At 42.3% G+C, this 138,015-nt stretch overlaps 4 protein-coding genes across 13 annotated transcripts; 2 read left to right on the top strand and 2 right to left on the bottom strand.

Annotated features, from left to right (window-relative positions):
• Positions 1 to 20,986: 20,986 nt before the first annotated feature.
• On the bottom strand, positions 20,987 to 21,946 carry LOC127571853 (G-protein coupled receptor 35-like). The gene has a single exon (XM_052018599.1). The coding sequence runs from the start codon at positions 21,944 to 21,946 to the stop codon at positions 20,987 to 20,989; it is 960 nt and encodes a 319-aa protein (XP_051874559.1).
• A 39,336-nt stretch (positions 21,947 to 61,282) lies between these two features.
• Positions 61,283 to 105,861, top strand: LOC127571584 (ubiquitin carboxyl-terminal hydrolase 47-like). Of its 10 annotated transcripts, XM_052018099.1 has the most exons (19): positions 76,955 to 77,013; positions 77,966 to 78,155; positions 78,243 to 78,314; positions 79,484 to 79,646; positions 82,458 to 82,554; positions 82,737 to 82,879; positions 84,463 to 84,554; positions 85,485 to 85,616; positions 86,149 to 86,244; positions 87,910 to 88,044; positions 89,541 to 89,582; positions 93,968 to 94,096; positions 95,551 to 95,679; positions 97,134 to 97,262; positions 98,715 to 98,843; positions 102,374 to 102,505; positions 103,388 to 103,446; positions 103,586 to 103,641; positions 104,887 to 105,771. In XM_052018099.1, exons 5-19 carry the CDS (start codon positions 82,523 to 82,525, stop codon positions 105,432 to 105,434), a joined length of 1,983 nt encoding a protein of 660 aa, XP_051874059.1. In that variant the 5' UTR covers positions 76,955 to 77,013; positions 77,966 to 78,155; positions 78,243 to 78,314; positions 79,484 to 79,646; positions 82,458 to 82,522; the 3' UTR covers positions 105,435 to 105,771. The 10 variants fall into 10 exon arrangements, with proteins under 10 accessions (XP_051874058.1, XP_051874059.1, XP_051874057.1 ...); XM_052018098.1 differs by lacking the exons at positions 76,955 to 77,013; positions 79,484 to 79,646 and adding an exon at positions 61,283 to 61,378; XM_052018097.1 differs by lacking the exon at positions 79,484 to 79,646.
• Positions 69,021 to 69,881, bottom strand: LOC127571852 (G-protein coupled receptor 55-like). Its single transcript, XM_052018597.1, has one exon. The coding sequence runs from the start codon at positions 69,879 to 69,881 to the stop codon at positions 69,021 to 69,023; it is 861 nt and encodes a 286-aa protein (XP_051874557.1).
• Positions 105,862 to 124,298: 18,437 nt separating the features above from the next.
• On the top strand, positions 124,299 to 129,505 carry LOC127571625 (uncharacterized). Its single transcript, XM_052018180.1, has 4 exons — positions 124,299 to 124,451; positions 125,537 to 125,634; positions 126,244 to 126,417; positions 127,266 to 129,505. Exons 1-4 carry the CDS (start codon positions 124,364 to 124,366, stop codon positions 127,731 to 127,733), a joined length of 828 nt encoding a protein of 275 aa, XP_051874140.1. The 5' UTR covers positions 124,299 to 124,363; the 3' UTR covers positions 127,734 to 129,505.
• The last annotated feature ends 8,510 nt before the right edge of the window (positions 129,506 to 138,015 follow it).

Raw genomic sequence — 138,015 nt, 5'->3', positions numbered from 1 at the left:
AGTGAAGGCTGTGACTTGGTCAGCATCTTCTCTAGAATCTTAAAATAAATGCACATCAAGCTTCAGAGAAGTGACCCTTTAACAACTCCACCAACATCTCCCACTCCCTCCTTCCCACCACTCCCCCCCCCCCCCCCCCAAATAGGTTGCATTGGTTTCTTCCTGCTCAACCCTAGGCTTTCTTTTTTTTTAAAAAGGTAGTGTCTTGGGTAGAATCAAAGATCTATTTACCTACAGCAACTTTAAAGATTTCCCTCCAGAAGAGAGTACGCTTGCTGAGGATTACATGTTCCATTCCATTTACATACCTTGTGACAATGAAATGAAATTTATACATTTGCTCTGGGTAGAGTAGCAAGTAAAGTTCACTCTACAATTGCCAGTGGGCATCTTAATGGCCTTATGAAGTTTAGTAACATTGTCATTACTGAATCTCTAACCATCAATAAGCTAAGTTTACCTTCTGCAGAAGGTTAACTGGACTAGCAACAAGTACAGGCCTGGTATCCCATGATTCAGCTCCCAACTCCAAAGCCTTTCCACCATCTACAAGGCATGTTAATAGTGTAGTGGAGCATGCCAATTGCCTGGATGAGTGCAGTGCCAACAAACAGCACCATCCAGGATAAAGTAGCTCAGTTGATTGGCAATCCATTCACTACTTCAAGCCTCATTATGTATACCATGGTTGTGGTGTTCCTACAACATGCAGTGCCATTACTTGCTTGACTACTCCAAAAGCACCTTCCAAACCCACGACTTCAGTCTACAAGAGTATAGGAACACCATCTTCAGGTCAAGGTCACATACGATCCTGACAGGAAACTTCAGAGGCATCCTGGAACTCTACACAACAGTGCTGTGGAAGTACTTCCCCAGAAGGACTGCAGGGGCTCAAAATAGTGGTTCATCATTTAAGGAGGGAGAGGACAGGCATTAAATGCTGGTCTGACCAGTAACACCCACAATTTACAAGAGAAATTAAAACATCTTAATTGATCAATGCCTTCTAAATCCCAATTTAGAATTTAGCATTGTAGATGGCAAATTGTAATTAACAGCAATTTAACAATGTCAACATTTTTCTAGAGTATCCAGTCACAGCTATATGTTGACATGAGGAAAGGTGGTATTGTTCATACAATCCCAAAATTTTGAAATGATTCAAAATGGCCCAAGACATTCATGGTGATGATTCAGATGGCTCAAGACATTCATGCAGGAGCTTTGAAATTTAGAGTTACCAAAACAGTGCTTATGTCACATAAGTAATGACGTTATTACCTTCCATGCCCAGATGACTCATTTACTTTTCATACGTGAACTAGTGGAGCAGCAGGGAGTAGAAAGCATTACAGAAAGGGTGCCTAGAAGTTTGACCTATTTACAGCTATTGTTATGCAACATGAAAAGTTTGCATCTGCTTCATGATTGTATTCCTGTTGAAGTCCTGCCCACCAGGAAATTTGACTAGTACCAAGTACAATTCACCTTAGTGTGGGCATCATTTCTGATATTAATGGCATGCATGCTTACTTTTTCATTAATCATGAAAACTGATGCAGAAGTGTGCAACTCCCTTTAAAATTCATTGTCAAGCAAAGAGGAAACCCTCCAAGTTGCCAACCATCACTGATGGCATCTCCACTGGGAGTTTCATGTTTTGCTCCTCTTGTGCCTGCCTGACAGACGATAAACAGATTAATTCTGTAGGTGTAGATTACTTTTACTGTTTGCTTCCATTATGGTCTGGCACTTCAGTGGCTTGAGCACAGGAATGGATGTGTGGCAAGGTGGAAAGAGGTGGGTACCCATTACAATGTACACCATCCTTTGACACAGCTTCTGACAGTTATATTAATGGCTTCTGCTATTAATGTCTCATGTACCCTGGAAATCTAATATACACAATGTTGGCAAGTTGTGTACAAGATGAAGCAAATTTAAAGTGGGCCACACCTTTCATTTTAGTTGTAGTGGCAAAACAACACATTGAATTTCTATCCTTCTCTCACCTGCACCACCACCAACCCCCCGCCCCCAACTTTAACAAGCCAAAAGTTCTTTTCAAAGAACTTAGGAATACTTGTGATATTGATTGTAGAAAGCTAGGTGGCAGTGTGAGTCATAACTTAGTATCCATCTGCCATATCAACATGAAGAAATTGAAAGCATATTTGTTAAATGGTGAGAATTGAATAATGTTGGTGCTCAGAGGGATCTGGCTATGCTTGTACACAAAGTTAACATGCAGATACAAGTGATAAAATGACCTTGTACAAAGAAAAAGGCATTCAAATACAAAAGACCTCTTATTGCAATTATATACAACCCTGGCAAGACTGCATCTAAAGTTATATATGGGTCTTGTCTCCATTCCAATTGAGAATGCAGCAAAAAAAAACAACTCACCTGATTTCTGAGATAGTACAACTAAATTAAATAGAGCACATACTGTTTAGAAGAACAAGATAACCTCATTGGAGATGCACAAAAATTCCTACAGGGCTTGATACAGCAAGTAGAGATGATATTTCCCCTGGATGAGGCATCTAGAACCAAGAGGCACAGTCTCAAAATAAAAGGATATTTTAGATGAGACAAGAAATGTCTTATGCAGAAAGTAGTTCACTTTAGGAATTCTACTCAAGGCTCAGGTCATTAAGTATATTCAACTGTCTACTTTTAGATTAGGAATAGTATTAGAAGAACAGTGGTGCTGGTACAAGAGATTAGGCATAATCTTAGAGAAAGATCATATGCACAAGGGATTTCAAAATCAGGAATGACCAATTGGGCAGCCTCCTACTGTAATGTAGGAAGAAATAGCAAGCTTTGGAGCCAAATGGCCTGCTCCACTATTTATCAAGATCATAGCTTATTCTACCCTAGTGCCATTTATCAGCCTCATTCATCAATTCCCTGAAGGTACAGGGAAGTATCAGTCCATTTTGAATCAATTCTGAGGAATGTGAAAGGTTCTCCACCCCGACTGAAGACATTTTGCCCTCATCTTACATTGTCCACCTTCCCCCAACAGATCAGAGATGCTTTAGCAAGGGGAAATATCCGCTATAAATATAACCAATCAAACCCTTTAAAAAAATTTTGACAAGATCCTCTTGTTCTACTAAGAAAAAAAAATTTGGATTCCCAGTCTACTCACCTCATATAGCAAACCCATCAGCCCTGGAACTAGTTTAGTTTCTGGAAAAAAAAAGGTCCACATTCTCCATTGTCCGAGAAAGTGGATTTACTCCTTGACAACAGCAGTGATGTGCTTTTTATTTCAAGGTTGCTGTTGTTAAAGACAAAAAGCATTGAGTGAAAGTACAATAACCTCAACAAGGTTGAGTGGAAATTTATAGAAGAGTTGAACTCTCATTTAGAGTTTTTTTAAAAAAACTAAACAGTGTTCTAAAAGTTTGCTTTATATCTGGCATTCAAAGAGACATTTGTCAAAGTTCAAATTGTTGTGTGTTCCTTGGAGAGAGTGTTGATAGGGAGCAACTGAAAAAACAGTAAAGCTCAGAATTACTGTGGCCATTGTGAAGCAAAGTCAATCATTAACAGTAACAAGCATCTGGAGACAAAACTGCAGATGCTGCAAAAAGCCAATGAAAGAACTGAGTCAGGCAGCTTCTGGAGGTGGAGGAACAGCCAATGTTTTGGGTCTTTTTAAAAAACAATATTTGCACATAAATATCATTTGCTAAGTATTAACCAGAACCACTAAAAATCTGCTGGAGGAACTCAGTGGGGGGTGGGGATGGGATAGAGTTGGGAGACAGGTGAATGGAAGTTGGAGGCAGCCAGACCATAAGAAGATAGAACCAGGAGGGTGGGAGCAAGGAGAAGGAGAAAGAAAGCTATCTCTACCTTCACCCTTCCCAACCCCTTTGCTTCTCTCCACCCCCACAAGACAAAATCTGGGCATCATCCTTGACCACCCCTCCAGCAGATCATTTGTTACTCCAGATTCCAGCATCTGCAGTCTCATATCCATATCAGGGCTACAATTCTTCCTTTAAGGATCATTAAATACCCAATCCTTCACAATAGGATGTGAAAACACACTTTTGAGACTCAAGTTTGTCAACTTCTCAAATAGCATGCATTTTCTGATGGGAGAATGCATTTCCATCTTTCAGTATGCAAGTGGAAGGGAAATCACACTGCTGTTTTCCCTTTTGTGGAGTCCATGATATAAACTTGTATGTGCTCCAATTGAAGTATTTTGGGTAGAGTTCAGCAAGCTCATTTTTCTTTTAAAGTTTACAACAGAACTGTAGAAAAAGGTTCAAAGCTGATCAATGTGCTAATTCCAGTCAGTGCAGTGGTTAAGTCACCACAATTTGCATTAGTACTACAAGCACAAGAATGATATCAAACCAACTGTCACTGATTGTAGCTCAGTCTTAGTTGTTTGTGGATAGTGTTAACTTGGGATGCCCAAGTAATTTGGCACCACTCATTGTGCTCACATGACTCATGCCTGCTTAAAGTTAGTCACAAAGTGTAATTACTGTCCAAAAGGTTACTGCAGCAAGAGTTTATTGAGGACATGACTCATGGCCATCAGCCTCTAGGAATATGGTAGCTTAGATCTAGGCCAGTTAATTGTCAGTTTGTGGCCAATTTGTTTCTGTACATATTAGATACTGCTGCCTTAGCTTAACATTGATAGGTGACCTTTACCCTATGGTCATGTTCTAGTTCTAGATACTTATCTGGAGAAAATATTTGACATTACTGATAATCCCTCAGTCAGCAGCATTACAGACATCAGTACATGCCAGACAATATTGTTCTGCATTCACATCTTCTCCAAAGCACATTTCTCATCCAAATAGCTAATGCCTTTTCTTCCTGTGCCCCTAAACATTACTGCTTAATTGTAGGCACATATGACCTATTGGATTTTCATTACACCACCATTTGTAGAGTTATATTGAATTAGTGCTTAGTTAATTCCCTCCACCTCTCCTCAATTCTCACAGGACCTTCAGCTCCAAGCTGGATCAGACCTTGGGAAAGAAAGCCAAGTGTTGTCAATGGTGATGCGGCTTGGAGTAGTTGCTCGTCTTGCTTGCTATGTGGACATTAGGTAGTGAGAAACTAAATAGTGAAGTGGTGCCATTTGATGATAATGATCTATTGGAGTCATATGGAATTACTGTTGAAACATGACAACTGTCATTGAAGTTATGAATCTTCAGACAGATACTGCAATATGGTAACTACATGGGAATGAAAATACAATATCAGTACTATTTTGGAGAATACCAAACATTGGAGTTCAGTCTGTCAAGGTATTATCTTCTTGGGCAAGTATTTCCACTTAAAAGCTACTTTTAAAAACAAAACACCTCACTTTTAGGAACATGTTAATTGAATAAAGTGGCCCATGTGCAGATCAAAAATTATTAAGTACTGTTCAATCAGATGAAAATACCTGTTCATTTGGTATTCAACTACACAGTCCATAAACCCCTTATCATATTAACAAGATGTGCATGTTATTTTGATATATAGGGTAGTCAAAGTACACAATAGTTGAACCATGCAGGAAATTGGCAAAAGTTGAATGACAAGTGTATCAGCCCAATAATTGGCTTAAATAATATATTCATATTGTTGCATACCATTTTCTAACAATTCAAAGCAAGGCTCTTGTAGCTCAATAGTAGACAAATTGTTTCCTTTCAAACATAACGCCATGCCAATCCATACGTGGAATTTAAAAGTTCAATTGCATTCAAAGTTTTGCGTGTCTAAAAACATTTTATTTAGCTTGCACTAGTAGTTTAGTCAGTGCACTGCACCAAAGGACCACAGTAATATTACTTCCTTTATTCCCTCAGCTGCTAGGAGAGTTTCAGTGCAAGAGGAAGTTTAAGCTACGTGATGCATATCTAGTCTGCACCTTGGTTCTTTTTCTAGAATCCTTAACCTTCCTCTAGGTTTTCCAGGTGGAAAATAGTAATGTGCCAAGTTCCAGAGAAATGTTTGCACAGCAAAACCCCACTGCAGTGTTTATGCATTCTCCAAAGTGAAAGTGGAGAGTATTTGTACACCCCAAGAGACAGTTTTAATGATCACAATGGCTGCAGCTTCTTAACATCAAGCTATCCAAAGAATTTTACAAACTCCCAAAATAACTTCTGAAGTGTTGGGCTGTAGAGAAACAAAGTCAATATTCAGTGACCATCCACTACTGGTAAATTAGAACAGGCTGTCTGACCTTTCAAAAGCAGTTCAAGAATAGAACCCATAACGCACAACTCACTGACAGTAGTCAGAGGAACCGGGTCAGGATTACACACAGCTGTGTGTAGTTAAGGAATTATTGGCACACTAAAGGGCAAAAGATTTTAAAAAATCAGTGGAGAAGTGGACACCAGTGAATCAATGAAGTAGCAGGAATGAATGATTAATTAAATCAAAACATTGGCACTGTGTTAAAAACACTACCATTGAAAGAAGGGCATCCATCAACTACTTCTGCATATTCCATGTCAAATTAACTCTCCCCCCCCCCACCCCCAGGACACAAATGCTTATTGTTAGCAATTCCAATTGAGAATTACCTCTCCCTTGATTCACTTGCTCATCTTGGAGTTGAGAATCCAATTGCAAGAATTTCCAGCTGATATTAGAGACAAGATCTGGCATACAGTGGTAGAAATTGCTTTAGAAGACAAAGTTTGGAACAAGTTTCTCATTTCATTGTGGGTGAATCATTTATTTAGTTGAACATTAAATACAAGATAAAAACCTAGTAATCCTTTAGTTTATTTCAGCTTAGATAGCACTTTATATTTTAAGCAAGTTACACATTTTACCCCCTCTACCTTCTCCAAACTAATAATTCTAGTTGTCTGGCAGGCTCTATAGTCACACTTGGGCTTTGCTATTTCTTCAGTGATACTGAAGAATGAAAAATGAAATTAGATTGAGTGAGTAATTGAGTTTGTACTTTTGAAGGATCCATCAAGTTTTTTTTTAAAAAAAAGCAGCTTCATATATTGAAAGTTTTCAGATGTTTTACTGTCTTTGTACCTTGATATTCCCAAGTGTGATAAGAGCATGACAAAAATCTAATATACAAGTGCTCCAAGCACAATCTTCAAATAAATCACCTTACCATTGCAAGAGGAAAGTAACCCCACAAAATTAACTCAACCCATGTGCATTGACTTGTTGACAAATGATGCAAGTATACTCAGAGTCAGAAGGATGAAATGGGCCTCCTGGCCAGCCAAGCCTACACTGACCATTTATCCAACCCCATTTTAATTTGTACTAATTGGCATTTAGGGGACACCTCTCCTGTAAACAGCACTGCTGCCCCTGGTATAAAGAGCCAGCAGTATATTGTGAATAATATTGAAGATAGCAAATGCAACATATCTTCTGGAAATTCAAGAGCAGTAAGTATCAGGAAGGTGGACTAGCTCTCAATGGAACAAAATCTTGCTAGTCTGTTCTACAATTAACTTTGTCCAAGATCAAATTGTTAGGAGTTGAAGCATTGCCTGCAACCTACAGAACTGCCTACAAGTTAATTGGTCACTAACCAGCAAGAAAAGAATCAACTCTCTAATCTCTGCCACAGATGCACCAGGATATAAAAGGTACAGGTGCAGTTGGTTTAAATTGCAGGTTGCCCTAATTCTAGGGCCTGTTGATTGTTCCCAAAAATCATTTTCATCTCCATCATTAAAACAAGTATAAATCTAATCAAATCAGTCTGCTTTAAAAATAACCAAGTTACATTCATTGCCATTCAGCTAGTTAGCCCAATACTTCTTTTCCTTCAGCTAAATGGGCAAATGTGAAAGCCCTTCCAGCACATTTATCATTTCTATTGTCCTGAACTTCTGTAATGTTTTAGTGATAGTAGCTGTAATTACCAACTCAAAAGTGGGAAAATACAAGGAGATAGATTTTCTGCATTTGTGCCTTTACCTAATCTGGTATAGGTTATTAGCATTTCCACAGGGAAGCTTGCATCACAGTTGATAAGCACAAGGTTTCCCCTCCCAGTTAACTGCCCTTATGCAGCAACATATAGTCATACTTGGTAGTAAAGATCTGGCCATGTTTCATTGCTATAGTACTTTAATGTTAATCACAGTACTGGTTGAGTTGGCACAAGTGCCATGTTTGATTCATAACAAACTTTAGCTTTAGAATATTTTTCAGTTTGCCATTTAGAATAGGTTATTCCAGCCTGTAGCACAGTATTAAAAGTAGTTTATGACAGGTTTCACAACAAACAGTTACATTCCTGTGAATAAAATCAGCCACATAGTAACCAATTGTTGGATTTTTTTCCCCCACATTCTGAAATCAAAACTTAATTTCATCCTTTAACCAAATAGGGTTTGACTTCCATTGAAAATCCTTCAGCTTTGATAGTTGCTTGAATCAACAATTAAAGGGCAAACAGATCTCAAAATGCTTACTTTCGATAGTGATGAGGACTCATGTTCAATGATAAAATTCATGATCAGATCCCTGTATATGCATTTGGATAGATAATAAATAAAATTATCCTTTTGCTCACCAAGTCCATTTGCCACTTATTTCTAAGTCACACTAAGCTTTAGCAGAACTCACAGATTTATATTCCTAGGACCCACTTCTGTTCAGCTGACAATGCCTTCAGTTAATATGGGCTAATTGGGTTCCTAATGAACTGGGAGATTGGGAGGCTTCTGGCTTTCAATATTTTTACTACATGCTTATCACTGCAAATGAAACTGCAAGGTTCAGAGAATCAAACAGTAAAATTAAACTAAACACATATATTTTAAAAATGAAATCACACTCTGTTGACATATAGTGAGAAGTGAATTTTGTTCTAAATCATGTGGTGCTCCAGTAAAACCCACAGATTTATATTTACAGGTACCACAAATTTGGAGTCAAATTTCTGTTGTTATTCAGACTTTTAGCATTGAAAGTTATTTCTTTTAAGTATTTTTCTACCATACAGGAATCAGAGAATCATTGTTTTTCACCTTACACAGTTAATATCAAGCAGAAGAATGGCATAATGAGAGTTTTTCCTTATGCACGCTGAGTGAATTTTAGTGACAGTTTTTACAACTGGTGAGCCTGAGGGCAAGGCCTTATCAGCTTTGTGGAGTATTTTTCCACATCATTACCCAGCTCTGAAACTCTGATGATTAATGCCATAAAAAATCGAGTGATTGGTGAAGGTTGGGGTTATATTGTAACATTTCAGCTTCTCCAGCCTGATACCCTACTCTCACTGGTTTGGCATCCTTAATGAGCGGAGGCTATATCAAAGGTAAACATTGCCATCTTAGCTTTTGTGCTGAGATTCACAGAGCAGTCTGCAATTTCTTTGCAAGTTGACACCTTGGTGCTCCCCTTTACTCACACCTTTCATGATATAAAAGAATCAAACCTTTGACTATTGATTGATTGATGCAAACCCCCTCCTCTGTGGTTGTCACTTCTCTGCTGTTTATTCCTCATATGTTCATGCACCTTAACCTAATTCATCCCCTGTCAATAATTTTCATTGAAAACTTATGATGGGGAAAAACTCCGTTTGTATCAGTACCTGAAGAAGTTGCTTGGACTCAATGGAAAATTGGAAGCAGTCGGACTGAAGAGTGTCTGTGAAGAAAACAGATGATGTAAACAGTGTCCTTGGGTTAATTTTGTTTATGAAGGTAAACAACTTTTCTTACAGAGTCTTTAGATTGCAACCTATTTATTTTGAAAGTTGCTTTAAAAAGGCTCCGTGGCCTCTCAAAGCACTCTGTAATAGAATTTTTGGTTTATGTTGGTCATTTTTGGTTCATTGGGAGTAAACTGCACTTTTTGCTTATGTTACCTGCCTAGATCCACCAAGAACCATCCATCCAGTGCTTTGTGGTGGCTGAAAAGAAGGAGATGCTGATCTGCCTCTGAATCTTGTTAAGTCTCCAGGTGCCTAATGTTGGCCGTGGTCATACAACATTTGTACTTCAGGGGTTGATAGCATTGTCTATTGATGAACACCTAGATTCTAGAGCATGCCATATGTCCTATTTATCATTCCCTGAACACTTGGGAAGCCCACTACCTTTGCCAGGTTGTGAATGCAATGATTTGCTGCAAATTGTGAGCACTGGCATAAATAAATCTGTATATCTCTTTACTTTTAAGAGCAACCTGGCTCAGAAATATGTGGGGCTGGGTCTCTGCCTGTAGGCAGTAAGCGCTCTCAGTGACCTGTTTTAGTGGTCAGAGATTTCTTGCTATTCAGACTTGTTGTTCTTGAAAGACACTTAGGGGCTCGGTCCTCCTATGCTTCCTCTTTCAACCATCTCTGACAAGTTAGCCATCCTCTTTGCCTATTACTTCCAGGTTGTGCTGGAAGCCCATTAATAATGCTTTCATTTTTGCAGAAAAATGTAGTTCTCCCTAGTAATTAGAGAAAATATTTGCAATTTTTTCAGGTCTACAGGCTCATCTCCAACTCATTCCAAAACAAACCTGTGAGCAATTAATGATCTCTTTGGTTATCAACGAGCAGAGCTGCTTCCTGTTTCTCAGACCTGATTCCCTGTTTGAGTCAGCCTCCGTTGCCTCAGACACACACTCTGATCCTGATTTGGAAGTCTGCATTGGCCAGGTTTGCATAGTTCCATATTTTGCTACTGCTCAGAAAATGTCTCCAGTACATTCAAGTTGAGGATGTGTACTTTTTCATCCTTTCATTTTTCCATTTATCTTAATTGAACTCTGAAAGTTGCAATTGTGTTGCACAGTTTGTGGTATTTTGTGAAAATGAGCATTTGCATGTATGATGGTTGTCATTGCAACATTTTATTTGTGTTTTCCATATATGAAATAAGAACAATGGAAACTTTAAACGTGGTTCACAGAAAATGATTACATGTTCATCAGTTTCTAAGAAAATTAAAATGTTTCGTCAAATTGCAGTTTTGCAAAGCCAACACAGCAACATATTGCTAATAATATGCTTTCTGGGACTGTGGTTAGATGAAGGCGAAGCAAAGAAATCTTTTCATATATACAAATTCCCCATTACATAAGATCTTTGTGCAGATATTTACTAACAGAATACAGCTTACAATTACACATAGATTGCAGAAGAGATACTTCTCAAATGTTGTTAGAATGCATTTCATGTACTTCTATGCTATTCTGCAACATTGGTGTAAATGTCAGAGTGGATGAATTTAAGGAGCTATGATATCCATTTTGAATATTTTTTAATCATCCTTTCCTCTCCTGTATTTTGTCCAGGTATTGATCACCCTTTATGTGATGGATTCCTGGGCATTGATCTTAAGTTCGGTTTAGCCTGTTTAAAATGGTTCTTCCTACTCTTTTCATTGTATAACTTGTGGGAAAGTTTCTTTTCTGGTTCATTCATTGACCCATTTTTGTGGCTGTAATATTTGAGTAGAATGTCATCACTTCTATCAATTCCAAAATTCTGTGACTTTAAAATAAGAAAAGGTATTATTTCTCAGAAAGTTTGTTTATGATATTTCAGTTTCTGCCTTGATCTCATATATATGTTTTGAATGAATTGCTGATCATCTGGGAGTTCACTTGCCACAATACTCAGCTATTATTTCAAGTCATATTTTAAAGCTAATTAAGACCAACACTATAGAATTATTCCCCAATCACCCAATGTATACCCCTAGTGAATGTCCTGCACTTATTTTCCATATCCAACTGCTGTGCAGAGCTCCCTCCGTGCTGTTACCTAGTTTGCTGAGGAGGCGTAGACATTGAAAGTAAGCCTACAGCAGTTCTGGACTAGATAGACAGTAGGAGACCAAAAGAGATTAGCTGGCTGACAGAACAAGACCGTAAAATTCTCCATTCTCTTGTGTCTCAAGTAAAATTCTGATAATCTAGCATTCTTGGGATATTAGCAGTGCCTGATTTTCTGGTTTATTGGATGTGATTCCTATTTTTATTTCACTTTTGTAAATGTTGCACAGCAGAATAATTAATTTTTCAGTGCACCTAGTGAGTTTAAAGGGAGCAGGAAATATGCAAGCATCCTGGACCCTGGTTCCAGCCACAAACCTACCCACATTCCTGAACCCTGGTGTTAGGGAGCCCAGCCCCAGCTTCAGCTGCAAACCTGGCCCACACTCCAAACTCCCAGCTCTGCTACGCACCCCATGTACTCTTGACACCTGGCTCACTGTTTGGGTCCCTGGATGGAGGTGGTCTGGGGCAGGTGTTGCAACTATGGCGGGGGCAGTGGAAAGTTCCGGGGGGGGGGAGGAACTGGGGAGTCATGGAGAGAGTGGTCCCTGCGAAAGGCAGAAAAGGGTGGGGAGGGGAAGATATGCTTGGTGGCAGAGAATGATGTGTTGGATACCCAAGCTGGTGGGATGAAATGTGAGGACAAGGGGGACCCTATCCCCGTTGGGTCTGGGAGGGGTGGGGGTGAGAGTAGAGGTGCAGGAAATGGTAGAGGTACAGGTGCGAATTGCTTGGGTGCTGTGGTAATCTGCTGAATAATGGATTGTTGGGCCTCAAAGCCCCTTTGAACATTCAGAGCCACAAGAGGAATAGTCACATTTTGCAGGGCTTAAAGCTGAGCCTGCACGCCAGGACGTAAAATTTCCACTCCAGCACTACACTATTATATGTTTATGCTTGTGCTACAATGGTGCTGACTCCTCACCATCAGCTGCAGCCGGATGCACGGCGCCCTCAGTGTTGAAATGGAGTTGGTCTCAAATTTTGCTACACGATATGCAAGTGCATTGAGATGTTTCCCCGTGCTAACGGTGAAGTGTGGCCTAGAAATTCGAGCACACTGAACTAACACACATTGGATGGGGATCTTTAATTGATTAGCCGCTTGTTGTTCCCAACTGCATTGTGTGCATGCACCTCAACGTAACGACCACACTACCTAGCCAGCATTGATTGCTCTGTTTTGTGCAGAAATGCACATTTACGGAGAGCTTTTATTCATTTTTAGGGCTTGTACACTGCTGGCAGGGCAGCAGTTATCACTCATCTCCAGTTGCCCTTGAGAATATGATGTTTAACCACATTCTTACACCATAGTGGTATCTGCCCATCTAAGCTGCACTATTTTACTTACTTCTTTTCCTCCAACGTAACGCTCTCGCACATTCCTTTTAGCCCCTCCCCCGACCTCACTGTTACCGACTCATTGTCTTCTCGCAAGGACCGTCCTCCTTTTCTGCCCTGCCGCTCTCTCGCTTTATCCAGTGCTCCTTCACCACTCTCTTCCTCCTTGATGCCTGGTTCTCGTTCCCCGCTCGCTCGTTGTTCTTCGCTCCGCGTTAGGTGACTGAATGGCGCAAGTCCGAGAAAGATTGAGTGCTGTCAACTGTTTTGCGTGCATAAATGGCTCCATAAAGTCCTAGTGCCCTTCAGTTGATGACTTGGCCCTATCTCTTAACCAAATTGCAATGAAAAGATAAGCACGAGGAGCTGCCGAGGCAAGGTGGACAAAAGCATTGTGCGGGCTGGATGGAGTGCATGGATTGTATGTTGTTGGACTTCTGTTTTAAGTTGGACGACATCAACCACTCCTGGAAGTCCTTCCAGAGGTTTGAGAATATTCAATGAAGCCTTGGCAAATCAAACCCCTTGATTCTTGGACTCAGTGCTCAACACCTTAAGCTGAAGAGGTGGGGAAGAGGAGACATGGCCTCCCTGGTTAGGAGGTCAGGATGTTTTCCAGTGTAGAAATGAAGCGGCAGTGGGAGGAGGTGGTCAAGTAAGTCAACACCAGGAATAGTGCACCATCGACCTGAGTGAAATACTGGGAAATATTAATAATTCTCACACACTTGGGCAGGGTCAACAAGCAATAACACATCCCATTTACTGATGATTACACCCTACACTCACACACAGTTTCATGAACTTGGACTCCAAGTCAATAGCTCACTGAAAGTGGCCATGGAAGTAGATAGAGTAGTAAATAAGGCCCATGACATGTTTGCCTTCATCGGTTGGGGCATTGAGTATAAGAGTAAGGAAGTCACGTTGTAGCTATATAAAATTTTGGTTAGGCCGCACTTGGAGTAGTGTGTGCAATTCTGGTCACCCCATTACAGGAAGGATATGAAAGCTTTGGAAAGGGTGCAGAAGAGGCTTACCAGAATGCTGTCTGGATTAGCGGTATGAGCTATAAGGGAAGTTGGACAAACCTGGGTTGTTTTTTTCTGGAGTGTCAGAGTGTAGAAGTTTATCAAATTATGAGAGGCATAGATGGGGTGGAGTCAGAATCTTTTTCCCAGGGTAGAGATGTCAAATACTAGAGGACCTACATTTAAGGTGAGAGGGGGGAAAGTTCAAAGGAGATGTGCAGGGCAAAATTTTTTACACAGAGAGTGGTTGGTGCTGGAACAGGCTGCCAGGGGTAGTAGTGGAAGCAGATATGAAAGTGGTGTTTCAGAGGCTTTTAGATACACAAATATGCAGGGAATGGAAGGATATGGATCATGTACAGACAGAAGAGATTTAATTTAATTTGGCTCCGTGTTTAGTGCAGACATGGTAGGCCTGTTCCTGTGCTGTACTGTTCTATGTTCTATGTTCTAACTGCTTCACCATCCCTCATATCGTTGTTGTTAAAATCATTAAATAAACAATATAAACAAATATGTAAATTAGTAACCTTAGCCCCTCACAGCCATTCCTCTCCAATGAAATTTGTTCCCTGAAATGTTGTCATAACTCTACATTCCAGACCCACATTCATTTGTAAAAAAAAAGTATGAACAGCTGATCACAAGACTACTGATCTGCACACAATTCCCAAAGTTGCTGACAGCTGTGTGAGGAAGTAGTGACACTTACAAGGGGAACTGCTGACATTCTCCCACAAAATTCAGGCCAGTATTATCCCTTTTGTACTAGTTTCATTGACCAGAAGAAATTGTTTCTCCACTTCCCCTTAAGATTCTTTCATATCAGAAAAGCTTCAATAAATGCTTCCTTTTAATTTTAATAGGAATACATACCCAGATAATAAACTTTGTTTTCTTTCATGTTTTCTTTCACGTGGATCAGAATGTACTTCTATAGACATTGCACACACTACCATTGTATATGTGAACATAAGAAATAGAAGCAGAAGGCCATTCAGCTCTATTCTGCCAGTCAATAAAATTATCCCAGCCAGCCAACAAGATTATGCCAGATCTTTTACCTTAGTACTACCTTATTGTGCTTACCCCACCCTCCCATCACGTGATTTCCCTTTATATCAAAAAAGATCTATTGCAGACTGGGGGATTGCTTCATTAAGCACCTTCACTCCATCTGCTGTAACAGTAAGGATCTCCCAGTGACCAGCCATTTTAATTCCACTTCCCATTCCCACGCCGACATGTCTGTCCATGGCCTCCTCTACTGCCAAGTTGAGGCTAGACACTGATTAGAGGAAGAGCACCTCATATTCCGCCTTGGTAGCTCCAACATGATGGCATGAACATCGATTTCTCTAACTTCCGGTAACCACTCCCCTCTGCCCGTCCCTTTTTATTTCCCTTCTCCCACCGGTCCCATCACCCCTTCTCTTCCCCTCCCCTGCCCTCTCAATCTGGCCATCGACCACGTGTTCCTCTCTTTGGTTCCCCTCCTCACCTCCTTCCCTTTATTCCATGGTTCACTGTCCTCTCCCATCGGATTCCATCTTCTTCAGCCCTTTGTCACTTCCACCTATCACCTCCCAGCTTCTTACATCATTCCCACTCTCCCCCTCCCTCATTATCATCCCCCTCTCACCTGGATGCACCTATCACCTGCCAGCTCTTGCTCCACCCATTCCCCCCCCCCCAACCTTTTTATACTGGCTATCTCCCCTCTTTCTTTGCAGTGATGTTGAAGGGTCTCGACCCGAAATGTCGACTGTCCATTTCCTGCTGAGTTCCTCTAGCATTTTGTGTGTTGCTAAAGATCTATCAATCTCTGTCTTAAACATTTCTAGCAATTGAGCTTCCAGAGCTATCTGAGGCCGTAAATCCAAAGATTCACCACCTTCCTCCCAACTTCCCATCTCTGTCCCAAATGGCCAATCCCTTAGTTTGAGAGTGTGACCTCTGGTTCTGGACACCTCAGCCAGGGTAAACATCATCTCTGCATCTGCCATGTCAAGCCTCAGAAGAATGCTGCATGTTTCAATGAGATCACTACTCATTCTCCTAAACTCAGAGAACAGGCCTAATCTGTGTAATCTCTTCTCCTAACACATAGGCACCATACCAGGAAACAATATGGAGAACCTTTGGTTTTATTTCTTCTATTGCATTAAGGTAGGGACACCAGAGCTGCACACTACATTCTAGATTCAGTCTCACCAGGCCCCCTTATAAATGGAGCAAGTCACCTTTACCCTTGTATTCAAATCCTTTTGCAATAAAGGTCAACATAACATTTGCCTCCCTAACTGCTTGCTGAAGCTGCAGGTTAACCTTCAGTGATTCATGTATAAAGATACCCCAGACCCCTCTGAACTCAAGCGTCTTTTAATGTTTTACCATTTGAAAAATAAACCACCTTTCTATTTTTTCCATCAAATGGATCACCTGACTTTTTCTCATATTTCAAGTGGCATGTCCTTCCCTATTGATTTTGCTTGTCTGTAACCCTTTTGATGCCTCTGCTTCCCCCTCACAACTCACACTCCTATGCAGCTTAGCATGATCAGCAGAAGTGGATATTATACACTTGGTTTCCTCATTAAAACCATTGATGTACCAGAGTCCTCCACTATTTCCACCATTTTTTTAGTATCTTCTACAGTGAAGATGGACACAGGATATTTGTTTAATACCTCTGCCATTTCCTTCTTCACTATTATAAACTTATCCTGTCTTGGTCTGCAAGAGACCTATATTAACTTTAACAGTTTCCTTTTCACTTATCTACAGAAGTTCTTACAATCTGTTTTAATGTTTCTCACTAGCTTCCTCTTGCGTTCTACTTTCCCCTTCCCTGTCAATGCCTTTGTCCTCCTTTGCTGAATTCTGAAATTTTACCAATTCACAGGCATACTGCTTTCTGCAAGGACATTACACATTTTTTTCTTTGTTCTAATACTATCTTTAACTTCTCTTGATGATCATGTCCAGACTACCCTTCCTGTTGTTGTGTTGTCTTAAAGATATATACATCTTGTAGACTTGTAAGCTATGTACTAATTCTTTAAATATTAGCCTTTGTTTGTGCACGGTACAAATGCCTTTGAATGCAGTTTCCCTATCTACCATAGCCAACTCATGTGCCTTCATAGTTTGCTTTTTTTCTGATTTAAGACCCTGGTTTCAGATGGAACCAAATCACTATCAAGCCTTTATACAAAATTCGATCATGTCATGATCCCTGTTCATTAAAACCCCCCCTGTCCATAGTTCATCAGTTAACATTTTCGTGATACAACACTATATCTAAAATAACCTGTTCCCTCATCGGTTCCTCAACAAACTGACTGAGAACACTCCAGAAATTTATTCTCCTCTTCATTACCACTAATTTGATTTTACCAGTATATGTAGATTAAAATACCCCATGATAATTGCCTTGTCCTTGCTATATGCACCTATAACTTCCTTATTTATGTTCTGCCTTACATCTCCACTGCTGTTTCGAACCTATATACAAGCCCTACCAATGCTTTATTGCCACTTGCCCTTTCTTATCTCTTTCCAAACTGACTCTTCTTCTTGACATTCCAAGATCCTTCCTCTTTACTGCCGCCATCCCATTCTTTAAAATCAGGGTTTCTCCACCTCCTTTTCTTTTTTTCCCTATCTCTTCAAGAAGTTAAGGATCCTGGAAAATGTAACTCCCAGCCTGGGTCACTGTAATGGTTTTTATTTCTATTTGTGTAATTAATTCTTCAGCATTGTTATGAATAATGCTTTCATTCAGATAAAGAGCTTTCAGTTTTGACTTTGTACCATTTTTCTCCACTGAATCTAACTGGAAGAATACTCTTATGTTTGTACATACTGCTCCTTTCAAGCAGGCGCTGGTTTTCCGTTAGCCATCTTGCCACCTTACACTACTGCTTTTTTTCTTTCTGTTCAACTTTCTAAACATTCCCTTATCACCGGTCAGCATGGACTTGGTGGGCTGAATGACTGCCTCCAGGCTGTTTGACTCTATAACTATGAACTCCACCACCACAACCCCTATTCAGTTCAAAGCCCCACTTATTCGAATTGCTAGGACACTGGTCCCAGTCTAATTCAAGTGAAGCCCATTTTGGTGGAACAGCGCTGTCTTTCCCCAGTACCAGTGCCCCATGAATTGAAACCCATTACTTCCAACTCTTTGAGTGACACATCCAGTTTTTTGATCTTATTTAAGCCAATGCCAAGTTGCATGTGGCTTGCAAAGCAATCCAAAGATGTATCAGCTTTTGTAGTTCTACTTTTAATTTGGACCCAGCAGCTCTTATTCCTTCATAGGAACTCCTTCTTTGTGCTATCTATTGTCAGTGATTCCTATTTGGATCTCAGCAACAAGATCTCTCCAGTACCAAAGAGGTGTCTTTAACCTTGGCACCCTCAGGGATGTGTTGCCTGTATCTATTCCTTAACCACATTGTCTCCAATTACCTCTTCACTCCACAGAGTTGAATGCACCTCTGTTTCATAGTGATGTGGTCAGTTTGCTCATTCACCCTGCAGTCCCGACATTCACCCACACAGACTGCAAGAAACTCATAGTTGTTGGACCTGTGCAAGGCTCTTGCAACTCTACCTCTGGATCTCTATACCTGCTCCATTGGTAGTCACACCCTCTTGTCCGTCCTGATTGACCAAAGTTATGATACTTTGCCTAAGGGATGTGTCTGCATCCCGGAACAAAGTGTCTGAGTAGATTTTGTTCTCCCTGATGTATCTGAATCTTGGACATCTCTGAATCTCTGAATCATCAGCTCTCTGCCAAGGTTTGTTGATCTGCAGAGACTCACTGCAGATGTGGTCGTCATGGATTCTGGTGGTTTCAGTCAGCTCCCACATACTGCAGCCTCAACACGTCTCCTGCCCTGCCATGCCTATCTAAGAATGTTTGTTTAGTTTAATCATTTAATTTAGTTCTGTTGTTCTTGGTCCTCAGCTTACTCGATTTGCTTAATCATGGAAGTCTACGCTCCATGTGTGCTGCACTCAGAGGACTCCTTACTAAATGCACACTGTGCTTTCAGATATATATTCCATGGTATCAGTACTGATGTATCACCAATTTCAATTGACCAGTTCTAGCAGGTCACCCAGTTACAATAAACAAAGCCACGTTCCTAACTGTTAAGAGAATTTAACAGTGATTCAAACTTTTACAATATTTTTATTAAATCCATGAAAAAAATAGAGTACATGTATCAAGAGATTCAAAATACCACTGAATACGTTGTGTTAGATCATACTTAAGGTCACAATACTCTAAATTAATAATCACATGTAATAGTTAATAAAGGAAAGAAAATTGAAATATTTTATTTTAAAAGAATCTACTCCCACTACCAAAAACCGAAGCTGTTTGATGGAAAAAACAACAAGGAAAAACCCTTAAAATGTAAGTGTCAGCCAATATCTGCGTTTTAGTCACCAAATCAGAGATTTTGAAAATAATTCAAGAAAGGTCCCCACAAGGTTTGAAAGTCTAAATTAGATTCAAAAACTGAACAACAAATCTTCTCTAGATTCAGGTATGACATAACATCCCGTAACCACTGAGCGTGAGTAGGTGGAGTAATTTCCTTCCATTTAAGCAATACAGCTCTCCTGGCTATAAGAGAAATAAAAGCCAGATTATGTAAATCAGAAGCCTTCAAAGTATTATCTTTTTCTCCAATGATCCCAAATAATGCAGTCAAAGGATTAAGTTTAAAATTTATTTTGAAAGGTACTGAAAAAGTATGAAGGACCTCTGTCCAATATTTTTAAGACTCTGACACGTCCAGAACATGTGAATTAAAGAAGCCACTCCATTATTACATTTGTCACAGAGATTCCAACTTAAACCAATACATTTTAAAAATATGAATAAATTCACTAGATTATTCACCAAAATCCATACACAATGTACACTGCTGCACTCTGCTGAAACATTGATCACGCAAAGCCTGGCACAATGCAAGTGTATTTGTGGTTCGGGGCCTATTTGAATTGAATTGTATATTGACGTTACCGCTGGAAACTTTTAAACAATAAATGTATTATTTATTTAAAGTAACTATTGAGTAATTTTAAACAAGAAGCTTCAGGTTTCCTGCAGAAACTAAATCCATGAAAGTAACCAGCTCTTTAGCTGAGCTAACTTTAGCTGTGAACATCTGGGGTCAGGACACCCATTACAGAACAATGTTTCCTTTTCAGGTGTTCGTATTCATTTACTGGACACTGATCCCAACTTTCAGATTGGTGAAAATATTTTGAGACAAACTTTTATTTTTTCTTTTAGTTATTGTGTAGGGTGGCGTGCTGGTCAGTACTGCTTCCTGAGAGCTCCAGACACCCTCGTTGGATCCTGACCTCTGTAGTACCCGAGGAATTTGCACGTTCTCCCTGTGGATGCGTGGGTTTCTCCCGATGCACCAGTTTCTTCCCACCTCCCAGACACACGCGGGTTGGTAGGTTAACCGATTACTGTAAAGTACTTTTTTTTGTAAGTGACAAAAAATATCTAAAGAATTTGGTGAACGTGTGTGAAAGAATAAACTGTAAAGCTACTGGGAAGGAGGTGCAGCTGATGGGATTGTTGTGTGTGGGGGCCGGCACAGACCCAGTATCATTAAAAGGTAAATAATTGTGGCGGGGAATTTGAAGGGTGATATGAATAACTTAAAACAATGCCAAGGACTCACATAGGTAGACTAGGAACAGAGCCGATAACTTGGTTAGTTTAAACAAAATCGAGGTATTTGCCGCAGTAATGTAGAACAGCAGTATTGGGGAGAAGGCTAATGTGAATGAGAGTTCCGCGACTGATTGACCGTCGAGCTCACTGATGTGTCGCAGACATCCATTTGGATTTTCTTGTCTGGGATTTGCTGAGACCGGCGTAGTTCTTTGATGGCATAGAAATAGTAGATTGCGTCCAGGCAGCAGTTGACATTGGCCAGGTACAAGGTACAATGCAGAGCTAGGCGCAGACGTTCGCAGTTATGTCCCGAGAGGGAACCATTAACAGCCAAGGAATATAACAGCAATACGGTGTGATAGGGCGTGAAGCAGATTAGAAAAGTGAACAGATTTGAAAGGAGGATTTTGACGCATTTATCCTTGCACCCGTCCAGTGTCTCACTGGCTCGAGTATTCAGGCTGTGGATAATGTGAAGGGAACAGAATAGCATTGTGAGTGCACAAATCAAAACCAGTACTCCCAGAGGAATAATGAATTCAAGCCTCAAAACGTCTGCAGAGATAAAGTAAAAGCAGGATTTCGACTGACTTTTGAAGTAGATGTTAATAGTACAAATACACACGGTAATCCAGATGAAAGCACAGATTCCCGCGATCGTTCTTGGGGATGAGTTCGTTCTGGCATTGAAAGGATACCTGACGGCTACGTACCGATCCACACAGATCAGGGTTATCACCAGGATACTGGTGTAATTGTTCACGAAACACAGAGATTCAAGAAATTGGCAGAAGCTCTTCTCCATCTTCAGGATCCAATCTTCCTTGACATAGAAGGCATAGACTTTGAAAGGCAAAGAGAAGAGTAGAAGGGTATCTGAGATGACAAGGTTGACCATGTAGATGAAGGGCTTGGTCCGCTGCTTTATAGCACAACAGATCGTGTACAAAGCTGCCCCGTTCAACGCTGACCCGATAAAGAAGGTTGGCACAGTAAACAGCAGCAAAATTACCTGATGAGCCGAGTCTGGGTGATTCTGCGTGTGATTTGAACAATTCATTGCTGGAAGGAACTAAAATTAGATAATACTACGTCAGAATTATGACAGCATTTTGTAATCAGCAATCATCCCTTCACCCTTCATCATGCTGCTTCTGTCCAGAGTTAGTCCCTGGATTACACCAATTTCTCACTGCACTTCCTTGGGGTCGGTTGTCTATTTGCAGGTTACACCCGCTCCTCGCCTTCCTTACACGAAGCTGCTGTTAAAACACTCACCCTCACCCTCACCTGAAATCGGATCTGTCCTCTAAAATTCTAAATAGGACAGCATAAATGTGCAGTTCCTCCCAGAAATAAAAGCGCCTGAATTAGCCGAGTTGTCTCACAACGTCTTAAGGACCCCGCTCTGAATATCTTCAGTATGTCAAACGTTTTTCTTAATACACGACGTGAATTTGTTCCGATCAAAGACGCGGCACATATACAGGGGTCCGAGTCATCTCTTTCAGCGCTGTTTCAACCTATAAAGTGCAAGAGCCACCTGATGTGAAAGCAGATAATACGAGCATCAGAAGAGCGAGTCAAACATTTTGAGGTCAACCCACCAGAAAGTGGAGCACGTACAATCCGTCTTCCTCTTGGTTAATGATGGTTTACAATTATTTCACAATCAAATGATTTAATCGCATTTCATTCTATTAAGGCATTAAAGGCATTTAATTGTCAATTTATAATCTTGTGTCCCTTTCATTTAATAGAAACAAACCCCCAGAAAATTTTTGTGAGAATATTAGACCTAAAACACTCAGAAAGCTTGCAGGAAATCAATTTAAGTGGTTTTGACTTTGCACCTTGTTAAAAGACAACAAAAATGAAAACTAAAAAGAAACGTTAATAATAGGCAGCTGACTTGAAAGACTTTTATACTCTCACTCAACTTAGAACTATCCCAGGGGAGGGTGGATATTATCCCTTTGTATGAGAGTAGAGTGGCTGGCCTTAAATTGGAATGCGTTTCTAATCATGCAGTTTCTGCTAATAACTATGCAGGCCAGGTACTAGGTAGACAAGCCCTGCAAAACAGATGGCAGTGATCCACAATGACTAGGTAGCAGCAACTGCATCCAAAAAAGGCGAATAGTGATCTCTTCAAAACACACGCAATGATCTACTGAGAACAGTATCCTTCCAAAAGAAGCAGATAGTTACCCCAAACAGGCAGCCAGTTGCCTATATGAAATAGAAGGGGAGTGGTCCCACTCAGAACAAGTGTGCAGTAATCAACTCAACACAGGGAGGCAGTACATCACCCAGAGTAGACGAATAGTGATCTGTTCTGGTCTTACTTTGTGTTAAACTGGATGATCACTTGAATTGCCAAGGCGTGGAAGGCTACATACTAACTGCTGGAAAGTAGGATTAGTATAGATGGGTACTTGATGGTCAACATGGATATAGTTGGTTGAAGAGCCTGCTTCTATGCTGTATGACTCTATGACTTTAAAACAATCAAAACAGATGGACAGTGGTCCCACAAAAATAGATGGGGCTTCTATAGCCAAGATAGTTGGATAGTGATCCCCACCAAACAACCAGGCAGTAAACCATGCAAAGCAATGGACAGTGTTGCAGCTGCACAGGTGGACAGTGCCCCTGCCAAAAAGGATGAGCAGTATCTGTCTAAAGCAAATGGGCAGCAATCCATCCAAGAGTTTGGCAGCAATCTTCTCAACGCAGATAGGCATAACCTGCGTCCAAAGGAAGCAGTCAGCGATCATCCTCAGGAGGTGGCAGTGATCCATTTAGAAAGGGAAGACAGTGGTCCACTGAGAAAAAAGCAGAGAATGGTCGCCCAAAACAAAGGAAATTACTATTAGTAGAAAAATAGTGGTGGAAAAATTAATGGGACTGAAATGTGATAGCTCCCTGGGGCCTGATAACCTGCATCCCAGAGCACTGAAAAGAGGCAGACCTGGAATTAATGCTTGCATTGATGGTCAGCTTCCAAAATGCTGTACAGTACAGAATGGTTGACCTCACATCAGTAATAGGAAAAGTGCTGGGGTTTCTTATAAAGCACTTAGAAAATATGAATGGAATTAGATAAAAGTCAACATTGATTTATGAAAGAAAATGACGTTTGACAAATCTATTGGAGCTTTTTGAAATTGGAACAGAAGATAAGGGAGAATCTTCATTAGAAGATAGGGGAGATGTGGTGTATTTGTATTTTCAGAAGGCTTTGATAAAGTTCCATGTAAGAAGTGAGTGGGCAAAATTAAAGCACATGGGGTTTGAGTTAATACACCAGCATAGATTGAAACTTCATTGATAGAGAGGAAACAATAGAGGGGGGGATGGGAACCAGAGGGGTAGGTCAGAGGAAGAAGTGCATGGGGAAAAGACAGATCTAACATGTAGAGAGGCTTTGAGGAAGGAGAAGCAGAGTACTGGGTATAAAGGTAGAAAGGTGGATGGGCTAAAGTGCATTTACTTAAATGCAAGAAGTATCAGGAATAAGAGTGATGAACTGAGAGCTTGGATAAGCACTTGGGACTATGATATTGTGCCTCTTGCAGAGACTTGGATGTCATCAGGGCAGGAATGGATATTGAATATTCCCGGATTTCAGTGTTTTAAAAGGGATAGGGAGGGGGACAGAAGAGGAGAAGGGGTTGCGCTACTGGTCAGGGATACTATTACAGCCGCAGAAAGGGTGGATAATGTAAAACGATCCTCTCTAGAGTCAGTATGGGTGGAAGTTAGGAAAAAGAAAGGAGCAGTTACTACTGGGAGTATTCTATAGCAGGGATACTGAGGAGCAGACTGGGAGGCAGATTTTGGAAAGGTGCAAGAATAACGAGGTTGTTATCATGGGAGACTTCAACTTACCAAATATTGATTGGCACCTGCTTAGTGCCAAAGGTGTAGATGGGGCGTAGTTTGTTAAGTGTGTACAGGACGGATTCCTGTCACAGTATGTTGACAGGCCAACTAGAGGGAATGCCATATTAGATCTAGTATTAAGTAATGAACTGGGTCAGGTGACAGATCTCTCGATGGGTGAGCATTTGGGGGACAGTGACCACTGCTCCCTAACCTTTAGCATTGTCATGGACAAGGATAGGAGCAAAGAGGACAGGAAGATATTTAATTGGGGAAGGGCAAATTATGAGGCTATAAGGCTAGAACTTGGGAGTGTAAACTGGGATGACATTTTCGAAGGGAAATGCGCTATGGAGATGTGGTTGTTGTTCAGGGATATCTTGCAGGATGTTAGAGATAAATTTGTCCCGGTGAGGCAGAGAAGGAATGGCAGGGTGAAGGAACCATGGGTGACAAGAGAGGTGGAACAACTAGTTAGGAGGAAGAAGGCAGCATAAATAAGGTGTAGGCAGCAAGGATCAGAAATGGCTCAGGAGGAATATAGGGCAGCAAGGAAGGAACTTAAGAAGGGGCCGAGGAGAGCAAGAAGGGGACATGAAAAGGCCTTGGTGAGAAGGGTTAAGGAAAATCCCAAGGCTTTTTTCACATATGAAGAACAGAAGGATGACGAGAGTAAAGGTCGGACTGATTAGAGACAAAGGTGGGAGGATGTGCCTGGAAGCTGTGGAGGTGGGTGAGGTTCTCAATGAATACTTCTCTTCAGTATTCACCAAGGAGAGGGGCCTTGATAACGTAGAGGACAGTGCTGGTAAGGTTAATGTTCTAGAGCATGTAGATATCAAGAGAGAGGATGTGTTGGAGTTGTTAGAAAATATTAGGACAGATAAGTCCCCGGGACCAGACAGGATATTCCCCAGGCTGCTCTGTGAGGTGAGGGAGGAGATTGCTGAACCATTGGCTAGGATCTTTGAGTCCGCGTTGTCCACGGGAATGGTACCGGAGGATTGGAGGGTGGCAAATGTTGTCCCCTTATTCAAAAAAGGTAGTAGGGATAGTCCAGGGAATTACTGGCCAGTGAGCCTTACGTCTGTGGTGGGCAAGCTGTTGGAAAACATTCTTAGAGATAGGATCTATGAGCATTTAGAGAATCATGGAATGATTAGGGACAGCCAGCATGGATTTGTGAAGGGAAGATCATGTCTCACAAGCCTGATAGGATTCTTTGAGGAGGTAACCAGGGAGATTGATGAGGGTAGTGCAGTAGATGTGGTCTACATGGATCTTAGTAAGACATTTGACAAGGTTCCACATGGTAGGCTTCTTCAGAAGGTCAGAGGGCATGGGATCCAGGATTCAAAATTGGCTTGCCTGTTGAAAGCAGTAGGTTGTGGTGGAGGGGGTGCATTCAGATTGGAGGGCTGTGACTAGTGGAGTCCCACATGGGTCAGTTCTGGGACCTCTACTTTTTGTGATATTTATTAATGACTTGGATGGGGGGGTAGAAGGGTGGGTTAGCAAGTTTGCAGATGACACAAAGGTCAGTGGTGTTGTGGATAGTGTGGAGGACTGTAGGAGATTGCAGAGGGTTATTGATAGGATGCAGAGCTGGGCTGAGAAATGGCAGATGGAGTTCAATCTGGAGAAGTGTGAGGTGGTACACTTTGGAAGGACAAACTCCAAGGCAGAGTACAAAGTTAATGGCAGGGTTCTGGGTAGTGTGGAGGAGCAGAGGGATCTGGGGGTTCATATCCACAGATCACTGAAAGTTGCCTCGCAGGTGGATAGGGTAGTTAAGAAAGTTTATGGGATTTTAGCTTTCATAATTCGGAGGATCAAGTTTAAGAGCCGCGAGGTAATGATGCAGCTCTACAAAACTCAGGTTAGATCACACTTAGAGTACTGTGTCCAGTTCTGGTCGCCTCATTATAGGAAGGATGTGGAGGCATTGGAAAGGGTGCAGAGGAGATTTACCAGGATGCTGCCTGGTTTAGAGAGTAAGGATTATGAGGAGAGACTAAGGGAGCTTGGGCTTTACTCTTTGGAGAGAAGGATGATGAGGGGAGACATGATAGAGGTGTACAAAATATTAAGAGGAATCGATAGGGTAGACAGCCAGCGCCTCTTTCCCAGGGCACCAATGTTCAATACAAGAGGGCATGGCTTTAAAGTAATGGGTGGGAAGTTCAAGGGAGATATCAGAGGGAGGTTTTTCACCCAGAGAGTGGTTGGTGCATGGAATACGCTGCCTGGCATAGTGGTGGAGGCAGGTACACTGGTCAAGTTCAAGAGATTGTTAGGTAAACATATGGAAGAATTTAGAATAGGGGGATATGTGGGAGGAAGAGGTTAGATAGTCTTAAGTGAGGGTTAAAGGTCGGCACAACATGGTGGGCTGAAGGGCCGGTATTGTGCTGTATTGTTCTATGGTTCTATGGTTCTAATATAAGTGGATCTTTCTCAGGATGGCAGGTGATGACTCGTGGGGCAGCAGAGGAATCAGTGCTTGGGTCACAGCTATTCAAAAATTTGAATGTGATATTTCTAAGTTTGCTAATGACACGAAACTGGGTATGATTGTGAATTGTGAGAAGGATGCAACAAATCTTCAAGACAATTTGGACAGTTTGAGTGATTGGGCAAATATATGACATGCAATATGATAGGGACAAATGTGAAGAGGTTCACTTTGGTTGGGAAAACCAACAGTATTATTTTAAAGTGTTAGATTGGAAAATGTTGATGTACTAAGGGTTCTGTGTATCCTCTACACCAGTCACTGAAAGCAAATGTGCAGATGAAGGAAGTAGATGAAAATAAAAATGAAATAGACAATCCATGATATTAATAACAACATTTAAAAGGCATTTGGACAAGTACATGGAAGGAAAGGTTTAGAGGAGTAAGGGTCAAACATGGGAAAATTGGACTAGGTTAGATGGCCATCTTGGTCAGCATGGATGAGTTGGGCTGAAGGGCCTATTTCCATGCTGTATGACTCTATGACTCTATATGTTGGCCTTCCTTGCAAGAGTTTTTAAGTACAAGAGCAAGAATGCCTTATTACAAGTGTATAGGGCCTCGGTGAAATCACACCTGGAGTATTGTGTGCAGTTTTGATCTCTGTTATAAAGAAAGAATATACTTACCACTAAAAGAGTGCAACAAGGATTCACTAGACTGATTCCTGCAATGGTGAGACTATCGTATGAGGAGAAATTAGATCAATGAGGTCTGTATTCACTAGAGTTTAGAAGAATGCCACTGAGACTGTGGAACCAAGTTGCGGACTATTTTTAAGAATGAGATAAGTAGATTTCTAGACACAAAAGGCATTCCAAAGTATAAAGAGGGAAATGGAAAGAGGAGCAGCCACGATCATTACAAATGATGGAGCATACTGAACGAGCTAAGTGGCCCGGTCCTGCATTTTTTTAATTTTCTCTGTTTGTAGGTGACAGTATCTCATTCAAAAGAGGTAGGTATTGGTCCACTCAGAATAGATGAGCAGTACCTCAAAAGAACTGGCCTTGTGGTTATCCATTGTAATTAGTCAATAATCTGTACAAGACAAAAAGGCAGTGTTCCACCTAAAACAGATAGGCTGTGCTCATCCAATAGTTAGGCATTGATCTCCCCCAAAAAGAGGATTGTTTGACCAGGCAATAAACACTATGGGCAGAAAAAATGGGAAACTAAACATGGAAGGAAATTAGTTTCACTGTCAGCTGAACATTAAGTTGAACCAAAACAATTAATGAGTTTGGAATTCACACCACCAAGTCCTAAGTGATGCAGGAGGATGGCTTCAAACAAACTTATTGTCATAGCTGCATACTCTATCATATTGTAGATAGACTAGCACCTGAACTGCTGTTAATAATGAACACTCTATTAAAGTATCATATGCAGCAATGATATAATTTGTGAAGTTACTTAGCAATAAATTAATCTATTATCCCTAATGATATTACTGCGTAAAACCCAATTCACTCTCTCAATGTTTTGCAGAATCAAAAGCTCAGCAACTTATTAACCCGAATGACTGAAACTAGCCCATTTCCAAGTGTTACTGCAATGGTAATTTGAATAATGAAAGCTCTAGAAAAAAGAGAACTGATATAACCTCAAAATGATACGATTATGAATCATTTATATTGCAGAGTAACTACACTCAGTGACAACTTTGAACTGCAAACAATTTTTGTAGACTAGCAGAGTAGGAAGTAATTGAGCGTCATGTCACATTCTGTGATAATGCCTCAATTTTGGCCCCTTGACCATTAGTCTAGATGCACTCCAACTGAAACAGAGCCACACAGCCTCATCATTATTCGTTTGGTTTCTGTGCTGATGAAAATAAAGATTTCAAAGTTGTCCCCTTCTCCTTCATCTGTAATTGGCTAAGAGTAAATAATTCTACTACTCCCTCCAATTAAGGAACATGTTTTTAAGATTTGTACAAATGATCTGTACAAATCATTTATCATTTGTACAAATGATTTCTTGCAGTCATAATTGGATACATTTCAACGTGTTGGTTTTTCATGGTCAGAATTATGCAGCCAGCAGCAAAATGATGATACTTATTGCTGAACATGAAGGAAGTTATCCACAAAGACCAAACCACCCTATGCTATGGTCTTCCCTTTTTTGACATTGCTACTTGATAATAGTTCAAGGGGTTCTCTGGGTTCCAGGAACATTGATGTCTGAGCAACCGGAAACCTGCAGTAAAACAGAAAATGCAGGAAGCATTTTCAGAATCAGAATCAGAATCAAATTTATTATCACCATCATATGATGTGAAATGTGTTGTTTTGTGGCAGCAGTACAGTGGAAAGACATAAAAATTACTATGAATTACAAAATAAATAAATAGTGCAAAAAAAGGAATAATGAGGTAGTGTTTATGTGTTCATGGACTGTTCAGAAATCTGATGGTGTAGGGGAAGAAGCTGTTTTTCAGTCATTGAGTGTGGGTCTTCAGTCTCCTGTACATCCTTCCTGATGGTAGTAATGAGCAGAGGGCATGGCCTGGACGGTGAGGGTCCTTAGTGATGGATGCCACCTTCTTGAGGCACCGCCTCTTGAAAATGTCCTTGATGGTGGGGATGGTTGTGTCCGTAATGGAGCTGGCTGAATCTACAACCCTCTGCAGCCTCTTACAATCCTGTGCATTGAAACCTCCATACCAGGCTGTGATGCAACCAGTCAGAATGCTCTCCACTGTACATCTACAGAAATTTGCAGGAGTTTTTGGTGACATACAAAGTCTCCTCAAACTCCTAATGAAGTAGAGCTGCTGGTGTGCCTTCTTCATGATTGCATCAATGTGTTGAGCCCAGGATAGATCCTCCGAGATGTTAACACCCAGGAAATTGAAGCTGCTCACCCTTTCCACCACTGACCCCTCAATGAGCACTGGTGTGTGTTCTCTGTACTTCCTCTTCTTGAAGACCACAATCAATTCCTTGGTCTTGCTGATGTTGAGTGTGAGGTTGTTATCAGCAGGCCAAGCAGCATCTGTGGAGAGGGAAACAGAGTTAATGTTTCAGGTTGATGCTGTTTCATCAGAACTCTGTCTTTTCTCCCCGACCTAAGTAATTCCAGTATTTTCTGGTTCATGTCTTAGCAGTTATCCAGCAAGATGAACAGCTGATTAAGTTAAAGAATTCTCACCATTCACAAACCAGGAAGGATCAAGTCAGTTTTCTCATTCATTTTTTTGTAAGATTACTGAAGCAAAATAAAGATTGTGACATTCACATGATGTTAAGGGATAAAGTGAAATATCATAATGAAACATTTTAAAAGATAAAAAAAAATACATTTTAAAATATTTACCTAGGGGATTACAATGATCATATTGAAAAAGAGACTTTGCTGAGCTGTATTGCAGCTTAGTTCAGTATTAAAACAACCTGCTCCTTTAGTGTTACAGAGGAACATTGTCCAGGTCTTTTACAGAGAGGAGATTTTGTTCAGATCTTAAGTTCTTATCAAATGATTAAGCTGCAAAGACAACCAAACAGCACCCTCTGTGGAGGATCATTGGTAGCAACTTCTGGATTTCTTGAGTTCAAGTTCATGTGCATGTACTCCAGAAGTTGCTGTCAGTATCACTGTCTTGATAAAAACAAAATCAAGGTCATATATTATGGCATCTTTGCAACAGGCACATCGGGGCACTGTCACTTCAAGGCCATTGTAAAGTAATAGTTAACATTACTGTACTAATGTCCAGAAGTCTGGAAACTTGAGTTCAAATTCCACCAGGACAGCTGGAGAACTTAAATTTGATTTATTGATTAACTCTGGAATTATAGGCTGACATATATAATGGTGACTGTCCAAAAAGCCACTGGATTCAGTAATGTTCTTTAAGGAAGGAAACTTGCCATCCTTATTGAACTAATCTTTATGTCAGACATATGTTGACTCTATCTTTCAGTTCTCAGGCAACTTGGGATAGGCAATAAATGCCAGCATGGCCAGCAACTTCCACACCCCATGAATTAAAATGAGTATATATTTCAGTATCTACAATAGGGAATGGAAATTAAAACTATCAGAACCCTCTTTACACAGATATGTACGAAAGTTAGCATTGACTAAAGTCGGCATTTAGATGTATCTAATACAACTTGTGGCATTCAGATTAAAACATTTGTTATATTTTCCTGCAAGCAGATATAATAATTTAAAAAAAACCTGATTACTTTTACTGGTGGTGATTTGCTTATCTTGTGACATTGGCTATGTTCACCAATAATTCATAGTTAATAAATCAACAGAATCAAAGAAATAGAATGTTGCAAATATCACTGAATACATTGATAATCATGATACAGTATAGTCTTCACAAAAAAAAGCAAAATCAGCGATCCTCTAAATTAAGTACCAATACAGGCAATCTTCAAAATTACTTCAAGCTTTGTTTTGCCCCTTGGCATAATTCAATGATGCCCTTTTGCATGCAACATTCATTTTGGAGCATTGCACAGAAGACTGAATCACATTGTTCCAGGAGCAGCTATTCATGATGGTCACTGGTCACTCTCAGAACAGCCCCCGTTTAAGTATCACTGTGTTGGAAGGATTTCCAATAGAAGCTAAGTCCCTCTATTTATCTTAGTACCCATAACTGATCTGAAATGGAATAAGCTCCCTACTGCTCTCACAACCCCTATCCCAATCTCTGATCCTGTTACTCAGACTTGGGACCCCAACTCTCTTCCCCCAATTCAAGACTCCTGAGTGATACCCTGCTCTGAATCCTGCTGCCACCCCATCTTGTTTGCCTCCCTGATTCCAGATTACCTACCTTCAGCCCAACTCGTGACCTCCTCCAACTCTTCACCCTTCCCCTCCAGCTCCTACTCTTAACCCCTCCCCCAACTCTTGATCATACCCCAGGCTCTGACTTGTAACTGCCCCTTTCCAACTCCCCATCATCCTTCCACCTTGATCCCTGGCGGTCCAAACCACACCAGGTTCACTAAAAACATCTGGATCACTCTTCCTATCTCCCTGAACCCCAGCAGCCACAAGGACCAACCCCTTCCCCATACATTAATTCTCCCTTCTGACCCTGATCAACCATTTTGCCCCACCTACCCACATTTCCCAGTCCTTGAAGCCCATAATCACAACCCCTGTCCCCCTACCATTGATGATCTCCTGAGTGGATGGTCCAAGGCTCTTTGGGATTGGTCCTGGAAGCACTAACATACCCTGACAGTCATGGCAGATGGTACAATTGCAATGGTGCTAACAAAAAGCCAGATGCAGGCAGTGCCATGCCCAGTCAACCTGACTCAAAAAGAAGCCAGGCTCCATTAAAGCATATGTACCAATCTTGGTATAGCTGATATTTTGGTCAAGACCCAACTAGTTTCAACCCATTTTTCAGTGGAAGCTTTGAGAGCAGTTGAAGATCTCATCTCCAGTAACCAGGTACCTCATTTCAAACAAATGGAACATGCGAAGGGCACTTACTTGTTGAATGTTAATACCCTGGGGGCAGATCTTCCAGTGGAACTTCAGGTAGAATGGTTATCAAAAGTTAAAACTGCTTCTGGGTCATTCAAAGGCACTTCCTGGAATTTTGCTTGTATTTTTTTGCTAGTAATTAAACTTTCATGTGTCATTTGTCATCTATTTTTCAATTTGTTCCCAGCACTGCCAGTGGATTTTCCAAAGTGGAGTCTTCAAGATGAAATGTACATTGGAAGGGGAGCATCTTCAGAGGATGCCAAGTAGATTGGGTTTTCTCAGAGGTGGCCCTTGCTTCCATATAGGTACACACAACCCTGCATGTCAAAGTCAAAGATGAGTTTATTATCATATGCACAAGTACATGTATGCACCGATGCAATGAAAAATTTACTTGTAGCAGTATCACAGGCACATAGCATCAGATAAGCAGCACTCACAAGAAAAAAAATAAATTAAATATGAGAAATAAAGGACTGCAGATGCTGGAATCTAGATGAAAAAGCAACAAGATGCTGGAGGAACTCAGCAGGCCAGGCAGCATTCGTGGAGAAAAACAGACAGTTAATGTTAACAGACGGTCAAAAGTAAACATATATTATACACAATTTTATCAGAAAGAACACAATTAGAACAAAAAAATGAAGTCCATTGTAGTGCAAAGTGATCAAAGTATTCATAGTGTTGCTATACTTCTTGCTATATGTTCACAACCTCCCTGACATTATTGCACACTGTAAATGCCTGGCTAAGTATTATACTGGAAGAATGCTCAGAAACACCTTAATTATAATGCATGTACTCTTAACATAGTCATGTGTAATAGACAATTTAGTTGTAGGGGAGGGTTTAAACTGATCTGGCAGGGGGATGGTAACCAGGATGCTAGGTTACAAGATGCTAAGGTGAGGGAGAAAGTGTATAGAAACGAATCCATTGAGGATGGCAAGAATGACAGGCAGGTGATAAGTCAGGATAATTTACTGAATAATAGAAGTACAACAAATCCGGATGTTAGGATACAGAATGTTAGGATCGGGGATGAGGATGTTCGGATACCGAATGTTAGGATAGGGGATGAGGTCTACACGAACATGTCTAAGATAGTAGGTAGCGAAGATAGTAAGAAGGATGGACAGGTAGAAAGTCAGGATAATCTGCTGATCAATAGAGGTACAATAAAATCAATAGCAGATACCAGTCTAAACATACTATATTTAAATGCACGTAGCATCAGGAATAAAGTAGATGACCTAGTGGCACAACTACAGGTTAATAAATATGACATCGTTGCAATCACTGAGTCGTGGCTTCATGATGGATGTGATTGGGAACTGAATGTCAAGGGGTATACAGTATATAGGAAGGATAGGAGGGTAGGCAGAGGGGGAGGTGTGGCCATGATGGTTAGTAGCGATATAAAATCAATAGAAAGGAAGGACATTGGGTCAGAGGAGGTGGAATCCTTATGGGTGGAGCTGAGAAATAGCAAGGGTAAAAGAACAATAATAGCAGTCATATATAGGCCCCCAAACAGCAGTCAGGAAGTGGACCATAAGTTGCAGATTGAGATAGAAAAAGCATGTCAGAGTGACAATGTGAAGATAATTATGGGGGATTTTAACATGAAGGTGGACTGGGAAATGCAGCAAGGTGGTAGTACTCAGGAGAGTGAGTTTGTGGAATGTCTAAGGGATGTTTTTCTGGAGCAACTTATTGAGGAGCCCACCAGGGGATCGGCTGTTTTGGATTGGGTGCTGTGTAGTGAGCCCGAGGTGATTAGGGAACTAAAGGTAAAGGAACCACTGGGAACAAGTGATCACAATATGATTGAGTTTAGTTTCAAGTTTGAGAAGGAGAAGCTGATAACTGGTGTATCGATATTTCAGTGGAATAAGGGAAATTACAAAGGTATGAGAGATGAGTTGGCCCAAATTGATTGGAGGAGTAAGTTAGCTGAAGGGACGGCAGAGGAAAAATGGAAGAAATTTCTACAGGAAATAAGGACAATGCAGGACAGATATATTCCAAGAAAAAAGAAGGTTTTGAATGGAAAAAAGGCACAGATGTGGATAACGAGGGAGGTGAAGGATAAAATAAAAGCAAAAGGGGCGGCATACAAAGTAGCAAAAATTAGTGGGAAAACAGAAGATTGGAACAATTTTAAAAATCTGCAGAGAGAAACTAAGAAGGTCATTAGGAAAGCAAAGATGAGTTACGAAAGGAAGCTGGCGGACAACATTCGGAAGGATTCTAAGAGTTTTTTTAAATACATAAGGAATAAAAGAGAGACACGGGTTGACATAGGACCAATTGATAACGGTGCAGGAGGTATTATAATGGATGATAGTGAGATGGCAAGGGAATTGAATGAATATTTTGCATCGGTCTTCACCGTGGAGGACATAAGCAATGTGCCCATTAGTCAGGAGTCTCACGAATTGGAGCTGAGTTCAATTGAGATTAATAGGGAGAAGGTGCTTGGAAAACTAAAGGGGCTTAAGGCTGATAAGTCTCCCGGACCGGATGAGGTGCATCCCCGGGTTCTGAAGGAGGTGGCTGTGGAGATAGCGGAGGCGTTGGCGATTATTTTTCAGGAATCGATAGATTCTGGCATGGTTCCGGAGGACTGGAGGGTAGCGAATGTAGTTCCGTTGTATAAGAAAGGTGGGAGGCAGCACAAAGGCAATTACAGACCTATTAGTCTGACGTCAGTGGTGGGAAAATTATTGGAGTCTATCCTCAAGGAGGAGGTTACCGAATACCTAGAGGCGCAAGGCAAGATAGGACCTAGTCAACATGGTTTTGTGAAGGGGAGGTCCTGTCTGACCAACCTATTGGAGTTTTTTGAAGAAATCACAGGTAGGGTGGATAAGGGAGAGGCGGTAGATGTTGTGTATTTAGACTTTCAAAAGGCCTTCGATAAGGTGCCTCACAAGAGACTGATTAATAAGATGAGAGGTCATGGAATTATGGGCAGGGTAGCAAAATGGGTGGAGAATTGGCTGGTTGGCAGGAAGCAAAGGGTGGAAATAAAAGGATCTCGTTCTGGTTGGTTACCAGTTACTAGTGGTGTGCCGCAAGGGTCGGTGTTGGGGCCTCTCCTTTTTACCTTGTACATCAATGATTTGGATGATGGAATAAATGGTTGTGTGGCTAAGTTTGCGGATGACACCAAGATAAGTGGAGGAGTAGGGAGCATAGAGGAAATAGAAAGAATGCAGAGGGACCTAGACAGTTTAGGAGAATGGGCAAGGAAATGGCAGATGAGATTCAATGTTGAGAAATGTGCAGTTGTACACTTTGGAAGTAGAAATAAGCGGGTAGATTATTATCTAGAAGGAGAGAAGATTGATAGTGCGGTAGTACAAAGGGACTTGGGGGTACTCGTACAAGATACCTTAAAAGTTAACCACCAGGTTGGATCGGTGGTTAAGAAAGCGAATGCTATGTTGGCATTCATCTCGAGAGGTATAGTGTATAAAAGTAAGGAAGTGTTGATGAGGCTGTACGCGGCGCTAGTGAGGCCTCATTTGGAATACTGTGCGCAGTTTTGGGCCCCGCATCTTAGGAAGGATGTGCTGACGTTGGAGAGGGTTCAGAGGAGATTTACGAGAATGATTCCAGGAATGAAAGGGCTTAAGTATGATGAGCGTTTGTCGGCTCTTGGACTGTACTTGCTGGAGTACAGAAGGATGAGAGGGGACCTCGTAGCGACATTTAAAATGTTGACAGGTAAGGATAGAGTAGATGTGGCTAGGCTGTTTCCCTTGGTGGGCGTGTCCAGGACCAGAGGGCACAATCTTAGAATTAGAGGGTACAGTTTCAAGACAGAGATGAGGAGAAGTTTCTTTACCCAGAGGGTGGTGAAATTGTGGAACTCCTTGCCACGCACAGCAGTGGAGGCCAGATCAGTGGGGGTATTCAAGGAGGAGATAGACAGATATCTAAATAGTCAGGGTATCAAGGGATATGGGGATAAGGCTGGCAAATGGGATTAGAATAGTTTTTTTTTTCTCTCTCTTTTTTCCCACCCCATTTCTTTTTCCCTTTTCCTTGGAGCAGACTCGATGGGCCGAATGGCCTGCTTCTGCTCCCTTATCTTGTGATCTTGTGATCTTGTGACAATATCCCAGCATGATAAAGTTAGCTCTTCTTCCGCACTACATAAGAGGCCAAAAGGGCAAACTATTGCCTGAACAGGAACAGAATTTGTAAGCCCATGTCCTTATGTACCACTAGGAGGCCTCAGTCTTCTTCCATTTGTTGGATAGCCAGCCCAGAAATTAAATTTCACCATTTTAGGTGTTCTCATTGGTGCTCTGTTTGGCCCCAATGCCAAATTGAAAGATGCCCCTCCCCAAAAGAATCATGAGGTTAAGTGAATTTATCTTTAAAGTTACCCCATTACTTTCCCTTTCCTTCCCCATTTTGATGTGCTAAGATGCATTCTGCTCGATTTCCAATGGCGGCCTGTGCAGAGATATCACTTGCCCCATTATTGCTGCTTGTGATCGTGAACCCAGTTTGTCCATTGGGAAAAATTCAGTGATGGGAATGTAACTAAATTTCATAGGGATGTGCTTAGAGCCCTATGGTCTTGTAGCTGTTTGGAGCAAATTTTATTTATTACTTATCAGGCAAAAACCTGAGTGTTCAGATTTTGCTTTAATTATCTGAGGTGCTGTGAATAGAACTGAACATTGTGTGATCATCGGCAAACATCCTCCCTTTGGGTGAGAAGGCCATTAATAAAGTAGTTGAAGGTAAATGGATCTTGATACCACCTGAGGAACTGCAATAAAATCTTAGGGCTGAGATAATTTGCTGAAAGCTACAAACCCGATCTGGAAAACAAACAAAGCTGCAGAAGCTGGAATCTGAAACAAAACCAGAAATGGTGGAAGAACTCAGCCAGTCAAGCAGCATCTGTGGAAAGAGAAACCAGTCAATGTTTCGGGTCAGGGATCCTTCCTCAGAGATCCCTCCCTCAATTCTGAGGAAGACTCCCTGACCCACAATGTTTTCCACAGATGCTGCTTGGCTGGCTGAGTTTTTCCTGTGTTTCTGTTTTTGCTACGTACCTGACCTATTGGGAGAGGAGCAAGTTGTTGAAATAGATCACGACCCCCAGAGGCTTAATGTGCAATTATTTATGGGGAAGTCACTAACTAAAGTCACAGCCTTCGGTGACTCAAGTGAAGCTGTAAGCTATCTGTGTCACACTGAGTGGTGGACTTACCTGACGATGCTTAAGTGCATGGTTGCAATAATAACTAAAGGATAGTCCTTAAAAGATTGGGGTTAGGGAATTGATCCAGGCCCTAATCTCCACATGAGGACTATACTGGAGTGTGTAGACCAGTGCTATCACCAGGTTGAATTCTGTCTGCAGAAATTTGAATCACAAAATTCTTGTGCTATAAGGGAAGCTGAGATTTCAGTTTCTCAGATAGCTTTATAGTTGGTACCACCATAACTACCCAACCGCTGTCTGTGATTATGCACGAACATCCTGCAAGAGAGAATTGTATTAGTGAATGTCACACAATGTGCCTGTGACATTAACTAATATGTGTGGTGTGGATGTGAGGCTTGCAGCGGCACTTTAAAAAAATCATGTAAAATATTCATATCATCAGAAAGCAGCAAATGCCATTTAAAAGGAAATGGAAAAAACATGTGGGAGATCTTACTGGACAATCAAACACAATCACACTCAGTTTAGATGGCATGATGCTGGTGGTATTAACATAAATGCAGCAGCTCAAATCATACACTGATCTAATCACTAGCACATGAATGCCATCTATTCTTCCTGTTTGCATATATTTCTTGGGTAATTAAGCAGTATTCTTGCTTGACATCATTGCCAAAAATTTTATGCATTTACTGTTTTTTAAACACAAATGCATTGAATGTTGTATTGAGTAAAACAAGTCTCATGTCAACTCCTGAATTTATATAAAACCAAATGCAGATTTCATACAAACTGATAGACCTGAATTAAGTTATAATTAGTATGTATAATTTATGTTAATTTATGTTCGTCCTCGTGTTGTAATGTACTGTGCTACTGCGGCAACACGCTAAGTTTCATGGCATTTTTTTACCCTGCATTAGGAGCAGGTGTAGGCCTCTTAAGCCTGCTCCACCATTCAATTGATCTGATTGTAATCTCAACTCCATCTGCCCTTAGTAACCTTTCACTCACTTGCTCATCAAAAATCTATCCAGCTCTTCTTTAAAAATATTCAGAGATTCTACTTTTACCTCCGTTTGAGGAAGAAGGTTCTAAATACTCACAATTCACTGAGAGAAAAAAAATCACTTTGTCTCTGTCTTAAATGGGGAACTCCTAATTTTCCAATAGTGCCCACTGCTGGTGTGAGCCTAAGTCAGTGACAGCATCTTCGACTGCCTGTGCCACCAGCTGCCCCTTTGTGGCACTGGTGGACTCCATGTCAAATCCTGGTGGTAAATGTGCACCAGAGTAGATCTGGTCCTGCTCCCATCAGGAAGTTAAGTGGAGCAGTGTTTTATTTAGTTCAGGTATTTTAAATATTTTGAATTTATTTTAAGTCTTTTTTAAAATTCTAAGATTAATTTTATATATTTCTTGACAGGTCTCTGATGATTATCAGAGACATTCGCAAAAGAGTCACAGTAAAACTGACAACTTTGACAGTTGGTTAGCCTGAGGCAAAGGCTCTACAACTGTCAAAGCTGGGTGTGAGTGTGATTGGCTGTCTGTGCAGGAACAGCCCCCTTCACTACAGTGAGCTGTCATAGTGGAAGAATGCACCTGTGGTCATGCTAGAAGAGGCAGCGTAGCCCAGGGGCAGGAAGATCCTGGAGCGATGTGCCATCTGTTGAAAATGGCACTGAGACTAAGAACCTCAAATCTCCTGCTATTTTTATTCATTTCATTCTTTGGAGGTGAACCTTGCTGGCAGGACAGCCTCCATTTTCCTCTGCTAAACTGAATAGGTTCCGCATAGATTTAGCACTTCAAAACTGGGCCTCTATGAGTTGGTAGAGAAAAATGTACACCAACACAATCAATAATACGTGGCCCTGCGTATCCTTCACTCCATCAGTATAATCAAATTACGTATTGAATGACCAAGTTAATGGTAGCACATTGAGGAGAGTGGAAGTACGTATCAAGAGCCACACCAGGAGCATGAGAAAATGAGGCACCAACCTGGCAAAGCTGCAGCACAGAACCACATGCTAATATAACAAACAATGTGCAAATTCCACATGTGGTCCTGCCATATCCTGTTGCCAATGGTGCTGGACAGTTAAACAGCTAAAAGGAGGAGGAGGAGGAGACTCCCCTTCTTCAGTGTGGCTCAGCACATGAATATTAAGGACAAGACTGAAGCAGTCACTGCTATAGTCAGCCAGAAGTACTGAGAGGATCAGCCATCTAGGATTCCTCATGCTCATCAATCCTTGATGATAGCAAGACAAGTCAATAAAATGATTGAGGAGGCAAATGGGATACATCCTTTATTAAGCACAGTATAGAATATTAAAGCAAGGAGGTTTTGCAAGAACTGCATCTTATATTAGTTAGACTGCAACTTGAGTACTGTGGACGGTTCTGGTCACCACATTACAGGAAAGATGCGATTGTATTGCAGAAGGTGCAGAAGCCATTTACAAGGATGTTACCAGATTGCGAAATGATAGTTGTGAAGAAATGTTGATAAACTAAGATTGTTTACTTTGAAACAGAGGAGAGTGATGGGAGATTTACTTGAGGCGTGTAAAATTATGAGGCATCAAAATAGAGCAAAGGGCCATATATTTAAAGCAATTGGTGGAAGGATTAGAGAGGAGGTGAAGAAAAGTATTTTTATCTAGAGAGTGGTAGTGTCTGGAACTCACTGCCTGAAGAGGTGATAGAGCCAGAAATCCTTTTCACATTTAAGAAGTACTTGGAAATATGTTTGAAAACCCATGGCGGGCGGAGTGTTGGACCTAGTGCTGGCAGGTGGAATTAGGCAGGAGAGTCCTTTGAGTTCAAATTGAGCCAAAGGGCCTGTTTCCTTGCTGTATGACTCCTTCTTTAATGAGCATATACACAATGGACCAAATGACCTCCTTCTGTGTTGTATTTTTAAAATAAAATTCTATGATTCTTCTTGAGATTTTCATCATCAAAGAAGCCAATCTTTAGCCAATATGACATACTCAATGTGCTATCAAGAAGCAGATGAGAGCACTGGATATAGGAAAGGCTATGGGACCAGTTAACTTCTCTACTGTAGCACTAAAGATATGCTCAAGAAATAGCCACACTTCTTGCCAACCTTTTCTGACACTGGCCTCTATACTGCTATGTGGAAAATTGACCAGGTATAACCTGTCCTCAAAAAGCTGGTCAATCAGTCTACAGTCAATCATCAGAGAAATGATGGAAGGTGTCCTTCAAAGTCTTCTCAAGTGGCATTTACATACAAATAAGTTGCCCATCATTGTTCTTTCTGATTTTACAGGATCATTTGGCTGCAGATATCATCGTCTTGGTCCCAACATGGACCAAGGGCTAAATTCCAGAAGTGAAGTGAGAGTAACTGCCCTTGATATCAACCATCGAGCCCCAGTAAAATTGAGGTCAATGAGCATTAAGGGAAAAATAGTCCAGTGGTGGAATCATACCCTGTACAAAGGAATATGGTTGGGTTTGACATTTTTCCATTGATATTGAGTCTAAATCTTGAAATTCCCTAACCAATAGCATTGTATGAATACCTTAACCAAAAGAAATGAAGTGTTTCAAGAAGATGGCTCATCACCACTGTCTCAAGGGTATTTAGGAATGAGAGATAAATACTTGCATATCTGGAAACCCTGTGTCCCAAAAAATTGAATTAAAAGAAGGGAAAATTTTGCTTTCATTTGGAGAACTGTGAGACACAATGCGATTACCAGTGAGGATTGGTTAAATGCAAATTTGGCCTGATTAACCATTGAAGAAACAACATAAAGGATTAATGAAGATAGTACACTAGATTTACAAATGGAATTTCAAGTGACATTTTATAAAGTAGCACACAATACTCCTAACAGAATAATATTACAGATAGTGTGGTAATTTGGAATTGTAATTGGCTAAGGAAGGGGAAGCAGAGAGAGTACTGTCAAACAGATGTTTAAGCATTGGTTTTCTGGTTATACATAATAACTCAGAATTGGGTATAGAGAGTACTGTTTTGAAGACCGTAAGTGATGCAAACTGCGGTAATATATAAAACATCAAGGAAAGTAGGACTAGATTGCAGGATGAGAGAGACACATGGAACATGCTATTTAATGCAATAAATTTTAAGAGATGTATTTTGGGTCAAACAATATGGAGAGGCTGTATTATATAATCTAATTTCAGGGGTGCAAGGCAGGTTGATGTGGATGGTGAAAATAGGTCGATGAAGTAGTTAAAGTACATGGATAACTTAATTTGGTAAATAGGGCAGTGAACTCACAGGCAAGAAAGCCTTTCTAAACTTTTACTGAACATCAGTCAAGCCTCAGCTAGATTTTTCCGTATGATCCTGACCATCATACTTCAGGAAGGAGAGCAAAGCCTTTGAGAGTGTAGAGAGGAATATTTACCAGGGCAATAGCAGGAGTGAGAAATTTCAGTTCTGTGTCAGATTGGAAATGCTAGGATTGTTCTCTTGGAGTGAAGTTAAGATAAAAGTATTGATAAAGATGGAAAGAACTGCTTATTTTGGCATAACAATATCTAGAGACCACGAAGTAAAAATAGAGTTAAAGTCAGCATGATCAGAAATTATTTTACATTGTTATCTGTTATGGCCTGGAGCTATTGAAAGTGGTTCTTCTTTTGCAGATCTTCACAGTCAAGGCTAACTTGCTTCCACTTTGATTCTGTGTGTTCTGCAGCCAAATCTGCAGTCAGAACCTACAATTCATGAAATACAAGTTTGATACAAAAGGTTAACCAAGCTTCCTCTCTCAGCATGCGACAGGCAACCAAAGAGCTTCCAAAGGAGCTGAAGTTTGGGGACCACACAAATTGTGGTAATGCGTGAAACAACAAGCAAGATAGTAGCAGATCACAGGATGTGAAATAAATTGGTGAAATAAGCAGCCACCGCAGATACAACCTAAAGCAGTGAAAGTCTGTTTCCTTTCTGAATCCATTATAATACTTAAAATTCCACAGAGAAGTAGCAAACATGGTTGCACTCTCTGGATTTATCCCCAAATCCTTTAGAATCAATTATGCTCAATTCATTGCTGAAGTGAAGCCCATTCAATAGCATTTCTAAATGCTGCTAAACCCAGAACATTTCCCATCAAAACAACATGGCATGATAACAGTTAAATCCTGACAAGTGTCAAGTGATGCATTTTGGAAAGTCTAATAGGGGTAGGATATATACAGTAAATGGTAGGGAGCTACGGAATGTTGATGAACAGAGGGACCTTAGGGTTCAAATCCATTGTTCTCTGAAAGTGGCAACATAGGCAGATAGGGTGGTGAAGAAGGCATATGGCTTGTTCATCTTCATAGTCAGGGCATAGAATGTAAAAGTCGGGATGTTATATTGAAACTTTACAAAATACTGGTTGGAGTACTGTGTGCAGTCTGGTCACCATCCTAGAGGAAGGATGTGATTGTGCGGAAGAAAGTACAGAGGAGATTCACTGGGATGTTGCCTGAATTGGAGGACTTTAGTTATGGGGAGAGATTGGATAGGCTGGGCTTGTCTCCCTTGGAGCAAAGGAGGCTGAGGAGTGACTTGGTAGAGATATAAAATTATATGATAGGCTAGATAGTCAGAATTTTTTTTCCCATGGTAGGGCTTTCAAAAACAAGAAAACATAGATTTAAAGTGAGAGGAAGGAGTTTTGAGGGGAAAGTTTTTTCTTACTCCAAGAGTAGTTGATATATGGAATGCACTACCAGAGGAGATGGTGGAATCAGACACAATCACCACATTTAAGAGAAATTCAGACAGGCACTGGGATATGCAAGACTTAGAAAGATACAGACCTAATGCGGGCAAATGGGATTAGCGTAGATGGTCAAAAAAGTTTGGCATAGGTGTGGTGGTCTGAAGGGCCTGTTACTGCACTGTACAACTCTTTGAAAACATTTGTCCCTGGCCTCATGTAGCAGATGTTCCTTGGAGCTGTCACATGGTGAAGCTTATGTTCATCATACCCCTTGATGGACAGAATCCACATAGTGATGTGAGGGATATATCTTTGGCTAAAGGAGGTTGAGGAGGACCTTGCAATGACTTTCCTTGTGGAAGGCAGAAAGGAGACCCCTGTGTACTTATCACAAATGGACCTTTCTCCTTTTCTCATTACGGTCGCAACTGTAACCTTGCAGAGTTGGGAGTTGGAGCCAGATTTGGAACGGGACCTTTGAAAAGATGTGAGTCTCTGTGCCTGAGCTTGTGAGTTTCACCTTGCAGAGTCGGAAGTTGGAGAGAGATTTGGAATGGGACCTTTGAAAAGAAGTGGCTCTCTGTGCGTGTGCTTGTGAGTTTCACCTTGCAAGAGTCTAAACGAGGCACATTTGCAAACTGTTACCATTTGATTGGCTTATTAACAGCAGCAAATAAAGGGAAGGCAGGTATAAGCGGAGTGGCCATTGTGGCAGTGGACCAGTGTTAGAGTGGGGGACTGAGCCTTTAGCTCAAGAGGCTTCAGTGAGAAGAGGCGAAGGTAATTCTCTGGTAAGTTCCTTTCTTTCTTGCTTTGGTGTTTCCTTTAGTGCCAGGCCAGAGTAGTGAGAATAACTCCAGGGTCAGTGGTGTGTTCAGATTGTGAGATGTGGGAGTACTGGGAGACATCCAGTCTCCCTGATAACTACATCTGCACGAGGTGCATCCAGCTGCAGCTCCTTACAGACCGTATTAGGGAACTGGAGCTGCAGCTGTATGACCTTTGGCTCTTACGGGATAATGAGGAGTTCATAGATAAGCGTTACAGGGAGGCAGTCACTCCTAAGATGCAGGAGGTGGGTAGCTGGGTGACTGTCAGGAGAAGGACGGAGAAGAGGCAGGTAGTGCAGAGTACCCCTGTGGCCATTACCCTCAATAACAGGTATACTGCTTTGGATACTGTTGGGGGGTGACAACCAACCAGGGGAAAGCTGCAGTGACCAGGTCTCTGGTACTGAGCCTGGTCATGTGGTGCAGAAGGGAAGGGGGGAGAAGAGTAGGGCGGTAGTGATAGGGGATTTCATAGTAAGGGGGATAGACTGGAGATTTTGTGGATGTGAAGGAGACTTCTGAATGGTATGTTGCCTCCTGGGTGCCAGGGTCAGGGACATCTCGAATCAGGTCCACAGCATTCTGAAGGGGGAGGGTGAACAGCCAGAGGTCGTGGTACATATTGGTACCAATGACATAGGTAGGAAAGAGATGAGGTCCTGAAGAGGGAATATAGGGAGCTCGGTAGGAAGCTGAAAAGCAGAACCTCAAGGGTAGAAACTTCTGGATTGCTGCCTGTGCCACGTGCCAGTAATGGTAAGAATAGGATGATTTGGCAGATGAATGTGTGGCTAAGGAATTGGTGCAGGGGGGGCAGGGTTTCAGATTTGTTGATCATTGGGATCTCTTCTGGGGAAGGTAAGACCTGTACAAAAGGGATGGGCTACACCTGAACTGGAGGGGGACCAATATTCTTGCAGACAAATTGGCTAGAACTGTAGGGAGGGTTTAAACTAGTTTGGCAGGGGGATGGGAACCAGAGTGATAGGTCAGAGGCTGGTTCATTTAGTGTACAAGTAGATGCAGAGTGTAGAAAGATTGTGAGGAAGGATAGGCATTTGAAAGGACAAAATTGCAGTCAGTTGGATGGGCTAAAGTGTGTCTACTTTAGTGTGAGAAGTATGAGGAACAAGGCTGATGAACTTAGCATGGGTAAGTACATGGAACTATGATGTGGTGGCCATTATAGAGACTCGGCTGTCGCAAGGGCAGGAATGGCTGCTGGATATTCTGGGGTTTAGATGTTTCGAAAGGGACAGGGATGGAGGTAAGAGGTGGGGGAGTGGCTCTGCTGATAAGGGACAGTGTCACAGCTCTAGAAAGGGAGGATGTCCTGGAGGGATTGTCTAAGTCAGTGCGGGTGGAAGTCAGAAACAGGAAGGGAGTGATCACTCTATTGGGAGTATTCTACAGAATCCCCAATAGCAGCAGAGAGACTAAGGAGCAGATCGGGAGGCAGATTTTGGAGAGGTGCAAAATTAACAGGGTTGTAGTCACGGGTGACTTCAACTTCCCTAACATTGATTGGCACCTCCTTAGTGTAAAGGGGATAGATGGGGCGGAATTTGTTTGGTGTGTTCAGGAAGGATTCCTGACACAGTATGTGAACAAGCTGATGAGAGGAAAGGCCATTCTGGATGTGATACTAGGCAATGAGCCTGATCAGGTTTCAGATCTCTCGGTGGGAGAGCATTTTGCAGATAGTGGCCATAACTCCTTGACCTTTACCATAGCCTTGGAGAGGGATGGGAGCAGGAGATATGGAAAAGTATTTAACTGGGGGAGGGGGAATTATGATGCTATTAAGCAGGAGGTTGGGAGCATAAATTGGGAACAGATATTCTTGGGGAAGTGCACAGAGGAAATGTAGAGATTCTTTAGGGAGTACTTGCATGGGGTTCTGGATAGATTTGTCCCATTGAGGCAGGGTAAAGATGGTAGAGTGAAGGAGCTGTGGTTGACAAGAGATGTAGAATAGCTTGTCAAGAGGAAGAAAGAAGCTCACCTGAGGTTTAGAAAGCATGGATCAGATAGGGCTCTGGAGAGTTACAAGGTAGCCAGGAAGGAGCTTAAGAATGGACTTAGGAGAGCTAGAAGGGGGCATGAGAAGTCCTTGGTGAGTAGGATCAAGGAAAACCCCAAAGTGTTCGACACATGTGAAGAATAAGAGGATGACTAGAGCGAGGTTAGGACTGATCAGGGATAAAAGAGGAAACATGTGCCTGGAGTTGGAAGACGTAGGGGAGGTCCTTAATGAATACTTTGCTTCAGTATTCACCAGTGAGAGAGACCTTGACAATTGACAGGATGGTGTACAACAGGCTGATATGCTAGGTCATGTCAATGTGAAGAAAGAGGATGTGCTGGAACTTTTGAAAAACATTAGGATAGATAAGTCACCAGGGCCAGATAGGATGTATCCAAAGTTATTACAGGAAGCGAGGGAAGAGATTGCTGCACCTTTGACGATGATCTTTGTGTCCTCACTGGCCACAGTTGTAGTGCCAGATGATTGGAGGGTGGCAAATGTTGTTGCTTTATTTTAGAAAGGGAGTAGGGATAACTGTGGAAATTATAGACCTGTGAGTCTTACTTCAGTGGTGGGCAAATTACTGGAGAAGATTCTTTGAGACAGGATTTATGGGCATTTAGAGAAGCATAGGGACAGTCAGCATGGCTTTGTGAGGGGCAGGTCGTACCTCATGAGCCTGATTGTGCTTTGTCACATGCTCAAAGAATTCATTGATGAAGGTAGAGCAGTGGATATGGTGTACATGGATTTTAGTAAGGCATTTGAGAAGGTTCCTCATGGAAGGCTCATTCAGAAAGGCAGGAGGCATGGGATCCAGGGAAACTTGGCTGTGTGGATTCAGAATTGGCTCACTCATAGAAGACAGAGGGTGGTGGTAGATGGAGTATATTCTCCCTGGAGGTCAATGACCAGTGGTGTTCTGCAGGGATCTGCTCTGGGACCCTGCTCTTTGTGATATTTATAAATTACTTGGATGAGGATGTAGAAGGCTGGGTTAGTAAGTTTGCTGATGATACAAAGGTTGGTGGTGTTGTGGATAGTATAGAAGGTTGCTGTAGATTAGAACAGGATATTGATAGAACGCAGAGCTGGGCTGAGAAGTGGCAGATGGAGTTCAACCTGGATAAGTGTCAAGTGATACACTTCAGGAGATCAAATATGAAGGCAGAATACAGGGTTAATGGCAGGATTCTTAGTGTAGAGGAACAGAGGGATCTTGGGGTCCGCATCCACTGATCCCTCAAGGTTGCCACACAGGTTGATAGGGTTGTTAAGAAGGCACATGCTGTGTTGGCCACCATTAGTTGGGGTATTGAGTTCAAGAGCCGCGAGGTAATGTTGCAGCTCTATAGAACTCTGGTTAGACCACACTTGGAGTATTGTGTTCAGTTCTGGTTGCCTCATTATAGGAAGGATGTGGAAGCTTTAGAGAGAATGCATAGGAGATTCACCAGAATCCTGCCTGGATTGGAGAACATGTCTTATGAGGATAAGCTGAGTGAGCTAGGGCTTTTCTCTTTGGAGAGAAGGAGGATGAGAGGTGACTTGATAGAGGTGTACAAGATGATAAGAGGCATAGATCAAGTGGACAGTCAGAGACTTTTTCCCAGGGTGAAAATGGCTAATACAAGGGGGTATAATTTTAATGTGATTGGAGGAAGATATAAGGGGGATGTCAGGGGTAAGTTTTTTTTTAAGAGTGGTAGGTGCGTGGACTGCACTGCCTGCAGAGGTTGTGGGGGCAGATACATTAGGGACATTTAAGAGACTCTTAGATAGACACATGAGTGATAGAGAAATAGGGGGCTATGTGCGAGGGAAGGGTTAGATAGATATTAGAGCAGGATAAAATGCCAGCACAACATCGTGGGCTGAAGGGCCTGTACTGTGCTGTAATATTCTATTCTATGTGACACATTGGTGAAATTACACATTATTGCCAAAACAATATGTATCTCAAATGTGTTAGGTATGTAGTTGTAGGGATAAATGCCTGGAGGGGGATTGGTGGGGAGGGATGAGCGGACAAGAGAGTCATGGAGAGAGCGATCCCTGCAGAGATCAGAGAGGGGAGGGGAGAAGATGTGACTGGTGGTGGGTTCCTGTTGGAGATGGCAGAAGTTGCGTAGAATGATATGTTGAGTGTATAGGCTTGTGGGGTGATAGGTGAGGGCTAGGAGAACTCTATTCCTGTTACGCCTGGGGGGCGATGGGGTGAAGGCAGACATATGGGAAGTAGAAAAGATGTGGGTGAGGGCAGCATTGATAGCAGTGGGGGTGGAATTCTCCAGCCCAATACTATGTACTTTAATTTTGCACACTAGTCCCTTGTGTGGGACATTATGAAAGATCTTCTGAGCATCAAAATGCAACATATCCACCGTCTCACTTACCTGTTCATTACCTTTTACATCCTCAAAACACTCCAGTAGGTTTGCCATGCACAATTACCTTTTCATATATCCAAGTTGTCTTTGTCTAATTGTGTTGATACTTTTCAAGTGCTCTGTTATTACACCTTTTGTATTAGACTGTAAAATTGTCCACACGACTGATGTGTGCTAACCAAAATATTTTCTCTCTTCATCCTTTTTAAAATAGTGGGGTTACATTTGCCACCCTCCAATCTGCAGAAAGCATTCCATAATGACAAACTATGCATCCATTATTTTCTTGGCTATCTCGTTTAGTACTGTTGGATACAGGTTACCAGGCTCTGGGGATTTATGACCTTTCCGTCCCATTAATTTCTCCAGCACCATTTTTCACTGATACTAACTTCCTTTAATACCTCCTTTTCATTTGACTCTCAGTTCTCTAAATTTTTTGGGAAGTGAATTTTGCCCTTTACTGTGCCGTTTGCCTTTTACTGTACTGAATTTTTCCCTTTACTGTGCCAAACTGCTCTGCCATTTCTTTGATAGAACCATAGAACACTACAGAACAGAAGACAGGCCATTCAGCCCTTCTAGTCTGTGCCAAAACGGTATTCCACTAGTCCCACTTACCTGCACCTAGTCCATAACCTTCCAGATCTCTCCCATCCATGTATCTATCCAATTTATTCTTAAAATGTGAGCACGCATTTACTACATCAGATGGCAGCCCGTTCCATGAAGAAGTTCCCCTAAACTGTCCCCTTTCACCCTAAAGCCATGTCCTCTCGTACTTATCTCTCCTAATCTAGGTGGAAAGAGCCTACTCGCATTAACTCTGTCTATATCCCTCATAATTTTGTAAACCGTTTATAAATTCTCTTATTTCTGACTGTAAAGGACCTACATCGATATTCACTGATCTTTATAAAACATAGAGCAGTACAGCACAGGAACAGGCCCTTTGGCCCAAAATGTTGTGCCGAACTAATTAAACTGGTAATTAAATGCCTAACTAAACTCATCCCTTCTGCCTGTACAATGTCCATATCCCTCCATTCTCTGCACCGTCATGTGCCTTTCTAAGAGCCTCTTGATCACCTCTATTGTATTTGCCTCCACTACCACTCCTGGCAGCACATTCCAGCACCCACCACTCTCTGTGTAAAATACATGCCCTGCACTCCTCCTTTGAACTTACCCCCTTTCACCTTAAGTGCATGGCCTCTAGTATTAGATATTTCAACCCTGGGAAAAAAATATCACCTGTCTATCTATGCCTCTCATAATCTTATAAATTTCTATCAGCTCTCCCCTCAGCCACTGCTGCTCCAGAGAAAACAACCAAAGTTTGTCCAACCTCTCCCTATAGCACGTGCCCTCTTCTCCAGGCAGCATCCTGGTAAACGTCTTCTGCACCTTCTCCAAAGCCTCCACATCTTTCCTGCAATGGGGCAACCAGGATTGAATGCAATATTCCAGATGCAGCCTAACCAGAGGTTTAGAAAGTTGCAGCATAACTTCCTGACTCTTGAACTCAATACCTCAACTAATAAAGACAAGCATGCCAAGCTTGCCTTCTTTACCACCCTATTAACCAGTGCAGCCACCTTCAGGGAGCTATGGACTTGGACCTCAAGATCCCTCTGTATATCAACACTGTTAAGGGTGCTGCCATTAACTGTATACTGTCCCTTTACATTTGATTTCCCAAAGTGCAAAACTTCACACTTGCCCAGATTAAACTCCGTCTGCAATTTCTCCGCCCATATCCGCAACTGACCTATATCTTGCTGTATCCTTCGGCAATCTTCTACACTATCTACAATGCCACCAAATTTTGTATCGTCTATGAACTTACTAACAAGCCCATCTACGTTTTTATCCAAGTCATTTATATTTCACAAACAGCAGGGATCCCAGTATGGATCCCTGCAGAACACCAGTAATCATGGATCTCCAGCCAGGATAAGTCCCATTACCCTCTATTTTCTATAGGCAAGCCAATTCTGAATCCAAACAGCCAAGACACAGTGGATCTCATGCATCACTGTGAATGTCATCTCACTGTGGATCTCATATCACCAATAGCCTGTCCTGGTCCAACCATGTAGACACCACAGCCAAGAAAGCTCACCAGGGCCTCTACTTCCTCAGGAGGCTAAAGAAATATAGCATGTCCCATTTGACACTCACCACCTTTTATCGAAGCACCATAGAAAGCATCCTATCTGGAAGCATCACGGCTTGGTATGGCAACTGCTTTGCATGGGACTGCAAGAAACTGCAGAGGGTTGTGAACACAGCCTGGCACATCACTGAAACCAGCCTTCCCTCCATGGACCCTGTCTATACCTCTCACTGCCTTAGTGAAGCAGCCAGCATAATCAAAGACTCCACCCACCCAGGACATTCCCTCTTCTCCCCTCTCCCATCAGGGAGAAGATACAGGAGCCTGAGGGCACCTACCACCAGTCTCAAGGACAGCTTCTATCCCACTGTGATAAGACTATTAAATGGTTCCCTTATACGATGAGATGGACTCTTTACCTCACAATCTACCTTGTTGTGACCTTGCACCTTATTGTCTACCAGCACTTCACTTCCTCTGTAGCTGTGACACTTCACTCTCTATTCTGTTATTGTTTTTCCCCTGTACTACCTCAATGCACCGTGAAATGAATTGATCTTCATGAACAGTATGCATGACAAATTTTTCACTGTACCTTTGTACAAGTGACAATAATAAACCAATACCAATTTCATCTTCTGGACGAGCCTACCATGAGGGACCTTGTCAAACACCTTACTAAAGTCCATGTAGACAACCTTCATCAATCACCCATGTCAGCTCCTTGAAAAACTTAATCAAGTTAGTAAGACATGACTTTTTGCCCCATGCTAACTGTCTCTAATCAGCCCATGGTTTTCCAAATGCTCATAAATCCTATCCCTAAGAATCCTCTCCAATAGCTTCCCTACCACTGACATGAGACTCACTGGTCTATAGTTTCCAGGATTATTCCTAGAATCTGAATCAGAATAAAGTTTATTATCACTGATATATGTCATGAAATGTATTGTTTTGCGGCAGCTGTACAGTGCAAAACATAAAAATTACTGTAAGTTACCAATAAATAAATAGTACAAAAGTAGAATAACCAGGTAGTGTTCATGGATGCGTGGACAGTTTAGAAATCTGATGGTGGAGGGGGAGAAGCTGTTCCTAAAGCATTGAATGTGGGTCTTCTGGCTCCTGTACCACCTCCCTGACGGTAGTAATGAGAAGAGGGCATGTCCTGGATGGTGACGGTCCTTAATGATGGATGCTGCCTTCTTTAGGTACCGTCTCTTGACTATGTCCCTTCTTGAACAATGGAACAAAATTAGCTACTTGCCTGTCCTCTGGGACCTTGCCTGTGACTAGAGAGGACACAAAGATTTTATTTATACATACTTTCCAGAAGCTTTTACCACCTGCTCTAATGTTCCTTGCAAATTTGCTGTCATACAAAGGAAAAACAACAGAAACATGACTTTTACTCTTTCATGTGGTGAACATTTTAAACATGGATATATGAATTCAGAGCAGGAGGTGGACACTAGGGCTCTGAAAACTGCTGCTCTTTAAAATTATAAATATAATTCATTACTTTTTCTTTCTCATTTTTATCTTCTTGCATTTTCTGTATCTGACCTAACTCTAATTGATTCACTCTAATTGAACACATTCTTCGGCAGTACTTCATTTCCCAATTCTTTAATTTCATTGGTGAAAGTGAATACACTGGTGATACAGTTCTTCACTAGACCAAAGGTCTTCATTGTGAGCTCACACAGCCAGCAAGTTGCAGCTTCAAGTAATATTCGAACAGAAGAGTGCAGGAAAAGTTTGTGCAGCAGGATGCCTAGCCCCATAACGATTTGTCTTGAAGTAAAATATAAGTTGCATAGAAATGGGCAAAATGCAGAATTCTATGACATGATAGTGTTTAAATTTTATCATTAGCGGATATATTAGTGTAATTCCACAATAATAGCCCAGAATTTTCTGGAGAAAAGTATCTCACAGCAGAGGAACTTTTTCATCCTGCTGTCACTCCCTTTTAGTATTAAGCCACAAATGCGAACCGATACATATCTTTATTATTCTGTCTGATGCTAGTATTAGCAGGTAAAGTTTGATGATATCTACATTGCCAGCTTTCCTAGTTTCCATATTCTCTTTCTCAGTATCCCTGTCATAACCTTCATCATAACAGAAAGACATAGGAATTTCTGAGTATGTATGTATAGCTCAAACAGATATAGAACATAGACCAGTACAGGGCAGGAACAGGCACTTCTGCCCTCCATATCTGTACTAACCATGATGCCAATCTAAATTAATCCCATCTGCCTGCAGGTGGTCCATACCCTTCATTCCCTGCCTGTTCATGTATCTGTCTAAATGCCTCATAAATGATGCTATTTTATCTTCTTTACCCACCTCCCCTGGCAGCACGTTCCAGGCACCTACCACTCTCCGTTTAAAAAAAACTGTCTTGAAAATCTCCTTTAAACTTTCCCCCTCTCACCTTAAACTGTACCCTCTGGTACGCCCTGGATATAAGACTCTGACTAGCTACCCTATCTATGCCTCTTTATATACTTCTATCAGCTCGCAACTCAGCCTCTGACAGTCCAGAGAAAACAATCCATGTTTGTCCAAACTCTCATTATAGCTAATAATCTCCAATCCAAGCAACATCCTGGTGAACCATTTCTGCACACTTTCCACCTCCTTTCTATAATGCGATGACCAGGACTGCACACAATACACCAAATATGGCCTAACCAAAGCTGCAACATGACTTCCCGACTTTTAATTATTTTATCTTTTTGATTATTTGATTATAATCAATGCCCCAACCAATGAATGCAAGTGTGCGGTAGGCCTTCTTTACCATGCTATCTACTTGTGTTGCTGTTTTTAGAGAGCTATAGATATCAATGCTCCTAAGAGTCCTGCCATTTACTGTGTACTTTCCTATTGAATTTACCATAAGACAGAGGAGCAGAATTGGGCCATTCAGCCCATCGAGTCTGCTCTGCCATTTGATCATGGCTGATTTATTTTTCCCTCTCAACCCCATTCCCCTGCTCTGTCCCCATAATCTTTGATGCCCTTACTAATCAAGAAACTATCAACCTCCACTTTAAATATACCCAATGACTTGGGCTCCATGGCCGTCTGTGGCAATGAATTCCACAGATTCACCATCCTCTGGCTAAGGAAATTCATCCTCATCTCAGTTCTAAAGGGCCGTCCTTTTATTCTGAATCTGTGCCCTCTAGTCCTAGACTCTCCCATTACTGGAAACATCCTGTCCACGTCCACCCTATCTAGGCCTTTCAATATTCGGTAGGCTTCAATGAGATCCTCCCTCATCCTTCTGAACTCCAGCAAGTACAGGCCCAGAGCCATCAAATGCTCCTCATATGTTAACCTTTTCATCCCCAGGATCATTCGCGTAAACCTCCTCTGGACCCTCTCCAATTCCAGCAAATTCTTCCTTAGATATGGGGCCCAAAACTGCTCTCAATACTCCAAACGTGGTCTGACCAATATCTTATAAAGCCTTAGCATTACATCCTTGGTTTTATATTCTAGTTCCCTCAAAATGAATGCTAACATTGCATTTGCCTTCCTTACTACCAGCTCAACCTGCAAGTTAACCCCTAGGGAATCCTGCACTTGGACTCCCAAGTCCTTTTGCACCTCCAATTTCTGAACTCTCTCCCTGTTTAGAAAATACTCTGTGCCTTTATTCCTTTGACCAAAGTGCATGACCATACACTTCCCTGTGCTGTATTCCATCTGCCACTTCTTTGCCCATTCTCCCAACCTGTCCAAGTCCTTCTGCAGACTCCCTGCTTCCTCAACACTACCTGCCCCTCCACCTATCTTTGTATCATCTGCAAACTTGGTCACAAAGCCATCAATTCCAGATCATTAACATAACGTGAAAAGTAGCGGACCCAAAACCACCCACTGAGGAACACTACTAGTCACAAGCAGTCAACCAGAATTTCACCTCCCAAAATGTGTCACCTATCATTTGTCTGGATTAAACTCCATCTGCCTTTTCTTCACCGAAATTTCCAACTGAGCAATATCCTGCTGTATCTTTTGACAACTTTCTCCTATCCACAACTCCACCAATTTTCATGTTATCCGCAAACTTTCTAATCCCACTGACATTTTCCTCCAAATCATTGTTATATATCACAAACAAGAGGTCCCAGTACTGATCCTTGTGGTACATCACTGGTCACAGATCTCCAGTCAAAAAACACACCTCCACCACTATCCTCTGTCTTCTATGGCCAAGCCAATTTTGGATCCAACTGACCAAGTCACTATGAATCTCATGTGCCTTAATCTCCTGGACCAGCCAAAAATGTGGGACCTTGTCAAATGTTTTACTAAACTCCATGTGTGGACATTTACTTCTCTACCTGGATCAGTCATCTTCATTACGTCCTCAAAAATCTCAATCAAATTCGTAAGACATGACTTGCCCCTGCACAGAGCCATGCTGACTATCTCTAATAAGTCCACACTTTTACAAATGCAAGTAAATCCTGTCCTTAAGAATCTTCTCCAATAATTTCCCTACCACTGATGTAAGGCTCACTAGCCTATAATTTCCTGGTTTGTCCCTGTTACCCTTCCTAATTAAAAGAGCAATATTGGCCATTCTCCAGTCTTCTGGCACCTCGCCATGGTTAAGGATATTACAAAGATCTCTGTCAATGCCTCAGTAATCTCTTCCCTTGCTTCACTCGGTATCCTGGGATAGATCCCATCAGTCCCTGGGGACTTATCCACCTTAATGTTTTTCAAGACACCCAACACCTTTTCCTCAATATTGTCATTCCCTGGAATCTTAACATACCCCTCCATAGTCTTGCTATCATCCATGTCCTTCTCCTTGGTGAATATTGATGCAAAGTACTTATTACAGTCCTTACCCACTTGCTCTGGCTGCATGCATAAATGTCCTCTTTAATTGTCCCCGTCCCCTCTAAGTCCCTGGCATGAAGGGTGATATGTTAAAGTACTCAGATTAATCTTGCAAGGATATTATGCTGCCTAAGGTTAGCAGATGCAACAATTCTCAGTCCATTTCAGTATATTTGGTCAACAATGAAATGACTTCCAATGTGCTCCCTCACATTAGGATAACCCATTGCAACTAACAGCTGAGCATTACAGTCCTGCTGTTTTCTGGAGACAGGAGAAAAAAATAACAAACACAATGAAGCTATACCTGCATTGTGTTTGTTGTTATTTTTGTCATTTGTATGTAGTGTGGTGGACTCAAGGTGAACAGTTGCATTCAATTCTGATGATCATTTTTGTACGTGTAGAGTGTTGGTAAAGTCCTTTCTGCCTCAACTTCTTTCTTTTTCCCTAAGGAAAGTGCAAGACATTACTGAAGTCATTGAGCTCTGACTTTCAACTTCCAAATTATATTTGTGCTGTAGGATGCAGGAACACGTCGGGCTGAAGCTAAATGTCACATGATGCCCAACATGAACAATATGTCTTTGTCCTGCCTTAAAATAATGGCTAATGTGATGGCAAAAGACGTAAAATAGAACTTCACTGCCTTCATCATTACTAACACTGATATTCATACACAAACCATTGGACACATTAAGGGGGTGGCTTAGAACATTGAAATGTCCTGACTGGACATAAATAAGGCCTCCTTTTCTAAGAACAATGTACGTAGAACATACAGCTGACAAAAAAAATGCCAGAAAGCAGAAGGGCTAAGCAGCTGCACCAGTGCCTTGTGTGATAGAAACTGCAACAGGACAATTTTAAACCACAAGAACTTCCCACCAGTATCCAGCCACAACACAGTTCCCCAGATGGCCAGGGAAATCTTTCAATAAAGAGCTGGGAAATGACAGCAAGTCATGATGCAATAACCGGGATGAAGTACTGAAGCAAGACAGTGTAAACACATAGAAATTCACAAATAAAAACAGAATCATTTGTGTTTCATGTCAACTTTGTTCAGAGAATTTTCTTCTTGAGATGCTGAACAATTTATCAGCTTATGCAGTGGACAATTTTGCTATGGGTATATTGGTTCAATTGATTATAGATACATTAGGGGAGGACTGTGGGGAGAGGTCTCAGGCAATTATCTGAATTCTCCTGCATGAGCACATGGTGGTATAATCCTCTTGAAATGTACAGCCTAAAGGTTGTAAGCTCTACTCCTTGATCAGAAGGCTTCTCTGACCTTGCATACAGAGTGATCAACTATTAGAATGGACATCCACCATATTGTTAGGACTAAACTTGAACATTCCAGAGCAGTCCTGACTGGCCTCTCATATTCTAGCCTCCGTGTATTAGAGAGTTATCCAGTATTCTGCTACCATGTCCTAACTTGCACCGTCCAGTCCATCTATTGCTCTCCTGCTCTTCCACTTACACCAATACCTTGATTTTAAAATTCCAACCTTCATTTTCAAGCCCTTCAAGGCCTCATTCCTCTCATACTCTGTGATCTCCTGCAGATCTACAAGAATCCAAATTATTAACACTCATTCATTTCTGGACTAATACATCCCTAATTTTGATTAATTCATCACTGGCATTGATCAAAATTAGGAATGCCTATGAACTCTCTCCTGAAACCCTCTACTTTTTCACCCTTTGAGACACTCCTTAAAGTATTCCTCTTTGATGAGCTTTTGTTCACCTGCTCTAATGCCTCTTTAAGTAACACAACACACTTTGAGCCATTTTTCTTTCTTAAGGATGTATTAATGCAAATTGTTCACATTGTCTTCTTGTCTTCTATTCTTATTCCCTTTTATCAGTTGTGCAGCAGACATGACAATTTCAGAAACGTTTCTGCAGCTGTACTGGAAAAATTTGGGAAATGCTGTTTTAAGATATTTATAGTACGTTCCTTTATGATACTGATAGCTGTTGAGCTTCTGCCCTCTGGTTTGTGTACTCGGTGGGTCCATGCGGCAGGGCTAAATATGGTAAACTGAATCTTTAAGGAGCCATCCTTCCCCTGAACAGCAATCTTTATAAGTACTTCGTGCGGAAAAGGCACTTAGTTGCAAATTTCTAGTTTCTGATCACTAACCAGCTGTCAGTCAAGGCAGTTGTTCCCCTTTTTATGCAATGGTGAGTTCACTTAAAGGCTAATTAATTGGCTACAAAACACTTTGAGGATATGAAAGAAACCATACATCTGCAAAATCTTTGATGTACATAATATCTGTACATGATCCTTTAGCCTTTAGGGAACCCAGCTACATATCATACAGCCATGGTGTTCTGTTGCTGGTGTCTGCAAAGACCTTGTTGATGAATCTATTAATAACAAAATGGTTGATTCTGCAGATACATAAAATCAGGTCATATATTTTTCTAATACCTAATGGAATGTGGACATCACTGGAAAGACCAGCATTAATTACCCAAGTCTAATTGCCCTTGACAAGCAGATGGTGAACTGACATTTTCACTGTTGTAATTCATGGGAACTGATTAGACTCTGATCATTGCTGCCATTTTGTGTGTTCATTTGTTGTGTTATTTTTACTAGGTCTCACTTACTTAGTCTAATAAGGAAAATACTGAGGAAACAGATGTACAAAAGACACACAACCATACTTCCTTAAAATAGCATAAACAGATAGGGAGGCTAAAATTTATATCAACGCCCTGTCTGTGAGTATTGCGGAAATTTCCTTGAAATTACATAGACATATTCTGCTTTAAAATGTAATATTTGAAGCCATTAGATAATATTTAAGTATATTGGACAAGATAATGCGATTGTGCAATTGTTACTATGTTTAAACAAATTATTCTGATGCCAGAAAAATGCTCTCTGAGATGTTGAAACCACATTACAGAGTCCAGTGAGAAAAAGTTTAGAAATTGATTAAAATAATAACCTGATGAATGATCTTGCAGTTTAGAAATTGAATAATGCCTCCACAGGTGAGTTAATAGAGTGATGTATGGTGGTCTAGCAGATATTTTAATCTTCATCATCCCATTGAAATCTCAGTAAGATACAATTTCAAAGGGATTGTTTTGGAGGACAGAAAGGAAATCAGATGTAATGGACCTAGGAATCCAAGAACAATGCAGCAGTGAGGTCTAGTAGGGGAGGAGGCAGGGTGCAGGGGAGAGTTAGAATGTCATTCTTGGAGAGTCAGGTAGTGTTAAGGGGAGTGGGGTCATGGATGCTGAGGGATGAGTTCATTGGTTGTGGTGAACAGGCAGTGGTGTTATCAGTTGGTTGGGAAGGAGTTGGGATGAGGGTCAGTCTGGCAGATCAGTGGTCAGGGGGTGAAGGACATTGAGGCTGGGGAATTGGGGTTTTATGTACTGTTCAATATTTGTTGCCTTATGATCTGAACCATACATTGTGATCACGAACCTCCTGAAATTGGTGATGTTGAATAATGGATTGGTGCTGTAGAATTCCTGTCATCAGGTCAATAGTGGTGGTGGTTGAAACGTTTGAGTGACGGGCTGGCAGTTGATGATTAAAGATTGGTTAGCAGATTACAGAAGAGGGGTGGAGGCAGGAGATAGACCTTGGAATGTGCCTGTTTGCAACATTTGGTTATAGACAACTCCTTGCACTGGAAGACCAGCAAGTTTCAGGTAGACCAAAGTGCATCTTTCACTGAACTGATAATCTTTAAGCTGTGGCTGATGTTTGTCTTAAAGTGCATCCACAGAGGCAATTAGCAGACCATAGACATCACAACAGAGAAGTATATTATTTAAAGAGGACGTCCCAAGCAGGTTCCCAGTGCTGGACTGCACAGCATCCATCTACCTGAGGCAGTCCTCCTTTAACTTATGCAAACACAGCCCATGCATTTATGTTGCAAAAGTCTGCACTTGCATGGGTTAACCAGTCAGTCCATAGACCAAACATGCTTCAACAGGAACACCAGAAGAGGTATCCAGGTGTGCATGATTTTGTGAATGATTTTATATTCAAGTTGAATGAAGTTGCGGACAAAAATTGTGGAGCTCATGTAATCCAGTTTCCAAGTAATCTTTCTAAAGTTCATTCAAAATTAGTGCAAATTCAGGACATTCATATGATCACTATTTTTCCAGGGGATGGAGATATGTTAATGAATAACGAGGGGAATTATATTTACAAGATCCTTGGATAAGTACATAAAGAACAGGGTCTGCAGGGAGCAGATGAAATTGGACTGAGTGGTTCTTCTTTGCCTGGCATGATCATGATGCGCCAAATAGCCTCTTGCTGTGTCATGAATTTTCTAAGTTTCTATTTGAAGGACTTCAGCAGAGTGATGTGCACAACCTTATGCTGTTTCTTCAATCTTTCACATAAATTATTGGCATCATCTTGTTATTTTATATAGGTTTTCAGGAAGTTCATGATCACTATATGTGGTTCAGATCATCAGGGAATAAATATTAGTATAATTGGATCTTGAACAGTACCTAAAACACCTAAATGTTAGAACATTCAGAGGAACAACAAATCAGCCATTATAACTCAAAGAATATCTAAGACAGAATCTGAACTTATAACATTATGTTTTCAAGCAGAATAAATTTATAACAGTAATTGATTGTTCAAGTAGTTTGACTCATTTTTACATTCTTTCAATCAAGAAGAAGTTTATATAACTTCTTCAGAGCTTAATACTGCCATGGTTAGAAAATCAGCAGCAGATTTGAAGGTGGTATGTCGATGAAAATGGTCATTGGAATTGTGATGTACAATCATCCTGTGTCTACTTTTACCAAATGGTCAATACATGGACATTGCACTTCCTGTTGATTTACTTAATCCATCTATAATTAGCTGTGCTGTTCTTGATTTAGGTAACAGTACCAGCAAACCAAATGCACTCCAGTCTCAGACCTGCTCAATGCACCATACCTTCATCAGTCACCCATCAACAATCACTACCATTCAAGACTTATCCCTAACTTCACATGCTTCTTTGTAGTTCACACTTAACTGCTCATTGCACAGCTGGCACATACTGTCATCTATTCAACCACGATCAGCATTTTACTCAAACACTCTTCCATCTCTTTTGTTGGACAGGGTATTGCATAATCAGAAGCTGCAGCAGCTGACTGGCTGGAGACACATACACATCTCCTTAAGCACATGGACACGGTTTGGGAGAAGACCAAATAGAGAGTGAAGATGGAAACATGCCATTGTTCAATTTGACACTGCTAGCCAGTTTAAATATTGGTACTGCATGTAATTTAAAAGACTAATTTAAAAGCCAGGATGTCCATGTGAGGAGTCCATGGGAAAAAGGAGAGCTTGCCTACTGAGGGCTCAGGTTTGGGTCCAACTTGCAGCCTATAGAAGGTGAGTGATAACTATGCACACTGAAATGCTTGAAGCATTGGCAGGCTGATCAGAAAACTTGTGTCAAGGACTAGTCTAGCATCAACCTTTCGCAGGCCTTCACTTATGTACTCACATATTTTCTAATCATATTGAAGGAGACCTCTGGCTTATCATTTGGTTCTTGCCAGATTGAAGCCCATCCTTTCCAAGATAGAAATGGAGAGTGACTCTACTAACACACTTCTGGACTCAGCCATAATGTAGTAGCCTATGGCTCTGCTGTGAGGGCAGAACAAGCAGATGCCATTCAACATCCGGGCATTCCATGGAAGATTGGATTTCCAAAGTGCAAGCTCCATTTGGTTCAGACTACTACCCTCATGGCTTCTGATACAAGTGTTAACTGTGCTTGAAGGAAGTCAGAGCACTGCAGCAGTCTGCACTGTGACAGATTAACAGGATTGCTGAGAACCCAACCCAGAGTGTGGCAGAGGCTATGTAGAGATCTCTGCTGCTGTTTTCCCTCATGATGACTCCATTCATAATCTCACCAATGCCTCTTTACCAGGGTCTTTCCTGTTGCCTGTTAACCAACTAGTTCAGACTGCTATGAGGCAGTCCATTCCAAAATCAGTCCTTCCAGATCCAGAATTGCTTGAGGTTGTCTCCTCTGCAGCCTCCCACCAAGTATGCCACAGCAGCTACGGAGGTAGCATTATGTAGGATCACTGAGTGAGCACATCAACAGAACGTAGGTATTATGTAGGAGCATTAGTGCCGGCAAAGACATGTGGAAGCAAGGCATAAACGAATCTTGTACCAATTGCTTCTAAACATCATTGGCTCTTCCCCTTTGAAATGTGAGTCAGGTCATGAAATGTCCTGGTTGAGCTCTGTGTTTCGTGGCTGGCTAGAGTTACGATGATGCAAGAACTCTGTAGATAGCACATTTAGGGAGGTGAATGCAAAACATGGTGCAAGCAGAGATGGAATGTGTGACTGCCTAACAAACTTGAGAGTTAGGCAGGTAGTGAGAGAATCCCCTGTGAAAATCTTTCCCACTAACAGAATTTTGCTTTTGGATACTGCTGGGGTTAATGGTTCCTTGGGAGGTGTGCAGTCAACTAGGAGTGTGGAACCATGAGGGGAGGAAGAAAAGTAAGAGAGAAATAGCAGTAGGGGATTAATAGTTCGGGGGGCACTGGTTTGGTGTGGACTCCCTAATGCCGGGATTAAGGATGTTCCAGACCAGCTGCTGCAGAGCATCCTGAAGGGGAAGGGTGAACTGCTGGAAGTCGCTGTACATATTGGTACAGATGTCAAAGGTAGAAAAGCAAAGATGCCCTGGAAGCAGAGTTTAGGGTGCTAGGAAAGAAGTTAAAAAGCAGGACCTCAAGCATAGCAATCTCAGGATTACTCCAGTGCCACGTGCTAATTAGTACAGAAATAGCAGATAAGGCTGATGAATGTGAGGCTTGAGAGATGGTTCGGCAGGCAGCTAGGACCTGTACAAATTGGATGGGCTGCACCACAACAGGATCAAAACCAGAATCCTTGCGGGGAATTTGCTATTGGCAAGGGTTTAAACTAACTTGACAGTGGGGTGGGAGCCACAAGAGAATTCAGGAAGGACAGAAAAAAAGCAGGAAGTGAGAGTTAGAAAAGTAATACTCACTATAAATAGACAGCAAAGAGAAGCAGCAAATGGAGTCAAAGTGCAAAAAATGTTAAAGTGGCAAAATCTAAATGCTCAAAGGATTTGCAACAAATTGAATGAATTAATGGTGCAAGTACAAGTAAATGCACATGATCTAATTGCCATCATGGAAACAAGGGTGACCAGAGCTGGGAAATGAATGTTCAAAGGTGGTCAATATTTAGGAAGGACAGGCAAAAAGAAAAGGAAGTAGTGTTGCACTATTAATAAGGGAAGAAATTTGTGCATTAGTAAGAAATGACCTTGGCTCAGCAGATCATGATGTGGAATTGGAATCAATCTTGGTTGAGATAAGAATTAACGAAGGGTAGAAAACATCAGTAGGAATTACCTAGAGGCCACCAAATAATAATATTGGGCATGGCGTAACTTGGGAAATTAGGGGTGTGTGTACATGGAGAGTTAATTCATGGAATGTGGACAAGATGTGGTTTTCTGGATTCCTATGTTGAGAAATTAACCAAGAAGAAAGCTCTTAAAGTCACATTATGTGCAATGAGAAATGGTTAATTGACAGTCTTGTTGTAAAGTGGCCTTTAGGAGAGAGTGCTCATAATATGATGGATAAAGGTACAAAGGGAGAATTGGCTGTGGTCAATTAGGAAAACACGTTGCGAAGCCTGACATCATTAGAAAGGAAGATTCTGGATTCTATAATGAAAGACACCTTGAAAAGAATAACAGAAGTGAGCAGAATCTATTAAAGTTCTTTAAGGATATACATAATGCTGGAGTAGATAAGGGGAAACTCTTTTGGATTTTGGATTTTCAGAAGGCTTTCGATCAGGTCCCACATAGAACGTTGTTTAACATGGTTGGAGCACATAGAATAGGGTCTAATATACTGACATATTGAGAATTAGTTATTGAACAGAAAGTAAAGAATGGGAATAAACGGGTCCCTCTCAGAATGGTATGCTGTGGCTAGTCCAGTAGCTATTTATGATCTATATCAACAAGTTGGCTGAGGCAATAAAATGTCATGTTTCCAAATTTGCTGATAATAATAAACTAGGTAGGATTTTGAGTTTAGCGTGGGATGTAAAGAAGCTTGAAGGAGGTATACACCATGTCACGAACCAGCAACAAAAGAAACACACTGAGCATGATTCAGTGTTTAAAAACTATTTTATTAATTACTACTTATGATAATACGTAAAATAAAAGTAAAAATGTTAGTATGTTAGAATTCAAAAATGTTAAACCTCGAACGTTAACCCCAGAACTAAACTCTTTGTGTGTGTGTGTGACAAAGTCCCAAACTCCAAGTTCCGGAATGGTTCTTAAAGTTCAGTTCCACAAGCCATAAGGTGAAACATGAGCAAGGGCTTCTTCAACAACCACCGTTGTCAGAAGATAAGATGTAGATGTAGAGAACATAGGGAGAATAAATATGAAATCCAAATGTTCCACGATGGAACCCCAAACGACACTTCAGCGTTTACTCGGTAGTGACTTCCTCACCCCGAAAAGCATCCGAATCGTGGTCGTCCACACACAAATACCTGTTTCCTTCTACAGGTCAGCAACAAAGTGAACTCCACCGGATTACTTCCAACTTCCATACATGGATTTCAGTAGCAAACACAGTTATTGTTTCTCATCCATCGATAGAGAAAACAAGCAGGCTGGTGTCTCTCTCCCTTCTCTCTCTCTCTCCTTCTAACTTCTTCAACCACGTCATTACGTCCTTTATCTTCTATTGACGTAAGCACGCCCCACACACACATACACACACACTCTCTATCTTAAAGGGACTTTCACTGAGTCCGTAACAACCAGCTCAGTGAAAAGGTGACAGCGTGGCAGGTGGAATATGAAGTGGAAAACTGTGACTTCATCCACTTTGGTGCAGATGACAAAAAGGCAGAGTATTTTTTTTAAATGATGAGAGATTCGGTAGCAATGATGTTCTGAGGGACCTAGGTGTCTTTGCATACATATAATCAAAACCCAGCATGCAGATGTAACAAATGAATAAGAAAGTAAATGTTAGCCTTTATAATGGGACGATTTAAATACAGTAGAAATGGAGTTTTAGTGAAATTATGCAGGATTTTGGTGAGACCACACCTAGAGTATTGTGAAGAATTTAGGTCTCCTTACCTATTTTTCATAGGAGGAACACAGGGATGGTGGGTTTACTGTATGAGGAAAAGTTGCGTATACTAGGCCTGTATTCTCTAAAGTTTTGAAGACTGAGAGGAGATCTTATTAAAACTTGTATAATTCTTACAGGGCTTGACAGGCTGGATGCAGGGAGGATGTTTCCACTGTAAATGAAAATCAAAACAACTGCAAATGCTGAAAATCTGAAACATGAGCAGAAAGTGCTGGGAACACTCAACAGGTCAGGCAGCTGAGTTGATGAAGGGTCTTCAACTTGAAACGGTGACTCTTTCCACGGTCGTTGCCTGACCTGCTGAGTGCAGCATTTTCTGAGGATATTTCCCCTCAGTGATGAGAAGGAATTTCTTCAGTCAGAGGTTGGTGAATCATTGTGATTCTCTATTTTGAAAGGCTGTTGAGTTCATTCCAAACAAAGACCAATAGATTTCTGTAAGTTAAGGGAATGAGGAGATAAGGAGATTTTGCTGGAAGAAAGCACTGAGGCAGATCAGCCATGATATTGATGAATGGTCAAACATGCCCAAAGGGCTGAATGGCCTTCTCCTCCTCTTATTTTTACGTTTTCAGTTTCACTTACCCTATCTCAATGTGTTAACTGTATCCCACTTTGGTGTTCAAGGAAAATAAACAGCCAGATTGTTTTTAATAAAACATGTATTTATTAAAATAATCTGTGCTACAAAGGGAAATCCCACTGTGTTGCAATAGGCTTTTACATATAATGCAACTCCTGGTCAAGTGATCAATTGGTGTGAGCAGTGGCTCATTGATTCTTAATGATTGATCAGTCCATCCAACAATTCTCTGCAGTGTGTGCTAAAGTTCACAAGGTATTCGGGTTTATAATTACCTTGGCTATTTGACCAAAATGTAACATTATTCATTGAGTTCTTATGGATAGATGATTAGGTTGCTTCAGTGTTACCCTCCTTATAATGCACTTGAGGAGCTGAACTTGAAACATCTTTCTATATTATTGCAATGTATTCAGAGGTGATTATTGTCAACTCAAGGCTCAATCCATACTTCAGTCATATGAAGGTGTTCCTCAGATCATCCATCAGTTTAGTTTGCAACTTTACCGTTACAAGGTGCTCCAGTTTCCTCCATATCCCAAAAACATGAGAGTTGGTAGGTTATTTACAATAGGCCATTGTAAACTACTCATAGTGCGTGATAGAATCTAAGGAGCAGTTGATGGGAATGTTGAGTGAATAAAACGGGTTTATGTAAGATTAGTGTAAAAAGGGGTGGTTGATAATCAGCACAGACTCACTGGGCCAAAGGGCCTGTTTCCATGCTGTATGTCTCTATGTCTATAAAGAAGGAGCCAATCGACCTATCAAGTCTATGTTCGGCTCTCAGAGCTATGCCATCAATCCTATTCCCCCACTTATTTCCCTGTAACCTAGTCTCTTATATAAGTCTATTACCATTCCCCTGATTCTCTCCTAGTCAGCCACCTGCAGTAGGGGTAATTTACAGAGGCCGATGAACCTACCAGCAGCATCCAGGAGAACACGCAAACTCGATCAAGAGAGTACCAGAGGTCAGAATTGTGAGGCAATAAAACTACCTCCTGGGCCGCTTCTATTGCCCAGAATCTCAGCACCCATTGGGCTACAATGTCAAAATAAAAGCAAACAAAAAATAAACAATTCAATCAAATTTAATATAAAAATATAAAATTGCATACAAATATAATTAATGTCCTGATCTGCATATGTCCAGAAGGCATTGATAGAACATAGGTCAACATCCCTATTCCCATTGTACCCAGCATTGCTATTAGTATAAAGGTCACGCATCAGTTGCCTTTGGCTCTGAATGAATAGAAATTATGGAACCAAATTTTGTGGCATCCATTTCATTGATCCTCAAACATGATGTTTTGAGGAAGCTCCAGATAACTGCTGGGAGTCTACCTGTCAATTTACACTCAATTAAAACATATGCACAAAATTGTCTTGTTGACGAGTATTTTTGGACAAACAAGTAATCTAAATCCATGCCCCCTCCCTACCACCCTGCACCCCAGGAAAACTGGACCCAGGAAAGGTCGGGGAGGCATTTAGCTCGAGGATTTGGGCTGGAAATCTTGGATCACTGAATGGTGGGGGTCACCCACCGATATAAAGGCCAGGAGAATCCCCCTCCCAGCAGGGCACTGGTTTCATCAGCGAGAGGGCAGTTTGTTTGGTGAATGGCAAGCACTCTGTAGATCTAGGATCTGAAAGTTAGAGTCACAGAACACAGCGGTGCCACAGTTCTACGATCCAGCCCATTGGTTTTCCAGTTTCTATGATTCCCTCCTCCACCTCCTGAACCCATTTGTTTCTATGCTTGTCTCATCATAGCACTGCCCTTCCTGTCCTCCAATGAAAGGACATTGTCATTAAGTGTTAACCATGTTTCTTTCTCTGCGGATGCTGCCTGATCTGCTGACTATCCCCAATGTATTCTGTTTTATCTCAGACCTCCAGAATCTGCGGTATTTTAATGTTGACTTAAGTCAAATGAGGCAATTTAAAACCAAATACAGCAATTTCACAATCATATGAAGGGATCTCTCACTAACTAAGTCTTCTCAAATCATGAGAGGATAAGTAAATACTGTGGTAAAGAAGGCATTTGGTATACTTATGGTATAAAAGCCGGGTAGCCACATTGCAGCTATATTAAACTTTAGCAAGGCCAATTTGGAGTATTGTGTGCAGTTCTGGTTGCTGCATTACGGGAAGGATGTAGAGGCTTTGGACAGAATGCAGAAGAGTTTCATCAGAATGCTGCTTGGATTAGAGGGTATTAGCCATACGGAGAGGTTCGTCAATCTTGGATTGTTTTCTCTGGAGCGTTGAAGGCTGAGGGGAGACTCAATAGAAGTATATTGGTATTTGTTTATAAAATTATGAGAGGTATAGATATGGGAGATGGTCCAAATCTTTTTCTCAGAATGAAATGTCAAATACTAGATGGCATAGTTTAAAGGTGAGAAGGGGAAAATTTAAAGGAGATGTGCCAGGCAATTTTTTTTACACAGAGTGTGGTAGGTGCCTGGAACGCACTGTCAGGGGAAGCAGATTAGAAAGTGACAGTGATGTTTAAGAGAATTTAGAGAGTCCTATGAACAGGCACTGAATGAAGGGATATGGATCATGTGCAGACAAATGGGATTAGTTTAATTTGGCATCATAGCTGGCACAGACATCGCAGGAGAAAGGGTCTGTTCCTGCACCATGTTTGATGATAAGTTGTAGCTCTGTCACAGCGCTAGGGCTGTCAGATCACTTTGTCGAGCACCGTCCACCGTAACAGCCAGGATCTCCCAGTGGTCAACCATTTTAATTCCACTTCCCATTCCCACACCGACATGTCCGTCCACAGCCCCCTGTACTGCCAAGTCGCGGCCAGTCGTAGATTAAAGGAACAGCACCTCATATTCCGCCTTGGTAGTCTCCGACCTGATGACATGAACATCGGTTTCTCTCACTTCCGCTAACCACTCCCCTCTGTCCCCCCCCTTTGATTTCCCTTATCCCATCACCCCTTCTCTTCCCCCCCCCACCCTCTTGATCTGCCCATCACCCACACATTCCTCCCTCCGGTTCCCCTCCTCACCTCCTCCCCTTTATTCCATGATCCACTGGCATCAGATTCCATCTTCTTCAGCCCTTTGTCACTTACACCTGTCACCTCCCAGCTACCCACATCATTCCCACCCTCCCCACCTGTCTACCACCACCCCCCTCACCTGGATCCACCTATTACCCGCCAGCTCTTACCTCACCCCGTCCTCTCCCCTTTATATACCGGCTATCTCCCCTCTTTCCAGTCCTGATGAAGGGTTTCAACGCGAAACGTCGACTGTCCACTTCCGCCCATAGATGCTGCCTGACTCGCCGAGTTCCTCCAGCTTTTTGTGTGTTGCTGCAGATTCCCAGCATCTGCAGAATCTCTTGTGCCTCCAACGGTTGTCAGTGTATCTTTATTCGACATCCGGAACTCTCTAATAACAAAATAGTAATACATGGCATCCAGGACACAGTTTACGTTGGCTAAACACAGGCAGATCTGCAGAACGTTACGCAGAGGCACTTGGTACCTTTCATGTATCAGGGATTTCCGAGCTAAAAAGTACAGCAACATCGCCACATGGCATGGCGTGAAGCAAACGAGGAAAGTTGACAGATTTGAAAGAACGACTTTCACGGATTTGTTGTACTTGTTCTCGTCTTTCAATGCGCCACTTTTCCGCAGAGTTCTGATGATTTGGACAGAGCAGAAGATCATGGTGAGAGCGGAGGCAACAAATATGGTTTGGAGGAATGCAATGATTGACGTTATCCAAACATCAGAAGCATGATTGAAAAAACAAGTAGATCTGGGGAGGGTTCTTAAATAAATGCATGCGCTGCAAGACCAGACAAAAATCCAAACTGTGGCGCAGGAGATGGCAGTTTGCTTGGGGGATCTGAAGCTCCTGGCCAGAAAGGGGTGCGTTATGGAGATGTAACGATCCAGACAAATCAGCGCTATCATCAGGATACTTGCATAGGTGTTCACGTAGTACAGGGATTCCAAAAACGTGCAGAATCCCTGACCCAGAGACCACTCGGCAGCATGGTAGGCGTAGATTTTGAAAGGCAGCGAGAAAAGCAGCAGAATGTCCGACATGATCAGATTAATCATATAGATCACAGACTCGTTACTTTTTCTAAATTTAAAGCACAGGCTCCACAATGCAAATACGTTGAGAGCCAAGCCCAATATAAACGTCGGCAAATTGACGAGAAATTGGAAGCGTCTCACAAATACGTCCACTGATCTGTTGGCCGCATGTCCCACTGCAGAAAGAAAGGGAATGAAAAGGTGACTGGTTAACAAGGTAGACACACTTCCATGCCCACCTTACAAATCGTGCTTTTTTTTGGAGGGGAGGGGGGTCGGTATGATTCTGTTGGGTTTCACGCCTTGAAATCTCGGTTTTAAAATGCCTGACATGTTTGATCAAAACTTTAGGTGGTAACCATCATGTAACTATCCATGCTTATTTCCGTATTCCCTCTTCTACATTCGTGCCCGCTTTACATTGGTAACCTCCTTCACTCCACCCGGCCACATTGTATGCTGTAACAGTTCAGGAGGAGACAAATCTGCCCATTCTGCTTATGTGGGGTCCACGAATTTGCCCTAAAATCGCACTCCCCTGTACCTCTACGCCGCGCCCCTGCAAAATCTCCCCACTTTAATCCACTTCCTAAAACAATCAGAAGCAAAACCTTACCACTGGCGACAGTTTGATTCATCTTTGCTTAGCGATGAGAACTATCAGTCTACTTCCTGTTCAGTGCCTTATGTGGGAGAAATGCACGCAAGTTTTAACTTACCAGAAGCTTTCTTCCCCGTTTAGGTTTTTTTCCCTGCAAACTGTAACACCACAATAGAAATGAACAAAACCTGAAAAAAAATGTCTGCGTTTATACATAAGCAAAATTCAGCACAATATTCAGCAAAACAGTTGTTTTGACTTCCATCTAGCTCAAAGCGCTTTCAGCTGAATTAATATTAATTAACAATTGCTGAAAACTAAAGGTGTGAATAACACGCATCATTACTAATGTACAAAGTGGCCAGCAATGTCGAGAGAAAGTGATACTATATGTATTAATGTGCACATTCATTAAACTTACAACACAGTAATGTCTGGTAATCAACAGCATTGTATCTTTTAAACAACCACCATGTACACAAATGTTTACTATTCAACGTCTCATATTTATAACCTAGGAATCTCATTTCTTCAGGACCGGATGCAGATCTCAAAAATGTCAGGCCTTAGATTTTTTTTCTTATTTTTCTTTTAGTTCTTTTTTTTGTTCTTTCTCCTTTCTTTTCCTCTCTTTCTCCAACTGATTTTTTTTAACTATCTTTATCTTGGGTAATGTAAAAAGAGGTCTTGGAAAAGCTCAGCAGGCCAGACCGTAGCAAAGGAGGAAGGAAAATTAACATTCTAAACTTTTATTTCAAATTTCCAGTGTCTACAATATTTTGCTGAATATATATGCTTTTGGATGGTCGCAGGAAAATATGGTCTATTTTCCCATCATTCCACTGCCCTTGAAGGAGTCTGGGGTTTATAGTGTGAAGTTGGGGTGTGGATGGATACATATTGTAATCACTGTTACTCCTCCAAGGGTAATTGTGTGGTGTGGGGAAGAAGTGAGTTATTTTTCCACAGCCTGGACCATATGGATTTTTCCTTTTTGGTGCTTTACTTATTTCCACTTTCAATTTCAGTTTATCCACCCCTCATTGAAGTTTAGGTGAGATTGTGAAATTCACTGATTGCATTGTTGTTTTTCATGCATATGCCCAATCAGATTGCTCTCAAACTGGTCATCACCAACACCATTATGTTTCAGCAAGAAAAACTGAGAAAAGTATTAAGGAAAATGACACAACCTTGCTTGACAGCAGTCTTCATTGAGAATTGGTTTGCGGTTCCCACACTCATTAGTCACCCAAGAGATCACAAAACTATAGTCGAAGTAAGTCATCCTCAATCCTGAAGAACTGCACAAGGAGAGAAGACAGTGGCTGTAATATACCGGGCACAGTGAACTGCCTCATTGTGAAAGTTTCATGACTGCTTCCCATTTACCTGATATTGCCCTTTATTACTTTTCGCCCATAGTCACACACGAGCTGTATGTTGAGGAAGCGACGACTCTTTCAGTTCACAGACGTTGCAGGATTCTGGTATGGAGCCTTACATGTGATGTAAGTGCAGTTGACGGCTTTTTGTATGATTGGGAATCAGCTACTTTGGAAAATTACCAGGTTCACTCTACCCGTTTCTCTCTTCCCAATGAAAAGGAAATGGATCCAGCTGTTCTTGAGGTGAGAGACTCTGTGACCTCCTGAACTCAGCAAAAGATTGCACATGGGGCATGTCTCCAGCACCAGCTTGGGAAGAGCCGTAGACTTGGAAATTCAGCACGACCATACCTTGCCATTGACAATGCGATCCAGAGTCTATGGTGTGCCAGCAATTGTGGCCGAAGCTTGTGGTTGATCGCCGGGCAGACTCTGGAGAAGAAGAAACCCTCAAGCATTGCTCCTTGCCGTTACTATAGAAGTGCTCCCAGAAACACCATTGTGGCCAGGGCCGCCTGGATCACTTCTGCTTCTCCCCACCTCCTGTCATGACACATTACTTAGTGAGTCCTCTCCTCCTCCTCCTCCTCCTCCCCCCTCCTCCTCTTCACTGTCATATTGAATTCCTAAAGACACACACACTAATTATCCCTGATGGACTTTGCATGAACCAGTGTTAAACTCCACCCTGAGCCTCTCCCCAGTTGTGAATCTCCAACAGTGTGCAGCAAAGAAACTCCAGCCAATGAGTTCAACATTCACCACAAAACCTGCTTGTCACTGAGAATCCATTTAAATCTTGGAGATGGGAAGTGGTTCATCCTGCTGCTAACCTATGGGTATTAATTGGATCATTGTGGCCCCTTTTGGCAGCACACACATCATATCAGCTTTACATGAAGGTTAGTGTCATGATCTGTCAGCCCTGCATTTTCCCAGCATCGATAGGCAACACGTGAAATATTGTATTACCCACTTTGCCAAACAACGTGAGTCGCACTTAAAATGTGGAAGCAGATCAGTACCTCTGGTGTCCAAGAGTTGGCACCATAGAGCCCAACTTTGCTGTCATTAATTTCCACAATCAAATAAGTGGCACTCTTTTTAGCCAAAGGCTTTCAGAGGGGTTGAAACTATAAGATTTCATTTTAGCGTTTTTCTTCTCCAGGCTTATCATAACAGATGACTGGTTTCCATGGAACAATAATTAGTAGGTGATTTGGATTTGAGATGAAGAAATAGGAATGGTTTTCAAAATGCTTTTGTTGAATATTGAACATTCATTTTGTGCACGGTAGTGTAGCAGTTAGCATAATGCTCTTTACAGCGCCAGCGACCTGAGTTCGATTCTGGCCGCCGTCTATAAGGAGTTTGTACGTTCTCCCCATGTGTCTGTGTGGGTTTCCTCCGGGTGCTCTGGTTTCCTCCCACATTCCAAAAACAAAAAAAAGATGTACAGGTTAGAAAGTTGTGGGCATGCTATGTTGGCGCCGGAAGCGTGGTGACACTTGCGGGCTGCCCCCAGAACATTCTCCGCAAAAGATTCAATTCACTGTGTGTTTTGATGTACGTGTGATTAATAAAGATATTTTATCTTATCTTCTGTTGCTGTAGTAGAAGGAGAGACTGCCTAAGGCCACGAGGGGGCACCAAACTCAGAATGTTTTCATTCATTTGCACAATGTGTAAGGCAACATCCACAATTGGTCCCGAGAAGGTGGTGGTGAGCTTCAACTACTGCAGTCCTTCCAATGAAAGTACTTTTATGGTGTTGTTAAGCAAGGAAATTCAGAATTTAGACCCAGCAATGATGGAGGAACACTGACATATTTCAGCCAGGACATTGTGTAACTTGGTGTGGAATCTGTAGGTGGCGCCATTCCCTTGCCTGTGAAAGTAGAACTTCTTTATACTTGGCACATGGTGACACAATTCAGCAAAGGAGAGCAAGAAATGAAGAGGGTGATAATGAGAGTAAATGTGCAGCGACCAAAAAAACTGACCATAATAGCATCCATAAATGTATGAACAGAGAAAGGTTTATGGAGACAAATGTAGGTTCCATGTCGTCCAAAACAGGAAAATTATAATTAAGATCAAAGAAATGGGAGAACAATTAAACACTTACACTGTTTATTCCTTCACAAGTGGGACAAAAATAATGTCCCAGAGTATTACAGAACCAGGGGTTTAGGAAGAGGATGAATTGAAGGAAATTATTATTGGCAAAGATAGTGATTGGGAAATTAGTAGGGTGGAAGGCTGATAAATCTCCAGGGATGGATAATCTACATCCCAGGGTACAGAAGGAAGTGACTCTGGATTTAGTGAATGCTTCGATGGTCGTCCTTCAGAATTCTTTAGACATAGGAACAGTTTCTACAGATTGGAGGATGACAAACGTAATGCCATTATTTATAAAAGAAGGAAGAGAAACACTGGGAATTACAGACCAACAGGCCGAACATCAGTAGTGGGGTAAATGCTGGAGTCTGTTATAAAAGATGCAATAACAGAATACTTGGAAAAAATTAATGGGACTGGGCAAAGTCAGCGTGGGTTTAACAATAAAACAGAAAATGCTGGAGAAACTCTGTAGGTCATGTTTCAGATTCTATTTCAGGTTTGCAGCACCTGTCGGGGGGGGAGGGAGGTGGCACAGTGGAACGACCAGTAGAGCCGCTGTCTTACAGTTCCAGGAGTCCATGTTAATACCTGACCTCCAGTGCTTTTTTGTGCACAATCTCCCCATGACCGCGTGGGTTTCCCCCAAGTGCTCACATCCCAAAGGTGTGCCGGTCGGTGGGCTAATTCGCCACTGCACATTGCCCTAAGTCTGTAGGTGAGAGGTGGAAGCTCAGAGTGAGTGCAGTCGATGGAAGAGCGGTGAGAACCGATTACAGGGGAAAATCAGGGGTCATAGAACTGTTGAGTAGTGCAGGGGCAGGCATGGTAGTGTAGCGGTTAGCGTAACTCTTTACAGTGCCAGCAACCCAGGTTCAATTCCGGCTGCTGTCTGTAAGGAGTTTGTATGTTCTCCCTGTGTCTTCATGGGTTTCATCTGGGTGCTCCAGTTTCCTCCCACATTCCAAAGACGTACAGGTTAGGAAGTTGTGGGCATGCTATGTTGGCACCGGATGCATGGCAACACTTGTGGGCTGCCCCTAGAATACTCTACGCAAAGGATGCATTTCACTGTGTGTTTCAATGTACATGTGACTAATAAAGATATCTTAGATAGTCAACAGGCTGTACTGCCTTCCATCCATTTCATAAGGAAATAAGAAGGTAGCAAATCTACAGGAGGTTTTTGAGGGTGCAACCAGTAGAATAGGTAAGGGAGTGGTTGTGGTGCTTTTGGACTTTAAGAAGGCTGCAGGAAAGGTTCCACATAAGATGTTAGTATGCAAAATTAAGGCACATGGGATTGGAGGTAATATACCGGTATTGATTGAGAATTGCTTGACCTGCAGGAAATAGAGATTAGGAATAAATGGGTCTTTCTCTGGGAGGCAGGCAGTGACCAAAGTGGAGGTTAGTACTTCGGCCCCAGCCATTCACAACATATATCAATGGTTTGAATGAAGGAACTAAATGTATCATCTCCACATTTTCAGATGACACAATGCTGGGGGAAATGTAACCTGTGAGGAGGATGCAAAGAAGCTGCAGTGCAATTTAGACAAGTTGAGTGAGCGGACATTGGCAGATGTGGTTCAGTGCGGATAAATGTGAAGTTTTCTACTTTGGTTCTAAAATTCAGAAGACATTATTGTCTGAATGGTGACAGTTTGGGAAAAGGGAAAGTGCAATGAGGCCTGGGTGCCTTTGTACAGCAGTCACTAAAAGCAAGCAGTTAGGAATGTTAGCAAATGACATTTCATCCTTCATTGCATGAGGATTTGAGGGCTGGAGCAAGGATGCCTTGCTGCAGCTGTACAAGGTCTTGGTGAAACCTCATCTGGAGTTTTGTATGCAGTTTTGGACATCTTATACAAGGAAGGATGTTTTTGGCATGGAGGGATTGCAACAAAGGTTTGCTGGACTGATTCCTATGATGGTAGGACTCGTGTGTGAGAAGAGATTGGGTTGTTTAGGTCTATATTCACTGGAGTGTAGAAGAATGAGAGGGTATCTCATAGAAACCCATGAAACTCTTATAGGACAGGACAGGACGGACTGGATTCAAGGAGGATATTCCCTATGACTGGAGAAACTAGAACTAGGATTAGTTCTAGTTCTAATTTCTTAGATAAGGATTAATTACAGGCAATGTAACAGCAATATCCTGCTATTTATGTAGTTAATACCACACAGCAATTCCAATGAACTTCTTTAAGTGCAAATCAGTGGTATCATTACATTTTCCATATTTGCAATGTCCAGATTTACAGAGTGCCCTAACATCTTTTAAAAGATGATCTTAGATAACGAGAGATTTCTTCACCCAGAGGAGGTGAACTTGTAGAATCATATAAGGCAGTGAAGCCAAGTTATTAATTATATTAGAGAAAGATGTGGATATGGTTCTTAATACTAAAGGGATCAATGGATATGAGGAGAAGATGGGAACAGAGGGTTGAAGTGAATGATCAGCCATAATCATGTTGAATAGTGAAGCAGGCTCAAAGATCCAAATGGACAACTGCTCCCCCTATTTGTTATTTTTCTACATATCGTTATCAGGTAGTTGATCTCATTTTAAATATACTAATCCCATTTTCAGTTGGCACTAATTATTTTCATTTCTCCAATAAGCTAGAGGTCAAATAATAATTTTATTTAACAAAGGTAAATTAGTAAAACTAACAACTAAAGCAATTTGTTGGCCTAATGCAATTAGATTCTGTGTATAATTTTATAATTTTAAAAATGATATAATAGCATGTGTGTTAGACACTTCAAGACATGGTTATGTACAGAGTACAAACTTCATAGGGGTTCCAGGAAAAAGTGTGGTTTGCACATCACACACACATTTTGTTACTTCTGGTCACCAGGGGTATATGTTATTTCTTTTTTAGAATTGGGGAATGCTTATAAGAAAATGAAACTGAAACAACTATTAAATACATTCCGCTATCAACCATCAGCTCAATACAAGAGCTTCATCACAGAGCAGAACACCTCCCAGGCAGTAAAATGGGCGGTAAGAACGTTATTTTTTAAAAGATGTTAGAGCACTCTGTAAATCTGGACATTGCAAATATGGAAAATGTCATGATACCACTGATTTGCACTTAAAGAAGCTCATTGGAATTGCTGTGCGGTATTAACTACATAAATGGCAGGATATTGCTGTTACATTGCCTGTAATTTAGTTAATGGTAGTATTTAAAGAAAATCAAATAAATATAACTTACATGCATTATATAATTGCATTTTATCATCTGCAGGTAGAACAGGTCAATGATTGGCATGTGGTAATTCCAAACCGAAAGATGAAGATAATAAGATGAAGATAATTTTGTGAATAAAATTTAGTTAATAAAATCGTAATTTTTAATGTAGTTGTGCCTCAGAGGCAGAGAAATGGGATATCAAAGAGCTTTTCATGGAATTGTTTATTGAAGAACTTTGAAAACTGTGAAGTAAAATTCCCTCCAAGATATTAAGAAGTAACATGGATCAGCTTTTTGTAATGTAACGTGCAGCTCAGTAGATGAGTTGGTGAACTTGCAGGTTAAGCTGTGCCAATTTAATTACAGCGTTTCTTGCATTTTCTATTTTTATTTCATATTTCTAGCACTGCAGGTTTTTGATTTTCAGTGAGATGTTATTGCTTGCCCCGTATTCACAGATCAGCTGCAGAGGGCAGCGTGACCTGCGACAGGGAAGTCTACTGTACATCACCTGTCCCCGAGCATCTCAAGTGCTATTGGTGTATTGCTCCAATTTAACCTTCGGGAGTAAACATGAAATGACTGCTTTTGTTTAAGTTACACAATAAGTTGAAGCAAAATGTGTAGAAAGAGCAAATTCGAAAGGAATCCTGTATATTATAGAGCCTACACTGGCTCCCCGGGTAACATAGCACCAGATTTGAATTCCAGCAATAAACTACTGGCATATTTTCAAACGAAACTGAAATTGCCTCCCAGGTGATTGGGCTTCCTGAGCCCGAAGCGTTTGCAATCAGACGACTCTTCGTCCAATAGTCAGCCGAGAAGTGCGATTGTATTTGGGCTCAGACTCGGCAAATCTCAACAGTGGACGTGCGTAGAAAGCTGGTCCGGGAGACGAACTCGGAAAAGAGAAGCCCAAACCTAAATAACTCATCGTGAGGAATGAGTGAGTGAGCTTAACTTCCAACACGGGGTGGTGGTGGGCGGGGTGCCAAAAGCATTCTGCCGATTAACGCGTTTTGTTTAATTTTAGATCGACAGCAAGAGTCGAAATAAAAGGAAAAAAACCTACAAAAGTGAAAAATGAGCAAGAAATCTCCCAAAGGTAAACGATAGAACTATCACGCTGTGAATTTATTACAGAACGACGTTTTATCTCGTACTTAAATGTTCGTTGGGGCGATTTTTTAATGCACTTCATTGCCAAAGGCAAAAGAAAAGGAATTGCCTTTTGCAACCTGTTGCATTCAGCTCCGATGCGACTGCCCGCTCCTTTCTCTCGGTGACATGACTGCAAGCTGCCGCTATCAGTTGCAGTGGGGCCTTACAGTGAACTTGGGGCGGGGATAGCACTTCATGTAAATATTATCTCTACACCTGCATATATCTGGAAAATAACCCAGGGGACAAAAAACAGTGTCTGCTGCTGCTTCTTCTGGGGCCGTGGCTACAAACCACGTTTTAAAAAAAAGAACCAGAGGACTCGTCTGTGAGCTTTGGGGTCTCCACCCCACTTTAAATCCTTCTTTGGGTTGGTTCAACCACCCGCCCCCCGAGGAGAATCTGGTGGATCTGCCAGATCCTCGACTCCTCCTGGTTTCTCAGCTCCTGGTTAACCAGGAAGAGGTAAGGGTCCATCAAATCGCTAGCTGTGCCTGAAGGGTCCGTGTGGTTGACAAAGGTGAGGCTCTTCCTGGTGAACAAGGACATTTTGAGAGTGGGTATGGCCCCGTCACCGAGGGGTAGAGCCCAGCGTTACTCAGGTCAGGCAGCATCTGTGGAGAGCGATACAGAATTAACATGACCCGAAACATTGACTGTTTCTCTTTCTATAGATACTGCCTGACCTGCTGAAAGTTATATTATTTTCCGTTTTTGCTTCAGATTTGCAACATCTGCAGATTTTTTTGTGCATTTTTTCCCTTTTCTTGACTGGCCGCTGGAACCAAGGGGTTGGCGTAATGTGAGAACTGCTGAGCCCGAGGCTTCAGCTTTTGGGCGGGTGATTGGCCGTGGGTCGGGATGGGGAGTGGTAATACAGCACCTCCTGCAGGTCTCCCACCCAGGTTGATGAGTGTGGGAGGAGGTGTTCATGCAGTTGAGGGAACGTTAGTACAACTTGGTGCAAAAGTAAAGAAGACATGGGACTATAAGCTATAAAGCTGTAAACATATAAAGGATGTAGTTGAATGTAAATATTTATGTTAGCAACAAGTAAACTTTCAGTACCATTCAAATTAAAACAAGTATGTGATTTTTATCCAAATGCTTTAGGCTGAGGGAAGTGGTTACCCAGTCATTTTACTTACCACACATCATCTGCTGATGGGTGGGAGTGAGAACAAGGGAAGCTGAACTGAGCAGCCACTGAAGACTCATTGCTCATTGATTCTGATACAGGCAGTACACCAGCTTTATGCTGCCTGCTCATTTACAGGTGATGTGTGTAGACTTTGGAAACTGTGCCATTCATTGCAGTGATGTCTTTGCAGACGGCCTAAAAGCTAGCCTGTATTGCTTAAAATCTGGGCTCCATTCTTTAAAGTAGAGGGAGTGATATCAAGTGATATCCCTTCATTGCTGGTTCATTTCAGAGTTGAAATACAATGCACTCACTGGCTGTTCCTGCACTCTGTCAAAAAGTCTTTAAAGAGAAGATTATTGACCTCCTCACTTTATAGTGAAAATATTCCAGCCTGGATCAGTCCTGACTCAAAGTTTCAGTGTCTGGCAGTGCTGCCCTTACCTAGTTCTAACCTTAGAACTAGGTAAGGGCAGCAGTTGTAGCCGGAACTGATGGCAACTGATTCAATACAGATGTACTAACTGCTCAGGAGCCCATACTACTCTTCTAGACTGCCTAGCAGGTTCATCCAACAATGCATATCTCCTAATGGGTGTGCTTAAAGAGGGACCGGTGGTATGTAGTTGAGCTGCTTTTAAAATAAAGTTCCTTAATAAAGGGTTGGATCATCTCACCCAATGTTTGCTGGACATAATGGGCACTACTTGGTGTTCATCAAGCATGCCAAACCGACAACTGAGTTCAGCAGACTGACCTCTTGGTGGACTATGCGTTTTGGTTGACCATAGCAGGCAGGGAGAAGTCCGTGACTGGCCAACGTGTGTGCTGATGATATCAGCATTGAAGCTGCACCCTGCAGAAGCCCGTTTTTGGATGCAGTGGTCAGCTAGACATTTGATAAAAGATTCGTACATAACCCTTCTTATCATTCTCTGCTCTGTCCGCAACAGCCATCTTGAGCTTCATGTCGCATGTCATTTCAACTCCCCTTCCCGTTCCCACACCGACCTGTCCCCGGCCTTCTCCATTTTGACGGTGAGGCTAAACACAATCCAGAAGAACAACACCTGATGTTCCACTTGGGTAGCCTACAACCCATGGTAGAACATTAAATTTTCTAATTTCCAGTAACCCACTCCCCCTGTGTTCCTTACCCACTCCCTCCAGTCTACCCAGGTACTCTCTCCCTTTGTTCACCTTTTCCATCCCTCCCCTCTTGTTACCAAGACCCTTCACCCTCCCCCACCTGGTTCCATCTGCGCATCACCTACATACCTATCCACCTGGGTTTCTTCTTTCTTCTCCCTTGGTTCACCTTTCCCATCCCCTCCCCCACCCGGTTCCATCTGCCATCATCCCCCACTTCATCTGGTTCCACCTATCGCCTACCAGCCACTGTCTCACCTCTCCATCTCACCTCTTTATACTAGCTATCTCCCCTCTACATTCTCAGTCCTGATGGACGGTCTCTGTGGTTGACCATCCCTTTGCCTCCACAGATGCTGCTTGACCCTTTGAGTTCCTCCAGTAGTTTGTTTTTGCTCATTCTAATATAAGTTTGGAGATGGTTGCCGAGGATGATGTGATGCAGGAGAAAATTTGTTCAATAGAGAAGTTGCATGCAGAATTTTAATAGGTTTTAAAATTTTATTTGTATTATATTTTCAGCATTTTTTGTTTGTTGACTGTTTCTAATTTAGGACGTTAAAGTTTTTATAGTTTTCATTCTAACATTCTGTCTGAATGGTTAACAGAACAGAACCTAGGATAATCTTGTTTTATATGGTTTAATATAACACCAGTTGGTGCACTGGACTATTTGAGTTCTCATTTATCCTGTTAAACGATATCTCATTTATCCTGTTAAACGATATCTCATTGTTGATCAAAGTTACAGGCTGTAAATAGCATGAAATTTTAATGGGAAAAAGTCTCCATCTTGATAATCATTTCATTGAGTTTCTTGTACGTCTTAAATAAGAATAGATCAAATCGATATTTGTCTTCGAAAGGACTGTACTTGGCAGGAATTACGCAACGCTTGCATAGACCTTGTAACATATTTACACATCACCTTTTTGTACGTCTTAAATAAGAATAGATCAAATCGATATTTGTCTTCGAAAGGACTGTACTTGGCAGGAATTACGCAACGCTTGCATAGACCTTGTAACATATTTACACATCACCATTATCCCACCACCAAATCCTTCCCCACCCACCATTCAAGCTGCAATACTGGAGCTATTCCTAAAGAGGCTTGAAAAAAATCAGAGCTTGGTAAACAAATCCATTACTTTCTCAGTAAAGCACCTTGGGACATTGTTATTCTTTATGGCAATGATTTTCCTTAATTTATTTTTGGTTTAAACTTAATTCACCCCAATTTCATGAAATCTGTGATCTGTCCTAATTGGGAAAATTTACAGCATAAAATTTGTCAGTTAATTGTAAATCACATTCAGGTGGTGAAAAATTGTCTACGGTTTAAAGCTGAATTATTGGTAGAAAGAGATTGTTCATCTGAGAATGGATAAAGTTACTATATCAGTGTAAGGCAGTCAGAGTGTTAGTTTGTAATATCAATCTGCATAATTGCTGATGGAATGTCCTTGATATTGTGACTGCATGCAAAGAGAAAGAAAATATTATATTCCACAAGAAACGATTGTAGAATGCTTAACTTTGTACCTCTAAGTAGAAAATTGCTTATTTATATTTATTTAACATTGTCAAATTAAAACAGATAGGAAATGTGAAACACATATTCAGATTTTTTTTGAAAATGAAGAGTTAAAGCAGAAGTCAGCAGTTGCAGGAAGTATATGGGTTAATAGCATGCTTGTGAAAACATATGCACACACACACACACTGGCATGCACACACAACTTTGTTTAATTTTTGTACATGATCAGTGTTAACAAAGCTCTTATTGATGATTAGGGTTTGCTGGAATACATAACCAAGGAGCCACATGCTACCTGAACACACTGCTTCAAACTCTCTACATGTCTCCTGAAGTGAAGGATGCTATCAACAGGTTTGTACACTTAATAATAAATAATAATCAATATTCCAGCTATGAATTATTCAATTATTTTGATGCCTAACATGTGTGTGATGTAATTGGATAAGTACTAGAAGTAAATACTGTATGATGTAAAAGTCCATACTAAAAACTGCAAACGCTTGAAATTGTTAATCTTATGTCCCTCCTTTTAGATTAAATGAAAAACCAATTCAGTCAAAGAAAAATCTCAATAAGAACATCAGCATTGACCACCAACTTAAAGAACTGTTTGAAAAGCTAGATGCTAAAGAAACAGGAAATACACATGGGATTACAAGAAACTTAGGCATAAAGGGTAAGTAAGAATGGGCAAATAATTCAGGAAATTTCAGAGTGGATACAGTGTGTAAATTATATAACATGATATTATTAGAGTAAAAGCATAAGGAGTAAAAGCAGGAATGGGCCTTAGCCCCTCATATCTGCTGTGCCATTCAGTAGTATCATGGCTGATATTTTACCCTGGAGGCACCTTTCTGCAGTAATGCAGTAATCCTTTGATTCCCTTAAAACCTAAAAATCCAGCAATGAGCGACTTAACTTCAACAGCCCTTTTCAGCAGAGAATTCCAAAGACTCTGACTGAAGAAGTTTCTTCTCACCTCGATCCTGATTGGCTGACCTGCTTATTTTATGACGGTGACTCCTGATTTTTAGATGCCCCAGTTGGGAAAAACATCAACTCCAGATCTACTTTCAGATCACCTCAAGAATTTTATACTTAGCAATAAGATTGCTTCTTAATCTGAATCAAAGTACAAATGTAAAATACTGCAGACACTGGAAATCTGAAAACAGAAAATGTTGGATATATTTTGCAGGATAGGCAGCTTTTATGGAAAGACAGAAGTAACACTTCAAGCCAACAGCAAGTCAACCTGAAACATTTTTCTCTGTCTGCACAGAGGCTGCATAATTTACTGAATACTTCCAGCACTTTCTATTTTTATTTAAATTCATTAAACAAACTTTCTAAATGTACTACATATGAATTGCCAAAATGGTGCAAGCCACAGGCTTTCGAATTGTGTGTTAAGGCAAATTCTTTTATATTGATTTGAACTTTTCTGCTGTTTTATCAGTGCATTTCTTTAAATTGAGTAAAATGTTATGCATATCAGGCCATTGTAGTGGTTGCTACCGCGGAATAAAACAAGACTCTACTCGGAGGATTGCCAAACAGAACTGGTTTATTTTCCCGCCTTGCGCGGGCCCTTTAAGGGAGAATGTTCCCGCCCAAAACAACCGGTAATGACGTAAGTCCTACGTCATCAGGACTTTCCCACGCGCGGGTTCTCCCCGTCGCTCGGAAAGACGAGGCCCGCCACCATCTTGGGCCTCGTCGCTCCGACGCCACGCGACCCGGCTGCCGAGCCGGTTCGCCCGACTAGACGGTGAGTCGCCACACCATTGCAAAAAACATTTTCACGCCGGTATTCCATAAGATAAATTGAAGGCCACAGTAGACTAATCTAAAGGCTGTTAATCATAACAGACATTCTGCAACTCATTTACCAGAGAATAAAATTTCCAGTAGCTGAATTAAAACATTTAAGCTTTGAGAGCAGAACCCGTAATATGCCAAGTTTCTCATTTTCTGGCTATTAATGATTATTGATTGAGCACTTCTTGGTAGAAATTCTTTAGAGTTGATAGTAGTATTTTCTTTTATGATTTTTATTATTTCTTTCACTCTCCCTTTGAGAGTTCCTTCACTGCACAGTGACAGGCTCCCAGTGCCGGTGTTTAATGTTCCGATAGCTCTCTCAATGCTGCCGCTACTGTTTCCAATACTATTGTTAACTCATGCATTTTTAGCAATGAACAATGCTATTATTCAAATTTAAATAACAAAAGATAATTTTGGCTTATCGTTAAGTTTACAAACAACAAGATGTAGCAGAATATTTCCGAAAGATAGTGAACAAGCTTGCTGAAGAAAGTGATGGGGAGACTTGTAATATATCTCAGGTTAGTTATAATAGATTTCAAAAATACATTCTCACATATCAATAAAATGCATCTAAGTGGGATATGATTGTGATTTCTTTCTTTGGTTTGTATGCAAATAGTTTAGGTTGTCTAAGTTAATATGAGGAAAGATGATATAGCATTTGGATGTGAATGTATCTTTCATAGTGTGACATTTTGTGTATTATGATAAACTGGAGCTTGGGCATTGATGTTTTCATTAATGATATTATTTGAAGTAATGGTGTGGCACTAGTCAATAATAAATGCCACTTAGCCCTTGCTTACCATCCATTCCCTTCATATTGTGAAGATGTCAACATCTGAACGTTGATTCTGAGCCTGAGGACAATGACTTGCAATAGGGCTGCTTACTATCATTGCTGGCAGTTAGTTAAAAGCACAATGTATCATAAGACAAATTCAATAATCTCACTCTGGCTGGGAAGAACTGTGTTTAAAGGGACAACGACCTGGAAAGTTGGTGCTACACTGGTACCCCACTTGATACAGTGACAGTCCTGTTGCAAGATCCTCGTGACAGGACGTAAGAAATATCACCGTTATTGTAAAGTTGATGAGCAATAGGAAAATCAAGTCAATCAAAAGATCCCAGTTTTGTCTGGTGGATTTTACGTGAGATAACAACAGGTGGGATTTTGCTGCCTCTTTGTTACTTCTAATCCAGTGAACTCACAAAGAATACAAGTTCATTGAACTACAAGGGTGTTGGTTGGTATGGAATGCCACCTATGACATGTAAAAGAAGAGGGAGAAAATGATGGAAACTAAGAATCTTTTTACTTCATTTTATCATTGAGTAGATGCAGGGCTAAAGGTGGGAGAAGGGTAGTGGGATTGATGGTGGGAAGGGAAAGGTGGTGAAGAGAGAAATAATGAAAAATAGGAAATTATAACCTTTTCCCCCAGATCTACCAAAGTAAAGTGATTAATTCTCTGACATGTTTGGAGTGCAATGTTGAAGCCCCAGAAGAATGCTGCCTTTTGGATATTCCTTTGCCCATTCACTTAAATGATTGTGGTTCCAGAATCGAAAGTGTGGTAAGTAGCACACAAATATTCTTATTTACTGATCTGACAAAGCCTGCTTAATAATAGAATTGCAATAAGGAACCAAACAGAACTTACAAATGGTGAATACTACACCTTAATTGGCTGCAAATAACCATGGTGTTCTCTTGATGGCAGATGAGGGTTTCAGTCACTAATGGTCTTCAGTGAGGTCTTTTTTTGGGTGGGATTCTTTTGGGTGGGATCAGTCCTTTACACTGATCCATTAGCTGAGAGGGAGGCATTTGGTCTGGAAGATGATCAGTAGGTGGTTTCCTTGTGCATATTTGACCTGGTGCCATGGCACATCTTGGGGTGCAGAGACAACATTGAAGAAATTCAAGATCGCTTCATCCCAGTCTGAAGTAATTTGTTTTTGTTAGTTACTCAAATGGAAATATTAATGATATTACATTGCTACAAGTTGCTGACTAATTAGTTTGTAGGCATGGTAATCAGTTTTTCATTAAAAATGTATTGAATAAAATCACAAATAAAATGTACCTTTTAATCTTTGTTATAGAATGCAGCCCTTCAAGACTTTTTGAAAGTTGTCACTTTGGATGGAGACAATTTGTGCTATTGTGAAACCTGTCACAAGAAAACCAAGACAGAGATGGTGAGTACATTCTGTGCTCCTCTGATTCAGCATGTCCAGTTCCTAGTTCTCGTGGACAGTTTCTCAGGTTGATCAGAAGGCCAGGGACAAAATCATCAGCAGCACTTTCCCAGACTTTAAGCATGAAGGCTGATGGACAGTGCCGTCAAATGTCATTCAATGTTTGTTTAATGTCACATGAGCAAAACTCCACTGGATAGCATCTTTGGCAGTCCCATGGGAGTGAGGATAACTTGCTTCCACTCTGGTTTTGAGGCTTTTGAGGTAGCGAATGAGACCAAAGTTGGAACTGCATACTTTTCCACAGATGGGGCAGTTGGTGGCTGATAGGATGGGCTGGTGGGAAGTTTGTGAGGTGGTATGCTGCTTCTGGTGCTCATGAAGGACTTATGTGAGTTCCTCTTACATGTCCTTTAGGTTCTCTTAACCGTCCTGAATATTCCTTCTCCCCTTTGTGTGGTCATGGACCAGAGATTCCCAAATGAGTGGGGATGTTGTACTTCTTCAGTAAGGTTTTGAGCAAACCCTTGAACGTTTTCCTCTGTCTACTTGGCAATTTCCTCTCACATCATAGCTTGGAATAGAGTATCTGTTGCGGTAGTCTGGTATTAGGCATGCAAAATGATGTGGTCTGCCCAATGTAGCCAACAGAATAATGCTGGGATGCTGGCCAGGGAGAGGATGCTGACATCGTTCTCCTTATCCTTCCAGTGAATTTGGAGGATTTTGTGGAAACAACGTTCTTCCAGTGCCTGCTGGTCTCAGAAGAGTATAGGAGGGCAGGGATCACTGTTTTTGGGAGTGCAGATTTGCAAGAATACTGAAGCTGGGTTTTATAGAGGGCTTTGGGCCTGCTTCAGCATTGGTTAAAAGGTCCATGATCAGAGCTGTGGCTGAAGATTCTGTGGCATCTTGTTATCAGGTGGTTTTCTTAACTTTCCATCATTGCTGGTTGCTCCCAATTTCACTTCACTGCCAGCAATCCTGGAATCCCCTCTCCTCCCCCCACTACTACCTGCCCAATCCCAAACCTAACCATTTGTCTGACTTCCATTCCCAACTCTCCCTGCACTTGACATTTTCCAAAAGTGGTGCCAATAACACTTTGGCTTTTGAGCTCAATTGATCATTGCTCTCCATCGTACAGTACCAACCAACATATACTTCTGTGACATCAATGCTTGAGAAAAGTCTCCAGTATAATGGTTGGCCAGATCTTCACACCTACTTGTGCCACTAGCCCCGTTAAAACCCACATTAAGAACCAGAACATCTAAGTGCACTAATTACATATAAAAATTAGATATGCCCTCTTGCGTGTATAGATGCAAGTGATCCTTTACTGAAGTACTGAGAACTCATATTATTAGCTTCTTCAACCCCCCTTTCACTGACATCAAAGAATCTTGAATATGTGGGTATTTGTTCAGATGGGCAAAGAACTGTATGCAGGTAATACACAGATACCTTATGTTATTTGGGTATTATGATAAGGTTTCTACTTCTTTCAAATGGGTAGTTTCTCCACCTGTGTGTTATATATGAAAGTAGCAGGGATTGAGCTAAAATGTTTGTGGGACATTACAGACACAAGTCAGCTCTGGATGAGACTGAACTTGAGGTAACATCCGTATTGATGATTGCTTGCCATCCTTTTATTTACAGAGATACTACTTTGAAAGGTTGCCACAGATATTGGTTCTTCAGTTGAAAAGATTTGAGTTCGATTATTCCATGATGACTCTCAAAAAGTTGCACAACAAAGTAGAGATTCCACTGAGCTTAAAATTTCAGAAGCAGGTATATATTTAAACTAATTTTTAAGTTCTTTATCAAATTCTATCTTTCCATGGATTGTTTATTGAAGGAGTCAGTGAATGCATTTTCTCCTGTTGTACTCCCAAAAAATAGATTTGCTTCCTTACCTTCTGCAGTGTAGAAGTGAAACCCACAAACTCACCATATCTTTCTGTTTGCTGCAATTGCCAACTCCATAGAGGAAGGTGGTTGTCACATTCTGTCCACATCATGGACGCTTGCTGGTGGAAGGAAAAATTAGATATCTGAACCTTTATATGTGATGTATAGCTTGTCAAATATCCCAAGTTAGGAAACATTTCTTATGCAGAAGGTGGAGAATTCTTCAAATTCAGCTCAGAAGGATATGAAGGTTCAATCACTGAATTTATCCGTAATAGTGATTGATAGATTTTTGGATATTTCAGGAATCAAATTATATGGGGTGGTGCTAGAAAATGATGTTAAAGTAGGAAATCAGCCATGATCCTGAAGAATGTCAGAATAGGTTTCAAGGCCAAATGGCCTACTCCTGCTCTTATTTCTAATATTTTCATTGCAAAGTTGCATGATGCACGCTTGTACAGTTGTGAGTAGATAAATCAATGGCTATAACCAACAATGCAATGTGTCTGTCCACTCTCAGCAACAGTGTTATTCCATAAAGTATGGCTCCTTTTTGCACTTCGTAATCAAGATTACCACATACAAATATTCTCCTCAGCTTGAATTTCAGTATAAAGCTAAAACAAGTCTAGTCAGCCAGGAAGTTCAAGTGGAGATAAATCATGAATTGTGAGCCTCTAAAACTTGCTGGTCAATTTACAGCCTCTGCCACTTGATTTAATAGATTGCCTCTTCTCCTTATCCTGCATGTTTTATTAAAGAGCTTGATACTTTGGATTTTAATTACCCATTAAACTGGCTGAGAAAGTTACATTTGGCAATGAAGATTGCAAGGATCTATTTAGCATGGTTAATTGATTGGCAATTAATCTGCACGGTATTCATGCTATGTAATGCCATTCTTCCAGGCAGTGAACTTTTATATAAGATTTTTCTTTTCATGTCCTTCTTCCTCTCCGTCTCAGCCTCCCCATCCCCTTCCTTTGCCTCCTCTCCCTATGTGACTCTTCCTGTGGCTAATTTGACTGCAATTCACATGACATCTTTGTTATTGCTGTTTCTTTCTCAGTCCTTTTGTGTCATTGTGTTCTTGCCGGTCACCATCTTAGTTATCCTGTTGCCCTCTTCTATTAATTCAACAAGTTACAACATAAAATGAAGTTTATTAGCTGAAGGATGCAGGAAAATCTTACCAGTGATGTTGTCCACAAGATGCCTGGCTTCAGCAAGATTGGGCCTCATATGTGTCAAATAAGGCATGTGGAGTAATCTGTGAATTAGAAGAAATACACTGTAAACACTTGATAAAGTTATTGGAATTCTTATAGGACAAACAAAATGTATAAGATTCAGACTTTGTATTTTATTCCCAGGATAAAAATAATGGAAAAACAGAGTGGTGTCTAAATTCCATGGTAAGATACTTTTCTAATTATGTTTCTGTACAAATGTGCCAAGGTTTCTTTTGCTCTGATATTAAGAGACTGTTTTGTCGCATGCAGGGAGATCTTACAATTCTAGGTAAATTGAACCAATAATAAGGATAGTTTCAAAGTAAGTGTGTGATAGTTTGGTACACCATAGAACATGAATAAATGGTGTTATACTGTGAAGGAATGAAACTTGAATCTATCTATGCTGAATCCTTGATCTCACAGGCAGATTTACTATGTTGTCTATGCTATAATATGTGGACAGTGCTATAATAAGCATGATCATGCATGTACCTATAAGTTGGAGTTAACACTGAATGTGGACAGTGCAATAAATTTCAACTATATTTAAGCTATTGACTAAGTATTTCAAACAAATTAAGCTCTTTTACAATCTGGTGGCTTTTCATTGATACATTCAGTGCTCCATTTCAGCAATGATGTCATGAAAAATATATAGCATGAGAATCAACCACTGTGTTAAGATAATTGTATTTTAATTTGATGTCCCTGACTTGTCGCATACACAGTTCTCAAAGTACTTGAGATGAATTGTGCGTGGCTTACTTCACTTTATGTGTAGAAAGAATTTACTCCGAAAATAAAAGGCCAGTGCGACTAATTGTGCCATCTGCTATTTAAGTACACATCAGATTGCAGATTTAGACAAGTGTAGTCACCTAATAAAGCACAAGTCTGTTGCTGTCCAAGGTATGCCTCTTCTTATGGGCTGTATGAAAACAACAGCTCACTGCCCAGCTCCCCATTCAAATGTATTGAACAGTGTGAAGTTCCTGTACTGAGTGTGTAGCTGGACACTAAAGTCAGCACAAAGTTAGACTAATCCATTATAGTCTAAGTAATCTTTAAATAACTTGATAAGTGATATCATTGACAAACTACCTCATTGACACTGAAATTTAACTTTTGCATGTGTATAATTTCATTCCTTTAGCTTTCAGTTCTTCTTAGGGATCTGAATGTTTTTATTTTCACAGCTGTTTTTATTTTGTCTCAATCCGTTCTTTCTTTTCCTATCATTTAGTCTAAGGTTGCATTCACCATTCTAGTTGACACTTCCAGGTTCAGATTCTGTGGTCTCTGAACAAGGGTTACTGCGGATATGTTTCTGGATTAGTAATGTTGAGGACTGCACTATTGATCCTAATATGAAGGATTTAGAATTTGAATTTAGCTAATTGAATTAATCTGGAATAAAAAACATGTATCTTGATGAGTGAGCATGGAACCATTAGGTTAAAACAAACCCATCTGGTTCACCATTATCCTTTGGGGAATGAAATCTGCTAACATTAGGCTTGTGTATGACTCCTGACTCCAGAGCCAGTTTAATGCAGTCAACAATTAACTACCACGTGAAATGGTCAAATATGTGACTGAACAGCATTTTCTTTAGTGTGGTCGAGACTGGGCAATAAATGATTATCATACCAAATTTCATAATGATCTGGTTACTTGATCTGTTTATAGCACCCCTAACCTGAGGCACTGCCGGGAGAAGGATTCCCACAAACCCCTAACCTGAGTCCGAGGGTGTCATTTATTGCATACTGTGCTCCTGGTGCGGCCTCCTGTACATCGGTGAGACCCAACGCAGATTGGGTGACCGCTTCGTCGAGCACCTTCACTCCATCCGCCGCAACAGCCAGGACCTCCCGGTGGCGACCCATTTCAATTCCACATCCCGCTCCCATACTGACATGTCAACCCAGGCCCCCTCTACTGCCACATTGAGGCCAGACGCAGGTTGGAGGAACAATACCTCATATTTCGCCTTGGGAGTCTCCAACCTGACGGCCTCAACATCGACTTCTGGTAACCCCACCATTTCTTTTCCTTCGCCTCCCCCCCATTCATTTGTCTTCTCTTATTCCTGTGGCTTCTTTACCCCACCTTGATGACCTGCCCATCTCCTCTCCTCCACTCCGCCATCCTTTATTCCATGGTCCACTGCCTTCTCCTACCGGGTTCCTTCTTCTTAAGCCTTTTGCCTCTTCTACCAATCACCTCTCAGCTTATTACATCTTCTCCCTCTCCCCCACCCACCTACCTTCCCCCTCTCACCTGGACTCGCCTGTCACCTAGACTGACCTATCACCTGCCTGTGTGTGCTCCTCCCCCTCCCCCACCTTCTTATTCTGGTTACTACCCTCTTCCTTTCCAACTCTGATGAAGGGTCTCAGCCTGAAACGTCAACTGTTTGTTTCACTCCATGGACGCTGCCTGACCTGCTGAGTTCCTCAGGAACTTTTTGTGTATTGCTCCAGATTCCAGCGTCTGCAGAATTTTTTGTGTCTCTTGGGAGAACTCTTCTTAGGTATGTCTGTCCTGCAGTTCTCCAAGGCTCCTGGTGCACTTTCTATCCTCCTATTGATCTTCCTCTAATTCTAGCTCATCAATTATTCCCCTGCTTGTTTCCCAAGAACCTCTTCCTAGTACTGGATTTTGGTTCTGATCAAATATCATCAACATGAAACATTCACACTTTTCTCCCTCCACAGAATTTGCCTGACATGCTTTCAATTTTTTTCTTAAGTCCCTTCCAGCACACTCATCATTCACACCGGTCCCCTCCCGAAACCAGTTGATGAGAGGTTAGATTCTATCATGCAGTTTGTTTGAAAGCACTCGTTCATCACTTGGGTTCTTAGATCATAGTTGTAACCCTTGGTGTCACTCCAACCTGCAACGAGCTCCCTGTGTAGCCCATGCCCTAAATGTAAAAGTATTTCTATCACCAAAGAAATTAAAGGGGAAGAAGATTAAATAATATTGTGAAGTTCACCACAATCACCAAGAGGTTTTCAATGGAAAACTGGAGCCCAGAATTTGCTGGGTGAGACATTTCACCAATTTCGGTCAAAGCTGATTTGCCAGAGAAGTTGATAAGACTGCAATATGCACATTTGATTTTCGGTCTCGGGTAATTTTAGGAATGTTTGGTGTTTAGGCCCATCAGTAAATAATGAATAGTTCCTTCTCTTCCTAGGCAGTCCCTTAGGGTTGAAGAGAAATTTCTTCTGCTCCAGTTCTGCAGGTTGTGAGGTGTCTCTTGAGGTCGATGTGGGACATGTAGACTCTTCCACATCAGAGCAAGTATGATTGATAGGGACGTCTATATTCAAGGCGCCACACTCCTTCCAAAGTTAGCAATCAGCTTCCTTCTGGTCCTGATGAAGAGACTCAATTCTTACAACCTCAGTGGATGTTCCTCAGTACCACCATATTTGGTGATCATGGACCGGGAGTTGATGAGGATGATTCAGTTTTTGAAAATAATTTTTGAGAATATGCATGAGGTGTTTTCCCTTTGCTCCAGATAATGCTGCTGTGAGAGCACGGAGTGGAGAACCCAATTTGAAGTCTTCTGTTTGGCATGTGGACAATGTGCCCAGCTATTTGAAGGTAGCTCACTATGATGAGAGACTTTTGGGGAAATTGGCCTGGGAGAGAAGTTGATGTTGCTCTGCTTTTCGTGATTTAGAGCATATGACAGACCAAACATCGGCAGTATCTCGCCAGTGCTTTGAGGTGTCTCCCCCAAGTCTCCTACCCGACCCACTCCATGCACAACGTTCCCCATTGACTTGTACCTTCTCAGTGTTCTGCAGTAGTCTCTGTCTTCCTATTTTTACCCTCTCCCCAACACTGTTCCTCATCTCCCTTCTCCATCATCCCCTGTTTCCAACATGATGGTGGGAGCTTGTGGCCCATCATGCAGTTGGTTCACAACTACATGATCAATGTGTGCCGTGCCAGGTCGGAGATTTTCTACTGATTAGAAGAGTGGCGAACTTTGAACCGAGAAGACAGCTTGTTGTGGAGCGTTTTGTCATATGTATTGTGTAGCCAGGTCCTTGGTGATAGCCGAGTCTGAGTGACGCCTCGATGCTTTTGAATTTGGGAGAGTAACTGATGTTGTTTTATGTGTGCTTCTAATTGGTTGGGTGGTTTTTGGGAGATATCACTGCTGTGCATGAAAGTGCACATTGTGGCATTACGTGTCCCAAATAAATTAACGGGTGATTTATTGAATGGTAAACTCTTGAACATCAAATGTCACTCATCCCAAAACGAGAGCCCGCAATTTGCTGGGCAAGTCATCTCTGTATTCATACCTCAGACTTATTCCAGCAACGTTTGGGCCAAAGCAGATTTGCAAGAGATGTCAATGAGACAGCAATGTGTTCATTTGCTTTTCAGTCTCAGGTAATTTTTGGAACATTTGGTGTGTAGGCCCAACTGTCATTTAATAATGAATAGCTTGTTGGAATATTCTTCCGAATGTGGACAATTGAAACTATTGTTATGATCCATTGAAGAAACCTTGTTTAATATTTTCATAGGACTCCAAAGACTCAGTAATAGCACAAGGAAATGAAGAATCTAGTTCATTGGGATCAGTGCTTCCTGCAAGTCCTGGAGGAAAGGATTCGGATGATGTGCCGAAAGCAGAGAGGGCTGAGAGTCATCAGGTAAGCAGGGCTGATAATGGCTCCTCAAATGAGGTTTGCAGATGGTCTTGCAGATGAAGAAATTTTAGTCAATTATCTCTTGATCTTCTCTTCGGTGGCAGTCGATAAGGGTTGAGCAGAAATTTCTTCAGCTCCAGTTCTGTAGGTTGAGAGGTGTCTCTCTAGGTCCATGTGGGACATGTAGATTCTTGCACATTAGAGCAAAAATGATTGATGGTGGGGTAGATATTCAAGGCGCTGCACTCCTTCCAACGTTACCAATCATATTCCTTCTGGTCCTGTTGAAGAGACTCAATTCTTACAACCTCAGTGGATGTTCCTCAGTACCACCATATTTGGTGATCATGGGCCGGGAGTTGATGAGGATGATTCAGTTTTTGAAAATAATTTTTGAGAATATGCATGAGGTGTTTTCCCTTTGCTCCAGATAATGCTGCTGTGAGATCATGGAGTCGAGAACCCAGCTTGAAGTCTTGTGTTGGGCATGCGGACAATGTGCCCAGCTCTTTGAAGGTTGCTCACTATGATGAGAGACTTCTGGGGAAATTGTCCTGGGAGAAAAGTTGATTTTGGTCTCCTTCTCATGATTTAGAGCATATGGCAGAGCTAACATTGGCAGTATCTCGCCAGTGCTTTCAGGTGTCTCTCCCCAGTCTCCTACCCGACCCACTCCATGCACAATGTTCCCCATTGACTTGTACCTTCTCAGTGTTCTGCAGTAGTCTCTGTCTTGCTATTTTTACCCTCTCCCCAACACTGTTCCTCATCTCCCTTCTCCATCATCCCCTGTTCCCAACATGATGGTGGGAGCTTGTGGCCCATCATGCAGTTGGTTCACAACTACATGATCAACGTGTGCCGTGCCAGGTCAGAGATTTTCTACTGATTAGAAGAGTGGCGAACTTTGAACCGAGAAGACAGCTTGTTGTGGAGCGTTTTGTCATATGTATTGTGTAGCCGGGTCCTTGGTGATAGCCGAGTCTGAGTGACGCCTCGATGCTTTTGAATTTGGGAGAGTAACTGATGTTGTTTTATGTGTGCTTCTAATTAGTTGGGTGGTTTTTGGGAGATATCACTGCTGTGCATGAAAGTGCACATTGTGGCATTACGTGTCCCAAATAAATTAACGGGTGATTTATTGAATGGTAAACTCTTGAACATCAAATGTCACTCATCCCAAAACGAGTGCCCGCAATTTGCTGGGCAAGTCATCTCTGTATTCATACCTCAGACTTATTCCCGCAACGTTTGGGCCAAAGCAGATTTGCATTAGATGTCAATGAGACTGCAATGTGTTCATTTGCTTTTCAGTCTCAGGTAATTTTTGGAACATTTGGTGTGTAGGCCCAACTGTCATTTAATAATGAATAGCTTGTTGGAATATTCTTCCGAATGTGGACAATTGAAACTATTGTTATGATCCATTGAAGAAACCTTGTTTAATATTTTCATAGGACTCCAAAGACTCAGTAATAGCACAAGGAAATGAAGAATCTAGTTCATTGGGATCAGTGCTTCCTGCAAGTCCTGGAGGAAAGGATTCGGATGATGTGCCGAAAGCAGAGAGGGCTGAGAGTCATCAGGTAAGCAGTGCTGATAATGGCTCCTCAAATGAGGTTTGCAGATGGTCTTGCAGATGAAGAAATTTTAGTCAATTATCTCTTGATCTTCTCTTCGGTGGCAGTCGATAAGGGTTGAGCAGAAATTTCTTCTGCTCCAGTTCTGTAGGTTGAGAGGTGTCTCTCTAGGTCCACGTGGGACATGTAGATTCTTGCACATTAGAGCAAAAATGATTGATGGTGGGGTAGATATTCAAGGCGCTGCACTCCTTCCAACATTACCAATCATATTCCTTCTGGTCCTGTTGAAGAGACTCAATTCTTACAACCTCAGTGGATGTTCCTCAGTACCACCATATTTGGTGATCATGGGCCGGGAGTTGATGAGGATGATTCAGTTTTTGAAAATAATTTTTGAGAATATGCATGAGGTGTTTTCCCTTTGCTCCAGATAATGCTGCTGTGAGATCATGGAGTCGAGAACCCAGCTTGAAGTCTTGTGTTGGGCATGCGGACAATGTGCCCAGCTCTTTGAAGGTTGCTCACTATGATGAGAGACTTCTGGGGAAATTGTCCTGGGAGAAAAGTTGATTTTGGTCTCCTTCTCATGATTTAGAACATATGGCAGAGCTAACATTGGCAGTATCTCGCCAGTGCTTTCAGGTGTCTCTCCCCAGTCTCCTACCCGACCCACTCCATGCACAATGTTCCCCATTGACTTGTACCTTCTCAGTGTTCTGCAGTAGTCTCTGTCTTGCTATTTTTACCCTCTCCCCAACACTGTTCCTCATCTCCCTTCTCCATCATCCCCTGTTCCCAACATGATGGTGGGAGCTTGTGGCCCATCATGCAGTTGGTTCACAACTACATGATCAACGTGTGCCGTGCCAGGTCAGAGATTTTCTACTGATTAGAAGAGTGGCGAACTTTGAACCGAGAAGACAGCTTGTTGTGGAGCGTTTTGTCATATGTATTGTGTAGCCGGGTCCTTGGTGATAGCCGAGTCTGAGTGACGCCTCGATGCTTTTGAATTTGGGAGAGTAACTGATGTTGTTTTATGTGTGCTTCTAATTAGTTGGGTGGTTTTTGGGAGATATCACTGCTGTGCATGAAAGTGCACATTGTGGCATTACGTGTCCCAAATAAATTAACGGGTGATTTATTGAATGGTAAACTCTTGAACATCAAATGTCACTCATCCCAAAACGAGAGCCCGCAATTTGCTGGGCAAGTCATCTCTGTATTCATACCTCAGACTTATTCCCGCAACGTTTGGGCCAAAGCAGATTTGCAAGAGATGTCAATGAGACTGCAATGTGTTCATTTGCTTTTCAGTCTCAGGTAATTTTTGGAACATTTGGTGTGTAGGCCCAACTGTCATTTAATAATGAATAGCTTGTTGGAATATTCTTCCGAATGTGGACAATTGAAACTATTGTTATGATCCATTGAAGAAACCTTGTTTAATATTTTCATAGGACTCCAAAGACTCAGTAATAGCACAAGGAAATGAAGAATCTAGTTCATTGGGATCAGTGCTTCCTGCAAGTCCTGGAGGAAAGGATTTGGATGATGTGCAGAAGGCAGAGAGGGCTGAGAGTCATCAGGTAAGCTGTGCTGATAATGGCTCCTAAAATGAAGTTTGCAGTTGGTATGCAGATGAGGAAATTTTATACATGTTCTCCTTGATCTTCTCTTTCGAGAGAATCCCTGTGGATTGAGGACAAATTTCTTCTGTTCCAGTTCTGTAGGTTGTGAAGTGTCTCTTGAGGTCCAGGTGGGACATGTAGAGTCTTCCATAGTAGAGCAAATATGATTGATGGTGGGCTAGATATGCAAGGCTCTGCACTCCTTCCAATCTTACCAATCATATTCCTTCTGGTCCTGATGAAGAGACTCAATTCTTACAGCCTCTGTGGATGTTCCTCAGTACCACCATATTTGGTGATCATGGGCCGGGAATTGATGAGGATGATTCAGTTTTTGAAAATAATTTTTGAGAATATGCATGAGGTGTTTTCCCTTTGCTCCAGATAATGCTGCTGTGAGATCATGGAGTCGAGAACCCATCTTGAAGTCTTGTGTTGGGCATGTGGACAATGTGCCCAGCTCTTTGAAGGTTGCTCACTATGATGAGAGACTTCTGGGGAAATTATCCTGGGAGCGAAGTTGATTTTGGTCTCCTTTTCTTGATTTAGAGCATATGGCAGACCTAACGTCGGCAGTATCTCGCCAGTGCTTTGAGGTGTCTCTCCCCAGTCTCCTACCCGACCCACTCCATGCACAACGTTCCCCATTGACTTGTACCTTCTCAGTGTTCTGCAGTAGTCTCTGTCTTCCTATTTTTACCCTCTCCCCAACACTGTTCCTCATCTCCCTTCTCCATCATCCCCTGTTCCCAACATGATGGTGGGAGCTTGTGGCCCATCATGCAGTTGGTTCACAACTACATGATCAACATGAGCCGTGCCAGATCAGAGATTTTCTACTGATTAGAAGAGTGGCGAACTTTGAACCAAGAAGACAGTTTGTTGTGGAGCGTTTTGTCATATGGATTGTGTAGCCAGGTCCTTGGTGATAGCCGAGTCTGAGTGACGCCTCGATGCTTTTGAATTTGGGAGAGTAACTGATGTTGTTTTATGTGTGCTTCTAATTAGTTGGGTGGTTTTTGGGAGATATCACTGCAGTGCATGAAAGTGCACATTGTGGCATTACTAGTCCCAAATAAATTAACGGGTGATTTAATGAATGGTAAACTCTTGAACATGAAATGTCACTCATCCCAAAACCAGAGCCCGCAATTTGCTGGTCAAGTCATCTCTGTACTCGTACGTCAGACTTAATCCAGCAAATTTTGGGCCAAAGCAGATTTGCAAGAGATGTCATTGAGACTGCAATGTGTTCATTTGCTTTTCAGTGTCAGGTTATTTTTGGAATAATTGGTGTGTAAGGCCGACTGGCATTTTATAATGAATAGCTTTTTGGAATATTCTTCCAAATGTGGACAATGAAACTATTGTTATGATCCATTGAATAAACCTTGGTTAATATTTGAATAGGACTCCAAAGACACAGGGAAGGCACAGGGAAATCAAGAATCTAGTTCATTGGGATCAGAGCTTCCTGCAAGTTCTGGAGGTGAGGATTTGGATGAAGTGCAGAAGGCAGAGAGGGCTGAGAGTCATCAGGTAAGCAGTGCTGATAATGGCTCTTAAAATGAAGTTTGCAGTTGGTCTTGCAGATGAGGAAATTTTATACATGTTCTCCTTGATGTTCTCTTTTGAGGGAGACCCTGTGGGTTGAGGACAAATTTCTTCTGTTCCAGTTCTGTAGGTTGTGAAGTGTCTCTTGAGGTCCAGGTGGGACATGTAGAGTCTTCCATAGTAGAGCAAATATGATTGATGGTGGGGTAGATATGCAAGGCTCTGCACTCCTTCCAACCTTACCAACCAGCTTCCTTCTGGTCCTGATGAAGAGACTCAATTCTTACAACCTCTGTGGATGTTCCTCAATACCACCATATTTGGTGCTCATGGGCCAGGAGTTGATGAGGATGATTCAGTTTTTGAAAATAATTTTTGAGAATCTCCATGAGGCGTTTTCCCTGTGCTCCAGATAATGCTGCTGTGAGAGCACGGAGTGGAGAACCCAATTTGAAGTCTTGTGTTTGGCATGTGGACAATGTGCCCAGCTCTTTGAAGGTAGCTCCCTATGATGAGAGACATTTGGGGAAATTGGCCTGGGAGAGAAAGTGATGTTGCTCTCCTTTTCATGATTTAGAGCATATTGCAGAGCTAACATCGACAGTATCTCGCCAGTGCTTTGAGGTGTCTCTCCCCAGTCTCCTACCCGATCCACTCCATGCACAACGTTCCCCATTGACTTGTACCTTCTCAGTGTTCTGCAGTAGTCTCCATCTTCCTATTTTTTCCCTCTCCCCACCACTCTTCCTCATCGCCCTTCTCCATCATCCTCTGTTCCCACCACGATTTTGGGAGCTTGTGGCCCGTCATGCAGTTGGTTCACAAACACATGATCAACATGAGCCGTGCCAGGTCAGATATGTTCTACTAAGTAGAAGAGTGATGAACTTTGAACTGAGTAGGGAGCTTGTTTTGGAGCCTGTTGGTTTGTGGATGGTGTAGTCTGATCCTTGATTGTGGCTGGATGTGAGTGAAGCCTCAATACTGGGGAATTTGGGAGTGCAGCTGACGTTGTTTTACTTGTTCTGCTAATTTATTTGCTGGGGTGGGGACCTATGACTACACTCCAAGGAAGTGCATGTTGTGTCATCTCTCGTTTCAAATAAATTAAAGGAATGCTTAATGTATGTTAAACTGTAGCAGATTAAATGTCTCTCAAACCAAAATCAGAGCCCACAATTTGCTGTTCAAGACATCTCTTCTCTTTGCTCCTTAGACTTCTGCCAGCAACCTTTGGGCCAAAGCAGATTTGGTAGAGAAATACATGAGCGGATATTTTTCTCAGGAGTAGACAGGGATATTTGTTCAGAACTCAACATTGTGTTCTTACGGAAAGGAAGAAATGTTAACATTGCTTCTTATCAAGATTGTGGTAAATGAGTGGGTAGGTTATCTTACAAGTAACTGGAGACCTGTATGGAAGATGTGGAGTTAGAAATTCAAATTTCACTGCAGTAGCCAGGAAATTTAAATTTACGTCACTAAATAATGATCTGGAACAAAAAGCAGGAGACCCTGAAACTGCCGGATTGCCGCAAAAGAAAACATCTACCTTGCTAAAGGCTTTTGGCCAAATCTGGCCATCCTTGCCTGTTTTCATCGTCATACAGCATGGAAACAGGCCATTTGACCCATCCTGCCCACACCGATCAGTGGGCACCTATCTGTATTAATCCCATCTTCCTGGACTTGACCTGTAGCCTTCTATGCCTAAACGATTTAAGTGCTTGTCTGAACACTTCTTAAATGCTGTCAGCGACTCTGCTTCCACCAATCTCACAGGCAGTGTATTCCAGATATTTACCACACTCTGCATGAAGAAAGTCCTCCTCAGACCCCCTCTAAATCGCTTGCCCCTTGCCCTAAATCTATGTTCTCCAGTTTTATCTACCTCTGATGTGGGGAAAAGTTTCCTGCAGTCTCCCCTATCCATAGTCCTCATAATTTTATATACCTCAATCAAGTCCCCTCTTAACCTCCTCCATTCCAGGGAAAATAGACCTAGTCTCTCCAGTCTCTCCTCATAATTGTAACGCTCTATCCAGGACAATATCGTGGTGAATCTCCTCTGCACTCTTTCTGGTGCTATCACATCCTTCCTATAGTGTGGTGACCAAAAATACACAGAGTACTCCAGCTGAGGTCTGACCAATGTTTTCTCAAGTTGGAGTATAATCTCCCTGCTCTTGTATTCAGTGTCCCAACTAATAAAGGCCAGTATCCCATATGCCTTCTTAGCCATGTTATCTACCTGCGCTACCACCTTCAATGATCTTTGGAATTGTACACCAAAGTCCCTTTGTTCCTAAATATTCCCAAAGACCCTACCATTCATCGTGTATGTTCTGGCCTGATTAGTACTCCCATTATGTAGTGTAGCAGTTTGCTTAACACTATTACAGTGCCAGTGATCCGGGTTCAATTTCGGCTGCTGTCTGTAAAGAACTTGTACGTTCTCCCCGTGTCTGCATGGGTTTCCTCCGGGTGCTCTGGTTTCCTCCCACATTCTAAAGATGTACGGGTTAGGTAGTTACGAGCATGCTATGTTGGCGCCGGAAGCATGGCGACACTTGTGGGCTACCCCCAGAACATTCTACGCAAAGATGCATTTCACTGTGTGTTTTGATGTATATGTGACTAATAAAGATACTTATCTTATGCATTACCTCACATTTATCTGGATTAAACTCCTTCTGCTATTTCTCAGCCCATTTCACCAGCACATCAATGGCTCCAGATTTACTATTGTAGTTAACACTTAACTTTTCTCTGGCTCAGCCAAACAGTGCAATCAAGGATCACCAATAAATGCTCGTCCAGGCAAGGCTGCCTGTATCTCTGGAATAAATCTTGATTGATGGAACTAGATGCCTTCCCTACAAACTTGGATCTGTTGTTCCTACCAAAAATTGCTCACCAAGTTTTAGTAAAGAAAATGGTCCTTCTATTTCACCCAATTTTCTGCTTTAAGATTTCATAGAAGATGGAGTTTAATTTCTTGGGCACAGAAAGAGGTGCGAGGCCATTCAGTCCATCAGGTTCATCCAATAATCCCTTCAGTCTCATTCCCCTTCTTGTTTCCCTATACTCCTGCAACTGAGTCTCTCTCACATGACAATCAACTCCCTTTTGGTTCTTGTCATTTATCTGTGCTAAGGGATAACGTAATTTAAGTGCAGCTAATTAACCTGCCAGTATATTTTTAGGATGTGGGAGAAAACCGGGGGCCCCAGGAAAACCCGCATTGTCACACGTAAACTCAACATTGACAGCATCTAATACCAGGATTGAACCCATGTTCCTCAAGTTGTGAGGCAGCAGCAATAACTGCTGCACTACTGAGCCACTCTCTCCAGTAATGTTTTATTATTTTTATAAGATATTCAGGAAAGAATTTCATAGGACCGACATTAGTTTCAGATATAATAAAGCCTTACACCAAGATTATGTTGGTGAAAAAATCTTCAATGTGTGACGTATTTCCCTTACTTAAATTGTTGTCAATCTCTCTCTAGATTTACTCAACATACAACCTATTTGCAATCTGTGATCATTCCGGAGAATTCGGCTTTGGCCATTATGTTGCTTACATTAGACCAGATTCTTCCAGTAAATGGTACTGCTTTAATGATACATGTGTCACTGAGGTAAGTATTATTATCTTTGCTGAGAAAAATGATGTGACTTTCAGAATGTACTTTGCAAATTAACAATCTATTTCGGTAGTCCAAATGCATGTGGAAATTTACAGCCAGTTAGCTGACAATAATTATGTATATTGTAACATATGAAATTATAGAAGATGGAATTCATTTTGATTTTATTTAGCCAATATTTCTAAAAAGCATCATCACAGGTTTTAAAGTAAAATTTCACCTGTCATTCTGCACTGCTCTAAGTGCAGCATGATGGCATGTCTACCTGTTACTTGGCACTTACCTGATTCTAAATGGAGGCTCTGGGTGCATTTGCACCCTGCAGATGCATTGGAATCTTGTCGTCCCTATCCTATAAGAGGCAGTGAGTTGGGCCAAAGATATCAAGGACTGAATTTTCCTGAGAAGTTCCCTGTTTAAAAGTGGGTCCTGCTTTCAGCAACCTCTGATGACCCTGCGGTCAAGTCCAATGTTTTTAACATCAGCAGGCTCCACTCACAGCCTCTGCCAGTCCCCTCAGCTGGACATACTGCTGGATCAGCCAGAAGCATGTTAGGCATGTTTCGTGGTTTACATTCCTGGACAACTTTCGTTGTGCAGAAGATCATTCGGAACCAAGACCTAGGATTGAAATTTGAGGAGCAATGGAAAAATAAAATCCAAAACCCTGATGTCATTGATTCAGCCATAAGTTCTGTGAGCTCCTCCTGTCTTTACTTTTCCCCGTTCCATCTACACCAAAGATTTCTGATAGTTTTGTGCAGTTTTTGAACATTTTTGAACTTTTCAACAATGTTTTGCTTTTGCATTGTTTAAACTAAAATCCTTTATCAGATATTCCCTAAAAAATTAATTGGATTATTACTTTTACAGAAGGAAGACTTCTTTCCTGAAGCATACCAAGGCAATACAGTCAGCACACCTTGTATAAGGTAGTGGTGCAGTGTTACTGAGTTTCTGGTTAAACTTTCATAATATCTCTCATTTTGTCTGTTACATTCATCGCAAATCTCAATAGAATACAATGTGCAATGAAAACTAACCTGAACCATTTATTTATTTTTACCACAGATCATCGACAGCATATTTGCTAATGTACAGAAAGGAGAAAGAAAACAGCAATCAAGGTAAATGGTCTTTCATTCTGATATGCCATTGATTAATTCTATTCAGCAATAACGAAGCAGTCCACATCCAAATGCAGCAAGACCTGGACAACATCCAGACTCGGGCTGATGGGTGACCAGTAACATTTGTGCCACAAAGTGTCAGGCAATCACAATATCCAACAAGAGAAAATCCAATTACTACTCCCTGACACTTCATTGATGTTAGCATCTCTGAATTCCCCACAATCAATATCCTGGGGGTTGCCATTAACCAGAAACTGAACTGGAGTAGCCATGTACACAATGTGGCTGCAAGAGCAGGTCAAAGGCGAGGAGTCTTTGAATGCAAAGGCTAGTGGAGAAGCAGTTGAGGACTCTGGCAAAACTACCCTTGTTCTGGGTGGGAGCAGAACGACAGATAGGAAAGCAATAGGGTTCCCCTTGAAACTCAGTGAGAAGTTGGATAGCGAGAAAGTGCAAAATGCATTTATTTTCGGACTTCCTCTACATGCTGTTGTTCGGTTGGTCACCCCCATAACACAAAGAAAACAACATATGGCCTGCAGGCTGAAGAGAATTTCAAGAAGGATAGAATACACTAGTTGCCACCAAAGGAAGGTCAACACCAAGCCAGTATGTTTTGGGGGGGCCTCAGATGAGAATCTGCTGCTCTTCTCAGCCCTACCAAAGATTTTATTTTACGTGCATTAAAAGACCTCTTCACCCTTCCTGGCATATGAAAATAAAAAAAAACTACAGGTGCTGGAAATCTGAAATAAAAACAGAAAATGCAGAAGACTCATCAGAACAGGCAGCATCTGTAGAAGGCGAAACATTCAATGTTTCAGGAAAGTGACCCTTCATCTAATTTTTCCAGGATTTTTAGGTTTTTGTAGGTTTTTTTTCAGATACAAAACCTTGATAGCAGTTCCTCACTCAGGTTAAATGCAGTCAGGTAATTTGACTCATATTCAAATATTTTCATGAAATTCTTGTCTGCTTTAGGCAGACCTGTCAGCTACCTGCAGAGCCTTGCAGGTTATGATTACAAGTAAAGAGAAAAAAATGTTTCCAGCTGCTAACTAACCCAATCCCATTTTAACTGCCCAGTTTCTGCAGGTCAGGTGGGGTTAAAATTAACCTCCTTCACTTTGCAAGGCATTATAGGTTATGATTAACAGCTATTAACAGAATTTTAATGTTTAGCACTTTCATTGCTGTGAAAAGGATTATTTATACCATTCACCATTGTCATATTTCCAGAACATGTCAGAGGCATTAATGTGGATGAGAAAGTTGAAAGAATCAAGACACGAGGAATATGTGATGGAGGAAACAATGGCGAACAAATCTTTGAACCTTACAACCCGAGTTTAGAAAATCCTCCATGCAAGAATCAAGCACAAGCAAAAAACAGAGATGAAACAATGGAAAAAACAGAATGCAGAAACCAGTCTGAAACGTCAATAGAAAATGGTGAAGAACCAGTTGTAGGTGACAAGTCAGATGAAGACAGGAAAGAAGCAAGAGCAAAAGAAACTAAGGTCAGTGCAGGAAAGAAAACAGTCAAGAAGAGGAATTTGAACAAGCCAACCCAAACAAAATTAGAAGGGAAAGGAAAAGGGCCATTGTTGAAACACAGAAAAGAAAAGTGGCAAAATCTGAGAAAACAGAAGATCAACTTGAAGAGTTGCCTACAACGCACCATAAAGTGGCAAAAAAAGGTCCGTTCAAATACCTTAATAAATTCACAACTTTCTGTGGAAATCATAAAAATTGTTTATGAAAACCTAAACATTGCTGTAAATTGAAGATTATTAAAGGTAAATGAGAATGAAAAATCAATGAATTAAGCAATATGAAACTATGTAATCCAGTTTCTTAAAATTAGTTTGTTATTTATATGGGAATTCAGAAGCAAATTGTTTGCAGCTGAACTGAGTGAATTATCTAAGTCAGATCAGCACATTTTTTTCTTGGTTCATTCATAACACATTAATTCTGGTCCTTATCTCTCACATTCAATTGCCTGGTTTTGCAAAATATATAATTTATTTTAGCCCTCTTTTAATGTGCAGCTTCAATTATTGACAAAGCTTTCTTTTGATAATATCCTGCAATATAAATGGAAATTGTGGTGATAGTGGTGTGTTTATTGGTTGCAAGGACTTGATTATTTTTCCTCTTCTTGAAAATAAAATTTCAAAATTGCTCATTGTTTTTACCCTGTGCTACCTCAATATACTGTGTAATGAACTCATTTGTATGAACAGTAAGCAAGACAAGTTTTTCACTGTACCTCAGTACAAGTGACAATAACAAGCCAATACCAATACCAAATCAATCAATCCTTTTCTTAAAAATTTCCAGATTTTCTTGCATAAAGCACAGAACCAAAACCACTTTCCTGATGCTGCATCATCCTCTGAATCAAGCACAGGAATGTTAAAACGTAGTCTTCATCACCAAATATAAAAGATATTTGGTGATGAAGACTATGTTGATCTGTATGCTTTTTAATAATGCTCCAAACTGCATATTCTTTTACAGGTTGTTTGAAAGCACTGAGCTGCATGTAAATCCTTTACTTTGCTGATTGACTATGTGTTTAACAAAGCATTGTGGACATTTTTATCTTAAAAATATGCCGAAACTGGCACTCCCCATTGGGCTGGTGCAGTTGTAATATTCCAGGATCCTCTCTCTGCTGACTGGAAGGTGAGGGCTACGTTTCAGCCTTTGCTTGGGAGTAGCCCATTTCTGGACAGGTCCAGTTAGATTTCAGCAGAAGACCTACTCAGTGATTTCGCCATAGTTATCTATCAGCTGTGGGAGGATGGTTATCAGTAGCATTGTTTAACCTGCTGCCATGAGATTTGATGCGGTTTGGCTGTTGGTTCCCAGGGCCATTCTTTCCTGTGCTGTTGCTTCTGAGGTGTTTGTCCTAATTGTTGACACAATCTACCTAGAGATCTTTGCTGCCATTTGGGACATTGGGTGAAGATGCAAACCAGTGAGATCAGCTATTTCAGACTGTTGCTTGACAATTCTTTCAAACAGCTTTCCAAGTTTAGCTCCAAGTCCCCTATGTTCATGAGTAGTACTTTGACAAGGTAACTGAGCTTACAGCTATTCACAGTATCTGAGTCCTGAATTTGATGTGTAGGTCCACGTTGGTTTTATTTTTACTTTGTTGAAATGTAGCAATTTGATACAACTGAATGATTTCCTAAAGAACAGTTGACTCTTGACCCTGGGCTGGGTTGTAGGATAGGGTGGGGTGGGGTTGGGGGGGGGAGGGGAGGTGTAGACACTGAGGGATATGAGTGAACAAGGTTGGTTTTAATGACAATGTTATAGTCTTATCTTTACTGAAATTACCTTTTTAGATATCTAGTTATTAACAGAATTTTAATTCCCAACTGAGCAGTTGGGGAACTTGCATCAGTGGTCTAAGGTTCTGGACTTCCACTCTACCCATATTGAAAGTCAAAGTCAAAGTTGAGTGTATTGTCATCTGCACAAGTACATGTATGCACAGATGCAATGAAAAACTTACTTGCAGCAGCGTCACAGGCACATGGCATCATATAAGCAGCATTCACAAGGAAAACGTAAACATAAATTATGCACAATTTTTACAAGAAAGGACACAATTAGAACAAAAAAAGGCAAAGTCCATTTTAGTGCAGAGTGATGGACGTTGTCAGAGTGCTGCTAAACTGTCGTGATTAGGGTTGTACCAGTTGGTTCAAGAATCGAATAGCTGAAGCGAAGTAGCTGTTCTTGCACCTGGTGGTGTCGGACTTCAGGCTTCTGTACATCCTGTCCGATGGTAGCTGTGAGAAGATGGCATGGCCTGGATGGTGAGGATCTTTGATGATGGATGATGCCTTCTTGAGGCAGAACCTCCTGTAGATACCACCGATGTCGGGGAGGGATGTACCCATGGTGCATTAGGCTGAGTCCACTACACTCTGCAGCTTCTTACGTTCCTGCACATTTGAATTGTCATACCAGACCACGATGCAACCAGTCAGTTACTTATTTGTAATTTTACCTCTAGTATCTACCCGTTTCAGCCAGAAGGTCTAACACAAAAGGAACTTATAAAAACTCTGCTGTGCCAGTCCTAACTCACATTGTTCAGGTTCAGCCACTACCCCTTTGCTTGCTGATGTGCACTCGTTCAAGAACAGTCAGCACTCAGTTTTAAAATTCTTCTCCTTGTTACCAAATCCTTCCAGGGACTTTCCCATCTGTGAAATAATCGCCATTACAATTATCCTTATCAGGAGACTACAGTCAGTGCGGATCGGTCATAACATCTCCTCCTCACTGATAATGAACACCAGCGCACCTCAAGGATGCTTGCTTAGCTCACTGCTCTATCTCTCTACACTCATGACTGTGTGGCTAGGCACAGTTCAAATGGCATCTATAAATTTGCCGATGACACCACTGTTGTTGGCAGAATCTCAGATGGTGACGAGGAGGCGTACAGGAGTGAGCTAGATTGGCTGGTTGTGTGGTGTCGCAACAACAACCTCACACTCAACATCAGCAAGACCAAGAAACTGATTGCGGACTTCAGGAAGGGGTCAGTGGTGGAAAGGCTGAACAGCTTCAAATTCCTGGGCGTCAACATTTCAGAGGATCTATCCTGGGCCCAACACATTGATGCAATCATGACGAAGGCACGTCAGTGCCTCTACTTCATTAGGGGTTTGAGGAGATTTCATATGCCATCAAAGACTCTTGCAAATTTCTACAGATGTACAGTGGAAAGCATTCTGACTGGTTGCATCACCACCTGGTATGGAGGCTTCAATGTGCAGGATCGAAAGATTTCAGAGGGTTGTAGACTCTGCCGGCTCCATCACGGCACAACCCTCCCACCATCGGGGACATCTTCAAGAGGCGGTGCCTCAAGAAGGCGGCATCATCATTGAGGACCCTCACCATCGGGGACATGCCCTCTTCTCGTTACTACCATCAGGGAGGAGGTACCGAAGCCTGAAGACCCACACTCAATATTTTAGGAACAGCTTCTTTCCCTCTGCCATCAGATTTCTGAACGGTCCATGGACACTACCTCGTTATTCCTCTTTTGCACTATTTTTTTTGGTAATTTATAGTAAAATTTCATGTCTTGCACAGTACTGCTGCTGCAAAAGAACAAATTTCATGACATAAGTCAGTGATAATAAACCTAAAGCTAAAATCTAATTCTGGTCTCCAGGACATCTGTGTTACTGGGTGGTTATCTGAATATAGATTATGCCCTTATATGTTTTTCACTTGCTGCCATCTCACTGGGGTTCAAGTTAATCCACAGGATTGGATAATTAAATATTGAGTTGAATAGCAGAGCAAGCAGTAATACTTTGTCAAAATTCATCGGCTTTTTAACAAAACATGATGTGTGAAATATATTGATCTCAGTGAACATGCTCCCCTCCTGATCTTCAACCAGTGATTTTAATTGCTCCACAATTGTGCCCATGCTGCTCCATTCTTGAATATCCTTGCACATTATCTTCATCTCTCCACCTATTCCAAGGGGCACATTAAATTCGCTGGCTTTTGGAGCAACACACACAATACACACGCATTAAGGGGCAAAAATTTCTGTGTGTGTTTCTATCAGCTCACTTGCTATGTTTTCTTTTTCTCTGTGGTTAGTGGGAGGGGCCCAAGGTCCTGCTCCTTATGACTCCCTGGTCTATCCATCCCTCCCCACCCACCCCTCTCAGCCCATTGGCACTTTTCCCTATACTTGTAGGAGGTGTAACACCTGCCCCTTCACCTTCTCCCCCCTCACCACCATCCAGAGACCAAATCAGCCCTTCCAGGTGAGCAAGAGGTTTACCTGCACCTTTTCCAACCTGGTTCACTGCATTCAGTGCTTGCAATGTGGCCTGCTCTACATTGAAGAAACCAAGCATAGACTAGGCAACTGTTTTGCAGAGAACCTGTGTTCTGTCTGCAACAACCATTTTGAGCTTCTGGTTGCTTATCATTTTAACTCTTCTTCCCACTCCCACACTGACCTGTCTGTCCTCAGCCTTCTCCATTGCTATGAAGAGGACAAATGCAAATTGGAAGAATAGCATCTCATATTCTGCTTGGGGAGCTTGAATCCCGATGGTATGAACATTCAATTTTTCAATTTCAGGTAACCACACCCCAGTGTTCTCCTACACACACTCACCTGTCCACCCAGTTTTCTTCTTCCTTTGTTCCCATTTCCAATCCCTTCCTCCCTCCCCTTCCCTCGCCTGGTTGTATCTGCCCTTCATCCTCTCCCCATCAGGTTCCATCTATCACCTGCCAGCCTCTGACCCTCCCCTCCCTCGTACTACTATATACCAGCATTCTTCCTCTTCCCTCTCAGTCCTGATGTACGGTCTCAACCCAGAAGGTTGACTTATACGTTTTGCCTCCACATGTGCTGTTTGACCCACTGAGTTCTTCCGGTGTTCTGCACTTTGTTCCAGATTCCAGCATCTGCAGTCCCTTTTGTCTTATTTCTTCGAGATAATGAGAACATAGACCTGAAGCTCATTTTGAGGTCAACTAAGACCCAAGTGATGTAAATCATCTGGTTCATTTGCAGACAGTTTCTAGGAAGAGAGATGTTTAGAAAACAGGAGGGTAGCAGAGGCTGAAGACAGTAGTTTCAGCCTTCCCAATATGTACTTGGAGAAAATTCCTGGTCATTCAGTATTGAATGCTGGACAAACAGTCTGTTATTGTAGAGACAGTGGAAGGGTCAAGATAGGGGAGGCACAGTGGTGAGGCTAATAGAACTTCTGCTTCACAGCTCAGAGACCTGGGCTCAATCTTAACCTTGGTTGCTGTCTGTACGGAGGTTGCACTTCCTCCCTGTGACCGCATGGGTTTCCTCTGGGTGCTTCGGTTTCCTCCCACTTCCCAAAGAAGTGTGGGCTTATAGGTTAATTTAGTTACTGTATATTATCTCTAGTATGTAGGTGGGTGGTAGAATCTGGGAGAATTGATGGGAATAAAATGGGATTAGTGCAGGGTTAGTGTAAATGGTTGGCAGAGGGGCTGCACAGGCTCAGTGGGCTGAAGGGCCTGTTTCCATGCTATACGACTCTATAACTCGACCGGTGGCAGGGAGACAGAGATGGGTGTAGTCACTGTACAAGTGGAAACTGATGTTAGCAAGGAGTAGTATTTGGATGAGAAACCGAAGGGCAGCATCCTCAAAGAACATAATTCTCCTGACATTTTAGCAGAGGATCTACTCTCAGTCAGGACAATGTCCCACAGAGCATTTCACACCCAGTTTGCTTCTCTGTTAGTGTGAATGAGAAACAAAGGTTGCAATTTTCACATTTTTCCACCAATTTCAATTGTTAATGAAAAGATGAGCATTGTGCACACTGAGAACATCATCATTTGTGCAAATGATGCTCAGAAAATAACATTGCACTCAGGTGACTGGTGCTCGGAAGTGCCCAGTCCAGTGTTTACCACCTGGACCTTAGATAACTAGACTGATGGACGCTTAATGTAAGCATCATCAATGCCAATGTCTGTTAATGGCATGAGGGATTTAATTGCTTATTATATGTATTCTTAGGGCATATAAAAAGGATGTTTGCTTAGAAATTGGAATTCACCCAATTTTGCAGCAATAAATGCTTTGTCCTAATGCCAAATGGAGGACAAAGTCCCCAAAAAAATTCCTTAAGTTGAGAAGTCCTCACTTTAGAAATTATTGTGATTTCTTTCCTATGAGTAGTATTAAAACCCAACTTGAATCACAGAGGACACACAGTTACCCCATCGTTCACAGGCTGACTTGCAGGAAGTGAGAGAGTGCCATCAAAGAGCTCTTCCTGCGATGTTCATAGGCTGTCATGGGCTTGAAGGAAAACAGACTGGTGGGGTGTGGGAGGGGGAAGGATAGTGGTGAAAATGTGAAGGAGATGGATAGCAGTGCAGAAGTCTACAGACATAAATCCAAAGACATCAAGTGCGCTGATAGTGGATTAGGGTAAACCCCAGCACAGGCAGTAGCAGGATGGGGCCACAGGTCAGGGCGTCTGCCAACTGAAGCTATCAGCATACAGACACTATGATTGGTTCTCAGTGGATTAATTGCCATGATTTTTCTTCCATTGCATTTGAAGTCTGGAAACCACAGGTTATACTGTTTCAAAGCTACTCGTTCTGTCAATTAAAGTTACAGTCAACAAATGTTCAGAAATATGTTCATAATTATTACAAAGTCATAGAGATACAGCACAGTAACAGGCCCTTCAGCTTACTGAGTACATACCAAACACCAAGCACCCATTTCTACATTGTTCCTACTCCACTCCATTTTACTCTCCCCACATTCCCATCAACTACTGTGTAGTTTCTACTACTCATCTACACATTAGGGGCAATTTACAGTGGCCAACTAATCTAGCAACCCACACCTTTTTGGGATGTGGACCCTGTATTGTGAAGGATCATGGCTGTCATGTGACACCATTGACCACCTGGTCGAACGTCGCATCACTGTCAATCAAGGTCCGTCTCCACCCACCCATTTGTGCGCACACTTGGCCATTGGCCTATATAAACACCTTTGTACCTGCCCCTGAGCCATTGGCTTGCTTGAATTACCTGGGCTGGATCACCCAGCCCTCCAGCACTGTAAAAAATGCCACATGTACGTGGTTCTCTCTCTTTTGATTGCTCCAGGAATCGTGAAACAACACTGAAGTGACCATTGGTAAGAGTGTGCACTTCCACAAGGGTTAGGAGCATCCTCAGTAGACTTCCTGGAGTATAAAGTCAATATTTCCACTGACTCAAGGGGTGGCTGGTATCGTATTGTTTCTTCCTTGATTTGTTTGTAGCCGGTTTGTTTTGTGTGTGTGTGTGTGTGCACATCTCACCTTTGTTGTGATTTCCCCATGTTTGTGATCACCCATGTGTGTAAGTTTGCATTCGTTCCCACTTAGCCTGTCCCACATTTGTCTTTGTGAATAAATCATTTTTAACTCCAAAGACTGTGTCCAGAGTCCTTGCCCTTTGAGACCTTACAGACTTGCCTTACAACATTTGGCGCTGCGAGCAGGGTCTTAAAGGTTTTGGCTGGACACAGATGTGGGGAAGGAAGTTTTGGAACAGAGGGAAGAAGGCCAGTGCAGGCACTGAGGATAGGATTCCTGGGAGGACCGATGAGAGTGAGAGATTTGGGAGCTTGGCCAGCATGCTGGCAGACCATGGTAAGTCAGTGGACTGGGCTGAGCAGTTAGACCCCCATGGTGAGAAACTGGGGCACCATGTGGTCGCCCTCCTCCAGAAGTTGGGGTTCCCCAGGGTCAAAGGGAGTCAAAGGTGTGCCTTCTGGCTGCTTGCGTCCCTCCTGAGATGCCAGGCTGGGATTACTAGCCAGTTGCAGAATACAGGTCTCCAGAAAGATAGGGAGATAGAGGTGCTCCAGCAGCGGTGCTGTACGCTGCAGGAAGCAGTTCAGAATGCCCAGACCCAAACCAACGACCCTGAGGCCAGTGGTACTGAGGTCGCCTGCAGGCTGATTCAGCTGCAGCAGGCGCAGGCAGCCTGCCAGTCTGGCTGGCAGCCAGACCTATTTAAAATTCGTGCCCTCATCCGGCGCGACAACAAGCTGGACAAATGGCTGGGGGATAGGGATATATGGATGGATGCTGACGAGGAGGGGGTGCCAAAGAGCCCAAGCCCCATCACACCCGCCCTCCCCCCTACGCACCCGAACCCCTGCAGGCTCGACCCGTCACCACACGGTCCCAGGTCCGCCACAGAGGGTGGGGAGTCAGGATGGGGCCTTCACAGGGGAAAGTGCCCATGGTCCCTCTGAGTCCACGAAGACTCGGGATTTCTCCAAGGAACTCACCCAGCTGGCGGATCAGTACTGCCAGCAGTCTGGCGAACAACTGGCCACATGGCTGCTCTGACTGTGGGATGATGGGGGCCCCCAACGTGAGCCTCCCTCACCAGGAAGCGAGGACACTAGGGAGCTTGTCTGATCAACACAGCATTAATAACGCTTTGCGGGTGCCACTGGGAGGGATCGGGGACACCGCTAGCCTGTGGGATTGGGTAGTGACCGCTGTGGGGGTCCGGTACCCTACCCTCCTCGAGTGGGATTTATACGGGTGACCATAGTGGAGCACGGTCAGTGAGGGCACCAGGGTCATCAGGGTATGGGCGCTGGTGACTGGCATCTATGAGAGGGCTGGTGACCTTGAGCTTTTAGAGAACACCAGGGCGACCGGCGTGCTAGTGGGGTACCAGGTCGCCACCGCGCTCCCTGACTTGAGGCCAGTGGTCCTGCCCCTCATGGGGCCAGCTGGGAAGACCGTAGAGGATGCCATCACCCTCCTGGAAGGGCTGGAGTACATGCAGTGGGGGGTGCCTGCCCAGGTCCGTAGAGCTGACACGAGGGCTGGAGACACAACCCCTCATCGCACGCGCAAGCAGTTGTACCTAGACCTGTTGCGTGCAAGGGTGGACTGCGCCAGCATAGATGGGGTCCCAACCTCTGCTCTCCATGCACGATGGAAAGAGCTCTTCAGGGGAAAGTTGGCTGGGGGAAGATCCACAGCCACCCCGGGACCAAGCCTGACACGGGGCACCCCCAACCACTGGACCACGTGGGCTGGCCCCGCAGACACTGATACTGCCTCCACCCCTCCTCCACTTGAAACAGTATCCTCTCTACTCAGCTCTGGGACCTGCTGCGACAGGAAATGTCCCACTTCTGCCAGCAGGAACCCTCACCCATAGAGTGGCAGACCTCCACCCCCCTCCCATAGGATGAAGGCCAGGGTCCCCAGCGCATTTGCTCCAACACCCTCCCCTGCCGGGGAGACCTGAGGCCTCATATACCCGTAGCAGTACACTGGGGAAAGGGGAACGTGCAGAGGTGGATGGCACTCGTCGACACGGGTGCCCAGCACACCATCTCGAGGAACCCCACTCGTGGAACGGGGCACAGATGCAGATAGAGGGGTTGAGGGGATCCCTTTTGCCCGTGAGGGAAGTCAAAGTCCGCATAGCCATCGGGAACCAATCTCCTCGGACCGTAACTGTCTTAATAGCAGCCTCACCTGAGTGCATACTGGGGATCAATGTCTTAAAGGGACAGTCCCTATGGGGCAAGTTCACTTTTGGAGTCGCCCAGGCTATGGTGGTAGTCGGGGCAGCCAAGTGGGAACGGTTGTCGTACCCTCCCCCTCCAAAGTCATCTGCAGTCGACAGTATAGGGTGCCGGGGGACACCAAGACATCACAGAGGCCATCCAAGCCCTGCTATGGGAGGGAGTCATCCAACCTGCAGCCTTCCCCTTCAGTAGCCCCATCTGGCCCATCTGCAAAAAGAATGGGACGTGGCTCATGACGGTGGACTACCGACACCTTAACAAGATTGCCCCCCAACCTTGCTGCCGCTGTACCCGACATAGCCACTCTGGCTGAGGACATTTCAGGGCGCCCCGACAAGCTGTGGTACGCCATTGTGTATTAGCCAATGCATTCTTTTCCATCCCCCTCCATCACAACTCCCAGGACCAATTTGCATTCATCTGGGACGGGAGACAATATACCTTCCAACATCTACCACAAGGGTACATTCATAGTCTGACAATATGCCATGGGTTAATCTCCCGAGACTTGCAAGCCATTCAACTTCCCCCAAGGGTCTCAGCCACCCACTACATTGATGACATCCTCCTACAAGGGCTGTCTGAAGCCATTGTCTAAGAGGCTCTTGAGATGCTAATTTCTTCTTTCAGAGAACGGAGCTGGGCCATTAATATGGAAAAGGTACAAGGCCCAGCCCAGAATGCATTGTTTCTTGGGATCCAGTGGCACGCAGGCAAACAAAACATTCCTGAAACTGCCCGAAACAAGATGTTAAAGTTTGCCATCCCCTCCAACAAAACTGACACCCAGAGGTTCATGGGTCTCCTCAGCTATTGGCAGCAGCATATACCCCACCTCACCATGCTCCTGAGACCCCTCTATAGGGTCTCTCGAAAGAAAGCCACCTTTTCCTGGGGACCTGAACAAGAAGGGGTCCCCTTCGAGTTACAGGTTTCCGCTAGTGAGAAGGTTGCTGAATGGAACCTCTGGCGGAAGGTCCAGAGGTGCAAAGTCCCACTTGGCTTCTGGACCAAATCATTGCCTGCTGCCACTACTCGCTACAACCCTTTCAAGCGCCAGCTGCTTGTCTGCTACCTGGTGCTCCTCACCACCGAGCACCAAACTGGTACAGACCCTGTGGTCCTTTGCCCCCACCTGCCCATAATGCATTGGGTCAAGTCCCCTGACTCCACACGCAAAGAGGGCCGAGCCCAGAGGTCCTCGATAGTGAAGTGGAAGTGGTACATCGCGGACCAGGCCAAACCCGGTCTGGAAGGGGTCAGCTGCATCCATGAACAGGTCATGTCCGTCCCCCAGTCCCAGGACCCACCCCCAGACATACCTGAGATCCAGCCTTCCCGTATCCTGGGGCCAACCCTTCGACTCCCTCGACCCCGAACAAAAACTGCACACCTGGTTCACAGACGGCTCCAGCCACTGGAAAGGGGGGAAACAATATTGGAAGGTGGCGGAACTTCATCCTGCCACAGGTAAAACCTTGACCGAAGAGGAAGCGGGTGGATCTAGCCAATTGACTGAACTAGCGGCAGTAGCACTCACCCTACCCAACACCACCGGGCCAGTCCACATCTATACCGACTCTTGGGAGTGGCCAACGGCATGGCGGTGTGGATGGCACAGTGGCATGAATGGGAAATTCATGGGCGCCCCCTCTGGGGACACTGGCGTCTTACCTGGGATCAGGCCACCCAAAGACAGATTTCGGTCCATGATGTGGATGCTCATACCACAGAAGTACACAGGAGGCCATACATAATGCCGCTGTGGACCAGGCTGCCCAGATATGCTGCACTACCGCCTCCCCAGAGGAACCTGACCTCAGCGCTTTAGCTGCATGGCCACAACACAAGAACAGTCACCTAGGGGCCGACAACACACGCCGTTGGGCAGAGCAGTTCAGGGTCACCCTCACAGTGGATCAGTGCAAGACCACCATCATTAACTGCCCCATCTGCCAGCAGGGCCACCAGGTCACATTCACCACAGCACGGGAATGTGGCAGATAGACTATATCGGACCGCTCCCACGCTACAATAAAAAGCAATACGCCCTGACGATGGTGGACACATACTCAGGTGTCCTGATGGCGGTGCCCTGTGAGAGGGCCGACCAGAACAGCACCATCAAAGGATTGCAGTACCTTTCCTCCATCTATGGAGTCCCATAGGAAGTACAATCTGATCAGGGCTCACACTTTGCTGGGGCTAAAGTCCAGAAATGGGCGGCTGAGGCAGGGATCTCGTGGCTGTTCCATATTCCTTACCATCCACAGGAATCGGGCCTGATCGAAAGAATGAACGTCCTGCTGAAAGAAACAGTATGCACGCTAACATGGAGCATAACTTGGAGGGAAACTAGCAGGTGGTGGTGTTTCCATGCACCTATTGCCTTGTCCTTACTTGGTGGGAGAAGTCATGGGTTTGGGAGGTGCTGTTGGAGTTGGCTGGGTGAGTAACTGCTGTGCCAATTGCAGATGCTATGTACTGCAGTCATTGTGTGTTGGTAGTGGAGGAGGTAGTGGTGACCCCCGCGTTATTGTTGGGGGTGTTGCGTTCTGAGGAAACGGTCCATATTGCAATTTTCCATAATGCCAATCCATGTCATCTGCGCAAGCATCAAGAAACGTAAGTTATAAAAAATAAATGTTTTGTTGATTTATTTACATTTTTTGCATAAATTCCATGAGACCGATTTTTATTCCAGAGGTCAAAATTTTTTGTGGTGATTTGTGAATTCCTTAAGGGTGAATTTCCATAAACTAAACAGTCATCCCATGGATGTCGCCTGTCAATGCGTAGGGTAGTTGATGGGGTGCCAATCAAGCAGACTTCTTTGTCCTAAATGGTGTTAATCTTCTTAGAAGCTATTGGTAGCCCTTTGTTTTTAAACAGTGACCCTTGGTTGGAGATTTCCCCTCATGAGGAATCCTCCACACTTCCATAAAACCATAGCAGAATTAGGCTATTCAGACCATCGAGTCTGTTCTGCCATTCAATCATGGCTGATTTATTTTTCCCTCTCAACCCCATTCTCCTGCCTTCTCCCTGTAACCTTTGACAACCTTACTAATCAAGAACCTATCAACTTCCTCTTTAAATATACCCAATGACTTGGCCTCCACAGCCGTCTTTGGCAATCAATTCCACAGATCACCACCCTCTGGCTAAAGAAATTCCTCCTCATCTCTGTTCTAAAGGGATGTCCTTCTATTCTGAGGCTGTGCCCTCTGGTCTCCAGTGAGTACAGGCCCAGAGCCATCAAACGCTGCTCATACATTAACACTTTCATTCCCAGGATCACCACGTCACCGGCAGCCAACCAGAAAAGGCCCCCTTTACTCCCACTCTTTGTCTTCTGCCAGTCAGCCAATCTTCTATCCATGCTAGTACCTTTCCTGAAATACCATGGGCTTCTATCTTGTTTAGCAGCCTCATGTGTGGCACCTTGTCAAAGGCCTTCTGAAAATCCAAGTAAACAAATTTCACTAGCTCTCCTTCGTCAATCCTGCCTGTTACTTCCTCAAAGAATTCCAACAGATTTATCAGGCAAGATTCCCCTTAAGGAAACCATGCTGACTTCGGCCTATTTTATCATATGCTTCCAAGTACCCTGAAACCTCTCCAGGATGAACAGGGACGAACGCACACATACAGACACACACATGGGTGATCGTGAACGTGGGGGAAATCGCAACAAGGGTGAGATGCATTCACACACACACACAACAAGCTGGTTACAAATGATCAAGGAAGAAACAATACGATGCCTGACCCCTTGCCTCAGTGCAAGTATTGGCTCAATGCTCCCGGTATCTACTTAGGACACTCCTAACCCTTGTGGCAGTGCACACTCTTGCCAATGGTCTCTTCAGCATTGTTTCACAATTCCTGGAGCAATCAAAAGAGAGAGAACCACGCACATGTGGCATTCTTTATAGTGCTGGAGGGCTGGGTGATCCAGCCCAGGTAATTCAAGCAAACCAATGGATCAGGGCTAGGTACAAAGGTGTTTACATAGGCCACTGGTCAAGGGTGTGCACTAATGGGTGGGTGGAGCCAGCCCTTGATTGACAGTGATGTGACTTTCGACCAGGTGGTCAATGGTGTTATGTGACAGCCATGAACCTTCACAATACATTCCACTCCTCGAAAGTCACACCACTCACTAATCATGGGAGTAACTATCACTAAGCTTAAAAGTATGCGTCAGTGTGTAGTACTGGAATGGAAGGCAGAAGTGGTCCTAATAATCTGACAAGCACAGCACAAGATACAGATAGCTACTACAATTAGAACGAGGGCAGTGGCCCAGTGGATGACAGTTGACCACCATCCCCCCAGAGACCCAAACAGCCACCAGTTTCCCTAAAAGGTGTCATGCTGGAGGAGCTGGTCCCTTGCTTTTTGAATTTTGGCCACCGAATCCCGAATGTGAGCAGCCAGCTTGATTATATTGCTGGACTCATCAGGGATAAAGGTACAGCACTCCTTACCAATCACTGCACAGGTACCACCATCCGCAGCAAGTAGGTAATCCAGGGCCATTAGATTCTGGAAAACTACCATCCTGACGGCTGCCAGCTCCGCTGCCGTCCTCGCCAGGGCATCTTCAGAATGTTGCAGTGCCACTGCTGTTTCGTTAGCCAGCGTCTGGAGCACGCTGGTGATCTGGATGACCTCACGGGACAGTTAGGCCATGCCATATGTGGGGAAGGCTATCATCCAGAACCTCTCTGCCTTCATGATAGCTGTTTTGTCCCAGTGGTCACTGTATGCCGGGTGCTCCCCAAGGTTATCGAGACTGTGGATATAGGGCACCACAAATGCTGGAAAGCAGCAACCGTACCAGCTCGTGGGGAACCATGGGTAGGCATGGTGCCCACAAATCCAGTGGGTCCCGTTCAAAGTCCAGGGAGCCTCCAGCTTAGCGGCACCATCAGCAGTGGTCACTGAGGCACTTGGATACCAGTTTCGCTTGCACTCACTGTGTCCAGCTGAAAGGGTGGAACTGTGCTCATTCTGGAGTCTGCACCAGCATTCCCTAGGCTTGCTCAGTGGCTGTGGGATGATTTGGAGGGTCAGGACTCAGGTGGAGGTCAAATTGGAGGGAGGGAAATACCAGTTCCTGAAACACCCACCCCATCAGGGATCGCTAGAAGGGATGTTCTGTAGTGGTGAGGGGAGTGGTGGGGGACTGCCATCTGGCCCTCCCCAAACCGATATACCAACAGGCGCAATATGTCTGTGTAAGCAGTTCATCTGAAGATCATCCAGGGGAATCGGTGTAAGTGGTAGAGCTTCACCAGCGTGCGCTGGGGTTTGGACGCAAATCCAGCAGTCTGATTCATTGGAGGTGCTGGTGAATTTGTAGGCGACTCTGAGGAAGGTGTTAGCAGACGTCCCGATGCCACTCTTCACGGTGAGCAGAAGGAGTGATTGGAGTAGTGCCATTATCCTGTAGGGGGTGGGGTGGGGGGGTTGTTCAGGAACAGACTCATTCTCGGCGGGTCAGGTGTTGGGTATGAAGACAGGATAGGTTAGTGTGACCTGGAATCGTGACCCAACTGGTGTCCCCGGAACCTCGCACAATGACTTCTCCCTTCTGAGGGGGGCCCGGTGGCTGTTGGACCCACACTCTTCCTGAGTCTTCGGTCTCGGGGGGGTCCAGGGTCTTGCAAGTCGGGAGGTGGGGTGTGTGCCAGATGACGGGATAATGGGGACACCCCTTGGCCAGTGGGCCATGTATTCAACTGGTTGACGGCCTGCTGTAGCATGCTCGACCACTCCTGCAGTGTGCGGGAAGGCTCACTGACTACCAAATCTGTCATTCAAATTCAATGTTTGTCATTGTGACATTCACAGACACTAAAAAAACCCAGAAAGTAGCAAAAATGGAAACAACTCAAAGAAGTATATACAGTATATTTTTTAAAGCCACACACATTTAAAAGCAATTAAAAACATTTAAATTTACTGAATTTCATCAAATGAAGTCAACGCGTTCACTGGGCAACTGGTTCATATTGTTTATTTCAATGGGGGTGCTGTACTTACATCATTTAACCTGCTGCAGGCTGCTTAGGTGGTTTTGCCAGCCTGGGAGCTGGGAAGTCCATGGAAGTTTGAGAAACACAGGTGAGTTCAACAGGAGCAATGGCATCTGGGTAACAGATCTGTCTCACTGTTTACACCAGTTTTGGTTCAGTTGAGCAGTCTGAAAACCTTGCATTCAAGTTCCTCACCCAAGACGTGAGCACAAAATATGTAACATGACGTTCCAGTGTTGGACTAAAGGAATGTTGGACTCTGCAAGGTGCAGGTTTTTGGGTGAAATATTAAGCTGAGCTGTCATCTGTTCTCTCAGGTGTACGCAAAGAGTAACATGACACCAACTTGAGTAGTGTATGAGATGTCTTTGGTGATCTGGTTGACATTTATCCCTCAATCAATGTTAAATGAAACAAAAGAGTCTGATAATGCATGAAGTTTTTAGAGATCTGAATTAGATAGGAATATTATACTGCCTTTTACCAGAGAGGTCAAAATTACAGGGCATACAGTTAAATAATTCAAGTGGAGTTAAGGTGGAGAAAGATCAGCAAAGCATTGTGGAGACCTGGAACTCACTTAAGAGCACATCTAGTATCGGGACCTGCAGGTGTACGAACCCAGAACTGGGAACTCAGAAAATCGTAAACAAGCTTTTCTTGGCAAGAATGAGCACATAGGGCAAATTACCTGCTTCTAAAATATGTATTTCTATAATTACATGAATCTAAAAATACTGACTATCTGGTCATTATCACAATGCTCTTTGTGGGACCTTTCCTTGTACAAGTTGGCAGCTACAATTCCCACATTAACAACTGCACTTCGTCCCATCGAGTTCATGCCAGCTATCACAGCAAACTCATCAATCCACTTATTTCCCCATAACTTATTTCCCATAACTTACTTGCCCATCAACTCCACTCCAATTCTTTCACCGCTCACTTACATGAGGGATAATTTATAGTAGCCAATGAACTAATTGACCAGCATGCCTTTGGGGCATGGGAAAAAACTGGAGTACCTGGGGGAAAACTGGTCACAGGGAGAAAGTAGTGTAGGAGGTGTCCTTGGCAGCACCTGAGATTAGGGTTGCTGAAATTAAAAAAAAATCTTTATTTATACAGCATGGTAACAGGCCCTTCTGGCCCAACGAGTCCATGCCACCTATTTAAACCCATGTTAAACTACCTGTACGTCTTTGGAACATGGGAGAAAACCTGAGCATCTGGCAGAAACCCACGCAGAACGTACAAACTCCTTAGAGGACAGCGGCGGGAATTGAACCCCGATCGCTGGCGCTGTAATAGCGTCACGCTAACCACTACACTACAATACCACCCTGGCGAGGCAGTAGCTCTTCCTCCTGAAAGATACCATGTCAATACAAAGCTCTCTTAATTTTTCCATTCATGGGATGTAACTCTACACAAATCTATTGTCATGTTTTCTACATTACAGTCATGATTGCACTTCAAAACTACCTCTGAAATGACCCCTTTTTTCCTGTTTTCTCCTCATCCCTGAAATAAGGAGAAATCTGTTTGCTCTGGGCTGTGAACCTTTGTAAGTCACTACCTCAGAAGTCTGTGAGCGTAATTCAAAACAGTAATTGAAAGACTTTTTTTTCAATCAGTATGGGGGTCAAGGATGTGGAGATAGGGATAGAAACTGGGTTTGAGACAGAAGTTCGATCTTCATTTGAGCAGATTCCAGGAGGAGTGTGGCCAACTCTCGGTTGTAATGCTTATATTCACAACTTACACACCTTCTGGATGTCACGGCCATTCTCCCACGGTCTTCCCAATGAATTGGACACCAGACAGACAAAGTAAGATCCACAGAGATTGGTGCTGTGGTTTGCAGGAAGTGGGTGTAGAAGCAGTCAAGTGGAAAGCTTACAGAAGCTCAAGGTTTTGATGGAAGATTTGGCACAGCCCCAAAGCATCACTGCCAAAGATCCATAGGAAATTGTCCTTAGGCAGGATACTTTCATCTGCTTCATTAATTTCCTACCCGCCATCACATGCACGAAGTGTATTGTTCACCTTCTTTCACAACCCTCTGATGGTAAAGTAGCCCATTTTCAGCCTATGGCAAGGCATGACTACTAATTAGGGGCAAAAATAACTCCTAGAGGAACTTAGCAGGTCAGACAGCATCTGGGGAGGCAAAAGGATAGTCAACGTTTCGGGTTGAGACCCTGCATTAGGACTGAGGTTCAGCCAGGTGGAGGAGAGTGTTAGTGCAGTGGAACTGGTGGGATCTATGTTCTAGAAAGATACAGAGGGCTATAAGGCCTTCTTGATGGGGAATGGAGGTGGTGAAGATGAGACGGTAGGGGGAAGGGAACTGGAAGTTGTTAAAATGGTGGTGAACATGTGAGGTGTCCCAGTACTGAGGCAGGGTCTCAACCCAAAGTATTGACTAAGCCTTTGCCTCCACAGATGCTGCCTGACCCACTGAGTTCCTTCAGCAGTTTGTTTATTGCTCCAGACCCCAGCTTCTACAGTCTCTTGTTTCTCCATTTTAACAAGCAGGCTTGGGCTGATGATTGCCCAGTATTTATACCTTGTAGGTCCATGGTAACTACCAAAATAAAATTCTTTGCTTTAGGGCACGACCTTTAACAGAATCTCCAGTAATTTACATTTTGCCTGTTGCTGTTGAGCAAAAATTCGGCTGCCCAATGAAATCTGTGATTGCAATAGCAGGACAGAGATTGGGTACTCAGTACCTCATGTATTGAAGCTTACCTCCTGATGCCCTAAGAGTGCCGCCACAATCTAGATTATTTGAGTCTGGAAGCTGGAGATGTACTTATCTGGATGGATGGAGCTGCATCAACAGGTCAGCACCAGCAAGGGAAGGTAAGTTCACATAACTGGCATTCCTAAAGTTAGGCACAATATTCATCTCCTCCCTCAAGAACACATGCATGGTTATAATATTCACGATTTACATGATGCATGACAGCAAATCACCAAGGGGATTTGGAAGCACCTCTCTCCTGTTTGATTGCTATCATGCAGAAGGACACGTACAGCAACAATCCCTTCATGTTTCCCTTCAAATCATACACCTTCTCAACATTATCATTCCTTTAACATTACTGGGTCTGAACATTCCCATTGACCTATTTTGGGAGAAATTACAACATCTATTAATGTACATTCTCAATGTAATTAATGTTGAGTAAAAACAAGTACACGTTGTCAGTGTCACCCATGTGAACAGAACTTACATAAAAAAGATTTATATAATCTGTCCCTGAACTGTGTGAAGAATTGGCTGTAAAAATTACTATGCAGAAAATAAAGTGTTAATGTGTTCACAGCAATTTCCTTTCCAGGAAGAGGAAGGGTGCGCCTTACATCTTGCACAAGCAGGTGGACACGCAGCAGCAAAATGCAGAATAGTTTGATTGACAGTGGTGGTTGTTATCTTCCGGAACTGTTGTTGAAGGGACTTTCCGGAGAGGTTTCTACTGCAGAGAGCTTCTACTTTGCAGCTGGGAAGATGTCAACTGTACTAGAACAAAGTGAAAAACATTATGACCCTAATGATCACACTCTGAAATTTGTGAAAGGAAAAGATGAAATCACAGGTAAACATAAATATCTATGTTCTATTATGGGAAGTATTTTGGGGGTATGAAACAGCTGCTGAATTTACCACTGGAATCTAATCATGTACTTGGATTTACCTGGAATAAATAGTGTCGTGGATTAAATATAAATTTTGTTTAATGGTGTGCTAAGAGTTTGGGTTCAGTAAATCTCCAGCTTTCATTGTGTAACCTGTCTTAATATGGTTAGCTGACTTCCTTATGTACAGATGAAAGTGAAAATACATATAGTGATAATGGGGGACAGTGTATATAGGGACATAAACACTGTTCCCTTCAATCATGAACAAGAGTTCTAAAGAAGCAGCACTATTTAGGTAAAAATCCCTTAATAAAATCCTGGAGTTGAATGGGTAGCTCAGAGACTGATGTAGGAGAAACAGGTTTCAACTCATGGGGCTCTGGAACCAGAAGTGTGGAAAAGCAAACTGTTCCATTGGGATTAGCTTTGCTTGAATTGGGCTGGGACCAGTCAGTGAGCGAATCAAACTGTCCAATTAGCTGTCTTTATCCTCATCTCTGATATTTTTAACAATGAATACCCAAGTATTCAACAAAAAGAAGTGCTCAGGTGATACTTCCAATTTGCTCACAGCTATGTTCAAGACATTGGCATTTAATTTCCGGCTTCTCCAGGACCACTATGGAGGATTTTCAAATCCAATTCAGTCAACCCTATTTCAGACACTTCATTGCACCTTACTCACAGCTGAAAGGTACCTGTCAACCAATATGTGGAACATGCCGGAGTACGACAATCTGGAATATTGAATTTTGGGGGAAAAGGCCCCCAAATGCATGTTTACCTTGAGAATATTTAGTTATTTTTTTCCAATTTGAAGGTGCTATTGAATGGAACAGGAGCATTAGCAGGAACAAAATTTAAAAGGCAAAATCCATTTGTGACTTTGCTCCTCGTGATTATTTTCAAATTTAGATTTCCAAGAAATATAAGTCACTGTAGATTCAGGCATTTTTCATTTTCTGACCTGGACTTTAGAAACAAATATTTGGTGACTAACCATTTCCATAGCATAAAAGGACTGTGTTACCTGTTATTTCAGGAGACGATGATCCCAATATTTTGCGGGCAGAAATGTCCTGCAAACATGCAGTAGATCCAAACTCACTGACTGCCTGGTGTCGAAGCCTTCTGGATCGGGTAGGAATGCCTGGCTTTTAAATTGAGCTCTTTGAATTTAAAAGTGCCACGTAACTGTGTAAAAATATAAATATATCTACACTGCTGCTTTATTAACATTGATTTCTTTGATTTTACATTTTCTCAGGAGAATCTGTTCCCAAATGATTCACCTTTCTCCTTTAATGTCAGGGGGAATGTGGCATGCTTTAGTGGCTCCACCAATGACTACCCGACCACACTCTATCTGGTACAGATGGTGTGGTTGCAGGAGGTCTGGAGAGAATAACCTTTAAAAAATCTTTCTGAGGATATGGGTATCACTAGCACTACCAGCATTTTCACTCATGCTTAATTTCAACTGAGACAGCCTGGTTGTGACTTAAAGCCCCTCTCATTTTCCTAAGTGTATACAAGACTAGTTAACTTAATCTCTCTTCATGCAGAATCAGTCTGGTGAATCTTCCCTACACTGGATTGGGCATTCAGTGTTCAGTGCTGTTGGGCACAAAGAGTGATTTGAGAGAGAGAACTTGGCACTGAGGGAGTTGGGTACAAAGAGGAAGGTGTTTCTCCCACTCTCATTGTAGAGAGAGAATGCAAGTTAAATAATCAAATTTGAAATTACAGGGTCAGTACAAGTTCTACTGCCCAGCACTGAAAGATGGAACAACAGAGAAGTGTGGCCAGGAATGGCCCTATCACGAAGTTCGCAAATTGGCAGTGCTGACCAATGAGGAGCAGCGACACTTTGAGGAAACAGTTGCTGTGTTGGCTGCAGCCGAGTATTGTGAATACAAATCAGTAAGTCTCTCAATTAAAAAATCAGCACAAGGTAGTATGTTACTGAAAACAAGGGTGTCTATTATATAGTGTACATTACAATGTTAGTGTCTCCATACATTTGTTTTATAGTAATTATTTTGTTGCCACCATGAAGTACATATTTAATTGAGAGTCGCTTCTTTGATTAAACCCGAGAATCATGAAATCTTCCGGCTCTTGTCTCACCTCCTGGAATACCAGTTAAATACTCCTATTTCATTTCCTGAGCTAATAATAAATAAAAAGACTTATTATTTGATTATTGCTCAGAATTATTTTTCACCCTTCCAAAGGACAGGAGGAAATCCTTGGTATGGTTGTTCTAGTCGTAGATGACTTGTTTGTTTACTTCCAACCTCATGTGGATGTTACCACTCCCCTGACCAATCTCATGTCCTAATTTAGACAATAGCCTCACATATCAAACATTTATCCATGTCTGCATTCTGTGGATATAAATTATATATTTGCAATGTAGAAGGAGTAAGTTTCTATCAAGCAACAGAAATTCATTTTGCTCCTATGTTCAATATTCGTATCACGCACAAATGTCTTCATTATCTTTTAACTGGTAATCTGCCCCTGGACCCCATGGTGCAGGCTATGGTGGAGAGATTTAAGGTCTAAGCTAGTGAGCACAGAAAGGCAAATTCTCTGAAATGAGGCAGTCTTCATTAAGAATTAAACAAAGTTTGATTGTTTGGTGGAATGGATTGGCATGGCAGCCTATAACAGTTGAAGCATATATACTGGTGCATGCTTTAAAAGGGTTATCAGTGTGAAGTAATTTATTTCCCGAAATGTGTTTTTCTGTTTTTTATCAACAGTGTCCTGGATGTGGAACATTCGTTGAACGCACAAACCTGAATAACCTCAATGTTTGCTGCATCATCTGTACTGCAGAAAAAGGAAATGCTTATGAGTTCTGTTGGCAGTGCATGAAACCATGGAAGGGCCCTGGCCCACGTTCTGACCGATGCGACAATGAAGGGTGCACCAATGTAGAATTGGACACTCTTCGCAATTGCCCATTAATCAGCCTCTGTAATAGTGTGGTGAAGAATTGCCCTTCCATTCGAGCCTGCCCAACATGCGGTAAGCTGCTCGAACACAGCCAGAAGGGATGTAAAAATATTTTCTGTTGCAGGTGTAATGTTGAATTTTGCTTTGTCTGTCTTGAGCTGACGCAAACATGCCAGGCAAAAAGACCAGGGTCATGGTATAATCTCTGTGCCAAAGGAATTGCACCAAGGCAAACTTCAATTCCAATGTGGAATCGAAATGGTTCTCAATAACTTCCACCTGTACACTGAGGGCCCTCAGCTTCATCTTACTATCACTCTTCCAATCATTTGCTCCCTTTAAATTATTGGACTCTTTGTCTTACTTTCTAATCTGAACTTTCATCCACCATTTGAAAATTGAAGCAACGATCTTCAGCCCCCAGCAGAGACATTGCTCCATTGCCACGGACTCCAAGCTTCTCCCTGGCAGTGTCTGAACCAGATTATTTGCAACATTGTTGTTATACATGGCTTGAGTCGAACTTCAGATCTCATATCTGTGCCATCATTTATGTCACCTATTTCCACAACTGTAACATGACACAGTTCTGCCTCTGCCTAATCTGTGTCTTTGTGATGTGTAAAATTCACTATTATAGTGAACACTTGCTGGCCACCTTTTTCTCTCTGTAAATTTGTACTCAAATGAAGTCTCTGCTGCCAATGTCCAAACTTACACTAACACCATCTCAGCAGCTACCTTGCAATTAAGAAGTTCCTTAATTTTGAAGTTCTCATCACTTTCAAATCCCTTCAATGATCTTCCCCTCTTCTTGTAATCTCCTCCCGCTCTACAACCTCCAAGATATCTGATTCCTTTTAATCTGAGCCTCTTGAGCATTGGTGATTTTCATCACTTCATCTTTGCCAGCTGCTGAGACCTTAAATACTGTAATCCCCCTCAGTCTCACCATGTATCTGCCACGAACAGTGACTACACTTGTCTAAGTACCCTATTGGCAGTACAAATGATTTGCAATGCCACATATGTTGCTAGATAAATGTAAATCTTTTTTCCTTTGTATCTCTTATATTCTTCTGCACGGTAAGATCAGATTCAGTAAATATATTGAGAGAAACAGGATGGGAAGGAAAATATAGCTTTTGCTTTGTTGTAAATTCTATAGTCAAAAGAATCGTGAATAATGGACTGCGTCACAGTTTCAGTAAACATTGCTAATCAGTCCTTTATTTTTGCAAAATTGAAGTAAGTGAAAACTTCTCATTCATTCCCAGTTAAAGCCGACAGATGAAGCAGTATGAGAATGATGGTGCGAGTTATACTCACTTTTTTATCATGGTTGAAAAATTCTTAAAATTTTCTAAATTCAGCTGTCCAACAGGCACTGATAACACAGCCAGATCAATAGGAAAGGTTTCAAACTTGCTGGACAGCTAAATTAATCATTTACATTAAAAATAGATGGCTTAAAGCAGTCCAACAAAACATATGCTTTAGAGACCTATTCTTTTAACAGAATAAACTTTAAAAGAAGGAAGTTGGATCTCTCCATTACACCACAAGCCCCCAAATCTAGCATCTAACTGAAAAGTATAAAACAGAAGGAGCAGCAAGAGACAGCTGCTCTATTGATTGGGACAATTGTACAGTAAAGGCAAAAGCACCTTTGAAGGAACAAATGCATGAACATCGTAAAAACTTGGTTTTAATTATAATTGAGAGACACATAGTGTAGACTTTGGTTAGCATAGTGTAGCGGTAGTGTAGCAGTTAGCGTAACACTTTACAGTGCCAGCGACCCGGGTTCAAATCCGGTTGCTGTATGTAAGGAGTTTGTACGTTCTCCCCGTGTCTGCGTGTGTTTCCTCTGGGTGCTCCCGGTTTCCTCCCACATTCCAAAGACGTACAGGTTAGGAAGTTATGGGCATGCTATGTTGGCGCCGGAAGCGTGGCAACACTTGAGGGCTGCCCCCAGAACAGTACGCAAAAAGACGTATTTCACTGTGTGTTTCAATGGACATGTGACTAATAAAGCTACCTTATCTTATTTTATTTTATCTTACTTCAATTTTGCAAATTAAGGGACCAAGAAGAAACTGATCAATTATCAATTATCTCCAAGGGATAGAAACCTCTCCTAGCCTTTCAACATAAAGTGATCTGTGTTGTTTATGAAGGAATTGCTATTATTTGATATAGTCAATGATCGTATCAACAGCCTACAGTGAATGATATGCTTATAATTAAATAAATAATGTTTATGCAATAGCATACAAAGTATTGTTTTGATCATTTGATGTTAAACCTTTATATTAATTGAAGAGCAACTTGCATGAGTTGTTCATGATTACGCTTCCATTTTGAATTTATAATTAGTTAAATTGAACGCAGCACAACATGGTTACTTAAAAAATAATCCTCTTCACAGATTGGCTACCCCTCCTACTTAATTTGCTTTCCAAAATTGGTCTGTAATAAATTGACCAAAGTCCAGCCACCTCTGAAGGAATCACAATTAATTTTCCTTTCCCGAACGTTTAATTATTAAATGCAAATTGATGTTTTTTTAAAATTTCATTGGAGATTAAGGGTCTTTTTCCCATTAGAACCATGAGAAAATGGATTTCTTTGTTACCTAAAAAAACCCCACACTTAATGTTAGAAATGTCTTTTTGTAAATGAAGCTGTTATTTCATATCCCTTTTCATAAACTATGTCATTCCATCCATGGTGGGTGACTGAAATGCTGTTAGGTGTTGGATTGATACGTTTGTGTTACTGGTCAGGATGACTTGTGGAAACAGCCTGGCTCCACTTTCTCAACTCAAAACATTCTCCATTGTTCTAAAGAACTATACCTCACACTAACACCATGATTCAAATAAAATAGGACCCAGAAGTTGCACAGAGGTAAGCTCAACAACTTAATCCCATTCAATAAAACTACCTGTGGAAGACCACGAGTGACTTGGTAGCACCATCGCTGGCTGGAATGGCAAAGGTCCAAAAGGCAAAGGCACCAGATTGGATCAATGGCAGATGGTGAGTAACATGAGTGAAAAACTTACTTGTTCCCATCCTTGTCAATCCAACTGTTTCAGGTGCATCTGTCCATAACGGTATTTCTAGGAGTGATCACTGCGCAGTCCTACTGGTGACAAGGTCCAATTCTCCAATTGTGGACAAGCTTCATTATGTTGGCACACAACTCTTGCTATAAGGGATGGACTCAGCACACATCTGCCCACTCTACACTGGGTATCCATGGGCACCATGAGTAGCTGCAGAAATGTATACAAATATAATCCGTAACTACGTAGCCCAACATATACATCAGTCTAACACTAAAATCAAGCAAATGAAACCACACTGATTCCAAGAGAATGCAGAAGGGAATGTGATGTACTAAAAATTGAGGGGGTAACATGACAAAGCTGCAATATTGATCTGTCAGCCCATGTCTGAATGAGGTCCTGGTCTGGAAGGAGGAGATCAAATGGAATTGAACATTATACAATGATGAGCATGCATTGCTACCTCTGAACTTATACGAGTGGGAAAGTCATTGATAAGTCTATTAAAAATGATTGGGCCAAGGATAATGCCCCATAGAACCTTTGTCACCTGTTCAACCTCTCCTCTCCAAATTCCTCCCTGATCCCATTCTCTGTTCATTGTCTCAACTCCAAACTTCTCTCTCCCCTCCAAACTCCTGTTTATCCTCTCCCACTCTGAGCTCCTCTCTGCACTCCAACTTCCTTTTTGTCTTCATCCGCTCCAAACTCCTCACTCCTTTCATTATCCAGTTCTTTTATGTCCTCACTCCAAACTCCTCTCTGCACTCCAATCTCCCATTCATCCCCTTCCACTACAAACTCACCTCACCTCCAATCTCCTGTTCCCTCTCCCCACTCTTATCCCTGGTTATTTCCCATCTCTGTTTGCCTTCTCTCTCTGTTGGGTTGCCACTAATGCTGTACTAAAGGTGATGCACTGTAATTAGTCAGGAAATTGGAGGCGACTCTTGTGTTTTAATGGGAATTAGGATGTCCGAGACAGTGTCTGTATAGAATGGCTTTTATCCATTATAACTTGCTCAGCCTGGGCACCTGACCCATTAAGGTCAAGTGCTGGGCCCATCCTGAGCCGAAGGACACCAGTGCAGTACATCCTCACTTCCTCCTCCCATTCTGGCTTCTCTCCCCTCTCTACTCCCTCTCCAACCTCCTCTCTCCCCTGCCTTTCCTCCCTGCTTATTTTCAAGCCCTGAAGGACGTTGACTTACAGTCTTCTCTCACTGCTTTCTTACCTCAGCTCTGATCAACCTCCTCACAACTCTCGACAGGGAAAAACCCTCACAGACATCACCCAAGATCCAGATCACTGGAGCTTTGAGCCAGCAGGTCATGAGTGGCACAGTAGCACACCTGGTGGAGCTGCTGCCTCAAAGCTCCAGTGATCTGGATCTTGAGTGATGTTCGTGAAGGTTTTTCCCTCTGACTGTGTGGATTTCCTCCAGGTTCTCCATTTTGCTCCCACATCCCAAAGACGTGCAGGTTGTTGGGTTAACTAGCCACTGCAAATTGCCCCTAATCTATAGGCGAAAGGTACAATCTGGTGGGGGGTGGAAGTGGGGAATTGTGGGGAGAATAAAAAGAGATTAGTGCAGGATTAGTGTTAATGGTTGTTTGATGGTTGGCGTTTACATGACGGGCCAAAGAGCCTGTTTCCATGCTGTGTGTATTTATGACCCTATGATTTTACTCTGGTAACGTTGCTTAAGGAGGATGTGAAGTAGAAAATGTGAAGAAAGTGTTTGTCTTGCTGATTTAATTTGTCCCCTTGAGTGAACTGAAGGGGTTAAGGAGAAATAGAACAGTGTAACTTTTGAGATTAAACAAAGGTAAAATGCACAAGTTATGTTCAACAAGCCAAATCCAGATCCTGTAAATCATCGGCAGTAATTGGAAAACAAAACTGAAACTAAATAAGTCAGCGTGATGACTTACAAGAATACCACTGAATGCAAAACAAGACTGAAGGAAACTCTTGTTTTACATACTTGAAAAAATGTGTTGAAATTATAAATACTTCCAAGGTGCTTGGACTGGGCATCGTTGGACTAAATTTCAGTCTGTGAAGCTAGGTGAAAACCACCTAATTGGTAGCCTGCAATTACCAGCTACAATGAAAACAAACAGAATTCATCTTTAAAGAGGTAGTAAACTAAACTAAAGTGGCCCAATGCAACATGGGGCTATTGAAAGCTGATTAATGCAACATGAGCTGCTAACAGTCAAGGGGAAATGAAGAAGCATGCCTTCCCTTGTATGGAAATGAGGCTGTCAGCAATTCGACTATGTCAGACCTCACAATTGTGCCTCCTTTCTCCATAACTTGCAACAGATTGCTGGCCCAGTCCCGCACAGTAAGGTCCTGCATGGAGAGAGGACTTTCTAAGGCGCGATGGTATCACCTGGGGAAACTGAGGTGGGTTCAGAACGAGACCCTCCCTCCACAAAAAAGGCAACACAATTTGTGACAGCTGACTAGTCCATGCACACTGACTTAGCCAAGATGTCAAAGACTTAATGTTCTTGAATACTTCAGATGTTCAAAAGCAATCAAGTAACTTTTAACACTATTAACTATTGGGTGACGTGCCTCTCATACCTTTTTAAGTGGTAGTGTGTCCAGATTGTGAGATACGGTGCTCAGTGTGAGAATCTGTGAATGTTTGCACAGCCCTCCCCACTTCTGAAAGCATCTATATGAGGCGCTGCCTCAAGAAGGCAGCATCCAACATCGAGGAGCCCCACCGTCAAGGACATGCCTTCCTCTAGCTGCTACTATTGGGCAGGGGTTACAAAAGCCTGAAGTCCCGCACCACCAGATTCAGGAACAGCTACTTTCCTACAACCATCAGGTTCTTGAACCAACCTGAACAACCCTAATCCTACCTCAGCAATGGAACACTACAGACCACTTCTTGCACTACCATAGACTTGTCTCTGATTGTGGTTTATTTTGCACGAATGTCTTGTTTTGCAGTCTTTTTTTCCTTCACTATCTTGCATTATTTATGTATAACTTATGTTCCATGTGTTGTCTGAATCTGCTGTGATGCTGATGCAAGCAGGCTTTTCATTGTACCTGTACCTCACTGTGCACGTGACAATAAACTTGCCTTGACTTGACTTGGCTTCAGTCTGATTAGAGAGTTTGAGCTGGGTGAGAGGGTCTGTGATGCACACAGCAATATCTGAGGCAGCTGGAGGAAGATGGTATTTGAGGATGTATTCACTGGTGTTCTACATCATGAGAGGTCAATGAGATTTTAGTGGCACTACATTTGGAGGCTTGGGCCTTGATGTGCAGCATTTACCAACAGCTGCCTCCTTGGTATTGGTTGGTATTGGTTTATTATTGTCACTTGTACTGAGGTACAGTGAAAAGTTTGTCTTACAAACTGATTGTACAGGTCAACTCATTACACAGTGCAGATACATTGAGTTAGTACAGAGGGCATTGATGTAATACAGGTAAAAACAGTAACAGTACAGAGTAAAGTGTCATAGCTACAGAGAAAGTGCAGTGCAATAAGGTGCAAGGCCACAACAAGGTAGATCGTGAGGTCAGAGTCCATCTCATTGTATAAGGGAACCGTTCAGTAATCTTATCACAGTGGGGTAGAAGCTGTCCTTAAGTCTGGTGGTACGTGCCCTCAGGCAACTGTATCTTCTACTAGATGGAAGAGGAGAGAAGAGAGAATGTCCTGGGTGGGTGGGGTCTTTGATTATGCTGGCTGCGACACCAAGACAATGAGAGGTAAAGACGGAGTCCAAGGAGGGGAGGCTGGTGTCCGTGATGCACTGGGCTGTGTCCACAACTCTCTGCAGCTTCTTGCGGTCCTGGGCAGAGCAGTTGCTGTACCAAGCCATCATACATCCTGATAGGATGCTTTCTATGGTGCATCAGTAAAAGTTGGTGAGAGTCAAAGGGGACAAACCAAATTTCTTTAGCCTCCTGAGGAAGTAGAGGCACTGGTGAGTTTTCTTGGCTGTGGCATCTACATGATTTGACCAGGACAGGCTGTTGGTGATGTTTACACCCAGGAACTTGAAGCTCTCAACCCTCTCGACCTCAGCACCATTGATGTAGACAGGTGCATGTACACCACTCCCTTTCCTGAAGTCAATGACCAACTCTTTTGTTTTGTTGACATTGAGGGAAAGGTTGTTGTCATGACACCATTTCACTAAGCTCTCTATCTCCTTCCTGTACTCTGACTCATCGCTGTTGGAGATACGGTCTACAATGGTGGTATCATCTGCAAACTTGTAGCTGGAGTACGAGCAGAATCTGGCCACACAGTCGTGAGTGTATAGGCAGTAGAGTAGAGGGCTGAGGACGCAGCCTTGTGGGGCACCAGTGTTGAGAATAATTGTGCCGGAGGTATCATTGCCTATCCTCACTGATTGTGGTGAGGATCCAGTTATAGAGGGAGGTGTTGAGTCCTAGGTCTTGAAGTTTGGTGACGAGCTTGCTTGGAATTATTGTGTTGAAGGCAGAGTTGTAGTCAATAAACAATAGTCTAACATATGTGTCTTTACTGTCCAGATGCTCCAGAGCTGAGTGAAGGGCCAGGGAGATGGCATCTGCTGTAGACCTGTTTCGGCAATAGGTGAATTGCAATGGGTCCAGGTTGTCTGGTAGGCTGGAGTTGATGCGTGCCATGACCAACCTCTCAAAGCACTTCATGATGGTGGATGTCAGGCCACTGGTCAGCAGTCATTGAGGCATGTTACCTTGCTTTTCTTTGGTACCAGGATGATAGTGGTCTTCTTAAAACAGGAAGGAACCTGAGATTGAAGCAGGGAGAGGTTGAATATGTCGGCAAATACTTCTGCCAGCCGGTCAGCACAAGATCTGTGCATGCGGCCTGGGACACCACCTTCCACTGCCTTTGCAGATCCTGTCTGGAGGATCCCATCTGTGGGGCCCCAGATTGCCTGCAAGATCTTCCTCCCTTCCACCCACTATACCAAGCCTGCCAGTACATTGCCTGACACTTGGAAATCTACTCTTTCACAAGTAGTGACATCCATCATGGTTTCCCCTTGTCCTTTAGGTTGTGGAATGACTCCCACAGTGACCCTGCACCTTTGAATATTATTTGCCATGCACAATATTGAGCCCCTCCATGGTTCTGGTTTTGTTGGCTGCTCTCAACTATCATATAAATAAACAAAGTTGCATGTTGCTTGCAACCAAAGAAGTGATTGTGGGGTTGGGCATTAAGATCCCTGTGTCTATTTTTAGAAGCTATCAGATTTAGCTTTGATTGCTTTTTACTCATAATCAGTTTGAGAGGTGTATCCTGCAAGAGGATACCCCTTGTACCAACTTAAATAGATATCTGATGATGCATTATAAGGTCCTGATGTTATGAGTGAAGATAAAGACTCAGGAAATATCAAACTTCAATTACCAAGTAACTCAGCAGCTTGAAATAAAAACTTTACATTGTTTTAGTCTGCCAGCTTGCAAATAGGGAAAGCTCAACTTGCAAATTATTAACTTGCTGACTAAGTTATTTTTAATTTACCAATCTCAGGAAATAACACACTAACCAATGTTTTTTAAAGTTTCAGAAGTACCACAAGAGATTTATTTGGAGCACATGTACACTTCATAGATTTTCAAACAAAATAACTGAAATTCAAAGTTTTTTTTCTGGCATAAAACTATCTTAAATCTTATCAATTGGAGTGAAATATACAAAATTCCTATGAAAAGGGATTTTCAATCTCTCTCTAAAACAGCAGTTGTTATTACTCAAAGAATTGTCAGATCCTACTAACCCTGTTTCACTTGATATCATGTTATTTGAAGGACAATTGAAATTATTTGCCCTCACTGATATCTGTGAGCTCTTCCAAGTTCAAACGCAGCCTCATTCATGCCTGAGGTGCTTTAACTGTGAACTACCAAGTGCCCTTATTCCGCTCTGTTAACTCTAAGCTTACTGTCCTCAGGATCTCTTGCTGATCTCTGCCACACCGAATTGGTTGCTTCTCAGTGATGCACTAGGGGTGTCTTCTAGACTCCGGGCTCAAGTAGAGAAGACTCTATCTACTTTTTCTCAACCCATAGCTGGCAGAGCTGCTGTCTCACAGCTCCAGAGACCCAGGTTGTCTGGATGGAGTTTGCATGTTTTCTCTGTGACTGTATAAGTTTCCCCCGGGTGCTCCAGTTTTCACCCACACCCGGAAGATTTGCAGTTTGGTAGGTTAATTGGTTCACTATACATTGCCCCTAGCATGTAAGTGAATAATAGAGTCTGGGGTGGGGTTGAGTGTGGAGTGGGGGGGGGGGGGGGGTGCACTGATGAGAATGTGGGGAGAATAAAGTTGGATTAATTTCAGTGCATAATTGATGGTCAGTGCGACCTTGGTGGGCTGAAGGCCTATTTCTGGATTATACGATTCTGTAACACAGGAGAAGGCAGAGGTGGTCCAGACACTTGCCTGCAACCTTTCTCAAGCGCAGACATTCGTAGACTGCACTCACGAACTTACAAAGTTCACTGGAATCTCCTAGAGGATCTCTGCGGCCTCAGTGCATAAAGATCATTACAGGCTGATTCAAATCCCTCTGAATCCTTCCATCAGTGCACCACCCATTCAGTTGGTATCAACACACTCCTCAGCTGATGGAAGTGTTACGTACCAGCAACAACAGAAACACAAAGAGCCATGTATAAGTGTTAGAATCTATTTATTAATAACTACTTGTAATAATAAGAAAAGTAAAAACGTTAGATATTAAACATTGACCCCAGAAATAAACTCGAAGTGTGTGTGTGGCAAATTCCCAAACCCCAAGTCTAGAAATAGTTCTCAAAGTTCAGTTCAGCAAGTCATAAAGTAGAACGATGAGCAAAGGCTTTTGCAAAACCACAGTAGATTGTAGAGAGAACATAGATGGAATATAGAGAGAATTTACAAAGTCCACGATGGAACCCATACAACACCTCAATCAACGAAGATCTCCATTGCTTTGTTCCGAAGCATCTGCCACACCAAGGGCATTCGATATGTGGCCGCCCACAGAAATACCTGTTTTCTAGTACAGGTTAACGACAAAGTGGACTCCACAGATTGCTCCAAAAATCTATACATGGATTGTATAGTGACAGACACAGCTACTATTCTTCATCCATAGATACACAGACCGGCAGTCAGTCTCTCTCTCTCTCTCTTTCGCTGTCCCTCTCTCTCTGTCTGTCTCTCTCTCTCTCACTCTAACTCTCTGTGCAAACGGTGAGTATGCTCCAGTTATAGTCTTACGGTCCTTAGATAACACCACACACACACTACAACACTACTGTCCAGGTGCCCATAAAGGGACATTCACCAAGTAGCAACCTGGCTTGTAACAGAAGTGTTATTTACTTAATTGTTGTTCCTTTAAGAGTTGGCTCCAGAGGCTGTGACTGTGCTGTACTAGATGTCAGCAGCAGTGAGCACTTGCAATATATCAATAGGA

Source organism: Pristis pectinata, chromosome 6 (genome assembly GCF_009764475.1).
Source record: "Pristis pectinata isolate sPriPec2 chromosome 6, sPriPec2.1.pri, whole genome shotgun sequence".
Taxonomy (NCBI): Eukaryota; Metazoa; Chordata; class Chondrichthyes; order Rhinopristiformes; family Pristidae; genus Pristis; species Pristis pectinata.
Note: the sequence above shows the minus strand (reverse complement) of the source record. Positions and strands in the feature narration are given on the sequence as shown.

Bases quoted from the DNA above. Each gene is read 5' to 3' on its own strand.
- LOC127571853 (XM_052018599.1), bottom strand. From the start codon at position 21,946: ATGAATTGTTCAAATCACACGCAGAATCACCCAGACTCGGCTCATCAG.
- LOC127571625 (XM_052018180.1), top strand. From the start codon at position 124,364: ATGTCAACTGTACTAGAACAAAGTGAAAAACATTATGACCCTAATGAT. The intron at 124,452-125,536 runs GTAAACATAAAT...CTGTTATTTCAG, and splicing joins AGGAAAAGATGAAATCACAG to GAGACGATGATCCCAATATT. The intron at 126,418-127,265 runs GTAAGTCTCTCA...TTTTATCAACAG, and splicing joins AGTATTGTGAATACAAATCA to TGTCCTGGATGTGGAACATT.
- LOC127571584 (XM_052018098.1), top strand. From the start codon at position 78,293: ATGAGCAAGAAATCTCCCAAAG. The intron at 84,555-85,484 runs GTTAGTTATAAT...CTTTTCCCCCAG, and splicing joins AGACTTGTAATATATCTCAG to ATCTACCAAAGTAAAGTGAT. The intron at 95,680-97,133 runs GTAAGCAGTGCT...ATATTTTCATAG, and splicing joins AGAGGGCTGAGAGTCATCAG to GACTCCAAAGACTCAGTAAT.
- LOC127571852 (XM_052018597.1), bottom strand. From the start codon at position 69,881: ATGTCGGACATTCTGCTGCTTTTCTCGCTGCCTTTCAAAATCTACGCC.